The 126,663-nt window shown below is 43.5% G+C and overlaps 2 protein-coding genes across 2 annotated transcripts; one reads left to right on the top strand and one right to left on the bottom strand.

Moving 5' to 3' along the window:
• The first annotated feature begins 15,381 nt into the window (after positions 1-15,381).
• On the top strand, positions 15,382-18,763 carry CHAC1 (ChaC glutathione specific gamma-glutamylcyclotransferase 1). Its single transcript, XM_048483467.1, has 3 exons — positions 15,382-15,782; positions 16,248-16,283; positions 17,705-18,763. The coding sequence occupies exons 1-3, from the start codon at positions 15,384-15,386 to the stop codon at positions 18,107-18,109; spliced, it is 840 nt and encodes a 279-aa protein (XP_048339424.1). The 5' UTR covers positions 15,382-15,383; the 3' UTR covers positions 18,110-18,763.
• A 31,429-nt stretch (positions 18,764-50,192) lies between these two features.
• Positions 50,193-126,309, bottom strand: INO80 (INO80 complex ATPase subunit). Its single transcript, XM_048484192.1, is given in 37 exon segments — positions 50,193-52,255; positions 52,693-52,884; positions 52,887-52,925; positions 53,634-53,793; positions 54,160-54,315; positions 62,731-62,819; positions 64,681-64,783; positions 65,704-65,862; positions 66,701-66,773; positions 70,826-70,920; positions 75,897-76,024; positions 80,411-80,636; positions 87,177-87,314; positions 90,608-90,785; positions 91,977-92,070; positions 93,221-93,288; positions 94,962-95,095; positions 95,607-95,774; positions 97,747-97,832; positions 99,336-99,453; positions 100,645-100,729; positions 103,643-103,785; positions 104,535-104,594; positions 106,392-106,487; positions 106,918-106,998; positions 107,682-107,891; positions 108,554-108,621; positions 108,795-108,990; positions 109,797-110,000; positions 110,486-110,539; positions 111,658-111,872; positions 112,321-112,441; positions 113,291-113,452; positions 113,930-113,997; positions 114,353-114,519; positions 116,104-116,289; positions 126,108-126,309. Coding segments are annotated over 36 exon segments (4,683 nt in total). The 5' UTR covers positions 116,247-116,289; positions 126,108-126,309; the 3' UTR covers positions 50,193-52,049.
• Between the last annotated feature and the right edge of the window lie 354 nt (positions 126,310-126,663).

The following is a 126,663-nucleotide window of genomic DNA, read 5'->3' as shown; positions in this document are numbered from 1 at the left end:
AATACAGTCCAAGAGCAATAAGAGCAATAATATACCAGATAAACAGAATATATTATACAATTCTTAATTACTATCATCAACATACCTCCAAAATTAACAGCAAAATAACCCTTTTTTGTTAGGAAAAACTTTAATGACACAAAGTGGTGAGCAAATTTTTGTATTCCATAGATCTGGCTAGACATTTCCTGATGCTGAATGTTCAGTTCACATAAATAGGAAATGAACATTCTCTGCCTAACCCAGTAATTTATAAATTAAGAATTTACAGGAGATGCTTACAAACTTTTCTCTGACTTCTTGTAATCACCTCAACAGAGGCATACGCTTCTTCCTCCACTGAAACAAAAAGTCCACTCCAGCAGCAGAACCAGCAGGTACACATCTGAGGGAATGTAGATCTCTGGATCGACAACATTCCACAGCTGGAGGGTGTGAGGCCAGTTTAGTACCAATGCAATTGACTCTATGCTAGCAATCAGCATGTTATCCATGCACTAATACAAGGACAAAAGATCCCTTGGCAACCCCTTGTTCATACGTTCATACGTTTCACCCTTGATTGCTATTTTTTTTAACCACCAAACAGTTGCAGGATCACTTCTCAACAGTTACAAAGACTATCCACTGAACAGTAAATAAAAAACCTGAAGAGTGGAGGATCTTAGTCTTTCTGGTGTAATGTGCAGAAGGAGGTAGTAAACCTCAGCTGAGGCTGCAAAGCTATGCCCATTGACTTGGAGGAAAGACTAGTTGGATAAAGTGGGACCCACTTCCTCAGTTCACCTAGTAATGGCTCCATGCTACCCTTCCTTTGAGCAAAAATAAATAAATAAAAATATTTTTAAATCTGATAATAAGGACTAAATAAAAGCAAAGTCAGAGTTTTGTCACTGCTTTAAACTTCATTTCCTTCTTCACTGTGTCAGAGTTCTTTCATCAGTTCATTTGGGTCAGAACAACTTATGAAATGAAATAATGTTACCCGAACTTCAAGTGTTGCATTATAAAACTCTCCATACACAATACAATGTAAGCAGAGAAACAGCTGCTTCTTTCTTTCTGTTTGTGCGGGTTATAGCACAGGATTACAGAAGCATTTAGGCAGAAACAATAACTATCATTCACTTTTTTAAAAAACAAAACTTCTAGGACCACCATAGTCTTAAAACTATGGGAGCTAATTAAGTTGTCATGCAGTTACCAGATATGTATAAGAATCACATGTACAAAGTACTGTATTGTAGGTATGAAACAGGTATTGTAGTCATTGGGAAATAAATCTATTGGCATTCTCCTAGATGTCCTCTGTCCATCCTGTTTTCTATTATGAAAGGAGATAGGAAAAGGGGGTTGAGGCTATGTGCTGGCCTGTGAGACCCACTTGTGACAGAGTGTTCCTTCCACCCACCCACCCCCCAAAAAATCTCCAAACCACATGGTAAGCCCCTAAAGCCGTGGTGGCGAACCTTTGGCACTCCAGATGTCATGGACAACAATTCCCATCAGCCCTTGCCAGCAGGGCCAATTGGCCATGCTGGCAGGGGCTTATGGGAATTGTAGTCCATAACATCTGGAGTGCCAAAGGTTCGCCACCACTGCCCTAAAGCAAGTCTGCCCCATGTTATTTCCCCCAAACCTGGTTTCTCAAGAATTGCACTATCAGTGAGTCTTTTTAAAAATCCCGGGTTGCAGCCACTTGCGAGGGAATGGCAGGGCAGCATGAGCTTTATTTGGCTGTGCATTCCTTAAAAAAAAATTTCCCTGCTTACCTCTGTGTAGCCACACAGGTGCAAAGGGCCATATTGTGGTTTCGTGAGATGTCAGCATGGCTGTGGGGGGTTCACTTGTGCATGCCTGTGTAGCTACACATCAGTGGGAGGTAAATTTAAAAAATAGACATGCCTCCATGCAAAGGTGCAACAGCAACCTGCATTGTTTCCATGGGCTCCAATCGCTGCCTGCACGGATGCATGCGAACGTGAAAACAGAAAAGCAGATTACTTTGTCCCAACTGCAATCCATTAGACATTTGCTGTGCAAAAAGGGCCTAAGTGATAATGCAGAGTAGTGAGTGAACTCTCCCTCTAGTTCTCACCCAGGAACAAATTCAGAGCCAGTGCATTCAGAACAAGACTGGAGCAATATGGTCCCTGTGAACTAGTCCAGGCAGCACTCTTGCTGTAGCATTCTGTACCAAATACAGATTCTGGACACTCTTCAACGACAGCCCCCACATAGAGCACATTGCAGTAATCTAATCTAGATGGTACCAAGTCATGCACCATAGTGGCAATTTTTTTCTCATTCAGGAAAGACCACAGGAAGCTCACCATCTGAAGCATGGCTGTCACCTATTTATTCAACAGGCAACCTAGATCAAACCTCCCCTCCCCTGGACTGCTCCTTTAAGAGAGTGCAACCCCATCAAGAGCAGGAGACACATCAAATCTAGAATTCCCAATACTGCCTTGTAAATGCCAGGAGATTTGGGGGTGGGTGCATAAGGAGGGCAAATATGAGAGCAAAGGTCAGACATGATCATGGGGTTTTTACCACAGAGTTTTTGCATATCCTAGAACGTTCCATTGCATCACGTCCAGCTTTTAGCACACAAGCATGACACAGGCATGCCAGTACCTGCTCCCCAAATGCTTCCTGAGGTTGCTAGCTGTGGCCTGCCATCTCTACTCAGATCCCAGGCCAGTCCTTCCAGCCCCCAGCATGGTGCACCACCATCTTTTTGAGATTAAGCTTCAGACTATTGTCCCTTATACCTCCTAACACTGTTTCCAACTATTGGTCCAAGGTTTTTGCTAGAAGTTAGAGATCTGCTATAAGAGATATAGTTGAGTTTCATCCACCTATTGATGATAATCCAGGCCAAATCTCCAAATAACCTCACCCAGCAGTTTCATGTAGATGTTAAAAAGCATGAGGGACAAGATGGAAACTTGCAGAACCTCATATGCTAGTGGCCAAGGGGATGAGCACCAGTGCCTCAGCACTACCTTCTGAAACCTACCTTCTAAGTAGAACTGAAACCAAATGGTGCCTCCCTGTCCCAACCCCCAAGAGGCAGTCCAGAAGAATACCATAATCATGAAAGCATCTGAATACCATAATCATGAAACAGCAGTGCACTCCTTTTGCCTGCGTCCCATACAGGTCATACTCCACAGCAGCCAGAGCAGTTTCCATCCCATAACCAGGCCTAAACCCAGACCAGGCAGGATTCAAACAATCCACTTGTTATTCAGATCCCCTGGATCCTGATTAGATTTTCTAAGGAGTGGACAAATCAAGTGAAAGAATCACAAATATGCAGATCACAATAGCATAAACAAAAGGTATTCAAATTAAATAAGCATACATGATATTCCTATCCTATCTAAATGGAAAGAAATTGATTAAAGTTCTAACTATTCTTACCCAAGAATATCCTGTAAAGGGAGCAGCCTCGCTGAATTCAAATCCAAGAAGGTCATACATCACAAGGGATGGAGTTTTTCTAGCATGTATGTGAGGAGGGAAAACATTTTTCTGAAACCGTCCATTTAATGACATTATTCTGAGCATACAAGTTAAAATTTAAGAAAAACTCTTGAGGTTAAATTCTGGCTGCAGGTAACAATATCATTGTTCTATTTCCTGGGATTTTTGCTGGCTGAGGGCCAGCTATTTACAAACTGTTAGTGCAGAACTGGCCAGCTAAATAACTCTCAAGGACAATAACTGCATATTGGAACAATGGAAATTAAAAAATGTCTGCTTGAATTTGTTACAGGAAGTCAAAAGTAAATTGCATGATGCGTTACTATTAAGGCTAACGTATGCTAACTAATGAGGCAAGGCCTATAACAGTATATAATTTCTATATAACATATTAGATTGACATTATATTCTATGACAACTACTCCTTCCATTGCAAGGACTTGCCATTTTGAAGACTCTTGTTAAAAATCCAGCAAGTTTTTTTTTGGGGGGGGGTGGGGTGGGAGGGGGTTGTTTTGTATTTTTGCTGTGAGCTTTTTCTCTCTCCAGAGCATAAACACACTGATTTATTTTAAAGGGAGATGTAAAGGGTTTACCGGGCGCCTTCTACTATGGTATTACCGCTGTTTTTAATGAAATCCAGTATATTTTAACAATGGAGCCTCTGTGGGTTGCTGTTGTTTTAATTGTATAGTTTGCTCCTGAACTTGATTTGTATTAGTTTTGTTGTACTAAGAAGTACTATAGCACTAAGAAGAAACAACGTGATATCTAATGATATCTAGAAAGGCATTAAAAAGTCATCTTTCTCTTTGCCTTTTTATTGTATTTTTCACAGTTCACCTTTTTAAAACCAAATATCATAGCCCTCCTCCCTCCCCCTTTCCAATTTCTTTATTTATTCTGTAATAGGCTTATTTGATTATTTTGTCACTTCCTTATCATTGTTGTGTTTGAAGTCATTCTGTTTCTAATTTTATCTTTATACCAGGATTTTAATGTATTCATGTATTTAAATCATGTTTTGTTATTGTTGGAAGCTGTCCTGAGTCTGACTTGTCGAGTAAACAAACAAATAAAGTAGCTGTGTTTGTCTTTCAGCTGCTGGCTGGCTGGACCTTAATAGTACTTTTTGCTCACTAGAGTAAAGACTAACCCTCTCTGCACACACTCTTGGTCTGATTTACACATGAGAGGCAAAAGCTGTCTCTTGTGCGACATTGCCTTTTCACGGGGCATCATTTACACTGGGCCAACTGCTATCTGTGCTTTGTTATTTTTATATTTTATTTATATTTTAAATTTATGTCCCTCCTGCCCCCCCCCTTCACTACAGCAGAGCTTGAGATGGGTTATATGTCAAATATACGTTTTACATCAGGAACTGTTAAAACAGATGAAACTCCATGAAATAATAAAAATAAAGAATGAAAGAGTTCAGGTTGCCTGACAGGTTTGGATGCTGGCTTTAAGAATCACTCCTCAGATCATTGCATTTCTTGCTATATTGTTCTGCAAAGAGTGGCCCAGCTGGCTACAAAACAAGAAAAAAGACTGGCTGGGGCTACAGGCACACAAACTTATTGTGTTGCTTCATTTTCTGCTTATCACTGCTTATCCAAAACAGGACAGTTGCAATGGATCACAATGTAATGTTAGGGCAACCACTAAGATGCCCCTTGCTCAGACCAGTTATGGGTTTAAACAAGGTGATACTACTCAAAGAACCTGGTTCATCTCTTAGTGATAAAGGCTGTGCCAAGAGGTGGTTAGCACACCAGCAGGTGAGAAAAATCTAAGTAACGAATTCAATGAAACAAATTTCTGCAGTTCTCAAAGACAAGGCTGAAACTATACTAGCTCATGAAAGAAAAAATAAGAATAAGCAGGACATTTGGATTCAGAGTGTGGGTGCATTTCCCACAGATACTTTGAGTAGCAGCCACAGAACTCCACACTTATTATTCTCCCACATTCAACAGCTAGCTGCCACTGAGGTACTATTTAGAGAAAGCTGAGGACAGCATTGCTTTCTGCTCCTCTATGGAAATTCCTCGTAGAGAGCTCACCTGTGTTCAAGAGTTTTGTCATTCAGTTTAGTGAACAGGATGGCTCCACAAGATTCTCAAACACAAGCCCAGCTGTTTTCCATGATAGGAACACCATCAGAGCTAATGGGAGGTTTCGGATATGAGTTTATGTTTGTCTCTAGTGTAATGAGAATATCAGTCATAGCATGCAAGCAGGAGGCAAATATTAGGAATGAAAATGGATTCCAGTATCAGCAACTTCTGCACTAATTATGGTGGGTTCCAACAATCCAGGTAACGTGTGACTAACAAATAGCCAAGTGGTTTAATGGCGGGATAGGAAAAGTAGGAAAGCTTGTAGCTGCCTGCACAGCAGTGCAGAAAACTGTTTGGAGTGTGGTAATTCCTTAATCAGGTTACTACAGTTACTAGTTTAGCGGTAGAACTGCAAAGTCTCAGCAGTTTATCAGGCCTTTCTTTTCCTGGGCTTAGCGTAATCAAAATTGGACCACAAAGTGATCTCTAGTTTCAGTCTGCTGATCCCTGAAATCTTCCATCCAAAGTCTCAAGAGTCATCGTTTTAGGCTGCAATCCTTCCTAATATTTCTCTTCTTTTTCCAGTTCCCAAAGGCAAGTCTCCTCTCTTCTGAGGAAGAGCAACTCTTGTTCCCTCAGTCTTAGTCAAGAAATAACTGCTGTTGGGAAATGTATTCCCCAGACTCACCATTATCATTACTGTAGACAGGATGAAGAGGCACCATTCCACCCTCCAGTCAGTGCAGCATAGGTAGCTATTACGGTAGCTGAGTGCACTGGAACAGTTTTCATTCTTTGTAGAAGAGCCTGGCAGGATGACAGGCTTATCCTGAAAGCTAGTTTTCCATACCAGAGGTCATTTGAAGGAGATGGTGCCTCTGGGGATATACAAAGCACTTTCCCCTCACCCGTGAGTAACTATAACAATTGTTCCTTTCACATTTGAAATGCTGAAACAGGTTCCAAATCAGAAAGTATGAATTCCAGGTAGATCTGTTTTTTAAAAACATCTCTCTCCTATTAACTTTTTTTACATCTTTGGTACCCCTCCCACACGGGCCACACAACAGGCCTCTGCAGTCTTGCTGAAAGAGTGTATCATAATCCTGAATAATCCTTCCACATATAGGCCTCATTCCATGAGCAACTATAAGGGAGATTTCTGGAAATTAAACCAGGCAGCTTGCTATTAGCAGTCTGAAGATAGCCAGCATAGATGTAAATTGGGGTGCTGTGTGGTTTCCGGGCTGTTTGGCCGTGCTCTAGCAGCATTCTCTCCTGACGTTTCACCTGCAGCTGTGGCTGGCATGAAGATGCAGGTGAAACGTCAGGAGAGAATGCTGCTAGAACACGGCCATACAGCCCGGAAACCACACAGCACCCCAGCTATTCCAGCCGTGAAAGCCTTCGACAATACATAGATGTAAATTACCTCTTTTTTTTTCGTTTTAAGGATAAAATAACTAGTGGGGCTTCACATTCAGGACAGATCTTTGGTGGATATCAAGTCAACTTCATAACGTTTGGTGCAGTTTCACCAAATGCCCAACCAACTACAAACATGATGACCTTAGGAAGAGAAAGTGATTTTCAACCACATATTTATCTGCACTAATCTATACAATGAATGTCCAACAGATAGCTGATGTAATTCCGATTAAACTGAACTGACATAGCATTGCAGAAATGCTGGTTGCTATCTTAGTGTTATTTGTACAGTACAGTCTTTTAGTTGTTCAGCTTTGTTTGTATAATACAGTCCTGATAATCACAACCTCAAACACAGAAGCAGCCTCAGTTTGCTTATGCATGTAAGAGATCTGACGCTGCAATACCCATAATTGCTTTGGTTACAGTTTGTTCTCATGCATCACCCGAACTCTGTATGTGGTTCTCTTGCCTGACTATGATTCACCATTATGTGAAAGGAACCTAACCACACCTGTACATATGAGTCTGTCACCTGAGAATAACACATAGAATGTTCATCCTCAAGGGACCATTTGTTTAATAAGAAACTAGTTTCTTTCCCCCAGGACAGGATCCAGCTGCATAACTCTAGTTTTTGGCCCATTCTTTCACAACTGTCATTACATACAAATTTGGGGGCTGATGGTGTTGATACTTAAAATAATATAGGAATGCAATAGTAGCAGCAGTATTCTGACAAATTCCAAAGATTCATTAACTTAAAAAAATTTAGGGGGGTAAAGTATAAGCTTTTGGCTAGTTGTGCTTCAACTTGGTGTTAAATCTGGCCTGTGCTTTATTTTAAGGAATGAAATTTGGTATATTTCTCTCATTCTTGGCCCTTCGTGGTACACAAAAGCTATAGCTAAAAATGATTTGGATTAATCAGTAATGTATGTAGAACAGGACTTCCTCACTCCCCCCTTAGTTCAAAATACCTTCTGAAATGCTGCTCCTGGAGATGGTAGAGGAACTCCAGGGTCAGCATGAGGGAAGAATTGGAGGGCTGCAGACCTGGTTGGGGAGGGGGAAGAGATTGGCAAATATCCCCCCTGTTCTAGCTGTGCAATTCCTCCAATAGATCCCAGATCATTCAATCTTGATAGTTAGCAAATGAATTTTAAACACTTTGAATAAACTTACTTGCACATTAATAAAACTGGACTGATTTATGCATATTGACAGCACAGGGAAAATTAAATGCAGCAAGGAAATGCAGCTTGAGAAAAACTGGAAACTGTCTGGCCTATAATGTTTTATGGTTCAGTTCTTTCCTCCATCATTGCTTTGACTTTCTAGGTGGAGTTGTACAGTTGTACACGTCTACGACAATTTACTGCTTAGGACTGCAGGGTTGTTTTTGGTTACTATGCATGTTATTTTCTTTAGACCTCCCACCCCAAACATTTCCTGGAGGCCATCATTCCACGGAAGTGTAGCTTGTTTCCATGTGCCTTTTTGAGGCTGTTGATATACTCCAGGCAGGCATTTCAGCTGCAGTCTCGCAATGTGCTTCCAAGGCTAGCTCTATCCTTTCTGTCTACATGCGTAAAATTCTGCTTAGAGATGATCTTTAGACAAGCATTAACACGCTCTTGTCAAATCTAATCCAGGCTTCCTGACATCTATTCACATCTTCACAGTATCTTCTTCCTCAGGTCCTCATCCCTGCTGTTTGAGGTTTGTTTTTGTTTTGCAGTTTAATCACTTAATGATCAAACTGAGTTATAATGGAAATAGTAACATTAAATGAACTATAATACGAGAAAAGCAGAGGCAAGAGAACATCACAACAACAAAAACACCACCCAGACAAAGGATGTCTCCAGGAAGTAAGCAATCAAAGGGATCAAAAGGCCAGACTACTACTATGCAGATGCCCTCACTAATTGATTATGCTCTCTTCATGGTTACTCACATGCTAAAATAGGTGGATCCCACTCAACACATACAAATCAAGCTTGTTAATTGCACCCTTTTACAATTGTTAAAAACAGGCAAATGGTTCTTTCTCCCACCCTGGACATTCCACAGGTATATATACTCCACTTGGGCTGTTTTTCCACTTTCTAAATCCCCTGTGCTATATGCGGGAGTTCAGCTACTGCATTGCTCTTTACCCTGCTGTTAGCTTCACACTGTTCCCCGGCCAGTGGTGGGATTCAAAAATTTTAGTAACAGGTTCCCATGGTGGTGGGATTCAAACTGTGGCGTAGCGCCAATGGGGCTGGGCGGGGCATGACAGGGGCGTGGCTGGGCATTCCAGGCCGGGGCATTCCTGGGTGGGGCTGTGGCAAGGACGCAGCCACTGCGCTGGTCCTTGAGCGGGAAATGAATGTACGCAGGCGCAGGCTGCCACGCACGCCGGTGCACCTCCTGCTAGACTGCTTCAAGTTCTGCACGCTACTGCTGAGAGGAGGGGCGTAACTAAGGCAAAAATCACGTGGCAAAATCACCAATTAGTAACCCCCTCTTAGCACACACAAATAATTAGTAACCTACTCTCGGGAACCTGTGAGAACCTGCTGGATCCCAACTCTGTCCCCGGTTCTCCTCCACTTGCACCGCGAGGTTTTCGGCACTGTCTTCTACAAATCTCCCCACCCCCATTCCCTCCACTCACTTTCACCAATTTAATCTGCTGGGAATCGGTGCCCTCACCACCACCCACCCCGTCTAAAATCCCTGCATGTGCAAGGGAATCGCAGTACTCCAACCCTGCCCCCCTCTAAACTCCTTGCATGTGCAAAGAAATCGCCAGCCTCCCATTCGCAGCTCATTCACACACCACTTCTCTGCAAGGTTTCTCACGTTTTTGCAAGATTTGGCAGGTTCTCCCTCCATGTTTTTAATTCCACTTTAGGGGGGGGGGTATTGGATGGGCGAGCCAGAGCTGCAAGGAAGGAAAAATGGCCTCGTTCTGCTGCTGAGGAGGTTTCTCGGTAGCGCAAGCCATCTGAGCAACAGAGGGACATTCCAAAAGATTCCTAACCTTTGTGGTTCTGGAAAGTCCCATAGCAAAGCCACTGCTGCGGGGTGGTGCCGGCGCAACAGCGTGCCAGACATGCTGCAGCACCAGGTGCTGTGGGGAACTCCCCATTGTGCCTGGGCATTCCCCATGCCAACAACGGGGCACTTCTAACGTGCAAAATCAGCCTTGCTTTACTACAATCAGATCCTCTGGAGATGCCAGCCACAGATGCTGGCGAAATGTCAGGAGAAAATGCTGCTAGAACACGGCCATACAGCCCGGAAACCACACAGCACCCCAGTGATTCTGGCAGTGAAAGCCTTTGACAATACACTGAGCAAAAGCTTTGTTTTGGGCCCTTAGTTTTCTTGCAAATAAATTAATGTGAATCTCTTGGTCTGTCCTAAGACAACAAACATATTGGTTTAATGGTCATTCCTTCCTCTCCAAGGAATCCTAGGAACTGAACTTCTGTGAAAGAAGTTGCAAGGAATTCCCTGCATCCAGCTACAATTCCTGGCATTTTCTGCAGGAAGCTGCAAGAGTTAAAGTGGTGTAAAATTAGTGTGCACTTTGATTGTAGATGAGCACATTGAGTGTTAGAGAGGTACTTTAATGCTAATTTTCTAAAATATTTTTCTTTAAGCCATGATCCCAAATAATTGTACCAGACTGGATCTGTCTCGTACAAATGTAATGTGTGGTTTTACATCATATTTTGAGACATGGTACTGCACTGGTAATTAATACACACCATTCTAAACAAATTCTTGCCTTATCTTCACAACAACCAACCCTGTAAGGTAGCTTGCCCCCGTTGCAGTGACTTATCCCAGGCCACCAAATGAACTTAACCCAAGCCACCAAATGAACTTCATGACTGTGTGGCCTCAGTTTCCAGATGTAACACTCTTGTCACTCCATAAACAGAAACATAACTTTTGACACTATGTGTTTTAATATAAACATTTCTTTGAACAAACAGTTACGCAAATATTTTAATTCTGGCTTATTACATTTTAAAACAAAGTACATTTTCTTAGGAAGGTCATCCTGGGTTTCAGCTCATCGTAAGAAACCAGCAGATAAAATAAGTTTTAAAGGATTTTATTGAGAAAATAAGAAAAAACACGTACAAGGTTTCCTAGGATGTAATCTAGAGGTGAAAGACAGATTTTGAATATATGGAGAGAGAAGGGATGAGACATTAAAGATTATATTTACCAGTCAACACATGGCTTAGATTGGAAACGGGGCTGATTAGGGTAGAGGCTACTATACATCTCTTCTCCATCTACAAATAATTGTCAGGCCATTTCAATCCTGAAGGTCTTTTTCCTTTAATACTGCGGGATAATTTTCAATCTAGGTGGCTTAAATCAGTCGTCAGTTCTCTGTACAAGATGCTATTCTAGAGCTGGGACATGCACTGGCGAAATCATTTATCAAGCAAAGAATTTTTGATATTGAGCGTCAGTCTGATTTAGCGGCTTTTTCAGAGTATCCCTCTCCAGATCACCTAAAATACAAAAATGATCCAGCACCCTATATATATTTTCTAGAAGGAAGTAATAAGAGAAGAGCATTCACTTTAGCTAGAAGTGACTCACTCCCCTCTAGGGTTTTGGAGGGAAGATACAGGGAAATTCCCTTTGAAAAAAGGCTATGTGATTGTCCATTAAAAGAGATGGATACGATGGAACATATGTTTTTCAGGTGTCCTTTGCTGGAAGAGCCTTGTAAAGATATGTTGGGTCCGATATTAAAGAGATTTGCTGCTAATAATAATAAATATATATTAAGAAGGTTACTCCAGGGAACAGACTCTAATATCAGTTGCAAGATTTTGTGTTTACTTGTGCAATTTAAGAATTTTGAAGAACAATGAAAAATAGGGTGAAGTGACTTTTTAAATAGATACTGAGAAACAAACCATTATAAGTTTTGGTCATCTTGGCTGCTGAAATATGCAGGAGTATTATTTTAATTGTTATCTTATATTAGCTAAGAAGGTTCTAAGCTGGTTTGTTTTAAATTGCATTGTAAATGCTTTGGTCAAAGACCATAAATAAATCTTACTTACTATTTACCACTCTTGGAGACCTAATGACCTGCAGTAGGCTCTGGATCATCAGCACCGATGGAACAACATTATCAAGCAGCATGGTAGTGCGTGATAATATTGAACACCTAATCAGGGTTCAAGGCGTGCCTTTTATAGGGAAAAATGTGCCTTGGAGCAAAGGGAAGCTTTGAACAAAGTATTTTTCCTTCCGTTCCAGGTGAGGCAGTGGTCTTGAGTATCAGACTGCTGACCTGATGACTGACCCATTATCTTGATGGGTTTTACCATATTGGACAATAAACTAGTGTTGGACAATTACCGGTGTTGTAACACCCCTTAATGAGTGTTACAACATAGATGTCACAAGGAGGGTGAGTCAGAGGAAGACCCTTGAGTAGGTTAAGAGATATAGACAAAAGATAACTGGTTTGTCCAGGTATGCTGTTGTTCATATTCAAATGCTGTTTCCTGAGTACATGCAAGACATGGGAGGGGGGGCTGTCATTTTTCAGTCTTGCCCAAAAGATCAGACAGTCCCAATCTGGAGTTCTGCTGCTCTGTTCAGGTCTGACAGGGCAGCACTCCAGGTAGAAATACCATTCTCTTCCCCTCCATGCCACCACAGGTCAGGTGGGTTACATCTTAAAAAGATGTTATATAAATAGATATTTAAGGTCTCTCTCTGTAAACACACACAAATTATTATTAGGCAAAACTATAACTTGTATGCATGAGTGGCGGACTCTTATCTGGTGAACTGGATTTGTTTCCCTGCTCCTACACACGAAGCCTGCTGGATGATCTTAGGCTAATCGCAGTTATCTCAGAACTGTCTCAGTCCCACCTACCTCACAAGGTATCTGTTGTGGGGAGAGGAAAGGAAAGAGTTTGTATTTGTAAGCCACTTCGAGACTCCTTACAGCTGAGAAAAGTGGGGTATAAATCCAGACTCTTCTTCTATAATATTACTGCAGATGAGAACCAGTGTGGTGTCGTAGGTAGACTGAGGCCCCTTCTGCACATGCAGAACAATGCACTTTCAATCCACTTTCACAATGGTTTACAAGTGGATTTTGCTATTCAGCACAGCTGCAAAGTGCATTGAAAGTGGATTGAAAGTGCATTATTTTGCACGTGCAAAAGGGGCAGACATGGAGGGAAAGGGAACTGCGCCTGGGGCATGTCCTGCCCGTTCTTGTGCCCTGCCAACACTCCTGGTAGGGGGCCTGGGGGGGGCGATTTTCTGACCCCCACGTGACACCAATGGTGCAGGTCCGGGGCGCCCACCGCCCGGTCGCAGCTTCACCACTGGGAAGCGGCCTAAGATCTGGGAAACACAGGTTCAGATCCCAACACTGCTATGGCAGCTTGATGGGTGACCTTAAATCAATCACATAATCTTAGCCCAGGGGTAGGGAACCTGCGGCTCTCCAGATGTTCAGGAACTACAATTCCCATCAGCCCCTGTCAGCATGGCCAATTGGCCATGCTGGCAGGGGCTGATGGGAATTGTAGTTCCTGAACATCTGGAGAGCCGCAGGTTCCCTACCCCTGTCTTAGCCTAATCCAACTCACAGGGTGTTTTGAGGACAGAATGGAGGAGAGGGGAGCACTGTAAGCTGCTTTAGGTCACCATTGTGGAGAATGGTGGGGTATGTGAAGAAAATAAAACTATTAAGTGATAGGACATTTATTCTTCAGGCTTACTAGCAGCCCTATTCTCCAACCTACTAGGTCCTCACTGGTGTGTTGGGATCTGGCAATGCTGTGCTTGCAACATTCTGAGGATCTGGAAGGATATCATGTCCATTATTGATGTCTTTGCTTCAGTGCCAGTCTGCAACACTAGAATTATAGGCGTTACTTTTATCTGTGGTGTATTTTTCTACCCAACTCTTCTGTTCTTTAAGGTGTCTGTAGCTTTCTCAAGCTAGTACTACCCTTGATGTTGAGCCTGCAATATCTCATCAGCCAACAGCATGCCAGTGCCACAGGAATCTGTCAGCACACCCTATGACTTAGGTCCTGAGTCACTTCTCATGCTTGCATACCCATCTGTGCATCCAGTGAGTTTTGCACGAGAACTGGGGCAATCAGCTAGTGTGGTCTGGTGTTTAGATCAAGTCACAACTACCATGTAGCCTTGAGCTAATCACTCTCTCTCTCAATCTAACCTATCCCACAGGGTTGTTGTGAGAACACAACTGGAGGAATTATGTTTAGCATTCTGAGCTACTTGGAGAAAACTACATTCTGGGGCTCCTTGGATAGGTGATAAACAGTCCCATGATCAATGAGTATGACCCTCACCTTCTCTTTTCCCAGAACTCATGCCACTGCAGCAGCTATTATTGGTGAAACTGGGCTGCCCCCTAGAAACTGCAGAGAATACAGTATCAGTTTGAAATGGTGGGATCCACACAGGAGAGAATGGAGACATGGGTGGTGTTTTCTTGACCTCTGGTGCTAGATCCAAATGGCTGCAGGAGAGCCTATGTTTCTGCTGAACAGAATCATTGTTGCAATTGGGATTTCTTTTTAGCTGGATTCATCTAATTAGTGGGAGGAATTTTGAAGGGACAGGGGGGAGATGCTGAAGGAGATGAAACCCAGGTAGGGAAAAGCACTAATAGCTGTTTCCTTTTTTTTTCTGCGTACAGGTCTAACCTAGCTAGTGCTGATGGAGAACAGTGGGCATTTATTCCTTTTTTCCACAATTCTCATTATTACTGATTTCTGTTTCCAAATGAACACTGCTGCTGAGCATAGTTCAACAGCCACCTAGTTGAGCTTATGTACTCACTTATCTGTCAATGGATTCTGATCACTGCAGGGAGAAAACAGCGTGAGCGCGTTTCCTCCTTTGCAGAAACTGGAGCAGGTCACTGCCTTTAAATGGTAGCTGTACTAGACGCAGGGATACTCCACCTTGCCACCGCCGTCCTTTCTCAAGGCACGTTTCCTCCTACTGACCCCGATCCTGACATTCTTCACCCACGTCTCCCCAGGGGAAGCCTCGATGAGGCCGCCTGATGCAATCACCTGCCGCCTTTGCTCGAAAGCTTCCAGCCAGGTTGCATCATCCCGTCTTTTCCACAGCGCGCAGCAAAGCAACCAATGAGCGGGAGAGCTCTGTCCTGGACGGGCAGGATGCTCTAACCTATCCGAATCCTGCGTGCCGTCAACAGGCGGAACTATTCGTGGCGGTAGGGACGCTGGAGGCCCTGATTGGAGGACAGGCGGCGCGAGGCTGGCATGTCCAGGGACAACTGGGCGGGGTTTACCGGCAGCCTGGTATTTAAGCGTCTGGGCAGAGATGCGAGGGACTGTTAACTTCGGGCGCTGCTTCGTAGCTCTCGCTTGTCCCCACCGGTCTGTCGTGCTCAGCCACAGTCTCGCCCTCTGCCCTGTCCAGCCCTCCCCCGGGGTCAAGAGGCTGCGGTGCTGCAGCTGTAGCTCCTTCTGCGGGGTCATGAAGAGGGAGCCGCCGCAGCCGCCCTCCGACGGCGGAGAGCATCCCGCTGTGCGGCAGCAAGACGAGGTATCCTCCGCTGCGGGAGATGCACCTCCGAAGTCCCCGCTTTGGGTCTTCGGCTACGGCTCGTTGGTGTGGAGACCGGATTTCGAGTTCACTTCCCGCAAGGTCGGCTACATCCGAGGCTACAGCCGTCGATTCTGGCAAGGAGACACTTTCCACCGGGGCTCCGAGAAGATGGTGAGAGGATAATGCACTCCATGGGCGGGGAGGACGGGCGTTGGGCGTCTTCCTCTCTTGGGGCGGGGGGGGGGGCAGAAAACGCCAGCAGATGGTGTGAGTCTCCTGCCGAAGAAGGTTGAGATTCAGGGGACTGGAGAGGATGCCAGGTGTGAGCCAGGAATGGGTGGCTGGTTGACTCTTGGTGGGAATGCTGATGGAGAGAGTTTGGCAGTCAAGAGGGTTAAAAACTGTCCGCCGTGGAGCTCTCCTAGCACCAGTTTCCCCATGGTCTTTGCCTTGGCGTTGCCCTTGCAGTGGCTGCAACTGGTGCCTCCCTTATTTTCTTGCACTGCTACCGTGGAACTGGTGCCTGCCATATTTTCACCTTGGCTGCCTACAGGCAATATTGATTGCTCATCATGGGGTTAGGGGTCTTGTCACCTAATACAGTATACTAACATGTCTGTTTCCTCTTCTATGTAGCCTGGAAGAGTGGTCACCCTCCTAGAAGATTATGATGTAAGTATTCATTGCCTGTATCTTTATGTCTGGTTGGCTTTCAACTACATCTCTGTAACTATACTTAACGGGGGTGGGGGTGGGGGTGGGGGGTATGACAAACTAGCACACCTCTTAAGAGTCTACCACTGCCACTACCTCCCAGGAACATCAAGGTTAGATTGATTGAATAACTGCAGCAGAACAGTTGCTTTAGCCTGTGGTCTTAAAATGACCTGTGGATGCCCAGTACATCAGGAAAAAGGCACCGAGAGTGCTCTTGACATGAAAGTCTATTATCATGTAAATAGTTTTGGATGACAGAGGCAGACTACAGTGGGAAAACAGTTACAGAAAAATATTTGGTATGCAATTGAGTCAATACCATGGCATCTCAAAAAGCCTTTACAAAAACTGATTAATCGTTTGATGAGTGAGGCTGAGATTCAATTAGAAGCTCAGGTGAAACACATTCTGGATTGTGGACATGGCAATGAGCCATTGTGTTTGCATAGCCAGGAAATGAACTTCTGCAAAACCTCTTTGTAGAAAGCTGTTTTGCAGGGGAGCTGGAGACTGAACTGTGGGTGTCTTCTGAGATTCCTTTCCTTATTCGTGTTGTCAGATAGGTGATGCATTAGGCAAAGAATGAGCAAAGATTTTTCTTTCTAATGAGCAAATAATCACGTTAATTTGAAAGACTTAAATAGTGGTGAAACTGCATCAAGCTTGCCAGGGCTATTGAATGTACCAGCTATGTTCATCTACAGTCTTAGGGGTGGGGATGGGTCAGAAGCGTAGCTGGGCCATACTGCATCCGGTGGGCACTCTGTGTTTTTCCAAAATCCCCACAATAACACAATAACACGCTGCTTATGTTAGTTCAGCCACTAGAGAAGTGCAGTTTGGAAAAAGCAGCCTGTTCACTTGAGGCTGAAAACAGCCTGGTGGGAACTACATTTCCCAGGAGACCTTGGGGCTTGCAAGGTCTCCTGGGAAGTGTAGTTCTCACAAGGCCGTTTTCAGCCTCAAGTGACCAGGCCATTTTTCCAGCCTGTACTTTCAGGCTGAACTAAGGTAAGTGTGGGGGGGGGAGGCGTGGGAGGGTGTGGGATGATTTTCCATTCCCCCCCCCCCGCCCCCGGCATGCTCCCAGTGCAATACAAGCACACCCGCCCCCTAGCATCTCCACCTCTGAGATAGGTAATACCCACATGAATTTTAGAATTCAAGTAGAGAAGCCTTCAAAATGGCTGGCAAAATATCTTTTTCTTTGTATTGATTTCCATTCCTGATGGTGGCTGTCAGAGCTCTTTTCTCCCCTTGTTTGGCAGATTTATATAAACTTAGCACATCCATCAATTTCTTAGTATCATGACCATAGCTCTGTTTCTGCCTAAGCAGCAGCAAATAACCCTTTGTAATTTGACTTCTTGTTCCAGGGGTGCACCTGGGGTGTTGCCTATGAACTCCGTGGAGACCAAGTTGCTGCCTCACTCAAGTACTTAAATATGCGGGAAGCAGTGCTGGGTGGCTACGATACCAAGCTCGTGAAGTTCCACCCCCAGGATAAAGAGGCTGGTGAGCCTGTCCTGGCCCTGGTTTACATTGCTACATCTCAGAATCCCTCCTATCTTGGGCCGGCATCGGAAGAGGACATTGCCGCTCAAATCATCGTTTCCAGTGGCCGTTCAGGTCACAATATAGAGTATCTCCTGCGACTGGCGGACTTCATGCGCTACTGCTGCCCTCAGGTAGAGGATGAGCATTTGTTTTCAATTGAGGAGGCACTCATCTCTATCTTACCCTGCCTATATCATGGTGAGGAATCCTTGGTGGAAGAATGAACATGACTCTGCCTGCTGGAGGGGCTGAGAGATGATTTTTCATCAAGGTCAAAGAGGTGAACACAAGAGATGCACCTTTTTAATGCAAGTAGTAGTCTGATCAGTAGGATCAGTAGATGAAGTAGTGGATAGGACAGCTTTCTCACAGCCGGTTTTTTACGGTACCTGAGTAGTGAACTATGCTGGGAACGCATAGCTGACTGGAAAAACATGGCTTTAGGAAGCGTAAACCAAGCAGTGCTCTTTTTTCATCTTCAAGAGGAAATCAGCTGAAGATTCAGTATGATTTCTTTTCAATATTTCTGAAGCCGCTCTCAAGCAAAGACTTGGTTGCAGTGTTGAAGCGCTACAAACTTTGCTGTACCTCATAAACTGACAGAGCCACTGGGGTGGTGGAGACTGAAGTGTATGAATGTTCCAAGTCCGAGGGATTGGCCTCAGTCTTCTCTCTCCATCCTCCTGGACAATGACTTAACCCTCATGCCTATGCCGGGGTTCCAGTGCAATATCAGCTCCTTGCTTTCTGTAGGCTCTAATGGGGCCAAATGTCTTCATTCATGTCTTAAATGAATGGTCAGTGCACTAAACTTTTTGTAACTTGAAGATGTATTTATTGTAATTAATATATATATATATATTTCCTTATGGAAAAGCTTCCAGTGGTGGTTTGTGTCTTGGCATATGCCCTGTGGTGCAGGGAGTGTTGTGAAGGTTTTAGGCCAGATTTTCTGGCTTGGGAGAGAAACTTACTTCAGCAGTCAGTGGTAGGCTGGTGGATATGATGCTCCTCTGCACAAATAACATCTCCATGAACTGTTCCCTCCAGTTCATAAGACTGTAAGACGTAAACACTGTTTAAAGCTGAGCATTTCTCGTGGCACAGTGCCATCTACATACTTGTTACCAAACAAATACCCAAACTTCCCAACAGCATCCTTCTGTAAGGGCTGGAGGCCCTGTGTATGATTGCCTGAAGGCAGAAATGAGCTGGCATTTCACAGCTTCTGACAATGCTTCAGAAAGATGCTGCTATTGTAACTGAAGCTTGTTAACATAACAGACCTTGACATATGGTTTTCTATGGAAGAGTGCTTAATGCCTGACATTGTCAATGGTGTGCAAAAAGAGAAACAGTTTCTTGCCCCTAGAAACAAAGCAAGTTGACATTCTATAGCTTGCCAAGCAGTTAAGGAGGACTTCTTGTTTTGCGGTGAAAGAACAGCTCCAGCCTCTGCCAATAGTTATTCACAAAAGGAAGAAGAAAACCATACCAAGAAGATCACAGATGTTGCAACATCGTTGTAATGACTAGCTGATGCTTCCAATGCAGGCTTTCCCAGCCTTTATTGAGAAGGACACGACCCTTTTTCCTACATTGGCAGTGGTGGCTTATTTGCTTTCTGCAGTGCCCCTGGTGTGGGTGGATATATATGGATTCACGTTGCACAGTGTGAAGAAGGCATGTAGTTATTCTTGTGCCACTTTTCAATTTTGCCATGGTCAGGCCACATGTTAGCCCTCTGCTCTGGAAACAAATACCTCAGTTGGTGATATTACATTTCCTTCATCATCCATTGCTGAAAGCAGAATTACTCCCTTCTCCAGAAGCAATGCACTCGCCCCCCTACCCCAACATAATCTTATTGTGGCATATTTTAAGATACTAGAAATACTATTGGGAGAGAAGGCGGCATGGTATAGCTTGATCTTAGAAGCTGAGCAGGGTCAGTACTTGGAAGAGAGGATCACCAAGAAAGGCTCTACAGAGGAAGGCAATGGCAAACCACTCTGCCTCTCATTTGCCTTGAAAGGCCTGTATTGGGGTCACCCTAAGTCAGCTGTGACTTGACAGCACTTTATGCACACACAGAGATGTTTGAATAATGTGCAGTTTTCTTCTCCCTGACTGTGTATGGAGAAAACAAGTGAACAGCAGCCAACGTTAGGTATACATTTATTCCATCTTCTGTTCCATTTTCCCCTGGTTGAGCAGTTTTCCTTCTTGGAGAAGACCAAGGCAAAGAAGGTGTTGAGAAGTTCTGCCTTTTCTCTGACCCCTGTTAGCATTTTGCCATCTTCTCCACACAATGACCTTATCATGTGCCTTTTTCTTACTTTTCCTACAGACATAACCCAAAAAAGCCTTTTTAATTGTTTTTAACTTCTCTGGTAAGCCTGAGCTCATTCTGTGCTTTAGCTTTTTTTACTTTTTCCCTAGACATCTTGGCTATTTGTTTGAATACCTCTTTGTTGATTTCCCCCTTTTTTTCCATTTCTTGTACATGTCCCCTTTAAAGCTGAGCTCAGTTGAAAGTTCTTTAGACATCCATCCTGGTTTCCCTCCTCCCGTTTCCCTCCTTGGAACTGTTTGAAATTGCGCCTTCAAGATCTCACTCCCACCCATCATGCACTCCCTTCTCTTTTGCTATTCTTAACCACAGGATCACAACCAATAGTCTGTTAAGTTTACTGAAATCAGCTTTCTTAAAGTCTAGAATGCGTGTCTGACTACACTTAGCATCCCCTTTCCACTGTATAACAAACTCTAGGAGAACACGGTCACTCCCATCAAGGATCCTACCACTTCTGCCCATTAACCAGGTCATCATTGTTGGTTTGGAGCAGATCTAAAATAGTTGATCCCCTTGTAGCCTCTTCTACCTTCTGGACCATGAAATTGTCTGCAAGGCAAATGAGGAATTTGTTGGACCTTATAGTCTTGGCAGAGCTTGACTTCCAACAAATATCAGGATAATAAAAATCTTCCATTACTATTACTTCTCTCCTTTCTGAAAGTTTGGTCATCTGTTTCAGGAAGGCATCATCCAGCTCTTCAGTCTGGCTTGGGAGTCGGTAATAGACTTCCACAGTGAGATCACTGTTGTTTCCATTCATGGATGCTTCACCAACTGTAGCATGATACTAATCACAGAAGATATTTTCCCCTAGATGTCTGAACAAATATTATTTCCATACCAGCCTTGTAAACTTTCACCCAAATGAAGTCCAGGAGGATTTTCTTACACCCTTCTTATGGCTGGAGTGCTGTGAGCAAGTGGCATTCAGGGGGACCTTATTGAACTCTTCTTTCAACACGATCATGTGGGCAGGGGATGCACTGGAGGCAGTTCTCCTGAGGATAGAGGTCAAGTGCAGAAACACAATTCTCTGCCTGCACAGATGCCAAGAAAAGCTTAGAGAGAGACTGTCTGCTTTTCCACTTCCAAGAAAACAGTTATGAAAGACACAAGACACTGTTTTGCAGTACATCTATTGACTGTTTTTCCCTTCTCAGCCTGCATAGCCTCTTCTTTTCAGCCTCGCTGGAAAACCCACCTTTCCCATCTTCTCTGCTTGCACTTAAAAATCTCCTGAGCTTGATTTATTAATATAAAATTTAGTTTGTTTCCTTCAGAACTCCTTTTATTTGGCAGAAAAAAGATGCCACAGTGTGGTTAAAGCCAGGCCTGAATTAAATATGCATAATTGCAGAGGAAAACAGAAATACATTGTCCCTCATGTTTTTTTTTTTTAAAATCATTAACATACAAACTAGGGTTGCCAACCCTGGGTTGGAAAATCCCTGAAGATTTGGGGTAGATCCTGGAAAGGGTCAGGTTTGAGGTAGGGCCTCAGCAGGTTATAATTGCATGGAAACTGCCTTCCAATGCAGCTATTTTCTCCAGGAAAACCTACCTCATGGAATTGTTGTGAGGATTTAAAAGGCGTAGAGGACAATAATGTAAGCTGCTTGCTCCTCACTGTGGATAAATTTGGGGTATAAATTAAGTAAATAAATAATATACCTGAAAATGGGAGGCAGATAAAAGGTAGGTTGATTAATAAATGAGAAGGAGAGAATGAGGCAGGGAATAAGAGAGGAAATGGGGGTTGTCAAGAGAAGAGAAAGAGGAAATAGTACGAGCAGGTGGATATGGGGGAAAGTGAGGTGCCCTCTCACAAGTCCTGTACTATGTAAGTGGTCCTGGCCAGTACCATACAACTGGGCCATAGTGTTTCTAGGTAGAGGCTACAGGTGGGGGGACAGCAAATGTTGAAGACAGAGGAGCATATAAATGTAGGTTTGCTTTTGGATGGGATTGAGAGAAGGAAAAGGAAAGAGTATCACAGGAAAGAGAAAGATGAAAAAGTGAGGGAGGGGAAATAAGATGCTTCTAGGGTTGCCAGCTCCAGGTTGAGAAATACCTGGAGATTTTGGGGGCAGGACTTGAGGAGGATGGGGTTCGGGAAGGGGAGGGATTGCAATGGGGTATAATGCTATATATTCCACCTTCCAAAACAGCCATTTTCTCCGGGTGAACTGACCTCTAACGCCTGTAAATCAGTTGTAATAGCCAGAGATCTCCACCCACCACTGGAGATGCTTCTCACAAGTCCTTGTAGATTCCCACTTCTCTATATACCAATGGTGTACCGCCCTTGAGGACATGGAAGTATCCCATGTCCCCAGGCGCATGCCATTTGATCACGTGGGGTGCGCTGGCACCCGTCTACTCCCTCCGTGCTGCTCAGGTGGGCGCCACAGCTGCAGACCGGCTCCTGCACTCCCCGGCCTCCCTGCTGACAGGGAGGCTGGGTGCAGCAGCTGCCTGAGCGACCAGCAGCTGCAGACCAGCTACTGCCCAAGAGCTGGCCTCCCTGTGAGCAGGGAGGCCGGGGAGGCAGGACCCAGCCTCAGGCATCCGCCTGAGCTGCGAGCCGGCTCCTTGATCTCAGGCAGGAACCAGCCTGTGGTTGCAGCGCCCACCTGAGCCGCCTGCCACCAGGCCCAACCCCGCTGGCAAAGGTAAGTGGGGCTCGGGGTTGCAGGAGCAGGGTGGGTGGGTGCCCTGAGCAGGTGTTGTCCCAGGTGCCATTTCCCCCCAGCACGCCTCTGGTATATATGAATAGTGAAGTTGGCCAAATCTTTGGATACTTAAATCTGGTGACTGGAGCTGTGAATGGGGAGACAGATCTTTCTGCAATCCTTAAATGGACTCTAGGTTAGCAGAAAAATGTGAAATCTAAAAAGAAATACTTGGGGGGTGGGGTAAAGGATTTTAAAACCCAAAAATGATGAAAGAAGTGACTGCGGTTTTAAGCAACAGATTCCCTCAGTGGCTGTTACTAGCCATCCACCATAGACCAGACTGGTAAGTAAAAAGGCGGGGGTGGGGGAAGGGTCCTTTCCAAGCCTATTTTGCATTTGAGGGAGTAATTATTGGAGCCTAGCTTGACAAGAGGTGTCTGCTCTAGGTTTATTTTTCATTTTTATTTATTTATTCAGTTCCCAACAAGTAAAACTCAGAGCGGTTTCCAACAAACATTCACACAATTAAACTATATAAATACATTAACTCCCCAATTTACAAAATGGCACCTTAAACACAACCAAGGGAAGTAATTTGAAGGGCCAGGAAAAGGCCAGTTATGCTCTAATAGGTAAAGGAAAAAGCAATGATACAACAATAAATAGTAAAGGGGAAGGGGAAGGAGGCCAGCAAGATGGAAACTATCACTATCCTCAACCATATGCTGAGAAACTCCTGGAGATTTTGTGGTGGAGTCTGAGTTGATCTTGAGTTTAAGGAGGGGAGAGGCTTCAGCCAAATATAATGTCATAGACCTTACCCTTTATGAAGTAAATAAATAATAAATATAGGTGAAGATGGGAGGTAGAAAAAAAGTAGGCTGGTGAATGGCTGAGGAGATAATAAGGCGGGAAAGGGGGAGAGGATATGAGGGGTGCCAGGAGGAGGGAAAGTAGAAATAGTGCAGGGAAAGGGATAGAGGTAAACATGAGGTTTCACCCCAAAAGTCTTTGAATGTTCCCTGCCATGCAAGTGGCTCTGACCTAGTGGTTGGCACCTTAGAACTGGGCCACAGTTTTCCCAGGTAGAGGCTGCTGGAGTGTGGAGGCAGGATGGAGGAGAGAGAAAGCTTAAGACAGAGGGACAAGGTAAATATAGATGGGCTGTCAGGTAGGAAAGGCTTGGCAATTCCAGATTATTTGAGGTGTGGAGCCTGAGGAGCATAGGGTTTGAAGAGGAGAAGGACCTCAGAGGAATATAATACTCTATCCTCCAAAGCAGCCATTTCCTCCAGAGGGACTAGGGTTGCCAATATCCAGGTTGGGACTGGAGATTATCCGGAATTACAACTGCTCTTCAGACAACAGAGATAATTTCCCCTGAAGAAAATTTCTGCATTGCAGCATGGACTCTGTGGCATTATGCCTTGCTGACATGGCTTCCTTCCACAAACTCATCCTTCTTAGCTCAACGGCCAAATCTCCAGAAATTTCCCAATCTGGAGCTGGCAAACCTAAGGGGGCACTGATCTGTATAGTTGGGAGCTCTGTCGTGATTCCAGGCCCCACTGGATTTTGGCAACCCTAGAGGGAAAAAAGGAAGCCAGAAAAGAGGGAAAGCTATGGGGGCTTTCAGGAAGGGAAAGAATAGTGGGGTAGGGGAAAATGAGATGCACGTCACAAGTCCTTGCAGGTTCCTAATACTACTCATGATTACAGGAGCACATATCACAACATGGTGCAACATGAGAGGTATTTCCCCTTAATTGTCCTTTCCTCAGGCAGCTCAAAGGGAAGGCAGAAATCAGATATCTATTACAAAACCTCCTGATAGCGTATGTATGATTATCACATAAACAATGGTACTTCCAGGGAGCCAGGAAGTTTCTAAGAAACACATAAACCCAGTGAGATTAATTCTCATATGCTGGAGAGTTTTCAGCATCTTGGCCTCTCCTTCAATTAATCACCCCAGAATGCTTGTGTGCAAAGAGTCAAACAATCTTTATCTTAATTGTCCCCACAGACTTTAAATTACCCATGTAAATTAATGGCAGAACGCAGGTTTTAACTGGAGGTCCACCTGCTTCACAGTCTTTTAGGCTCGTCTGCTAGCCTCACTGTCTGATTGACAGTATCTGGCATCATCTCACTCACCTCACTCACACTGGTTAGTCCAAACATACATTTATAACTCACAAGACTGTGAGCAGAGTGGAGTCCAATTTCCAAATCCCTTCGGAATAACAGCACCAGCTGCCTAAAGATTTTGGATTGTATAGCACAGTTGCTAATCTGCTGAAGCGTGTGATAAAATAGTAATATGTATCAGCCAGTGAAGGGAAGAACCAAGTTCTATTCCATGTATCAGGAGACAAATGCAAGTGTAGCCTGCCCAGACCATCAGGCTACTGGGCTATTTAAAAGGGCTTCTGTCTGCATGTGGTGAAAAGAATGATATTATTGTAAAGATCTGAGTGCCTGTGAAGTGTTCTTTAGGCTATAGTGCACCAAAGGCATTGTCAGGGCCATAAAAGTGAGGAGAGGACTTGAGTGTCCATCCTAGCATTAGGTCCAATCATTCACCTTATAAACACTACATGACCTGTGATCTCTTTTTTGCCTCTTTCATTCTGCTCCCAACCACTCAACATAGTAACATTCCAAATTCTGCCCCCAAATCATTGTCTAGTCCAATCTATGCCATTGAACAAACATACCCAATGGAAGTACTTAATAGATATTTAATTGGCTTGCTTTGTCCCCCACTTCCTTCCTTGGCACTTTTCAGAGTACACACAGACACAGTACAGTACCTTCTTGGGTTGCACCCAGACAACTGTATAGCTACCCTGAATACAAATTTATTTACTTGGAAGTAAGCCTTGTTGACTTCCAGGAATCTATTTCTAGTTAAGAATGTTCAGGGCCGTAGCCAAGAGATCCCTTTAAACAGCCTGATGGTGACTTTTAACCTTCACTGCTTCTGAACATTTCAAGAATCCAGAGCAAAACAGCAGTGCTGTATTCCAGCAGCTATACAATCAGCTATACAAAGGGGCTAACTGGGCCCCATCCATATCACACACTTACCCCAAACTGGAAGGGAAGTCTGCACCAGAAAAAGATCAAAGACAACAAAACAGCAGGTCAAAAAACTTACTGGCTTCAGCAGGGCAGGGGTCCCCAGTGTGGCACCAGTGAGGACAGGGGTGCCCACCAGCACCTTTTTCTGGTGCCCAACAAGTGTTTTTAGAAAGTGCCCAGGGTCACGTAGGGCTTTGGTCCAGAATGGCTTCTAATTGGCCAATGGGGATTTGATTGGCTATGCGATTTTTTTCAAATGTTGCTTTGGCAGCTGCTATCACAGAAAAAGGATCTGCGGTGCTACTGAAGTTAAGCTGTGGCAATCATTTTGTGGATGGTTCCACCTCCAACAGCAGCCCTTTTGTGGCCGCCATTTTACTGGTGCACTCACCATGCTGTATTTATTTTATTTTATTTTATTTTATTATTAATTCGGCTTTTATACCGCCCGATCCCCGAAGGGCTCCGAATTCCAGAATTCCAAATGTGCCCACATGTTTAAAAGGGTTTGGACCTCTGGGCTACAGCAATCACCCCAACTCTCAGACTCAACTGGTGATTTACCTGGCCTAAGGTAAATATCACAGGGGGACACCGAGGCAGACCCTGTGCAGCTTTGGGAGCTGTGCGGAATTCCCGACTGCACAGGGATATTTTACTCCCTGCTCACCCCGGGGTATTTGGACCGTGTAAAAAATGGCCTAAGTCACTGCTTAACAATAGATGTAAATGCTGGATTTGGGGACAATCAGAAAGCAGGAGTGTATCTATTAAAAAAGGGTCTCCTTGCTGGCAAATGGGGGGACTGATACCCCTGTTCCTGCTGTTGAATCTATCAGTTAATAACCTGGTCCTGTTTACATCAAATCAAGAGTAGCCCCACTCACAATACAAAGCAGGCAGTCTTACCCAGGCACTGGACAGACGTTCTCGCACAGGGATTCAGCTCTTGGGCAGCAGCTCTCCAGCTCAGCACCAGATGTGCAGGGAGAAGCACTCCGCCTCTGACTTTGGCTGCAGCTTTAACGTGCCAGGCCCTCCTCGGGGTTTCCATGCATGTGGTGCAGTGCTCTCTGGCCTGGCCTGGTCTGTGCAGCCTGGCTCTCCGGCAGAGGTGTAGCTTGGGGGAAATGGAGCCCAGTGCAAAGTCTGAGTTTTGCACACATGCACACCCCATGTTCGTTTGTGTTTTTTGTATTTTTAGTGTTTTTTCAGTTTTTTGCCTGCAGGGGGGGCAGTTTTTAGGTTAGCAGCACCAACATTTCCGGGTATCTTTAGGAGACTCTCCTGATGATACCACTCATGTTTGGTAAAGTTTGGTTCAGGGAGTTCAAAGTTATGGACCCTCAAAGGTGTAGCTCCCATCTCCTATTGGAAACAATGGGGGATGGGGCACCTCTTTTGGGAGTCCATAACTTTGGACCCCCTGAGCCAAACCTCACCAAACCTGGGTGGTATCATCAGAAGAGTCTCCTAAAGATACTCTGAAATTTCAGTGCTGCTAGTCTAAAAACTGCGCCCCCTGCAGGTAAAAAACTGAAAAAACACTGAAAAATACAAAAAACACATATCTGAATTTTTGCGCACGTCCCCCGCCCCCAGCGGGCCTGGTGCAACACGCACCCCTTTGCCCCCTTGTAGCTTTGCCTCTGTAGCTCCTCCTGGCTGCTGCCTGTTGCTGCAGGGACCCGGCCAGCAGCTGCAGTGTGAGTACCTCTGCCACTGTTGCCACCTCCCCTTTGCACCTCTTAGCAGCAGCCCGAGGGGCACATGGCCAGCCAGGAAATGCTGCATTGGTTCCCCCCACCTCATTTGAATCCTAGCCTTGAAAGGTAGAGAGGCAGGCAGCTCTAGGATCCAACTTGATGCTGCAGCCTCCAGCCCGGCCTGGTGCATGGTGGAGCAGGGTGGTTTTGGGCAGGGTGTAAGAAGCAGTGAGCTCCTACAGGGACCCAGGAGAAGTATGGGACTTTTTCCCACTGGTCCCTGCTTGCTTTGGGGAGGGGGGGGGCTGGCACAATGCACCCCCCAGTGGCTCCTGGGTCACATGCCTCCTCTGCCCCCTCTAGAGATGCTACTGTCAGAAAGAACAAGCCTTTCTGGTATTATGGCTTCCTGTGCATTTAACTGCGGGGTGAATGTTAAAAGGTGCAACTTGTCACGTCATGGTGTTGCAGAGATTTGAAAAGTTAGAGAAGCATTAAAGATGCAGGATTTTGAATTCTGATGCACTGCAATTGTTCAGGCTGTGGACAATTCTGGGCTTAGAAAAGTGTAACTGTGCTAGGGCTTTACTGGTGTATCTAGAAGGGGTCAGAGGGGGGCAGGTGACCCAGGTGCCATTCACCTGGGTCACATGGGGTGGCACATTTTTGTCCCCCCCCTCCACAGGCCAGGCCAGATTAACTTTTCTTCAAGGGGTGAGGCTGGCAAGACATGGGGGGGGGCAAGACCTCGGTGCTGCTCACATGTAGGAAAGAAAGGTGAATTTTAAAGGAATGATGCCTTTAAAATTCACTTTACTTTGCTCCATCTGAGTGGCACCAAGACTAGCAACACACTGGGGGCAGAGACAAGGCCAGGGAAGAAGTGCACTCTCCTGGCCCTTGTCTCTGCCTCCAGTGTGTTGCTGGCTTCAGCGAGCTTGGCTTGAAAAAAGGTTTGTGGATTTTTTGGGGGGTGCAGTGGGGGGCACTTTGGGAAGCCTAGCCAGGGGCAGGGGAGTTCGGCTGGGGGTTGGGCATGGGAGGGGCAAGGGCAGTTCCCAGGACTGTTTGTAAAAGTATGTCACTGTAGGGATTGCACTGTTGGTTGCCAGCACTGCTGAGAAGAGATATTGCAACAGATCACAAACTGAATTGCAACTCAGTGGGACTGATGGGTTGCAGCAATGCAGAAAACTTATAACTAACATCATAAGAGAATGAGAGGTTGCTACTACTGTACTTCCTGGTCAGTTCCTTCATACTCTCATTACTAACCCTCCTCCCCAGTTAAGTCTCTGCCTTCACCAGAGCCAAATAAGAACACTTTGTAGACATGGCCAATCCTAAATACTGATGTGCAAGGAACACACAAATGCTTTCCAGTGGTGGTGAACCTTTGGCACTCCAGATGTTATGGACTACAATTCCCATCAGCCCCTGCCAGCATGGCCAATTGGCCATGCTGGCAGGGGCTGATGGGAATTGTAGTCCATAACATCTGGAGTGCCATCTGATGGGAATTGTAGTCCATAACATCTGGAGTGCCAAAGGTCCGCCACCACGGCTTTAGACCATTCCAGGTGTCAAGGAAGAGTAGAGGCCAAGGGGCAATAGAGGCAATGGCAATCTCCTGGCTTCTATATGATGTCATAAAGAAGAAGGAGAATAATTGCTGCATAGCGGACTTAAGTATAACTGGAAATACTTTTGTACCATATTCCAATTAGGTGATAGAATAAATAGCCTAGGGCAACAGTGAAACGAAGAGCAGCAGAGGCTCCTAATGAGAATGTCTGAAGCCTAGGAACCTTCCTTAACAGGGGATGGCCTTCATGATTCTTTATAAGCTCAGTCATTCCTTGGCTTCTTCCAATCATTAAGCTACAATGGAAGAAGCTGTATGAGCCACTCTTTATTTTTATACCTCTTTTACTTTTTCCATTCATTCGGACATGGAAATTTAAGGCAGCCATTCCATTTTAAACCAGCAGTCTACAGCCATTAAATATGTGTCAAAATTATGATTAGCCCTAATTATAGTCTTTAATTACCAACAAACATTGCAGCCACTTTTGCCCTTTTTTTCATTGAAGGTCATCTCCTTTCTCTTTCTTACCAAGATGAGTCATGCACATGCTTACTAAGGTCTCAGGCCCTGTTCCATACAGAATGTGGAAACTCCAAGGCAGGGTGTTATCAGTATGCAAAGAACACCCCAATGGCATCCCACCACAAAGTGGTGCCCCACACCCAGCCCCCACGAAACTCTCCCTGCCACTGCCTCATTGCCAAGCCAAACTCTCCCTGCCACTGCCCCACTCCGCGTCCACCCCCACAACTGCAAAAAAGCAAAAACAACAAACTTTTCCCTCCATCCAAGCAGCGCCAACCAGCAACACACTGGGGGTGGAGGCAGCACAGCAGCAGTGGGCAGTGGGGGAAGTTTGACCAGGGGCTGGGCAAAGGAGGGGGCCAAAATTATCCCCCCTGTGACCCAGGTGGCTGGCACCTGGATCAAATGACCCTCCCTTCCCCTACATAGAGACTTCTCTGGAAGCTTCAACTGATCCAGAGTTCAGCTGCCAGAGTTATGACAGGGATGTTATCAAGATCTCATACAAGGTCTGCATTACATCAGCTGCACTGGCTGCCAGTTGAATACCAGATCAGGATCAAGGTTTTGGTATTTCCCTTTAAAGCTTGACTGGGAACAACTTGCTGGTGGTCCCTGGCCCTAGAAGCATCTGACTGTCCTTTTTCAGCTCTGGCCTTATCCGGCTGGAGCACTCTGTCTATGGAGACATGATGGGTCCTGTGGGATCTTGTTCAATTCTGCAGGGTCTGTAAAATGGAGTTGTCCCACCAGGTCTATGACTGAGGCAGCAGCGGTTACATCGCTGCTGATCTTCCTAACTTTATCCTTATATTTATCCTTATCTTATTTTTGTGTGTTTTTATGTGCATTTATCAGTTGATTTAGAGATTGGGAGTGGGGAGGATGATCTTCTTGACCTTGTGCCAACATGAAGTGTTACTTCTAGAGCAAAGCTAGAAACAATTGGTAATGCTCTAGGATTCACCAAAAACTTAAAAGAGTTTTGGGGTGAATCTTAGTATGCTGCTTTGACATGATGACAGCGCTCCTAGTTTTGCACTGAAGTGACGTTTTGAAGCAACACCTAGGAGACTGTACCAAACTTCCCACTGGCTTTTCAAGTGGGAAATGTGGGAAGGGCAAGGACAGATCTCCAGCTAGAGCTATCTAGTTGTTATTATGTGTTCTGTTGAACTGTTTCTAAGATCTGTGCTGAAAGCTGTATACCATTTGAAACCCTTTATTAAAGTTGGTTTCCTTGAACAAGGAAGCTTCTTGAAACATTGTGACACACACTGTTAGATGCTGCTAGAAACTTTTACATTTATAGTAAAAAAAAAAACCGTTCAATACGTCATAAATCTCACAGAGCAAAAACTGAGTTTAGACTGTAAAACTTGCTCAGACTTTTATGCATTTTGTTTGGGAAAACATTATATTAGTAAATGCCGCCTGAGCTGTGAACTGCCGCCTGAGCTGTGGAGGCTTATCTGGGGAATTCAGATTAGCCTGTACACTCCCTCACACGCCAGCTGGGTGACCTTGGGCTAGTCACAGCTTCTCGGAGCTCTATCAGCCCCACCCACCTCACAGCGTGTTTGTTGTGAGGGGGGAAGGGCAAGGAGATTGTAAGCCCCTTTGAGTTTCCTACAGGAGAGAAAGGGGAGATATAAATCCAAACTCTTCTTCTCTTCTTCTTCTAAATATTTTCATTCTAAATGCACAGTTTGGTTTGTGGCTGCCACTGCAAATCTCCACTTCCCCAGTTCAAAATTATTAAGAAATACCTGACCTGTATGGTCCAGGCTAGTCTGATCTCATTGGATCGCAGAAGCTAAGCAGTATTAGCAGTGATTAGTACTTCGATGGGGGGCCACCAAGGAAATCCAGGGTTGCTTCGCAGAGGCTGGAAATGGCAAACCACTTCTGAACATCTCTGGCCTTGAAAACTCCATGAGGAGGCCATCTTAAGTCAATTGCTATTTGACAATTCTTTATGTGCACGACTAGCTAGAAAAAGCCAACCTGGCCTGCTCCTAAGCCTTTATTTATTCTGGGCTGCATCAATAGGAGCATAGTGTCTAGATCAAAGGAAGTAACAGTACCACTCCATTCTGCGTTAGTCAGACCTCACCTGGAATACTGTGTCCAGTTCTGGGCACCACAATTCAAGAAGGATATTGACAAGCTGGAACAGGTCCAGAGGAAGGCAACCAAAATGTTATAAGGTCTGGAGGGACTTAGGGAGTTTGGTATGTGTTTAGTCTGGCAAAGAGAAGGTTAAGGGGTGACATGATAGCCATGTTTAAATATTTCAAGAGACGTCATGTTGAAGATGGAGCAAGCTTGTTTTCTGCTGCTCTAGTCACGGAGTAATTGATTCAAATTATGAGAAAAGAGATTCCACCTAAACATTAGGAAGAACTTCCTGACATTAAGGTCTGTTAGACAGAGGAATACACTGCCTTGAAGTGTGGTGGAGTCTTGTTCTTTGGAGGTTTTTAAGCAGAGATTGGATGGCCGTCTGTCAGGAGGGCTTTGAATCAATTAGGAAAGTGGTGGGGAGAGAGCCATGTATGTTTTGCTGAGGGTAAGAGGTGATTTGTGAGAGTTGATGCTGATGTTTGCTTGGTAAACCTTCAGATGGGGGGTTACTTGTGAGAGATTTACATGCTTAAAAGTTAATTCCCACTTGCACTGGCTTGGAGCTCTTTCTGAGGCTAACAACCTACCTCATAGGGTTGGTGTGAGGACACAATTAGGAAAGAGAGTTGGTGGGGAGAAAGCCATGTATGTTTTGCTGGTGGTGGGAGGTGTTTTGTGAGCTGGTGCAAAAAATCATTGTTTGGTCGTTGTGGGGGAGGGTGGTCGTCCATACCTGGGGTGGGGGTGGGGGGGCACCAAACTCAGATTTTGTCCCCAGGCTCCAGTTTGCCTAGATTCGCCCCTGGCTTTGATGGTGTGTTCCTGCGTGGCAGGGAGTTGGACTGGATGGTCCTTGTGGTCTCTTCCAGTTTTATGATTCTTCCTTCCCTATTGTTAGATTATGTTGTTATTGTGATTGGAATTCCTCTCTCACTCCAATAATGTTTTGTGTGTATGAAAAGGAACTTCTATACACCTACATTCACCTTGTGCTTAGAGTTGTAGCTTCGTAGGCGAGCAAAACATGTTCTTTCTGGGATGGCAACAAAAGCAGCTCCTATTGCTGTCAGATGTATGGGCTCCACAAAAGTCAAGATAAAATGAACTGGCAGGACACTAAATGGAAACCTCCTGCATGTTGAAATGTATGCAATTTGGAGCTCATCTTTCTTCATACACTCAAAGGGGGGGGGGTATCTCGAGTTTTGTTAAATGGAAAAAAGTTCTCAGCTACTACATAATTACTGAGCAGTCTTTTATGTTTAGCATACTAACATTCTCTCTGATGTCTTAAACTTGGCTTTTCCAGCACTTGGGTTTGCCAGTTTAACAGTGCAATCCTATGCAGAGTTACTCCAGTCCAAGCTTGTTGAAATCAAGGGGCTTGGATTGGTTAAATTCTGTTCAGGATTGTGCTACGTAAGTACTTTATGTCAGTGTCTCATAATATGCAACAGATTTTAAGACTGTAAATTACATTTTGAAAAGCTCCACACAGAAGGATGCAGCATGTTTAATCCAAATGGATGAAACTGCAACTTGGGTGCACATTGGCAAGACTTGGTATACACCAGGGGTAGGGAACCTTTAACACTCAAAGAGCCATTTGGACCCGTTTTCCATGGGAAAAGAAAACACTTGCAGCCGCAAATAATTTTTGACATTTAAAATAAAGATAACACTATATATATTGGGTTTTTTTTACCTTTTACTCCGCTCATTCTGAGAAGCGCATGGATGCGTCCGCCCTGCTGCCTGCAGGGCGGGCAAGGATGGGGCCAGCGGCTCGGCCTCGCCAGCCGCCGGGAAAGCACCCATCCTGCTTGAACGGGGCGGGCGAGAGGGGAAGCCCGCGGTGCAGCCCAGCCGACTGCGGGCAGTTGGTGCACCCGCCCTGCTGCCTGCAGGGCGGGCAAGGATTAGAATACCCGGCTCAGCTTGTGGAGGCCTTGATTGCAAGGGCAGAAAGAGCCGCATGTCTGACTCAGGCATCAGGTTCCCTACCCCTGGTATACACCATCCCAAATCAAAGGTGATCAGTGGAGAGGTAGTTTAATAGTGCAGTTTATACATCTGCAAGAGAGCCAACATGGTGTAGTGGTTAAGGTGTCGGACCAGAACTTGACAAATCGAGGTTCAAATCTCCATTCGCGCCATGGAAACTTGCTGGGTGATCTTGGGCCAGTCACATTCTCTCAGACCTGATCCTGGCTAGCATTTGCATAGGAGACTTCTGCAGAATACCAAAGTTGTGACATGAAGGCCGAAAATGGCAAACCATCTCTGAATGTCTCTTGTCTTGAAAGCTCTCGGGTGTTGCCACAAGTCATAAGTCAGCTGTGATTTATTTATTTATTTATTTATTTATTTATTGGTTCCACTTTTATACCGCCCTCCCCCAAAGGGCTCAGGGCGGTTTACATCACAATAAAAGCGGATAACAGGATAAAATTTGACAACAACCCCCCCCCCCCCAAAAAAAACATCTAGGATGTGCATTTCTTCCAACTGTACCAGCATTTCTTTGCTGTCAACTTGAGTGCAAACCAAATATTTTCCACCTGCTGCATCAACTCAAGACTAGACTAGTTTTCAAAAGTTGTAGAACCTTGTGACAGGGCTCCAGCAAGCATTATGAGTGGCTTAGTGCTGCACCTCCCCTCCCCCACCCAATAACAATACACTGTGTTTTTTTCTGAGGTGGGATGTACTCTTTTTCATCTCATCCTCTTGCTTGTCCATGCTAATGGTTGTTTATATTCTTCAATCCCTAAAAAGTAGTGCTAGTACCCTGAACTCTGGAAAACTGAAATAATGCAAAGAGGCCGGAGAACGGCCGGACTGGGAGATGTTACCAAGTGTCCAGGACTCCAGCCTTTATCTGAGAACGCTGAAACAAGAGAGTTTACTTCCCTTTTCTATTTATTCATTCACCTTCCCTTGTCTAGATGGATTTGATACGTTTCACAATTCATCCATCTGTTCAACCATTCATCCAAGTGCAGCTTCTTCAAAAAAGCATCACAAATTATGTTTAACGTTTTCTTTAAAGAAAGTACATAGACTTCTTGAGAATTCAGTAAGGAAATTAGGGCTTTGGGGGATGGAGGAAAAGAAAGTCTCTTATTTATTGGCAGCCGTATTTTTTTTTGAGTCAAAACTATTCCTCAACAGAACAGAAAAGACGTAACAGAATAAACAAAAGACTATTAAAACAGGCTTTATGTGGTCAGTAAAAATTAACACCATGTTAGAGTCAGTGAAAACATATTTTCCTTTTAATTTTTATTCTTCAAATGTTATTTTCTTGAAAACAGACTGATGATCTGGATCTGCGCACCACACTTTCCAAGAACATGGGGCTGGCAAGCTCCCTCCATGTTTTCTGCTCCCCAGTTCAGCTTCCCCTGGATCTGGTGTAAGAGCATTGCGCATTTCCTGTCCCAAGGCTGCCAGTTATGTGGTGCAATGAAAAATACATCCTATTGTCATTAGACCATGACGTAAGTAAGTTGTACTAGATATCACAGAGAGGGAGGGAATGGCCCTGTGTACTACCTGCTCCTGTCTAAGTTAGAATATATATTTGTGTGCAGTTGGAATTACCATTTGTTGTCTTTGAGATGGCTGACTCTTAAAAGAACAGAGATAGAAACCCGCCCATAAAGACATTCAGCTCAAATAGCATGCCACTCCAGGAGAAATTATAGAAATAGGCATCAAGCTCTGCAATGAGAGATGGGTACTCCATTCTTGGTCTTTAATGAGCCTTCTCTGTGGCTCTCCACTAACAGAGACGGACTGCTAGTTCATTTTTAAACACAACTATGATGTACAGCACTGGTACAGTTACCCTCACAATACTAAAGAAAAGTTTCAGTCTAGTGGCATCTTTAAGACCAACAAAGTTTTATTCATGGTATAAGTGCTCGTGTGCATGCACACTTCACAATACTAGTACTCTTCATGCATTTGATGAAGTAAGCTCTGATTTGTGACAGCTTATCTTGGAAGAGTCAATTTAGTTGGAGAAAGTCTCCTAAGACTGGAGCAAGTTTTCCAATTTTGCTGAGTGGAATGGTTAAAAAACCTGCCTACAGTGCAAAGCACATTCACACCTGGACATCATCACTGCATCCTCCAGAGGATGAACATATATTTGGGCACCAGCACTCCGGAACCAATTTGTACCCCACTGCAGCTCCCATTGATTTTAACCATAATCTTGATACTGAAGTCATGTTGCATAGCCGTTACAAATTGCCTGCAAACATATTGCTAACCTCCATCCTATTTTTCCTAACCTTTAGTGAAAACTACCTATTTTGAAGTTAGTTGAGGACAGTATAAATGCAGTATTTTTAAAAATGAAGTGAGTTATTTCACCCTTCCTGAAAAGATACCTTTCTCTGCTTCTGTGCCAGGTTTGAAAACCTGACTTCTAAATCATATTTAGGTGTGTTTATACAGCCTCACCACCCAGAAATTAATTTCTCCCTCATCATGACAGTGTTCATGTTTACACTTTCCGAATTCTCTACACTAGCCAGCCGGCATTGCAAGTATCATGGGAACTGCAGATGAAATTATGTGAAAGGTCAGTTAAGTACAGCCAGGGATTCTGTTTACTGGGCGCTGGGAAGCAAAGTTTTTTTAGGTCATGGAGGCAGAGAGTTCGTTCCCTGAAACTGGAGTGGCCAAGGGAAAACTGCTGTTTGTGTACAGATATCCACAGACATATTTTTGTAACATGCACTAACTCCCAGGAGCAGTCATCATCCTGAATGCCTTTTTTGCCCCTTTCAGCACCCGGTGCATGCACTAATGTACACAAAGCCTATCCTTTACAAAGTAATGAGAAGTTGGGCATTGACTATACATTAAGACTACACTTGCTCAGGATGTGCTCACTGCTGTGTGGAAGGGCACTCACAGCATGGAAGCAGAACAGGGGAGCTGAAAGCAACCAAGCTTGGAGATAATGTGCAGTGGCAAGATCTACATCACATGCTCAAGGTTTACTGAAGTGCTTGTGAGGGTCCCCTATGTGGTTGAGATAGTTGCCAACAGGTCTGAAGAAAGTGTCCGGTGACGGTCCCTTTAATAGGGTTTAATGTGTGGAAATGGGCAGTTTGATCTTTTCATGGCATAGAAGTAAACTAACTTTCTGGTAAATAATAATCTGGCAAGCCTCTATTTTATAGCCAGGACATTTTTCTTCTTTGGTAACCTTGCATGAGCTTGTGGGCACCTCTGGAATTTTGAGAAGGGGCAGTGGGTGACATCCCATAGCAGCCAAGCATGAAATGTCTAGAAGTTGAAAGCCAAGCATCCTCCAACAACAGACGCAACTGTGCTGGAATAGGTGCTTCCCTGCAAGCACAAATGTAATGCCTCCTAAGTTCTTCGGAAGTACCTCCTGTTCCAGCAAGACAGAGAAAAGGTCAAACTATCTGTGTGCTTTGGGGAAGGTTGAATCCCCACCACCGTCTTAGCCAGGTTTCAGAACACAAACTAACCAGGTTTGAGGGATGACCTCCCCATTGCTTGCGTGGCAGATTCCATTTCTGGCGCTCGTTCTCCCCGTTAATCTGCGTTCCGGCAGGACCTGGTTGCAAGTGGCATAGACCCCATTAACATGGTTCAGAGGTGATCCGGGGGGAGGGATGAGGGTTGAAACCCTGACTCGTTTCCCGCCCTGGAGTGTGATGCAGAATTTGGACAACTGATCAGTGATGCAATGCGCGCGCAGCCTTTCCTTGGTTTCGTTTCCACTTTTGCGATTGGCCAGCAGAAGGGGACGCAAACGTTAAACAGTCAAACATGTAACTTTGAATCGTTAATAGTTTACACAGGTAATGATGCACAGTTAAACAGTTAAACGTTAAACTTTTACACGCTGGTTTTTTTATCACGCCCCTACAATGTACGTTTCTGCAGTTGGAAAAGGTCCCACCCCATCAAGGCACGCCAGCCAATCAGGGGAGACCGGCGAAGCGAGCTCACCTGGTAGTGGGGATTGCTAAGAGTTATGCAACCGGGTGTGTCTGCTGTGTGCTTGCTGCAGTGGGGAGGGAGAAACTCCGATGAAGAGGACATGGTTTCACAACGAACAGGTTTGGATCTGCGTGCAAATTTCAAGTGGGGATTCGAGCGAAGAGAGACTTTGGGAAGAAGAAAAATGGGTACTAAGAAACCTATTAACAGGCTTCATGATGCCCATGGCCTCCACACTGGGAATCACTGGATTAAAGTATTATCTATTTTTATTCTGCTCTGACACTGGTGCTTTCTCTCTTTCTCTTTCTCTGTGTGTGCATGCGTGCGTGCTGGAAATGCTTGTTGCAGCACAGACCCAAGGAGAGACTGGGATCCAGGGCCTCAGGTTATTTCTTCCAGATTAGTCAAGAAAAGGCAGTACCTGTGACCTTGGGACAGCATATACAAAGATGGAGTCTTAGGGCGTTTCCCCACTCTCCACAACCCCCCCTATGCTGCGCGCCCGGGCGTACCCACAACCCCGCGCTCTGCACAGGGTCATCAAAAGGCGTCGTTTACAAGAGCGCCAGGGATGCCGCGCGCTGAGGGGGTGCGACAGCGGAAGTCGGGGCGGCTGTGCTGTCGCCGCCCCTGTCGTGGGGAGTGCCGGGGGACCCTGCGCTACTTGAGGAGAGTAGCGCGGGGCTTAAGGTAAGTGGGGAAAGGCCCTTAGACACAGACATGCACTTTGCACACATGCCAGTTTCCATCCGTGACTCATCTGGACATGCTAGGCCAGTGGTTCTCAATCTGGGGGTCGGGACCCCTTTCATAGGGGTCACCTAAGACTCTCTGCATCAGTGTTCTCCATCCGTAAAATGGATAAGTTTTAGGGTTGGGGATCACCACAACATGAGCAGCTGTATTAAAGGGTCGTGGCATTAGGAAGGTTGAGAACCACTGTGCTAGGCCAAACATTCTGTGACCTTCGTGATACTTGAGAGAGTAAAAGAAAAGCTAAAAGGCATGTTCCAGCCCTTAGGTATTTACAATTCAAAATGCTGTGGGAAGACAGACTGAAGAACGTGGTATGGGTAACAAACAAAAGAACAATGTGGGGAATGGGATGGAAAGGTAAGAAGTCATGGAGCTTTATGATGTCTGGGGCAATGAGCAAGAGATGAAACCAGTGGCTTCCCAAAATAACTGGATGCTGTGGAGAATGTAGAAACTGGTCTTTTCTTCAGGGATTAAACCGCAGTTATATTGAAAAGCATTTCTTGTTTAGAAGAAAACTACAACGTGGAAAAAAGAGCAGTTCTAGAAATGCCCAAGACAACAGCCACTAGACTAGAGGTTGGTAACCAAGATTTTGGTGGGTGAGTTCCTCTGCATACAACCCTTCATACAACCCTCTGCCCAGCCTCACAGCTCCCCAATCAGTGAACCATTTGGGAAACTCTCCCCCACATGTCCTGCTTGGTCCATTCACACCAACTTCTTGTCCATTCTTCTCTCTCTCTCTCTCAACCCATCTATCCTCATTCTCTCTCTCTCTCTCAAACCCTCTCTCAATGCCCCATTACATTTTCTCCCATCAGAGCTTCCCCTCAATCTCTTCAACTCTTGGCAGGCCTGTTGACCTCCAAATGCATACAAATTGTGATAGGGAGCCACTCCTGAATTTTAGAGCAAAAGGGGCATGTGGGCAAAGAGAATTTAGTCATCCTGTGCCTACTTCTTTCCTCATAAGTGCCTACTTGTTTCCTCAAATTAGCTCACTTCCAATATTGGAGCTTAGCTGTGAAGAAAAGTGGGCAGTGAAGGAAAACTAAGGGAGTGTACAAAATAGTTAGTGGGTAGGATTCAATATCTCCTCCCAATATGCCCCTTTTCTTCTGAAATATTGTACGCCACCCTCCAGTTTATGTGTACTTGAAGGAGCTTGCTAATGTCACACCTTGTTTAGCGCTTCCTATGTGCATTTGTGGTGAGTCTCATCTTCCATAAGCTCAATACAATGTAAGTTTTTGGGTATTTGCTTGGACTTTTGGCCAGTTTTATTTTTCCCTGGCAGAGTTGTCCAAATTAGGATTTGCTCATCACACACAAGAATATTTTATAACCTGGAAGAGATTCTACAGATCTGAGCATTGTGATGCCAGAATGATGGCATGTAAACTAGGAATTCAAAAGGAGAGAGAAAAATAATGATGAGGCTTAAATAAATTGCAATGCTTACAGCACACAATGGTGGCTAAAAATAGCTACAGTAATTGCCTACAAAGTGTAAACACCAGTGAGCGGGGATTTAAGGGCAGTCTGTGAAGTCAATATATTATTTATAAACTAGCTATCTATAATTACCATGCAGGGCTGTTGCCCGTCTGAATTACTGCTGGCAAAGTTCTCTTAAGAGAAACTGCAGTCAGTGCAAATTGGTAATGATACATAACCCAGGAAAACAAATGAAACCTCTCAAAAAGGTGCACGTCCTGGCAGCCATTAGAGAGGAATGAAAACTAGTCCTAGAGAAATCTGCAAGATCACTAGATGATTTACATTTCAGAACAAGCCCCATCACATATTATACTTTTAAGAGGAATTTAAAAACATGTGCATTACACAGATATATTTTATTACTGCAGAGACTGACTGCAGATTATTATTGGGAGCAGCTCGCTATTATTCTGGCATCCAGATGATATTTAAGATTTTTTTGGGATACCAATTAACGGGTCTTGGAAAATTCCAGAAATATTTGAGAATATACAGGAATATTCAGGGCCAGAATTTTACAACTCCTGGGACTGTTTTTCAGTTTTACAGCATGACTGTCAGTGTTAGGTCTTTGTACTAGCCTGCCAGGTTGGTTTACTTGGATTCTTTGGCTTGACATTGGTTGTGATGGGCATGCCTCATTGGCCCATGGGTCTGGTGGGATTATTTGGCTTGATACTGGTTCTGTCAGGCTTGTTGGATCTGTTTACATTTGAAGGCCTTTGGCCAGTGGTTGCTGTTCTGTATTTACCTAATGGCTTCTTTGCCCAGGAGAAAGCAGGGAATTTTCCCCCAGAGGAAACAATGGAGGTAAGTAGTATAACTGGGGGCATCTTGTTCAGGGGCCTGTACAATTGCACCCCTTAATTCAATCTGCTGGAAACTTTTTTGTCTTTAGAGGTCAGGCAGGGGTATTTTCACTGCTATAGGGAGCAGCAGTGGCATAGTGGTTGAGAGCAGGTGTACTCTAATCTGGAGGAACCGGGTTTGATTCCCTGCTCCGCCGCCTGAGCTGTGGCGCCTTAATCTGAATCTGGGGAATTCAGATTAGCCTGTACACTCCCACACATGCCAGCTGGGTGACCTTGGGCTAGTCACAGTTCTTCTGAGCTCTCTCAGCCCCACTCACCTCACAGGGTGTTTGTGATGAGGGGGGAAGGAGTTTGTAAGCCCCTGTAAGTCTCCTATAGGAGAGAACGGGGAGATATAAATCCAACTCTTCTTCTTCCTCTTCTTCTTATATTGGTGTCACTTGCTTGAAAAACAGCCACCAACCCCCTCCCCAAAAACATTCCCCATAAGGAATAATGGACCCCCCAAAAATTAGAATTAAAAAAAATCCCAATCCAAACACTAAAATGGTATTGGAGGACTTGAATATCCCAGAATACTGATGCTTATACCCTTCCCAAAATATGTATCCAAAAAATAGCAAATCTTTTTCAGTTATACATCTCAACTTCCATTCTTCACTCCCTGTGCTCAACCAAAAGGCCTATTCAGCCAAAGGGGGAAAGGCATAGGTCATGTACACATTTGAAAGTTGCAGATTGACTCCTTGGTGCAGGAACAAGCAATGGTCTTCCTTTGACCCCAAGAATGATACCAAATTTGCAGCTTCTGCTGCTTGCCATTTTTGCTTTGGGGTCTGGTACAGTTCAGGAGAAGAATGCAGTAAGGCTGGGTGGCAGGTGGGACTTGATTAGATGGGGACATGGTGGACTGGGAGACCTATGCCTTTCCCCCTTTGGCTGAATAGGCCTTTTGGTTCCCATAGTTTTGAACATTTCATCTAACAGTCTTGGCAAAAGGGAAGAGGTGGGATAGCATGACAAAGAGAGTTAACTACAATGCCGCCTCCTGTACAGCAAGGTGAGGGCCCTCAAGCACAAAGCATAGGCTATTTATCTCCTGTGACTAAAGGAGTGGTCACCAGTAGCATGAGTAGGGGAGGGTTTATGTATCTAAGGCATTCCATTGAGTGTACTAGTTGGCAACAGTCATCAACTAATGAGGATAATTAGAAGCATGTGGCAGGTTTGGCATCACTGTAAAGCAATTACAAAAGGGAAGATATTAACAGTCACAGCATTAACACTCATAAAAACATAATTTAAAGGAATTCCAAGGTGCACTGAAGTGACAGCTGCTAATTTAAGCAATGTCACAAAGACAACACATTTTAAACATAAATGGAACAGCATGCATGTAAATGAAGGACATGTGATATGCCCATCTGCTTTATACTCAATAGTCAGGAAAATTTCAGCAGGATTTTGGAGTTTGGATTTATACATCCCCCTCCTTTTTCTCCTTTTTCAAAGTGACTTACAAGCCCCTTCCCTTCCCTTCCCCCTTCTGGGGTATATGGGGCTGAAATAGTTCTAAGAGAACTGTGACTAGCCTAAGGTCACCCAGCAGGCTGCACAGGAGCTGGAAAACAAACCTGATTCACCAGATAAAAGTCCGCCACTTTTGCGGAGAAGTGGTGAAACAAACCTAGTTCTTCAGATTAGAGTCTGCTGTTCTTAAGCACTATACCACAATGGCCTTTCATGTTTTAGTAGCAGAGGGTGACAGAGAAAGATCTGAGTGATAAACTGAAGTATGCATCATCCTCTTTATCAACCGCAACAAAATCTTAGGCCAATTACACACCCATGTCTTATTCTGCCCTTTGCCAGCAGTAAATTCACCTCCCTTTCATGCAGGGCAAGTAGCTTGTATTGAGTACTCTTGTCTCCGCCTCTTCAGCTTTTCTCTGGCTCAGTGCAGGCTGTCCCATTTCCTTGCAAACAACATTCTCCTGCCCTGGGTTTGTGCTTTCGCCATGATGTCTGGCCTGTGGGTGTTTCCACATCTACAACATTTGCATAGGAAATTAGCAGGGGAAAGTTGTATTGCGCATGCGCAGGTCAGTGTCCTGTGGCAAATGCGCCATTTCTTCCCACCTCATACGACCCCCAACGCTCTTTACTTAAAGCCTGCTTGGGAGGGGGGACAATGCAAAACTTAATAAACATATTTCAAAAGAACATAACATTAATATAGTGATACATTGATGTTACTGCCAGTGGGAAACGATGGATTTTATGACATGGATGAGGAAGGCAGCAAAAATACTTCCCACTGATGCCACGATAATGGGGCTTTTTCCGCTAGGGAACTGCAATGATCACAAACAAGGAAAGGGAAACCTGGCAAGGATTTGAGCTGTTCCACCAGCAGGACTGGCGTTTCCCCCGCAAACCTGCCAGGGATGGCTTAAACTGCCAATCAAAATAGATTTCACAAAATAAGTATTCATGTAGTCTGTATGTAGTGATCCACTGATGGTCACTAGTTGATCACTGATGGTCACTAGTTCCCCACCCTCAGAGTTGGTATAGGCCTGGTGGGCAATGAGCTCTCCAGGGCTGGGCATGGATCCCCAGATAAATGGATGTCTTACAGTTGCAGTTTACAGATATCTGGCACATGTTCCATGTTATGAATACATTGATGCATCGATGTATTACAAAATAAAATAAAATAATAAAATAAAATCCACCGGAAGCCACACAGCCAGAAAGCAGAACCAAAAATGGAGGTTGGAGGGAATGAGAAGAGGGCTGGCTGGAAAAGTGGAAGGGGGGTGGGGTGGGGGCGGGATGACGCAAGTGTAGGAGGACACTGTTATGGGTGGGGAAAAGGAGAAGAGGGTAGGGAGGAAAAAACCCAAAGGTGGCACTGTGCTTATGCTTACTTCGCCTTCCCTGTGAAGTGAAAAAAGAGGTCAGATTTTGTCCATATCTCAAAAACACGTGGCTTCCCCTTAAAAAATCGTGGTTACTTCAGAGCAATTGGGTAAGGGAAAATCTAATCTGAATTATATATTGAAACTATTGCATAATTAAAAATCTGATCCAAAGCAAAAGGCTGCTTGAAGTAGGGAACATACTGCTGCCTAATGGGCCACTCTACCATGACCAAATGCAATTAAGGTTTTTGTACTAGTCAGTATCTGCTGTGGTTCCTAGTATAATTAAGGCACACTCACAATAGAGTAAACCTTATACCTAGAGGGAATTAATCTTATATGTGTTTATCAGAAGTAAGTTGTAAGGCATATAGTCTGGATGGATCTTAGGGTTGCTTCCTGTAGTATAATTTCAATAAGAGGAAATGGAAAGCAAGAGCTGAAGTGTTCCTGAGAGATACCAGAAAGATTGCTAACTCCATTAGGTTGAGCCAGAAAAAAGAACTGACACAGGACCACTGCAGAGACATTTACCACGTACATATAGTATATGGTTAAAAGATATTATCTGTATTAATTCCCCCTGACACTTATGTGATGGATCCTATGAGAACACGTTTAGAAGGAACTCACAAAGATCTTCCCCACCTTCTCCCTCTCACGGTGGAGAGGGTGGGAGGGGAACTGTTGATTTAAATTTGTTCTGAATGGTATAATTTGTCACAAGAACTCCTGGGAACAGTTGTTTTGTAAAACTGAGCCAATGTAAAGCTACTACTGCTTTTGTACCAGGAATATTTGAATTCAAATCCCCATTTTGCTACAAATCTCTGGATGACTTCACATAACCCACACTTTCTTTGCCTAAGCAGTCTCACAGAAGTATTTTGTGGTCAAACTGGAATAATCCCACGTATGCTATCCTTAGCTACTTTGGCAGAATACAAACAACTCTGGGATCACAGAACTTCCAGCTATTTCAAAGAAACTAAAGTTTCAGAGTTTCGTGCAGGAAAGCCATAGAAGTTAAACTATTTGAAGTGAAAACTGAAGCAGTGGCCCATTTGCTAACTGCACATGACATATATCTTCTAAACAATTTTCTTTAACAGAATGATTGCCTTAAGCATAGACCATAGCAAACCATAGCACATAACTTGTAGCTTTACAAAACTCCAACAGGATAATTTGGTAGACAAAGTTCCATGCCACCAGATTCACTCAACTCTCCCTCCAATTTACATTATGTTTCAGTGCTTAAGGAGGCACAGACAGTTGCTAGAAAAACACCAGCCTTTTCTCTGACCCGTTCTGGTCCAGTTTTGTGCACTGTGCCTGAGAAAGCACTTGGGCAACTGACTTGCAACATGAGTGGCTGCGTCCATACGATTTATGCTGATTACGCTAAAAGCCAATGGTCAGTTCCTCACCACTCTTCTGTTCTTTTTCCAGCTCTGCCATGCCCTTTTTGCGATATGGTTACCAGAACTGTTCACAGTATTCCAAATAAGGCTGCACTGGATTGATACAAGGGCATTACAGTATTGGCCATTTTATTTTCAATCTCTTTCCTAAGGGGTTGACTTAGGAAAGGGGTTGATTTAGGAGTGGGATTAAGTACCCTACGCTGGTTGTCCCAGGGGATTTCAGCATTTATGTCAATGCTATCTGGCAGGGGTGTAACAAGACATGTGCAGTTAGCAAAAACTGTAGCCCTGGGCAAAACCTGAGTTGGATGCCCCCCCATGGGCGGCCACTCTACCACGACCAAATTTTTTTTTTTTTGCACCAGGACATTGGTGCCTGCAGGGGGTGCATTTTTAGACATATCAGCACTAAATTTCAGCATATCATCAGGAGACTGTCCTTATGCTACCCCCAGGATTGGTGAGGTTTGGTTCAAGGAGTCCAAAGTTATGGACTCCCAAAGGGGGTGCCCCATCCCCCATTGTTTCCAAAGGGAGCTAATAGGAGATGGGGGCTACAGATTCGAGGGTCCATAACTTTGGCCCCCCTGAACCAAACTGCACCAAACCTGGGGGATATCATCAGGGTGGTCTCCTGATGAAACCCTGACAGTTTTGAGACTGTGCCTTCAGAAATGTGCCCCCCCCCCCAGCCTGCAACCCCCATTGACAGCAATACAGAAAACTCAATGCAGAACAAAGATTCTGGGGCAAATTTCTGGGGTGTTCCTGCAGGGGGCGCATTTTTGGATGTATCAGCACCAAAATTTCAGGATATCATCTGGAAACTGTCCTGATGGGACCCCCCAAGTTTGGTACAGCTTGATTTAGGGGGTCCAAAGTTATGGACCCTCAAAGAGAGTGCCCAATCTCCCATTCTTTGCTAAGGAGAGGGGGCTACTACTGGGCCAGCTTCCTGCTGGGTGGGGCTCTGAATCAAGCCCTGCCTTTGCTGGCCCTGGTCTGGGACAGCTGCTGCCTGACTCTCCCACCTCCTTGGGCTGCTGTGGCTTGCCAAGTACCGTAGGCAAGTGGCTTGGGGAGGGGTTGCTGGTGTGGTTGGGGAAGTCTGCAGGACTGCACATTTGTGCAGGTCACACTTTTCATCCAGTAGTTTGTTCTGGGCAGGAGGAATGTGATCTGAGGGTGGAGGAATTGACAATGCTTGCTTTGTCATGGTGAGATCACTCTTTGCTTGGGTTTAGACTTACAGGGATACCAAGACACTGTAGGGGTAGGGGATCTATTAAAATGATCCATTCCTGGAGCCAGATGGATCCGAATAGATTTCTGATGGTTCTAGAGCAGTGATGGCGAACCTATGGCACGGGTGCCAGAGGTGGCACTCAGAGCCTTCTCTGTGGGCGTGCACAGAGTTCATCATGTGTGGGGGAAATCGCCCCCCCCCATCTAGGCTGGCCTAGGCCGCTGGGCTCAATTATTAGCATTAAACCTAAGACCTAGTTTTGGGGAAGCAGCGTAGGTAACCCTGTTAAGCACTGCTAAACCCCACTGATTTTCATACAAAGAACTTAAACACGATCCTTTACCTGGGAGCAAGCTCAGTTGCTGGCAATGGGGTTTGCTTCTGAGCAAACCCTCCTAGGGTCGTGATTCACCCGTTGGAAGAGTTGCACGGTTGCTTCAAAGCCAACAACTACCACCAAGCTTACTCCCGAGTAACACACGCCTCAGAGCCAACCATTTTTCCAAAACTAAAACCTCAGTATTCAGGTTAAATTGCCGTGTTGGCACTTTGCGATAAATAAGTGGATTTTGGGTTGCAGTTTGGGCACTTGGTCTCAAAAAGGTTCGCCACCACTGTTCTAGAGGATTTTCCTGATGATATGGCTGGTGCTCCTGTTGTTGCCCTGGTTGAACTCTGGAATGAGGAAAAGACCCGGGTGGTTGACACAATCTCTCTCAGGCACCCTCTCTCAAGTGTTAGAATCCAGGTAGACTTGGTTTATTGAGGGAAGTAGGCTATGAAAATACAAGGGAGATTGCTAATAGCAACGGTCGATGAAGACTCAGGACAATTCTGATAAGGCATGGGCAAAAGCTCATTTTAAAGTGTACTCCATGCCAATGATTACAGCAAAGAAACAACACTCTTCCACCACTATTGTCAGCAGAGTACAGGTCAGCAGAGCTGTAGGTGGTCAGAGGTGGCCTGCTATGACCATTTTGCTCCACACTTTGCATATAAAATCTCCCAAGTCCATTCTGACTTGAACTGTATGTTAGCAGTGACAATGTCAGATAGTGCCAGGACATTGAACTGTGCAATTGTTGGGTTATTTTTCAATTTATGCAGTCTGAGAATGCAGACAATCCTTGGAGGTTTGCGGGCTTCCACCTGCGGGCTTTCTTGCCCTTCCTGGTTACTTGAATCAGCCAGGGCTGGTTGTCTGGGTCCAAGAATTAACTAATGCTTCTTTAAAAGAGGGAGCAGTTGTTTCAGCCTTGAAACAGGCTTTAATGTGTCTTCTTCTAAAGAAAGCTACCCTGGACCCGGAAGATCTCAACTATTGACCAGTCACAAACATTTCATTCTTGAGTGATGTAACTGAATGGGTAATGGCTGCACATCATCAAGATTCCTGGATGAGGTGAATTGTTTAGATCCTTTCCATTCTGATTTTAGATCTGGTTGTGGCACTGAAACAGCCGTGGTCACCCTGGGGAATGACCTGCTCTGGGACATGGACAGAAGGAGTGTGACTCTGTTGATTCTCCTGGTCCTCTTAGTGGCTTTCGAGGCCATCCTTCTGGACTGGCTTTCTGGGCTGGGATTTGGAGGTACGGTTCTGCAGTGGTTTCACTCCTGCCTGGAGGGTAGGTTTGAGAAGGTTCTGTTCAGAGACTGCCGCTCAGCCCCTGGCCTTTGGAATATGGCATCCCACAGCGTTACATAGTATCCTTTATGCTTTTTAACATCTAAATGAAAACACTGGGTGATGTCTTTTGGAGATCTGGTCTGGCTTCTTACCAATATGCGGGTGACACTCAGTTCTATTTCATACTTCCAGGTCATCCCAGGGAGACTGTAGAAATCTCACTGGTGCCTGGAGGCAGTGTGGGCTAATAAACAAAAGTTTAATCCTGACAAGACAGAAGGTCTGATGAGCGGAAGTTCTAACCTGGGATTTAAGGTGTCACCTAATATGGATGGGGTTGCACTTCTTCAAACAGGTCCACAGTCTGAGGGTGGTATTGGACTCAGTGCTAGAGTTGCATAACCAGGTTGCAGCTGTGACCAGGAGTGTCTTTTACCACCTTTGACTGGTTAGCTAGCTGTGGGCTTTTCTGGACAGAAAAGATCTGGCTACTGTAGTGCATGCCTTGGTTACAACCAGAAGAGATTACTGGAATGCAGTCTACATAGAGCTGCCCTTCAGAAATGTTCAGGAATTGGTGCAGAAGGCTGCCCCTAGGATGTCAACTGGAGTGGGCTGCAGTTACTATATTCTTAGCCCATCTATAATGGCTCCCAGTCAACTTGGGTATAACTCAAGGTGCTGGTATAGAACTTCAAAGCCACATACGGTTTGTGACCATCCTGCCTGAAGCCCCACTTTATGAACTCACTGAACCACTAAGGTAATCTTTGAATGTCCTGACTTCTGAGATTACGCAGGTAGTAATGTGGAACAGGGGCCTTCTTGGTCATGATCTCTGTCTGGGAAACTCATTCGTTTTTTTCTTTTACTATCATCTGCCAGTTGGTGAAGATCTTTTAAAATTTGTTTCACATACCTTCAGTGATCTCTCCTTCCTGACCAATGTTTTGTTATTCATATGTCTTTATATTTTAGCTCTGGGTTTATATATTATATTTTATTATATTATATATGTTTTAGTTTGTTTAATTTGCTTGCTTGGAAAAATTATTGACCAAAGGACAGCTAGGATTGCTCACCAGACAGAAAGCTACTTATAGCACCTGAGAGCATAGTCATAAGAAAATATGAAAATGGAATACAGAACTTGCACTTAATACTAATTGAATAAGATCATAACATCTACATATATCAATCTACCTCAACACACACATGAAATTCAAAACTTTGTGGATTGTATTTTTAATATGGATTCTCTCTATTATCACAAGCCATTGTCAGAAAAAAAATAAAATGAAGTTGTGTGGTTTAGAATTTAATCATGAAGGAAGAGGAGAATGCAGCCTGAATGACGGGCTGGCTTCTGGGCTGGGTGATGGAATCCATAATGCCCATCATGTATGTTACTCATACAAAAAAATCTTCACCAGACAGAAATGTATGACTTGTTCAGCATCTGTTCCTTCACTGCTCCATCCCACAATACACATTTAAGTACAGTGTAAACAGGGAAATCTCATACCAGGGCACCCACATAAGGACAGGGCAACAGAAAGAAGTAACCTATATTTTAGATCCCAATCTGACAGCCAGATAGCCAAGATCATAGCGATAAGAAATGTAATCTCCTGCATACCATCAATATATCCTATAGCACTGTGGTGGCGAACCTTTGGCACTCCAGATGTTATGGACTACAATTCCCATCAGCCCCTTCCAGCATGGTGGCAGGGGCTGATGGGAATTGTAGTCCATAACATCTGGAGTGCCAAAGGTTCGCCACCACTGCTATAGCAGGTAGTCACTACCTTTTCTATGTTTCAGAAAAAAGAGTAAACATACTCATCTAGGTACACTTTCAGAAGGAAGTGCTTCAACAGGCATTGTATTTGACCACACGTTTATGGAAAAACAATGAACCACAGAAACTGAATTTACATAAAATTATCTCACTCCATTTTATTTAAGATTCTTTTCTCCAGTTAGTAAAAGAAAGATGTGTCTCTTTTTATACATATATACAAGTTCAGTTATAAAAATAGACAGCACATTCAAAGAGGAAAAAAAGGCTTGGCATTTTTCTGATTCTCTCTAAACACTGTACATACACATGTGAATCTGAGTGGGGAGGAGCACGGTAAAATCTTCATGATTTAACTTAAATATCCACACCCTGCCCAATTATCTCCTCCAAATCTGTTTCTTTAAAAAAAAGGAATCTAACTGGACTCATTTCTGCTATTTTCAGGTGTGCAAATTAGAGGCAGAGTCAACAGGAAGCACTTGCTCTGCACTGTGAGATGCCAGGCAAGGTGCATGAGACTGAAAAATCCTCGCTTTCTTAGCTAAGACCTTCACCTTATAACCTGGGTCACCTTTGAAAGATGAAAATGTCCAGAAAGAACAGCTACTTAACATCGACACCCAGGCAGGAGAACTGCCTCCCTCCTTCATCTCAGTGCAACATAGACATCATCGATACCGTGCCAAAACAGAGGGTTCTTGTGCATTCAGAATGGACTATACCAGAACAAAAGAGTTGCCCTCATGGTGGTTGCTGTTTTCTGGCAACTTTTGCTAGCTTCACAAAGTTTTGCTACAGAGATAGATCACCCCAATGAAGCAGATCCTAACCTGCTGGAATGAAGGGTTGAACAATGAGATGTGCCTAAAAACAGCAACAAAACAAGTCAGTGGGTGGCTGGGAATCATTTTAGCTAGAGACTAGATGGAAGCAGGGAAAGGTGTGGGTGGTTCCTCCCAACAGGAAGAGGAAAAAAGTCATTTCCTGCCTCCCCGGTGGGACAATGGGAACCACCCACAAGATGTCCTCCCACTCAGGGGAGAAAGGTGTATTGCCCTTGCCCTTTTATTGTGCTATGGCAGCCAATGGTACCTAAAACATCATTTTTTAAAATTTCTATGGCACAATGAGAAGAACAGCAGTGATCTATCCCCTCCATCAAATCTCCTTGATAAAAATTACGCACAAAATGACTTCTTCTTCCACATAAGCCAAATGCAAGAAACTGTATTTAAAATCAAATGCATCTTAACTTGCGTACTGCGATGTAATGTAGCATCTTAAAGAACTTTCCACTCTGTGGAACTGATACAGCAGTGTCATTCCCAAAATATCTAATTGGTTAGCTGTCATTTCAACTAAATGAACAGAACTCTAGCGGTTCAGGAACACGATATTGATAAAGTATCACTTTTAGGCAACAGTGCAAAACTCTCTCCTCACAAAACCATTTTCCATGGCATCTACTAGTTATACACATTGGAACCATCAGGTTAGTTGTCCCTTGCTCTCCCCAAAAGATGCACTGACCAAAACCCTCTTCTGAATCTGCAGGGTACTCTCAAATTTCTGATATTGCTCTCTTTATTACAAGAAGATAGCTGAATTCCATATGAACCCTGAAAGACGAAGGACGAGGATGCTGGTGTGAACACAAAGGGGGAGACTTACAGGTAGTCTCACATGGAGGTCATATCCTTTGCCCACATGATTTCTAGGGTGCCAGAAAAAACTTAATGGAAAATGTTAAGCACAAGCACCCAAAGTCTATGTCCCTCCTCCTTCCAAATTTGCAAAGGTACTAAAAACGGGGCTTTACATGACAGCGCACACAGAACACCTCTCGCTCCATTAGTGCAGCTATCATGTCATCATACCCACATATGGGAGGAAAACAAGGCATCATCTGAATACCCTTTTGCTGGTTGGAGTGGACTGCTTAGAAAGCCTATATGGATACAGGTAGGTTTCAGGGATTCAAAATTACTATCGCCCACCTGAGGTGTGGGCTCCTTTGTATTGTTTTCGGACAGGGGTTTCTGGTGCCAAGGAACTTGTCAGATTTAATGTTTTGGAGGTTCCACAAACGCTGTTTCCTTTGCTCAAGGGAGAAGAGGCGCTTGATGGTCCAAAGTCTACAAGTCCAGAAGGTCGGATTAGTGGAATCTGCAGTGGGCTTCCTGAAGACAAACCTAGAAATAAAAACAAATTGCTCTTCAGTAAGTCACCACCACATTATGGGTTCTTAACTGAACATAAAAATTATAAGATTAAAACTAATTTAGCACATCACTGCCCTAATTATGGCTGCAGTATTTTATAAAGATATTACTAATCTGCTTTTTTAGCCTCGGGATACTTTGGGTACTCAGCAATAAAAGATCAATGTCTATATTTAGTATCAATTTTACCAGTCATGACCTAATTTTGGTAAGACAGCATTATTAAGCTAATCAGCTCCAAAAAAGTGGGCAAACCTTTTAACTACAAGAATAGAGACAACAAAAAAGTAAAGTGGATGTTTCTTTTTTTGGGACCAATGTAAACTTTTCACCATTACATTCCAACATGGTGACTTCTTAGAGGTAACTAACACCTTGCAGTGAAAATATATAAAATTCTCGCCTACCTTTAGACACATTGTATCCATATGCTGCATAAGCCGCGGCAGAGGCAGCAGCTGCCCCTGCTTTAGCACCTGCCATGGCAGCCGCACTTCCTGCTGTTGATTTCCGGCTCCTGCCTTTTCCTGTGCTTTTTGATCCACTGTTTGAACACATTTTGGGGCTTAATTCTCGATTTCTACCTTCCGAATGACTCCTCCTTTTCCTGGTGACTGGACATGATCCTGTATGGAAATTCCTTAAGGAAACAAAGACAACATGGACTCAATCACTAGTGTTTCACAAATGGAGATGCGACAATTACCAACACAGCCTTATTTTCTGTAAGTCAACTGCAGCACACAAGGAGTTAAGTCAGGACTGCTTGTAATTGGCTGGCTGTGAAAGGCAGAGTTCTAGTGTCTGTGTGAGGAGATTTTGAAGGGGGGTCTAATCAGATTGCCAGAGTAAATGGGTGTGTGCTGACTGGGCTCTGTTCTAAGTTGGTTAAGCTACTCTGTTTGAGGGACTGGAGGGTCAAGTTAAAAGGAGAATCTGTACCGTGTCCTTGGTGAAAAACAACAGTCACATTAAATAAATATAAGGGTTGCTGAGCTGTTTTACTCTGAGAAAAACCCCATTCAGATACTAAACAGTGAAGTTTATGAGAGTGTGGGATTTTTAATATTCTTCCATTTAAGACTATATCTAATTCAAGATTTTCAGTCCATGTCCCAAAAGCAAACATGTTTGTAAATCAGAGAATTTAATCCTGTGCCTTCCTAAACATGTAGCCCAACTGTTTAAATAAATGCCTCGGCTTACTGATTTACTATTGTAATCTATAATTCCTCACTAATACATATGTACTTTGTATCAACAATATCTTCTATGTGGATGAGATCTACTTGAAATCACACTATGGTATTCTTAGGGCAGAGTCTTACAATGATAGAAAAATACTAACCATTCATGTTGTCAGAGACTGAGCCAGTGATGGAAGCAGGAGAGTTGGTGGCTCTTGACTGAGGTGCTGAAGATGCTGGATCATCTACAATCACCAGCATGTCATTGCTGCTCTCATCAGGAGGGATCGAGCCCATGTGCAATTCACTGCTGATAGAGATCTAGACCACGTAAAAACAAAGGCCTTAAAAGCTTACACATGCGTTGGATATCCATTAGGGCTCTCCTCCAAATCTGTCTGCAGAGGTTACAGAACTCACACAGCCCAGTATTCCATCCCAGCCTCAGAATACTTCGGGTACTCAGTTTGATAGAATGTTTTTAAAACAGCTTGTTCTGTACTGAAATGCTCACCCACATTAATTCATACCCTATACAGTTGGACAATCAAGTAGAAAAATGTCCCGTGCTCAGGAGTTTCCAGCAACTAAGTTGTCTTGGATTTGCTGTGTAGCAAATCTAAAGACTTCAGATCATCCAGAAGAACAGTTTGAAATAGTTTCATGGTAGCGTAAAGAAACTCTTACCTCACTAAAAGGGCTAGGCATGGCAGAGTCTACACTAACAAATGACTCATCGCCATCAGCTGAGAGGTTAGAATTATCTGCCGAGGGAACAAATGGGATCACTAGATTCATGCCTTCTTTTCTTTTTTTCCCATCCAACTCATCTTCTTTTTTCTTCTGCAATCCAAACAAAAGCAACAAGCATCATAAGGTCTGGAAATATAGGGAGATAAAGGGCTAGTCCACCATAAAATGAAATATAATTAGATGAATCCTCTGAGCAATCATTTACCAATAAGAAAGTTATTGCCAAGGGCTCTACGATAGCTGGATGATGCAATATTAAGACTAGCTTTGGGGGATCAAGACACTAGTTCTATCTAGTTCAACTGTGTGTTCCCAGCAACAGCCAGTCAGATGCTTCTTGAAAGTTTACAAACAAGTTTCCAAGGCAACAGCCTCCCTCCCATTGTTTGCTTCCAGCATCTGATCATCAGAGGTATAAATATGGAAGTTCCATTTAGATATAATGTCAATAGAAATATCTTCCATGAAACTGTTTAATCCTTTTAAAACAGGGGTTCTCAACCTGGAGGTCGCGACCCCTTTGGGGGGGGTCGAATGACCGTTTCACAGGGTCCGCCAGTCCTCGCTGGCATCCGCATTTTCCTTGGGCGTCTAAGGGCTCCCGAGGACAGGCTGGCTAGGATTAGCCACTAGTCATTTTTTCCTCGCCTCCCCGTCCGTTTCACTGCCTCTCCACCTCCAAACTCCTCTTCCGCACAACCCATCCCCTGCCTTCCATCCTTCCCACTTTTAAACTTTCCTGTCTGTTTCAAGCCCCCCTACCAATCCCCGCTGCTTGCCATTTTGCAGTCAGCACCAGGTTCCAGGGGGTGAATACTGGCACATTTAAACTGTGCCCTGCCCCCCGCTTGGGGTTGCGTTGCCACCGCACTGCTGCAGTGGGGTCAGCAAGGCATCCTGGCTCTGCCCACCTCACTGTCAGTGGGCTCGTAGCACCGCCATTTCTGCCGGCTGTACCAGCCTCTCCTGAACTTCTGAGCTTTCCCTGTCATCTGGGCACCCTCCCACCTCTTGGCTCTTCCTCACCAGTGAGTTTGGGTGGTTCTCATCCCCCTCCCACAGCGAGGTTGGGTCTGTCTCACCTGGCCCTGCACAGGGGGTTTGAGATTTTTATATCATCTTTCTCCCCACTTCTCTTCCCCCTCTCTCTTTCTACTTACTTACATACCTACCTCTCTTTATCTCCCTCCCTCTCTATATCTCTATCTTTAGCTACCTCTCTCTCCCTCCTGCCCTCTATCCCCCTCTCTTTCATTTCCATGGCCCCTCTGGACTTGTTAGATCCCCCCCATACAGACACACTTGTTTATGTCTGATTCCATAGTCAACCAACTCCTGGGTTTCCCACAAGTCAGAGTGGGAAACAGAAAGGGAACATCCAGTGGGTGAGGGAAGAGCCTCCATCCTGTTGAGATACATAGAAATAGCTGGGGCAAGTTGATGAAGAGGGGTAGGTGGGGATGGAAGGCCCAAATGCCACATAGACCCCTATCCTTGGACCTTGCAGGCTTGTATAATATCAATATTTTGTTCATCATTACAAAAGCACCTTTGGTGTATAAAGGAATGGATGTTTTTGTTTGGATTTTGGGCCAATCTCACTGCTTTGACTTAATTAGATATGTGGTGGTGCTCAAATTATTATTATTATTATTATTTATTAAATCTTATTATACCTCTATCCCCTCGAGGGCTCAGGAAGTGTGAACAACATAAAGCTTCATACAAAACATAAAATCTTAAAACAGGTACATTCTACAATAGGCCCGCTTGAGACCCATATACCACCCCTCTTCCAAAAATGAGGAGGGGTCCCAATGATGTTAGGGGACCCTACTAGCAGGGGGGCGGGGCATTATCGGCGACTGGACTCTCCAAAGGCCCGGTGGAATACTCCGCTGTTTACAGGCCCCATGCGGAACTCTCAAGGTCCCGCGAGGGGTCCTAATAGCTGGTGGTAATGTCTCCACCAGGCCGTGCCAGGGCTGTGGAAGGCCCTGGCCCGCAGGGAGGCCAGCCGCTGGCCATCAAGGCCAGGGATTTAGTAGATTCTCGCCTCTCTGCTGATCGTGAGAGGACGCAGCCAGGACATATGGGGGGGTAATCGCGGTCCCGGCGTAATGCAGGGTCCCGGGCCGCCAGAAGGCCTTAAAGGTCAACACCCACACCTTGAACATGATTCGAATTCGATAGGTAACCAATGCAGGCGGCGCAACACAGGGGAGATGTGTTCACGAAAAGGCACCCCTGTGAGCAACCGGGTCACGATGTTGGACCAATTTCAGCTTCCGGATCAGGCGCAAGGGAAGGCCCAGAGCGAAGTTACAATAGTCCAGTCTGGAGGTGACCGTTGCATGGATCACAGTGGCTAGGTCAGTGTTGGAGAGAAAGGGGCCAGCCGACGGCCTGTCGAAGATGGAAAAAACGCACCTGGTTATATGGGCCACCTGGGCCTCCATTGAAAGAGACGAATCCAGGTGGACCCCCCAGGCCGCTTAACGGAGGGGTCGGTGCCAATATGGCCCCTCCCACACCGGGCGCGGCTGGAAATCCCCAATCTCACCCCCACCCATCAAGCCAAAGGATCTCCTCGGCCGATGGATTAAGTTTTAACCTGCTCTGTTGTAACCAACCAGCGGTCAGCCTCCAAACATTGCTGTAGAGCTGCAGGGGCAGCGCAGCTCTCTCCATCAACAGAATGAGCTGAGTGTCATCAGCGACGCATGGTGCAGATCAGCCCAAAGTTCGCATCATCAGCTGAGCAAGTGGTCGATATAGATGTTAAATAACAGTGGGGACAGTAATGCCCTGAGGCACCGCAATGAAGCGGGCACCTCCGGGAAGCTTTGTCCCCACACCACACTTGCTGACTACGCGGAGGAACGAGGCAATCCACTGAAGGACAGTGCCCCGAACCCTCGAAGGCTGCCAGGCGGTGGGTCAAAAGGTCGGATTTACCATATCAAACGCTATGGTGAGATCTAACAACACCAGCAGCGCCATCCGCTTCGGTCTAGCTGCATAATGGAGCGATCTGTGACAGCGAGGAGAACCGCTCTCCGTCCATGCTCCAGCACGGAAGCCGGACTGGAAGGGATCAAGGCCGATGTGTCATCCAGAAAGCCCTGAAGCTGCTCAGCACACTCTCTCAATTACCTTCCCCAGAAACGAAAAGATTCGACGGGCGTAATTGGCCAGATCTCCAGGATCTAAGGATGGTCTTTTTCAAGAGCTGGCGGACCACCGCCCTCCTTCAACTCCATCTGGAAAGACTCCTTGCTCAAGGGAGTCATTGATGATCTTCAACAGATGGGGTCGAGGCTCCTCCCGCACGCATTTAATCAGCCAGGAAGGGCACGGATCCAGAGGACAGGTAGTAAAGCAGCAGCCAGGGCCCTGTCAACAGCGGCTTCAGAGAGCAGGGAAAACTGGGCCAAACTAGGGCCTGAAGACGGCAAGGGAGCCTCCAGTTCGGCTTCATTGTAGTTAAGGTGGCCGGAAGGTTCCATGGCGAGTTTACGCCACTTTATCTGCGAAAGCTCATAAAAGCCTCACAGCTAACAACCAATCCATGATTTGTAGAACCCTCTGATAAAGAGGTCAAAGATCGAATTATCCTGAATAATTGTGCCGGGTTGTAGCTAGCAGATGCGTAGAGAGGAGGAGAAGAAGGCCTCTTCGCCTTCTGTCCGCCATATCTCATAGGGCTTTCATAAACGCCCTATAAGATGTCGCTGCGAAAGCCGCTTTTAATGGTGATTTCTCCACACTCGCTCTAGACGCCTGAGCACCCGCTTCATGTGAAGCTCCTCCTCGTGATACCACGGAGCCTGCCTTTGAGCGGGGCGAGAGGACGCCAAAGCAACAGTCTCGATGGCATCAGAGAGGCGGGAGTTCCAATCCTCCACCTGCTCATCGAAAAGTGCCGGCAGAGTTCAGGGTCCCGCATAGCATTCAGGAAACCAATTGATCCATAAGTCTCCGCTGGCTGGCAAAAAATCGCCCGCCGCCTAGACAGGGGTAAGCGTGGCATGTCCAGCCGCGAGCTTCAGGGCATAGTGGTCGGACCATGGCACTCTGTCTGTAGAGGATACCACCAGGTTAACTCTCGACCCAAAGACCAAATCCAGCGCAGGACCGGCCTCATCGCGTGGGGCCAGAATTTATTAAGGAGAGGCCCAGTGTCGCCATGGATGACACCAGGTCCGCGAAAGCCGCTATACAAGAGGCGGTAGGTCGACATGGACGCGAGATCACCCAAGACAATAAGTCTGGGAAACCGCAACGCTTCAGTCGCCACCACCTCCAGCAAACCGCAGAAGGTCGCCCCTCGGTGCCAGGGCGCATCGGGTACACCAGAAGGATAGCTAACCTCTCCGCGGTTAACCACTCTAGGCCGACACACTCCATGCCAGTGATCTCCGGACGGGACTGCCCTGAAGGGGATGGAATTGCGGATGAACATTGCCACGCCGCCCCTGGGTTCGAGACTGGTGGAGGCACGCTAAACCTGGTGGTGTGACCTCGCTCAGAGCAACGGTCTCACCTTTCCACGACTCCAGGTTTCGTGACACAAGTTAGGTGTCCACTTGCAGATCTCCGAGAAAATCCCCGGAGAACTTCGCGGTCTTATTGTTTATGGACCTGGCATTGATCAACACCAGGGACGAAGCAGAGTATCCCTGAACCTGTCCATCCTCGCTCCTAGGGATAGGTCGGAGGTCAGAAAGCGCAGCTTGCATATCCATTTCTCGGCCACAAATTATCATATGGCCGCCATCACCGCTGTATTTACTCCCATCCCATTAAAACTGGGATCCTCAGCCCCAACCCTGGTGCCCCTTCTCCCCCATCCTCCTCCATTATCTAATCAAAGCCTAATAGACTCCTCCACTACAAGTGGACTCCAGTCTTACTACAATATTAATACACATATTACAATATAAACTGACTAAAACTAAAAATCATCCTAAGCTTTACAAAATACTAACATTAACACCCTCTTATTCTAATCTACTACAGTTACAAACCAGCTAAATACTAATAGTAAAGATAGCAGCCGCATGGGATTACAGGTAGCAAGTGCAGGTGACAATACAGCAACAGAGCCAATAGAATGTCTGTGCTGCCGCTATATAGTTGCTCCAGAGCTCTCACCAGTGGGCTACAGCTGGTATCCGTGATAGCTGCCACACCACAGAGTAGCACAGGTAGGGAGGGTTAATTGTCTCAGGGCTTACTCGCCATCGGCCCACGCCATCATCCACGGGCAGGAGAGGGCACTAGATCAGAATCATAGCCCAAAATGGGAGCTGCTGCCACCAGTTCCCAGATCTGTAGCTCAATTAATGAGATAGCTGATGAAATGTTCCTGCCAATAGTTGTCCCTGGCAGGTCTGGGCTCAGATGCTCATTGATTAAAATAAATGTCCCCAAGCATAGTCTGTCTGGCTCTCTCACTGCCGCCTCCCATTGCAAAACTCCCGGCTCCACCACTGTAGATTCCAGCCGGATTTCGGGCGCAACCAGGGAGTGGGGTGTCGCCTGCCACCGACCTCAACCCCTGCCCTGTTGGAATGTCCCGGTTTCCTCCGCTTCTTCTCCAGATCGTAGGGAACTTCGGGCGCTTGTTTACAGAGCTGCTGACTCATCCCCCCGGGGTGCAACCAGGTCTCCGCCGTATATGGGGTGGGGGAAGGACCTCTGCCACTGGTCCTAACCCCGTTTCCACTGGAGCACCCCGGACTGATTGGATCCGCTGGGGTGGGGGAAATGGGGTTCCTGCCACCAACCCCAATCCCGCTCTCACCAAGGTCTTCCGAGCTGCTCTGTTGCCGTCTCTGCTCCCAATTGCTCCGTCCCCTCCTTGCTGTATTCGCCGGTGCCATGGCCTGCCAAGGCAACTCAGAGGAAACCGGCGCGGCAATGGAGCCCCAAGCCAACATAGGGCTCCAAGCTGCCGTCGAGAGATAAAGGCAGCCGAAAATACAAAACAGAATCCCTTCTTGAAATACAGTCCATGTTTTTCCATGAGTTACTTTCCTATTCATATCTTTGTAACAAGGCTGAGGGAAGGGGGGGGGGGGCAGCTGCCCCAAGCACAAGGAAGAGGTCAAGGCTAAGGGGGCTGCTGCTTGGGTCCCCTGCCTAGCCAGGTCCCAATGCACCAGGCATGTCACTGGCCCTGTTTTTGAGAGGAGATGGAGGGAAGAGAAGAGAAGGCGATCCTGGCTTTCTTTTTAGAGTTAATTCATGTCATACTGGGTCTTCTTTTCCTAATGCCTTCTGCTTTTCCTAGTATTATTGTCTTTCTCATCTTTTCCACTGAGTCTTGTTTTTTCATGATATGGCCAAAGTCAATGGCTTCAGCTTGGTTGTTCTTAGCTGCTAGAAAGGATCCAGGTTTGATTTGATCTTTGTGTGCATTATGTGCAGCCAAGCATCTTCCAGTTTATGCCAACCCTATGAATTAACCACCTCCAAAACATCCTGTCATTAACAGCTCCACTTAAGTCTTGCGAATTGGGGGGGGGGGGGAAGGCTTCCTTGATTAAGTCAATCTGTCTTGTGTTGGATCTTCCTCTTTGCCTTGGGGGCCTGCCAGAGGCCTTCTCTCTCCCCCCCCACCCTAAAAGGCCAGCTGGGTCATTGTGGGCCCAGCAGAGGCCTTCCCTCCCCCCCACCCCAAAAGGCTAGCTGGGCCCGCAGGGACCTGGCAGAGGCCTATCCTCCCACCCCTTTCTATTTTCCACTCCCCTTGCCACCCTCTGCCACTCCTAGCTATCTGCAGCAGAATTTCCTGGGCAGAGTATCACCCTATTTTGGGAAAATGTGTCTGTCTAGGAGTGCCTGAGGAGCAGAAACGAACAGTGGTTAAGGAACGATATTTACATTATGATTCATAACAGTAGCAAAATTACAGTTATGAAGTAGCAACAAAAATAATTTTATGGTTGGGGGTCACCACAACATGAGGAACTGTATTAAAGGGTCCCAGCATTAGGAAGGTTGAGAACCACTGTTTTAAAAGCTAACTAAGCCCATGGCCATCATCTCATTTTGTCATAGTGAATGACAAAACTTAATTACATTTTAGTACATCAGTTGTCCAATTGACACTGATGACAATGTGATCCAATTAGTGAATGAAACATTGGTTTTACTAAGAAGGTCATGGGTGAGGTCAAGGGTGAGGTTGGGGGGGGGGCTGGGAATTGTTTGCATTGTGCCGAGGGGGGTTGGACTAGACGACTCTTGGGGTCCCTTCCAATCCCATGTTTCTATGATTCATCAGTGGATTGGAAGGTATCCTTGTATAGGTTGTGACTCCTCCTGATCAAGGCATGATTTCTCTGGTTTACAACAGTCAACATCTCCCCTTGGTCTCAAAGGTTACTATCTTTTTTGCTAGAGTGGCCACTACATCTGCAACCCTCTCCACCAATGTATCTACTGCATGCATAGGTAGGACAGTGACTTGGGCTTCAATATCTTCTTTGGTGAGGCAGTACCATTAAATGGGTTTGTCTCAGGTGTGGCTAATTTGGACAGAAATCTTTAAAAAGTAGTTCCTTAATTTTTCTCCTTTTCAATTTTTTCCTTCCTAGATATATAGAGTTTTTCTATATAAGTTCCTCCACTGATGGAAACACTGGACAACTTGAAGGAGTCTTCTCATCAATGGATGGGAAGGTATCCTTCCCCACCCCAGTTAGTGAAGGAGGAATTGGAAAGAACTCCCCAAGTCGGGTTTTCCCTCTCCTATTTTTCAGTCTCACAGTATCTCTACATACTGGTCTTTCTGGAGAGTTCTCTCTTATGTGACATGATCTAGAGATGGGATTTATCTTCATTGGAAGCTTGGCAAGACATGAGCTGGGGAGGTGGAGTGCAGTCTCAGGATATTGGAAGCCTCTGCAAGAAATGTGAATGTGCCCTGCGCCCATACAGTAAGGAGGAGGCACAGCTCATACAAGGATAGCCTTCCAGCCCACTGATAGAGAATGTTGTTTTTCATGTTAGAAACCTCCAAAATTTTAAACATGATTTCCTCACAAAAAATTATTCAAAAGGCAGTCATGCTCCTAAATATTATTTTTTCAAGGAAATTCAATACAAAGTTGCTACTCAGTGAGAATTTTCATTCTCTCAAAAAGGCAGCTTCAATCAAAATTAGTATGACAGTCACTTTTTAGAAAAGTTGTCACCAGATGCTGAGATGTTACTTCAGATGAGAAGACTTTCTAATTAGCTTCCGATCCTTAAGCAATCAGGAGGTGAAGGGAAGAAATACAACACACTCATACAGAAGGCACTTTAGAAAACAACAGAAAGCATCCTTTAGAGGTCTTGCATTAAATTCACTCAGTACCCAGTCATACTGAACACCCCACCAAAGCAGGACCTGAAATTAGCCCAAGTGAGACAGACTGCCTTTTCTATCCTTAAACATTATATTTAAAGGTGTAATTGGACAAATGAACCATATGTTTATTCTGAATATACCTTTTCAGCATACTTTTCCCTCTTTCGTTTACGCTCTTTCACACGATTTGTCTCTTCTTGCTGCCGCTTCTCCTCCTGACGCTGGCGCACTGTTGGTTTAAGGAGTAACCACCAGAAAACTTTATCAACAGGGATAAGAATCTAAGAAGAGACCTGCTGGATCAGACCAGTGGACCATCTAGTCCAGCACCCTGTCTAATAAAGTGGTCATCCAGTTCCTTTGGCCAACAACAAGTCATAGAGGCCAAGGCCTTCACCTGAAGCTGCCTTCTGGCACTGGAATTCAGAGGGTGACTGCCTCTAAACATGGAGGTCCCTTTCAACCACCAGAGTTAATAGCCACTGATAGACCTATCCTCCATGAATCTGTCTAATCCCAATTTAAAACTGTCTGTTCTCTTTGTCATCTCTCTACCTTGTGCATAATTTTATAACCCCCCCCCTTTTTCCAGCTCCTTTTTGAGACATGGTGACTAGAACTGTACACAGAATTCCAGATGGGGCTGCACCATAGTTCTGTATTGGGACATTATAATATCAGTTGTTTTATTTTCAATCCCTTTCCTAATAATCCCTAAGATGGTGTTTGCCTTTTTCACCACTGCAGCACACTGGACTGACACCATCCTTGAGTTGCGTACTATGATCCCCAAGATTTTTTTTCCTCTCAGTCTCTTGAAGTTGGGATTTTTTTGCACTTATCAACACTGAACTTCATTTGCCACACTGTTGCCCACTCACCCAATTTGCGGAGGTCCTTCAGAATCTCTTCACAGTCAGCCTCAGTTTTTACCATCCTGAATAATTTTGCATCATCTGCAAACTTGGCCACTAAATTACTCACCCCTAGTTCCAGATGATTTGTGAAAAATTAAACAGCCCCAGCCCCAATACCGATCCTTGCAAGACCCCACTGCTCCCTTCCTGCCGTTGGGAGAACTATCCAATTATTCCCACTCTCTGGTTTCTGTCATTAAGAGAACCATCCTCTAATCCCAAGATTACTATATACAGGGGTCTTTGGTGAGATACCTTGTCAAAAACCTTTTCAAAGTATATAATGTCTACATGCTTGGTCACTTTTTCAAAAAACTCCAAAGGTTGGCGAGGCAGAATTCCCCTTTGCAGATGCTAAAAACTTTCATTGTTTCAAGGAACAAGGCTTGGGTTGGCCTTAATCCCAGCTCTTTACTCTATTCTCTTCCATCACACTGAAGAAACTGATTCTATTCTAACAAAATATACACAAGTTGATATACACTTTACAGAGAGAAATGACACTGAGGCTTGAAATGGAAACATGTCTCTTCCCTCGCAGGTTTAAAATTCACCCGAAGGCAAAGTGTGTGCATACCGGGGTGGGGTGGGGGAGACAAACGGCGTCACTATCCTGAATTAAATCCACACTGTCTTGTACTAGTTTGCAATCAATCATTCAGGCATGCCACTCTCATCTAATCTTCACTGCGTGCTGCTGCTGCTGCTGTCTGCTGAGGCACAGCACTAGCTACAGAAGGACAAGTACTAGTAGCAGCCACATACTATTCTGACTCCACTGTGTATCATATTCCGGCTGCAAATAATATCTTTCCATCTTTTCGTCCTCTAAAACATATGAAATATACGGGGGGAGATTTGCCCTACTTGTCACGTTTGGAAGCTCCTGCAGTAATTTAGAATTCTTCTAGTTGTGTTTTATTACGGGGCATAAAGTAAGGCTCACTGTGTCTAAACAGCTGAAAAAATGGAATCCAAATTTGGACACTACAATTACTTTTAAAAACCCTGACAGAGAATGCATATGTATAACTATACTCTTTCATCTAGTGCATATTATAATTTTTGACACACTGTAAGCCAGACAACATAAACACATTCATGGTATTTGAATTAGAAGATTTCAAGAACTAGTGAAGTATAGGTTAGAGTTGAGAATGGCCCCACACGTACATTTTTTCTCAAGCTCTTCATCATCAAGCAGCAGACTAACCACTTCCTTGGGTTTTAATGTGTCTGGTTTGAAATTCCCACCAGAAATCACCATCCTTTGAATCTACAAGAGAGGACAAATCCATCAGTCTTCGATTATTTAACACCCAAGACACCCCTGCCCCTGGCAAAACCCCTGTTGGCTTGGTGATAAGGAACAGATGAGCAAGATTCAAGTCCAGTGGCACCTTACAAAACAACAAGATTTTCAGGTTATAAACTTTCAAAAGTCAAACCTCTGATATCTGATGAAGGAAGCTTTGACTCTGATGAAGCAAACTTAAACCTTGGAAATTCTATTGATATTTTAAAGTTCTACTGACCTTGAATATTGCTCTTCTACTGCAGATCAACATGGCTACCAACATGAAACAAGGAAGAGAACAAACCACTTCCCCCCCTCCCTTTATATATTGGGCTATGGATTGGATTGATGATTATGAACATCTAACCAGACATAATCCTGAGTACAGATCATTCATCTGCTTAATCAGTTGTTAATACTAAACATGAAAGACATTTAAAACTTGACTTGTACAAAATGAAAGCTTTTAAAAAAGTGTACATCTTGTTATCTATGCTTAAATACTAATGCATTAAATACAGCACGATTTTCTGAGGTAATGGTAGTCCATAGCAGACAGTATTGCCACACAAAAAGGCCTGGCCATAAACATTCTAAAAACATCATATAAGTACATAAATGTCATGTACTCATGAACTCACAGAGTACCTCAATACAAAACAGGAAGAGACGAAGAAAACAGAGAGTGGGTTTGTGACTACCACACTCAAGTTAATGCCATTTACCTTGAGCACTACAGTTTGTACAGCAATTGAGAGGTTGCTGGTTTCTTCACAACATAGTCCAATGTGAGTTGTTCTCATCTCTCAAGATCATAACTGGTCTCTTGACAGTCACTGTCCCAAGTTACCTGCCAGTCCCTCTACATTTCATCGCTCCATACATGTTCTGTCTCTTACCTCACTTTTCTCCTTGGCCCTCTGCAAGATGCGCTCCTCGATGGTGCCTTTACAAATCAATCGATACACAGTGACCTGTTTTGTCTGACCCAACCTGTGAGCTCGATCCATGGCCTGCTGATCCACTGTGGGATTCCAGTCACTATCGTAGAAAATGACCTGTCAGGGCATTTTTTGAAAAAAGTTACACATACAAAAACTGAATTCCAGCTGTTACTTGTAAAGATTCTCTGTGCTTGCTGCACTGCAACAGCTTTGATTATTTGAGCAGAGCCTTCTAAAGGTACCACCAACACATGGGTAAGATCGGCAGCTGCCATTCATGTGTGCTCTCTGTTGTGGCTTCTATCTTGTGCAATGGCTTGCCTGAGGAGGTCAGGAAGGCTCACACCTCTGTCACTCCACAGAATGAGCAAAACAGTAATGTTCAAGAGGGCATTTTTTCAAGTGTTGAGAATTGTAGCATAATGTACCAAACCAAGACAGCACCTTTACAGTGGAGTAGGATTACAGTCCACTGCAATCTAGGAAGCAACTGCGTTCACTACGCTAGGTTAATCTTTGTAGCCTACTTTTGGTATTGTATTTTGTATTGTAAGGAGGAGGCATGGCTCAGTGGCAGAGTACCTGCTTGGCATACTGAGGGTTCAGGCTTAATCCCTGGCATCTCCAGCTGAAAGGATCAGGTAGCAGCTGACAGGGAGACCTCAACATGCGACCAGGGTGAGCTGCTGCTAGTCTGAAGTCTGATTCAGGCAGTTTCATGTGCTTATCATGTACCTTGCCTTGGATAGTCTGCTGTTCACCTTGTTCTCTAATTCTGTAATCCTAGTCCTATTGCATGGTTCACTGCTTGTCTAATGCTGTCTGATTGCACTGGTCTATATCCTGTAATCTGTCTTGAGTTCAGTGAATGCCTGTTCAAATCTTTGATATTCAAACTGCAGAACAGCCAACGGTGGTAAGATAGCATATTTAATGCAAGCTGTTTACTTACTGTGTCAGCAGCTGTAAGGTTAATACCTAAGCCACCAGCTCTTGTGCTTAACAAAAAGACAAAGATATCATTCCTATAAAGACAGAAAAGAAAAAGAAAATTTCCATTTAAATTATGCTGAAGAACTCTACACAAACATCACACCTAACAAATCAGGATGATTGGCTTGGTTTTATCTAGTTCTGAGCAATGCATGTTTTAATGTTTCACTAGTGATTTTTCATTAAATGTAACAGAATGTTGACTATTTAATAAAGAGATATCTATAAACATCTCTCTGTCCAGGATTTTAAAGATGTGTGAGCTTGTCTGTGGGAGAATGCTACAAAGAAGAAAAATACTTTGCTAAGAAAGCACAATGCTTGACAAAAGAATTCAATGAATGTGCAGGAAAAACATCTTGCTAGCGCAGCTGTGAGATTTCTTTCTTTTCTGAGATTTCTTTTTCTTCCTGGAAGTACACCTCTAAGTAACTTAATAATTCTTGTGCAGTCTAACTGCGTACTGCAATGATTTCAAACTGACCCCAACCTCACAACCTGCCTTGTTCACTGTACCGTGCATAAATACCACTTTGCAGAACACTTGACAAGATGAAAACCCTAAGAAAAACATTTCTGCTGATAGTATCAATTGCATTCACGATGTTCATTCCTCAGTGCTAAGGCCATTAATATATATTTTAACTTTCAAAAGATTCCTGCTCAGAGTGTTTGCCTATGTGGTACATGGTAGCTCCTGAGACGTAGATAATACGCTTAGGGCATATTTCCCTCAGTTTGTCTTATCAAGAGACAAGACAAGAGAGCCAGCACAGTATCGTGGTTAAGGTGTTAGACTTGGACCTGGGAAAACCAGGTTAGAAACCGCACTCCCGATATGGAAACTCTGCTGGATGACCTTGGGCCAATTGGCCATGCTGGCAGGGGCTGATGGGAATTGTAGTTCATGAACATCTGGAGTGCCATAGGTTCGCCACCACTGCCCTATGGGGTCACTGTATGTCAGTTAGGACTTGACAGCAAAAAAAAAAGTACTATCAAGCACAGGCAGTCTTTTTATAGCTTTTTTATGGGATGGGTTCGGGGGCAGGGCCATGCCCCCACCCACCCCTGGGGGGGCAGCTGCATGCGCATGCAGCAGAACTAAGGGAAGCCACCCGTATAGGCAGTCGGAATCGCAAGCTTGCAAGCTGCAAGCCAGCTGGCCAGGGAAAGAAAGTCTCGCCTCTCGGGAAGCAGGTTTTGATCCCGGGAGCTCTCACGAGAGGCAAGAGTTTCCTTCCCCAGCTGGCTGGCTTGCAGCTTGCAAGTGTGCGATGCCGGCTGCCTGTGTGGGTGGCTTCCCTTAGTTCTGCTGCATGCCCCCCCCCCCCCCGGCGCTTTGGCCTCTCGTTTTTGCAGCGCTGCTGCTTGGTTGCTGAGGGTGGGAGGCCAGCTCAGTTGCCCAGCTGTGGGAGGCACAGCTGGGGTGGGAGGGGCGCACAGCTGGGGCGCAGGAGTGCCCGGCCCCCGCCGGACAAGTAATGGGGGGTTTAAACCCATGAAAAAAAACCCCTTTACCTACGTCCCTGAGCACAGGTAGATCTGTTCTCACAGGGCAGCTGCATGGCAGTGCCTCCTGTATCAACAGTCAAGGTAGGGGAGGTTTCTGCCTTCAAAACTTTTAAAAGATTTGTTTCAACTTTCCTTTTCTAAGGAGGCTTTGCTGGAGACTGAATCCTTCCATTGCTGCCTGCTGCTTCCCCCGTTCTCTGCAGCCAGTGACTGGATGATTCTTTCTCATTACAACTAATGACATTGTGCTGCAAGGCAAGAATGCTGGCAATTATAAGCTTGAGAGCCAATGTGGCAAAACACTTGGATGCAGATCCTCAACTTTAACCATAAGGTGACTGCAGGCCACTCACTATCTCTCAACTGCATCTACCTCACACCACAATTACAAGAATGACATAGAGGAAGGGAAAATGACATATGCTGTCCTGACTTTCTTAGAGGAAGCACAGCATAAAAATGTGATTCAGGTGAAAATTCATCAGTAAGGGAGAACTTACAAAGACATGATGGGAAAAAAATGAACCATCAATTAAAGCAGATGAAGAAAAACACAGGGAAAGCTAACTCTTAAAAAAAAGGCAACCCCCCCCCTCCCCAATAACTAAAATAAGTGATTAAATTCACACTGTCTTTCCTATTTGTCCAGAGACGGGGATGCCTCCCAGCACCAGTCAGTCTGTTCCACCCCTCTCCTTGTCACAGACACCCACCCAGGGACCCTGGAGCACCCCACAACTGGCAGCCCCACCCCTGGACTTCCCAGCAGGAGCAGAGATCTCCAGGAAGCCAGGAGATCAGAGAAACTGCAGAGAAACGGCTGGAGGGGCTGGGCAACAAGACCAAGCCTCAGTAGTTCAAAGGAAAAGGGTGGAGATAGAACAGCCTTAGCCATGTTGCAATCAGCAGCCCACTTCTGCCTCGGAAAATGGGCTAGGGCTGGTACAGCCCCAACCAGATTGCAATCAAGGAGGAGAGCCAGAAAAGCTGAAGAGTCAGTCCCAGGCCGGCAGGGCATGACAGACATCTCACCAGCTACTAGGAGGCTGGAGCAGGTTGCTCTCAGGAGGGAGGAAACCTCCTGAGAGTTGATAAAAGGGAGTTGGAGAAAGGGGGAGGTTGGTTGGTGTGATGCAGGGGCTCAAGCTTGCAGGAGTGCAGTTAACGTATTGTTTGAACCAAAAGGGCTCCTATGAGGCCAAGGTGGCCTACACTGCAGGGGTGGCCGACAGAGGAGGCACTCACACTATTAAAATGTCTTGGTCTGATGAAACAGTTACATGACTCAGCAATGCACTAATACATGTATTGCTGCTATTTCTGTACTAGTGTTTGATTTTCTGGCAACACATCTATTGCAGAAATTGCTACACAGTATATATGTGCCCTTACAGTTCACATAGTACTTTCTGTAGGTTAGTGTGCAAACAGGATTTGGATGGAGAAAAAAACCTCATGATATTAACTGAACTTTCTGCATATTATTGCAAAGAAAATGTTGGAGGACTTCAGCACTTCAGGAGTGATGTGTATTTGCACAGCTCTTATTTGGTCATTAGAATTACAGTTTACAATCCCAGGAAATACCCATGACAATACGAGAAATGGTCACTGAGTATTTTAGTTTCTTGGCAGTGAGAAGACTTTACTTTTGTGAAAGGAGACAAATACTGTTTGGAGAAGCCATGTGAATTAAGTCTCTGATGTTGATTTATTAAGCATAACATTGCAGTGAATTGCACTGTCACAGATATTTCTTATAAGGACAAACATTAATAGTTTATTAAATTTATTGTTCATAAAAGGCTTCGACCTTATGAGATGTCAATCTATTTGTCAGGAATTTAGGCCTTCGCATTTAAACCTTCAAAACAAAACAATCCACCTGCAATCCACCTGGCATGCAAGGGAAGGGGAGTGAGGGAGGGGAGTGAGTGAGGGGTGGCATGCAAGGGAGAGGAGGGAGTGAGCGGTGTGAGGGAGGGGAGGGAGGGTGACATGTAAGGAAAGGGGAGTGAGTGAGGGGTGTGAGGGAGGGGAAGGGGTGGGAGGGAGGGAGGGTATGCAAGGGAGGGGAGTGAGGGGAGTGAGTGAGGGGTGGCATGAAAGAGAACGGGAGTGAAGGAGGGGAGGGGAGATAGGGAGAGGGTGGCATGCAAGGGAGGGGAGGGGGCCGAGAATCTGGAAATGGCCCACACATCCTAGTGGAGGGAGGGGGAGGGGTGGCATGCAAGGGAGGTGGAGGGGCCAGCATCTGTGTGAACACAGGATTTCCGTGTGTTCAGTGTACACGTACTGCTGATTCTTTTTCCCTTCCTGCCTACCACTCTGGAGAGCTATCTGATTGGGGAGGGAGAATGCAGGGGAGTGGGAGGGGTCAGAAAAGCCCCAGTGTGAAAGTGAAACTGTGCATGACTCCCTTGGATTCTGACATATAATTAAGAAGCTGAAAAAATGTAGCATGCAAAAGACTACAGGTAGTCTTTTAATTTGGGAGAGAACAGTGGTCAGCCTAAATGGCAGCTTGGGAGCTTCTTATCAACACAATTACTACAATTAAAAAAGATACCTGTTCTGAAAGTCAGCAACCATATCCCTTCTCTCTGAGATTTTTGATGAGCCATCTAGCCGCATGTATGTATGTTTCCTGTAAACCATGTATTCCTAAATCAAGAACAAAATAAATCCAAAAGAAAATCAATTATTCTTGTATCTTTCCAATTTAAGTTTCACATTTCAGTGGAAGTAAAAGATTATGTTATTTATTGGACATCAAATTTGTGTATCACATTGGGGAGGGGGGGATGTTGTACCAAAAAGCTACACATGAAAACTTAAATGTGGAATAACATTTGATTCTGCATTATTGTTAAAATCTATTCATATTGAATCCAACTGAATGACACAGAACAAGAGACTGGTTCTCAAAAAGCCTATATCACACAGATATTTTGTGATTTCCCAGTTTATATTAACCAGACAAAATGACCAAATGATTTGAACCCTACATTTGCTTAAATGTTTCCAACTTACATAATAAAAATCTAAACTATTTTGAGATTTTTAAATGACTAGAGGCAATACTTAGCTCCCAGGAGCAGATTATGTAATACATTTACTTGTTTTTCACCACTAGTTCCCCACAAAAGTAACAGGAATTAAGTGAAATTCTGATAGATATACTGCCTTCCAGCCATAATCCCTCAGTCTAAGTTGGCAGGATATTGCTGTGACATACCTCTCAAGATGCAGGTAATAATGAACGTGACGAAGTGGCGCGAGCATCTTATAGGACGTTTATGAAAGCCTATGAGATGGCGACGAAGGAGGCGAAGAGGGCTTTCCTCTCCTCCTCTCTCGCATCTGCTAGCTCTCGCCTGGCACAATTGTTCCGTGTGATTCGGTCTTTGACCTCCTTATCGGAAGGTTCTGCAAATTCTCAATTGACTATTAGCTGTGAGGCATTTATGAGCTTTTTTGCGGATAAAATCGCATCACTCCGCCAGGACCTTCCCCACTCTTTATCTACAATTAGTGAACTGGAGGCTCCCTTGCTGTCTTCAGGCCCATGTTTTGCCCAGTTTTCCCTGCTCTCTGAAGCCGCTGTTGACAGGGCCTTGGCTGCTGTTAGACCTACTACTTGTCCTCTGGATCCATGCCCCTCCTGGCTTGTTAAGCTTTGCCGGGAGGAGTTACGACCCCACCTGTTGAAGATCATCAATGACTCCCTTGAGCAAGGAGTCTTTCCCGGTGGGTTGAAGGAGGCAGTGGTCCGCCCACTCTTAAAAAGACCATCCTTAGATCCTGGCGATCGAATCTTTCGTTTCTGGGGAAGGTAATTGAGAGAGTGGTGTTGGAGCAGCTTCAGGGTTTCCTGGATGACGCATCGGCGTTCGATCCCTTCCAGTCCGGCTTCTGTGCTGGGCATGGGACGGAGACCGTTCTCGTCGCCGTCACAGATACGCTCCGTATGCAGCTTGACCAGGGCAGATCGGCGCTGTTGGTATTGTTAGATCTGACCGCAGCGTTTGATATGGTCGACCACGATCTTTTGACCCACTGCCTGGCCGCTTCCGGGGTGCGGGGCACTGTCCTTCAATGGATTGCCTCGTTCCTCCGGGATCGGAGTCAGCAAGTGTGGTGTGGGGACCAAGCCTCCCGGCGGTGCCCACTTCATTGTGGGGTGCCTCAGGGAGCGCTACTGTCCCCGCTGTTATTTAATATCTACATGCGACCCCTTGCTCAGCTGGTACGGAGCTTTGGGCTGATCTGTCATCAGTACGCTGATGATACTCAGCTCATTCTGTTGATGGAGGGTGGAGCGGTCATCGCCCCTGCAGCTCTCCAGCACTGTTTGGAGGCGGTTGCTGGTTGGTTGCAACAGAGTAGGTTAAAACTTAATCCATCGAAGACGGAGATCCTCTGGCTTGGTCGTGGGGGGGAGGGTGAGAATTTCCAGCCGCTGGTGTGCGAGGGGGCCTCATTGGCGCCGGCCCCCTCAGTCCGCAGCCTGGGGGTCCACCTGGATTCGTCTCTTTCGATGGAGACCCAGGTGGCCCATATAACCCGGGTTGCGTTTTTTCATCTTCGGCAGGCCCGGCGGCTGGTTCCCTTCCTCTCCCACACAGACCTGGCCACTGTGATCCATGCAACGGTCACCTCCAGGCTGGACTATTGTAACTCGCTCTACGCGGGCCTGCCCTTGCGGTTGATCCGGAGGTTACAACTGGTCCAAAATGCAGCAGCCCGGCTGCTCACGGGGGGCGCCTTCCGTGATCATATTCAACCAATACTGCGCCGCCTGCATTGGCTCCCGGTTGAATTCCGGATCATCTTCAAGGTATGGGTACTTACCTTTAAGGCCTTACGCGGCCTGGGACCCTCATACCTTCGGGACCGCATTACCCCATATGTCCTTACTAGGCCTCTACGTTCAGCGGAGGCCAATTTGCTGGTAGTCCCTGGCCCCTCAATGATGCGGCTGGCCTCCACGCGGGCCAGGACTTTTACAGCCCTGGCCCCTGCCTGGTGGAACACTCTTCCTCCAGCTGTCCGGGCCCTGCGGGATCTTGGTGAGTTCCGCAGGGCCTGCAAGACAGAGTTGTTCCACCGGGCCTTTGGAGTGTCCAGCCGCTGATATAAGTGCCCCCGCCTCCTCCTACATTTTGGGCCCATTACCATCTATGGGCCCACTCTTTTTCTCCCCTTCTGGGAGAGTTTAACAGGGATTGTTGCGGGCATTGCTGTTATTAGTCGTTCTTAATTGCTGCATTTTAACTTAAATTATTTACAGTCTATTATGTAACTGTTATTTTATGTTGTTCACCGCCCAGAGCCCTTCGGGGGTTGGGCGGTCTATAAGACTGAGAAATAAATAAAAATAAATAAATAAAATCCATTACTGGTCATGACACCACAAGTTACCAACACTCTCGCCTTCCTGCACCCCGCTGTTAAGAACACTAGATGACCTTCTTAACCAGGAAAGAAGAAAGCTCTCAGTATGGCCTGGTTACTGAAGGCCAAGCAGCCACTGCGACAGCAGGCACAAAAAGGCCAAAAGGAATCCCAGATTCCTGTGCAACATCTAGTAAGCTCCAATCCTACATTTATACAATTCATCTTTGGAGTGTATGTCTGTCCTTTTGTTGCCTCTGCAGCTGCTCTGGAGATCCCTCTGTTTCACTGAAATACCTGATAATTTCACTGAAATACCTGATAAAGGTATTTTGGAATTACAGTCAACTGCCTGAAATTAGATAAATTAACCCAGACAAGCAAGAACACCTGACATGATTGCTGAGCCACAAGGAGCATAATCATGTCTCCTACAGAATTCAGAGGAGCTCATACAAACACCAGAGTAGTTGTATGAGGGAGGAATATATACTGGAACGGTATGTTGCGGGTTTTGCGGCCGAAATACATCTCACTGTGACATACTTCTGGAGATGCCAGCAACAGAAGCGGGCAAAACATTACAAACAAAAACTACCAGACCACAGCCACACAGCCCAGAAAACCCACAACAGCCAGTTTATTCTGGCCATGAAAGTCTTTGACAAGGCATATAAACTGGAACCTGCTTCAAGTAGGATAAATATATTTGTATGGGGAATGTGGGAGGGTAGAATGGGATTCAACACTCTATGTTTGTGCTGCTAATAAAAAACCAGAGACTGGTAATAATTTCAGGTACATTCAAAGTCAGAAGGTGGTATTTGGGATGTTAACAGAAGCACAATAATTGCAATGGATGATTCAATAACTCTTGCCAGCTTAAATCTTTTCCAACACATAGACTTAAGTTTTCAGCCTTTTAAGTTTAGAAAGGCGCTGCTGCCTAATCCTGAAAGGGTATTAAAATTACTGTGAATATCCTTCATTAAAGCTTGCTCAACTTTAAAGGTCAGCATAACACCAAAAGAAACATTCTTGAAAAATAATGAAAATCAGTTCTGAGTGTAGACAGCGTGTTAGTCAGTCAACTGAGAAGTCGTCTTGTTTTCATCTCTCCCTGCTAAGCCAAAACAAGTTTACATACCACCCAACAGCAATTATTCAAACCATGAACATCAAGGTAGTTTATTTAGATCTCTTGGCTGCACTGTAGAAACAGGAAACTAGTTAGGACTAGGGAGACGAACCACTTGACAGTCACAGAGCTGGATCTTAAACCATTCTTGAGTGAAAGGAGCCTACTGAGGAGAATCTTCCTCTTCCCTTAGCTGCCTCCTGGAAAGCCAAAACCAATATCAGAGAACAATCCTGGACAAGATGCCACATGCAATTTGGGTGCAGTAAAGAGAGAATTTTCTTCCAGTTTGTGCTAGAGGTGAGTTTGCTCCGCTTAACTTCCACCATCAACACAAAAGGAAGAGGATTGCCCTCTCCCTGCCTTTTACTGCAGCCCTCTCCCAGAAGAGCCCTTTGATCCTGAGTATTGGCTTTTGGGGGTATGCAGGAGGATCCTGAGTGAAGATACAGAAGGCTGACCTCTGAGAACTCCTCCTGAACGTGCATGATATAAGCCAATCAGGACTGCACAAGCACTGCCACGCACACCACAACTGTTCTGAACATTGTCTGACAGAAATCAGTTGTGGTACGAGTGGAAGAAATATGCATAGTTCTATGGTAAAAAGCATATGAACTAATCCTAAATGCTGCAGAACTCGTCAAAGCATGCACAAAGTAACAAAAAATAAAGTCCCTCTTCTGGCACAAGATCTCTCTTCTGGCACAGGATCTCTTGTGCTACCTTAACTATGCTCTGGGTTGAGCCCCTACACAGCAAACCCAGCTCACAAGTAAAGATTACTTTCTTTGCACAACATCATTTGGCCTCCTGGAGATGTAGCCGTCAATATAAAGCCTCCACCAGGCTCTCAAATTTAAGGTGAAATTTGCCCTGGCAGGGACACAAAGAAATCAGATGTTTCTGCCTCCCTTGTCAGCTAGCAGAGTATTGCACTAGGAGCATGGAGACATATGAAAACTGCAGCTTTGTAACTCTAGAAAAGAAAGTGCAAACTGATAAAAATGTCATCAATCTCATCAGGCTTTGGATCTGCTTAAAAGATTTTTATCTCAAATTCTACATTTCATTAGTCATTAACTTCAGTTAACATGGTTCCTACCTCCAACAAGTCAATCATCCGAGTCATCTGAGAGTAGATAAGGACTCTGTGTCCTTGAGATTTTAATCTTGTCAACAGAATATCAAGGGCATAAAGCTTTCCGCTGTCTGTGATCAGGCTCTCTTTGTCTAAAGAGAAGAAAAAAAGGGTGGGGGGAAGATAACTAAAAGGTTGCAACAAAGGAGACATTGATGCAATAGATATAAGGTTACTTTTTAAAACCACACTTTACTTAATTAATAAAAAGATGCTCTTCAGTGTGACTTAGGAAGACCTCAGACCTCAATTTCAAGTCCATCATTCTGCAAAACCTAGGAACTTGCCTCAAAGCCAGCTATTCACCTAGCACTTTTTAACAATAGTTTCTTATAAAAGCACAAGCAAAACAAACCACACAGTTCACATATAGTTCTATAAACAAACAAAATGCTATAGATGCCACTTAGGGTTCAAACACAAAATTCAGTAAACAGCCCAAAAATAAAAATGCTTTGTCTAATAGAATTATAGTTTTGTGGGAAAATCTGTGTGCCTCTCCTTTATTTTAAGGGCTAATAGAGTTGACAGTTGCAGATAAACTGTCATAATCATAAACTGTGTACTGGTTTTTGTGGGTTTTCCGGGCTGTGTGGCCATGGTCTGGTAGATCTTGTTCCTAACGTTTCGCCTGCATCTGTGGATGGCATCTTCAGAGGTGCATCACAGAAGGAAGTCTGTTATACACTGTGTCCAGTGAGAAGGGAATGTTTCATTCTACCCTCAGCAAAGGACAAGAGAGACCCCCTCACTTATGCAGGAGTCTATCACATACCCTGCAGATGTGAAAAGGTCTACATTGGAACTACAAAATGGAACATTCAGATTCGTATTAAGGAGCACGAAAGACACTGTCGGCTTAATCATCCTAAAAAAATCTGCAGTAGCAGAACATGCTCTAAACAAAACTGGACATAATATTCTATTTGAAAACACTGAAATTCTGGACAACCAGGAAGGTTACTATGTCAGACTACACAGGGAGGCCATTGAAATCCATAAAACTTCAACAAGGAGGAGGAGACTCTGAGAATTAACAAAACTTGGCTACCAGTAATTAAAAACACCAGAATCAAAGGCCAAGGGTATGCTAGGTTCATGGACAATGGACTCACCCAGACACAGGGTTTGCATTCACTAAAACTGTTGCTGCTGCAGGGAATGCAAATGTGAATCACTCCCTGGACTGAAGAACCCCACCCACACTACAATACTATCAACCACACCTGTGCATAGCAAATTCCACCCAAACACTTACTGATTGGTTCCCCACCCTGGGATATGGACAATATATACCCCACTAAAACATTCCCTTCTTACTGGACACAGTGTATAACAGACTTCCCTCTGTGATACACCTCTAAAGATACAGCCACAGATGAAGGCGAAACGTTAGGAACAAGATCCACCAGACCACGGCTACACAGCCTGGAAAACCCACAACCAGTTGAATCTGGCCGTGAAAGCCTGCGACAGTACAATAAATTGTGTAGATTCTAGGCATGCCCAGAATGACAGGGAATTGGATACTTGAAATATTCTGGAATCATGAATTTCCCAACCTTATTTCTTCTCACTTTAGAGCTTCCCAGTTCATGGTGGCAGAAAACATTCAAATGTGCAGTTGGTAACATCTAATAAAGAATTAGTAACATAAAAGACTTAGGAAGCAATTTCTAGGGATCCCAAGGATTTATTTATGCCATCCCCCCATACACTGATTTGACAAATTCTGCCAACTAAAGCATGTTCCTTTTTTCCCCTTCTCTCTTCAAGATCTTGAATTGCAAATTTCTTTGATTTCACAGTATCACTCAAATCAAAATGTTCTATTCTAACTTGAAAAATCAAAACGACTACTGCCAAACAAAAACAAGAACATAAAATCCTGCAACCAACTCATTGAATTGATGCATATCTGTCTGATTGATTTAGAAATATATTCAATTTTGCTAGTTACACCTACTGTCTTACTCAGAATAGATGCAATCATACAATGAGACAGTATACCAATATATTTAAGGATTAAAATTCAAGCTAAGAAAGACTGCAGGCAACCTAAATGCTGAAACAAATGTGCTTACAAAGAGGATTCATCATATCAAAGACTGATTAATGAAATCCTATAAGGTGCTACTGGACTACAAACTAGCTGTTCATGAATCTAAAAGCTTTAGTAATAATCTTCAGGACAGTTTTGATACTTATATCCTCTGCCATAGTGGATGACTGATGAAAGGAAATGCTGCAACAGCATTATTATGCCCCAATTGTTGTCAAACATTTAAATTATTTACTTCCAGGCTAACTGGTTCTTTTGCGGGGTATGGCAAATCAGTCATTACATCTGACCTAGCAAAGTGTAGTTTTGGGGGAGGAAGGATCACACAAACAAATCACAGGCTTTTAAAAGGCTTGTTTACATGTATCCATAGTTTTGAGATATGACTGAACCCTCCCCTTCCCTGTATGCCACCCCATAACATTAGTAACTATAAATGTAGAAGTGGGCTGACTGTTTCCCCTTACTACAGAAGCTAGAGATCAGATGTAGTAAATGCAGGCAATGCATTTGAAATTGAATTTAGCTCACACAGAAAATACCCTATGGCCAATTGACCATGCTGGCAAGGGCTGATGGGAATTGTAGTCCATAACATCTGGAGTGCCAAAGGTTCGCCACCACAGCTCTATTACTTCACTACCTGTCAAATCCATAGCGAACTTGTATAAATTACTAACTGCACTTTTGTCTTTTTAAGCAGCCCACCTTACGGCGCTGTCTAAACTAATTAGAAAATAAGCAGAAATATTTGTAAATCTGGTAGAATGTTACCTACACAGCACAGTACCTTTACTTTACAAAGTTAAAACACACAAATGTTTTGATCTGCCACCACCTAACTTTAAAAAGACGATCATGTTGTTTCTAAACTGAAACAACAAATTAAATTATTTGTCCTTTGACTGCACTCTAGCGCTCTGTCACCTACAACAACACTAAAAAAGGTATGAATGATTATTGAGCTACTTATTATCTAAGTTCCAATTCTAGCTTTTGTATGATACACAAAGGCTGTTCATCTTCTGACGCAAATTTGCACTGCCAGATTATCGATCAACATTGGCTTCCTTCCATTAAAATAGGGGAAAATTGCTTTTAGTCAGGCTTACCTGACTAAAAAACTGACTCATTTATTTGGTAAATTAGACAATGCCATGGGTGCTGACTGTGGAAAACACTCAAAACCATCACCTAAGAAAATACCACCGAAGAGATTTTGTTGAGAATTTTTTAAAACTCAGTTCCTACTAGGGGACTTGAAAAGGACTCCTTGATAATGCAAAATACAGATGATAAACTGCTAAATTCTGGTGTCTAGTTTCTCCGCTCCCACAGAAGTCTAAAGGGCATGATGGGGTCAATGAAGAACTAGCTGGGTCTCACAGTAAACAGCCAGTGAAGTTGGTACTGTTTATCAATTGAAAAACGACTCAGACACTTCCTGCCATTTAATCCAAGACCATTTTTCTTTCAAAGAACAGGAAAAGCCTCAAGAGATTCCCACAGTGATCACAAGTGGGAACACAGCGTCTGACAGAGGACAGAGTTAACTGCAACAGCAGCTGTTCTGCTGCTCATTTCAATATTCACTTCATTGCACTGAATCATTCCTTGAATTATTACTCATGTTCTAAAATCAGCCAGATCTGATCTACCTTCACAATCAGTTGTCCTATTTTTTATTTTTAATCTGCTGCTTTTTTCCCCCTTAGCGCTTCCTGGTACAAATCTAAAACTTACATTTATTAATTCCCAGTTTACTATGATCCCATAACCAGACTCCTACTAGATCCGTACACTTAAATTGTGGTTTTTAAGGTGTTTTTCCATTATCATTGTTTTATTTATATTGCAAGCTGCCTCGAGTTCTGTTAAGGTAGAATGGCAGTTAATACATGTTTTAAATAAAATAAATAAATGGGAGAACACACCTTTTGACAAAATAAGGGGATGGACGGACGTTAGGAATTTTCTTAATAGTTTCACTTCAACCTTAACGCATTATTTACAAATGCAGAAATATGTTTTATAGGACATTCACTTTTTTGGTCTCTCTTCTGTTCTCCAGTGATTTGACACTGCAAGCATCTTCACTTTCATGTTTTTACTTATGACCATCTCATATTTTGTTTTCTTTTACAAGTATTTATTACTACAGTGTAATGTAGACATAATAGGGTAGAGATGTTTGTAAGCACAGCAAAATATGTGCTGGGCACACTTAAGGAAAGCACATACATGCACACCTTTTTGATACCAGGTGTCTTGTAGGAAGCATTAATTTTACTTTCTCGCATACTGTTGAACAGTATATGGTAAATAAAAACACAGACTGACATGCAATATACTATAACTGTTTGGTCTGCTGCATTTCATGTCTATTAAATCATACAATCACAAGTTTGCAACCCACCTGGTATCCTGATGAATGACCAGCCATTTTGAGGCCTGATCGCTAACAATCCTCCAGGATATTCTGGGAAGAACTGAGAGCATCTTCTAAGCCAGCCAGCTGCTAGTTCAGGTGCACCATGCAATATACACTGCTTTGCTTCAAGACTTCCCCCATCTTTAAGTGCCTTGCGCTCATACTCCGCACTCCGATCACTGCAGTAGAAGTCCAGTGGCACAGCCGTCACCTACAAATTAAAACAGCAGAATTATACTGGAGATGGGAATTAAAAAACCGAAATCAATTGATTTTAGAACACAATGTTGGGGGAAAAAAACTGTTGAAATAAAAATCATTTGATCCAACCTGTGAATAGTGAATGAGGCAAACGAAAGGTGATATTGCAGAACTTTTGCTATGCTGTATCAACAGTTACCTTTCTTTCTTGATAAACCATTACTACTCTTGATGCTTACTATGCCTTAGCAGGTACAAACCACAAGGATTTAGGATCTTAACCTGCTCTAACCAACTTCTGCAATGAAACTGTTGAATAGAAGCAATATTATCAAAGTAGCATTCATCAGTTCAACTTATTGCAGCACATCTAAAAGCTGTCTTGCACAGAATCTCCACTGATCCCTTTGTGGGGATGGGGAGAAAGTTTGGGCTACACTTGTGTTCTTGGTGGAAGCAACAGCAATGGTGGCAGAACCTGATCTCCTGTGACGCTCAAACCACTTGATGGATGTGGCCCAGATCTCAGAAGGCACCCAACATAGCATGGCCGTGCAAAGTTTGTTTGTTTCTTTGTTTTTTGGTACTTTTTACAAAACAACCCTTTCTTTAAGTTTGAATTTCAACCTGCAAACTGTCCAGGGATATCCAAACATCAACTTCTAGTTCCATATTTAGAATGCCAAAATCTTTAATCTCCCTACTATCACTTCATTACAAATTATCTTGCCAAATAAACAACACTGCCAATGCAGGAATCTAAACTGTATACCTATATATTGGACCATCTCCACCATTTCAATTCTTGCTGCTATCCGGACAGGGCAGAACATTAGGCAAACAGCTGCCTCCTCAAATGGCTCAACAATCTCCTGATAAGGAATCTGTTGTGCCAGACAAAGTTGTTTTTCATTAAACAAAAACAAAAAACCCTCTAAAACCAAAAATATATAGTACCTTTTAATCTCTATTTAACAGGCAATAAGGGAAGACTATGGTACCATCCTGTGCAGCAAGTCACTATTCCCAAACACACAAAGATTTTCACAGATAGCAAGTGAAAGCCAAGGCAACAACAAGTAGATACAAGATACAGTGAGAAAGATAAGGAGTTATGATCTCCTATTACATATCTGGAAAATAGATATTGGGCATGTTTCAGATGAAAAATTATTAATCATGGACAAATCTCTTCTACGCCCGTCAAAAGAAGGGGTGTCTGCACAAAGATATACAATTCAAATCCAAACTTTAAAATTCACATCCAGAATGAAAACAAGTGTCCGGGCTCGGCTGCAGAGATCGCCACAGCACCCGGACTCACCCCGCTGGGTCACTCACGGGCCGGCACCGTGGGGGAAGTGACAGCCGCAGAGGAGCCTCTTGCAGCGGCGGTGGAGGCCTTGTGCAAAGAGGAATCAGGGGAGAGAGGAGTTTTAGGCCCAGCAGGCCCATCCACCCACAACTGTTAAGAGAGCCAGGCAGAGATGGGAGCGGGCAACTCTTAACAGAGAGCCAATATACCCATTAGAAGCCTCAAAGAACTGTTGGAAGTTGATTGAACATACTGGCACACTGAGGAAGACGCACGAAAAATGTTCTATACGCGCGAGATGTTTTTATGTAGAACCTACAGAATTGGAATATGGACTATATGGAACTGAAGCTTTGTTTCTGAACAAAGAATTGAATGGACTAAGTGATTATTTATGTTTAGTTATAAGAGTTGGAAGACTTATGTTGTATCTTTAAGAACTCTGTCAGAGAAATAAGGAAATGTAAATACAAATAGAAGTGTTAAGTTGTTTAATTATATGAAAGATCAATATATAAGATTGGACACAGCCAGAGTGCAACATGTGTATTTTTGAGTTTATTTGGACATATCTGAGATAGACACACAACTGGTCTATGGAACACATGAACAATTCAAAGATGCTTTATGTTGGGACAGTGAGCTGAGAAACCAGTTAGTTACTTGATGTTTGTCTGATGGGAGAAATAGGCAGTTTCATTTGATAAGAGCAGGGTGCTCTTTGGGGAGTCAGCTGCTTCCTAGTTGAAAGCACTGCTACAAAAAGCAAGCAAAGTGCAAAACAGCACATAAAAAGGATATCTTTATACTGTACTGCCATCTGCAGTCAAGAATATGTAAAGGTTTCTCTGGTGGAACATGACAAGCATTAATTATGAAGCAAAGTATGAAGTAAGCATCAAAGCTCTCAAGTCTACTGCTGCCCAACAAAATATAGACTCACAGTCTTTAAAATTCTGTTTAGGTCCCAAATGCAAATAATCCATAAGGAATCTAAAAAAATCAATGTATTGTCGAAGGCTTTCACGGCCGGATTCAAGGGTTGTGGTAGGTTTTCCAGGCTGTGTGGCCGTGGTCTGGTGGATCTTGTTTCTAATGTTTCGCATGCATCTGTGGCTGGCATCTTCAGAGGTGTATCACAGGAGGAAGGGAAACTTAGGGAAACTGATGAAGAAACATAACCTACAAACCATCTTCAAACCTACCAGGAAAATACAGCAGATGCTATGCTCAGCAAAAGACAAGAGAGACCCCCTCACTTCTGCAGGAGTCTATCGCATACCCTGCAGTTGTGAAAAGGTCTACATAGGAACCACAAAACGCAGCATTCAAACTCGGATTAAGGAGCACGAAAGACACTGTCCATCCTGAACACACAACCATCCTGAAAAATCTGCAGTTGCAAACATGTCTTAAACCAAACTGGACATAACATTTTATTTGAAAACACTGAAATTCTGGACAATTCAGAAGGTTACTTTGTCAGACTGAACAGGGAGGTCATTGAAATTCACAAACACCAAGACAATTTCAACAGGAAAGAAGAGACTTTGAAAATGAGCAAAGCTTGGCTACCAGTACTTAAAAACACCAAAAGCAAACCCCAAGGGCATGCTAAGTTCATGAACAATGGACTCCACCCAAACACAGGATTTGCATTTACCAATACTACGGCTGCTGCTGCAGGGCATGAAAATGTGAATCACTCCCTGGACTGATAAGCCCCTCTTGCAATACAATACTACCAACCAAACCTTTGCATAGCAAGTTCCACCTAAACACTTACTGATTGGTTCCCCACCCTGGGATATGGACAATATATACCCCAAACATTTCCTTCTCTCTGTTACAGTGTGTAACAGACTTCCCTTTGTGATACACCTCTGAAGATGCCAGCCACAGATACAGGCAAAACGTTAGGAACAAGATCCACTAGACCATGGCCACACAGCCTGGAAAACCCACCAGAACCAGTAAAAAAAATCAAGTTTGCAAAGCATGGAGCAGCAGGGTTGGAGGTTGTGCCAGATACTGAATACAGCTGGTCTGGTTACAGTGAGGCACTCTACTTTAGGGCTGCCTTTGAAGACAACTAGGAAACTTCATTTAGTGTGAAATGCAGAAAAATGTCTTAGTTGCTGACCACGACAAATAGGGCCAGTCAAGTTACTGAGATACCTAAACAGAAACATCAGCTAATGAGCTCACAAGGGCACTTTGTGCTTTGTAACAAATATTGCTTAATTCAGACAGCATTATTCCAGAGTGCTTTTTTCTGTAATACCTCCAGTCCAATGGAATGAGCTGCCCAGTAAAGTCAGGACTGTACTATTGATTATTAATTAATCATTTAATTATGCAAATTTAATATACCACCCCATTCCTGAAGGGCTCTGGGCGGTGTACAATCATTAAAACACCAAATAATATAATTATACTAAAATTCCCATTAAAACATTCATAAACATGAAATAACAACACCAATGTTGACTCTAAAATCGGATAACAGCCCCGCAATAACACTAGGGCAGTTAGACTGTAGCGTGTGCTCCAAGAATAGAATATGGAGTGTAAGGGATGGCACCCTCAATGGCTGACCTCCCCAAAAGCCTGGTTGAACAACTCCGTCTTGCAGGCCCTGCGCAACTGCTCCAAGTCCCGCAGGGCCCAGATGGTAGGGGGGAGGGTGTTCTACCAAGTTGGGACCAGGGAACTGAAGGCCCTGGCCTGGGTAGAGGCCAGCTGTATTGTGGAGGGGCCCGGGACCCACAGCAGATTGGCCTCTGCCTAGTGCAGAGGCGGAGCGGGGACATATGGTGACAGATAGACTTTAAAAGAAAGTGCAAATCAGACCTTTAAAAAAAATACTTGGTTTGATTTATGGTTTTGCTAGTGAGCAACTATTTTTGAAGCTGTAGTGAAATTCATTAATATGGGTTTTATACACTGCCTTATTTTCCAGTTTATCTTTTGGAACCATGCATATTTTAAATAAATAAATGCTCAATGCTCTGGAGTGCAAAGGAAGGCAGCTGAGCTGCTTCTATTCTTTCCCTCTTTTGCTAGCACATAGGTATCTATGACTCAATTCAGATAAAATCCACAGATATATTACTAGTAAAACAAACACAAATCCTCAAGGGGACATTTGGGTGGCCTGGTGATAAGGGCCTTCTGCTCTTTGCCTGCTTCTATTTGATTACTGCTCTAATTGCGTCTCCACACAGAGTGGGGGTTTATTGCTCTGCTATCACTTTCGAATCAGCAGCTGACATCACACGAAAGACTGCAAGCAGGTGCCCACACCAGAGGAACCTTTCCAGACAACCTTCACGCACATTCAGGGTGGAGATTTTCTGAAAGCAGATGGTTAACTATACCTGTGAAGGTAAATGTTGCTGATTAAGACTTTTCATATTATGTCAGCAAACAATAACAGCTTGCCAGAAACTAAAAGACTTTCACATTTTATTGAACAATAAAAAGTAAAGGTAATATAGACGATACACTGGCAGGTATCTTATCACTCTGTGTCAGCCTAAGGAGGGGAGGGTTCAGAAGTAGAACACCTGCTTCACATGCAGAAGGTCCCAGGTTCAATCTCCAGCATCTCCAGTTAGAAAGAGTAGTGATGTGAAAGACCTCTACTGGAGACCTATTCTCAGATAGACAATATAGACCAGGGGTAGGGAACCTGCGGCTCTCCAGATGTTCAGGAACTACAATTCCCATCAGCCCCTACCAGCATGGCCAATTGGCCATGCTGACAGAGGCTGATGGGAATTGTAGTTCCTGAACATCTGGAGAGCCGCAGGTTCCCTACCCCTGATATAGACCTTGATGGACTAATGGTCTGACTGAGTACCAGGTAGATCCAGGCATTCCAGGAAGCTTCCTCTAAAAGCCATTGGTGCTGGAGGAAAGTGACCCGCTTTGCAGAGTTGAATGGTTTGGCACCTGCACGCTCTTTCGGTCACCTCTCTCGCCCCATTTCCTTGGCATTGGAGGTTTCCTCTCACTTAGCCTTGTCCACCAAATTTCTACAAACTCCATGGTAGTACAGCACTGGAAATCTGGTGATCATGCAGAATCTTAAGTGACTAATATTGAGGTGTTAAATAATTTTCTCCACTGTACCCCTAAATTTCTATTGACTGTTAAATATATTGGCATTTCTCAGGATTTCAAAATATAAGAAACTGGAGAAGAGATACACTGTTCTGGCATGAAAGTTCATTTCTAAATACGGAGGCAATGGAATGGGAGAAAGAGGGAACCAAGCTCAGGAGATGCTATCAGATTTTTAGACATTCCTCAGAGTAAAACAGCTATCTTGCTCACTCCATTTCTCTACACAGCAGTTCACTTTCAAGGTAAAAATTTTCACATTCATATGTAGTGTGAAAGAATCTCATTATTATCATTATATATATTACATGGATGTAGAACAAGGGGGAAAAAAACCTCAGTTTCTCTATGCTGCAATTAACAATTAACAAGCAGCTTACAAGACATACTAGGCTAGCCTGAATTTCTAATTTATACATTTTGATACATAGTTTCAAATGCTGTGGCTGCCCTGTGCAGACACTGCATTTGATGGAGAAAACAAGACTGAACGTAGCCACCTGACAATGCATTGGGGGTAGGGGCTATGGCTCAAGTAATGGGGCACTTGGCCTTTGTGTTAAAGTACCATGTTTAATCCCTGGCAGCTCCAGCAACCTGCCTGAAACTCTAGGGCCTTGGTGGCGAACCTATGGCACTTCAGATGTTCATGGACTACAATTCCCATCAGCCCCTGCCAGCATGGCCAATTTGCCACCACTGCTCTAGGGTAATTTAAATCACAGCAGGCAAATGAGCATAAGGCAGATGTTGACAGGTATGCTGTATGTAACCCTGTGCAGGCTACAAAATTAGAATATCTAGAATTGTGTGGATCAGATTTATGTGCGTAAATGTCATGCAACTATGATATACAATATTCAGATGTCAGGTGAGCATGAGGCAGATATGATCCCATGGAAGGTAACAGTACATGGATTTCTAACATCTAAGAAAAGTCAAAATGTCTTTTGGAAAACAAAACAAAGAGAAGCAGAAAATTAAATTCAACGAAATACAACACGAATCACATGTTTTGGAAATAATTGAGGCCTGCTGGTCTTCCTCTTGCTACAAGACATTTAAAGCATTCAGAAGAGTGTAGAAAGATAATCGTTAAATACATACCTTTGGACTTACTACACATAGGAAGGATGGCAACTCTGTGATCTGACAACACTGTTTCCATGAGGTAGCTGATCGCTGATGAACAATGTAATCGGAATAGCCAATTACTGCTCTACAGCAGCTTGTGAACACAAGGTTCTAAAAAAAAATTAAATGTGTTTACAAAGATTTAAGTGTATACTTCTATTTCATCTAAGAAAGGATACTTAGGCAAAATTATCAAAAGTTTTACAGTAGGATGCTTCTTCCCCAAGATAAGGTCACTGCCACTAATTTATCTTTTTAAAATCGACACCAATGAGCACTATGGTTTAAGCTTAATTACCACAGAATGTCATTAATAAGGTATATTAAAAACAGGAAAAACAATTTACTTTCATTGACAACAAAGATTAATTTGAAAGTTCTGAAACTTATGTAGATGTTGAGCGTAAATGCTGTTAGTGACATTTTCAGAATATACCGATGAAAATGCAAACCTCCTTACAAAGATCCATGAGAAAAGAGACTCATGAAAGCACGGCCAGGATACCAGCAGATCTGAAACCTGAGGTGATGGAATGGAGGAAATACGAATGGATGCCTCCGCATAGGGGATGGTTACCATGGTCTGTATGGCCACTGTGATTCCACAAGTTACTCAGAGGCACCTGCTGACACAACCAGCCATTCCAGGCAATCCCTGTTTGGTTAAGAGTTCACTTATGGCCCAAGGCCTACTCTGCCGAACAATCATACAGATGGCAAAAAGCATCTGAACCAGGCCTTGATGCAGAATAAAAAAAAAAATCAGAATTCACCAGCATTTCAGCAATAGGATTTGTGTAGGACTGCAGGGGGCAGCCAATCTTGCTGTATTTTTCTACAAACTTAATTAGAGCAACAAAACACTAGCTGAAGAGCCAACACACACTTTCTAAAATTAAGTATACAATTAAATAGCCAAATTTAAGTATACAATTAAATAGCCAAAATAAGTATACAATTAAATAGCCAATATACACACACTTCTACGATATACAATTAAATAACCAATATACACTTGCCATTAAAGACTCCTTGCCAAGATAATTATTACTAGGAAATACACTAGAACCTTCTCAATGTCTCTTTTATTAATTCACATCATAGATTCAGATTTGGGTGAGATCATCTGGACAAACAAAAGCTGGTTTCTTCTGCACAAACCAGGATGCTAAACCATACTTTAATCCTGGTTTAGAATTTCAGTGTGAGGAAAAGAACCAATCTCTAGTTTGTCCGGATATGTGCATTTGGATATGTCAAACTGGCAAGACATCTCAAACCAAGGAGTCTGAATTCTGTATGAGAGATGGAAAGAACACAAGAACAACCATTTTGTTGGCAGTCATGGAAATCTTTTTCTTGACATTTAAGAGTAGTCTCTAAGCCGACAATGGTTGCTAAAACGTTTGCATTCTGAAATCTGTCTCAGTTTTACTACCACTTCATGACTACTATACATTTTCACACCAAAACATCAAAGTGTAATCACTAGTGGTGCGGCGGAGGAGAGAGTAGTCTTGAGCTGCTATGAGCATTATAATCTACTAGCACTAAAGCCCATTCTAAATTAAAATAAAATGTGCTTAGGGAGGGAGGGGGCCCACCCTCCAGGAGAGCAGTCCATACTGTCTGGGGAAGGGAGGGTTCCTGGGTTAGGGGAAGGTGGGTGGGGAATGAGATGGAATGTCATGAGTCCTGCACACCCATTGACTAGGGCAGGGGTAGGGAACCTGCGGCTCTCCAGATGTTCAGGAACTACAATTCCCATCAGCCCCTACCAGCATGGCCAATTGGCCATGCTGACAGAGGCTGATGGGAATTGTAGTTCCTGAACATCTGGAGAGCCGCAGGTTCCCTACCCCTGGACTAGGGGTTTGTCATCGGACATTCCATCCTTTAGGCCAGTGGTTCTCAACTGTAGATCGGGACCCCTTTGGGGGTCGAACGACCCTTTCACAGGGGTTGCCTCAGACTCTCTGCATCAGTGTTCTCCACCTGTAAAATGGATAAATGTTAGGGTTGGGGGTCACCACAACATGAGGAACTGTATTAAAGGGCCGCGGCATTAGGAAGGTTGAGAGCCATTGTCTTAGGCAATTATGTATAAGAATTTACTCATTCCCATGGCTAATTTCCCAGAGATTCTAGATTTTAATTTGCTTCCCACACAACACACAAACATACAGAGCACGTGAATTATGGCACCAAAAAATCTTTCTGTGTGTAACTTGGCTTTATGGTTTGCTCCTTCACTGCTCCAGTTGAAACGAGAGGTGTTGAGAGTGAACCTAAGCAAAATCACCTTGCGTCCTCTCCCTTCTTAATCCCCGATTTTCCAGGGCTGGAAAGGGGGCTGCTGGGGTTTTAAGAAGTGCCTCCTTCCCTCCCCTCCTCTTAACAATGGTCTCATCCGAGCACTGCTCCTCAAAGCGAAAATTGTAATATGCCATATTTCCCACTGGTGTTTCCCCCTTTCGGCTACTCACAAAGTGACAAGAGAAAATGCTGAGGCACTGCTGAAAAGCTGCTGGTGCGGACCATAGTGGGCTTCGAGGGCCTTCTCCAAGGAGCAGCAGCAGCCTTGCACAGGAGGTGAGCTGAGCAGCACCCAGCTGAGCTGGTGCATGCATAAGAGAGCATGCATGCCCATTCAGGAGAGACTGCAGTTGGGACTGGTTCACTGGAGACACCCCCAAGAGAACAGGCAGTAGGTACGAAGCCACCTGCCTTTCCTTAGCGCACGCACTATCCCGCCTCTGGAGAGCTAGTGGGAAAATGCCAAACTGGCCATCTATCACGAGGGGGAAGCTCCTTGTTGAGATTTATTTTCATCCTGGCTGGGATATTAGGAAGTCAGCTTCCCCGAGGGGCTTATGAGGTGCTGCTGGAGGCATCGCCAGAGAGTCACTGGCAACCTTAGCTTGCATCATGCTACCAGTGGCACTTAACTAGGGAGGCTGAACAGGGGGCAGGGGGAAATAAAACAAGGTAGGCACTAGGATCCAACAGAAGCATTCTACAACAAAGGCAGTCCAGGAAGTGGCTGCAGATAAGTTTACCATTGTACTTAGACTTTTTGATGGAAAATATTTTTTAATGGCTTTAGGGGATTATAGTATCTTAAAGCTTGGGTAAAAGGCATGGGTGGATTTAGATAATAACCACTTCCCTATTGCATGAACTACTAAATGCCTTCTGCCATATTCTACTAGATTATATTCCTTACCTTATAAAAAAAACACAAAGAGAGATATGTCATACTTCTCTTACTTTTCAGTACGTGCTACTAAGCTAGAAGACACACAGCTATGTACATGCTGAGATTGCTGGAGGCTATAAAATCCCACCAATTTCTGCTTAACTCAAGTCACTAGTAGTTGCACAGAATTAAAAGTACTGCTTACTTGCAGCAAAGTGCAGCTGTGCATGTTGGGAAGGGAGACTGGGTCATTGATTTCCAGCAAGAAATCTTTGTTATTCAGACACTGAGAATTTTGCTGGTGATCCTCTTCTGGCTCTCTCCAGAAGCGCCTGTAATGGAGCCTGTAGGTAGCTTTCAGAGACAGGAAAAGAGCTAGCCATCTGAAACAAACCACAGTATATTTTTTTAGTCACAGATCTGTTAATGCATGCCTAAATACATGGGAAGTTCTATTTCTTTAGCACCTATATTTTACAACTGACTTTTAAAAACAAAGTTAGGAGAATTGTAAAAACTTTGTGTAGTGTAGCTTTAGCCCTGACCTGGTTAGGCCAGGCTAACCTGCTCCTGTCACATCTGGGGAGCTAAGCAGGATCTGCGTTGGTTGGTATGTGGATGGGAGACCACCATGGAAACACAGGGTCAATACACAGAGGCAGGCAAAGGCAAAGCACCTTTGAAAGTCCCCTGCCTTGAAAACCCTGATGGAATAGGCTTAACTCAGCGGCAACCCGATGGCAAAAACAAAAAAGTGTGTCTTTTATTATTACTAAGGAGATCAACTCCACGGTTCTAAACTTGCTAACTTACCTCTCCCTCTGTCTCTTGCTGTATTTCAAGTTTCCTACAAAAATATTCTACTTATCAGTTGCCAGGAGAAAGATTTTTCCACATCAGGAGACATTGATCAACACCATTGTGAAGAAAAGTAGCATTTTGTGTACCAGAAACCTAAATTGGGTTTATGTAGATTATTAGACCTGAACAGAGTAAGTGAGTATGTTGGTAAACTCAAAACCAATCAGAAAAAGGTAATCGTCATTTAAATATATTCTTTGGAGAAAATGGTTTTAATGTGCATTTATGCAGTGCACCAATACAAATGAATTCTTACAGGTCAAGCCTATTTGCATATTTTCTGCAATTAAAATTCTGAAAGAATTATGTAGATATACAGAGACTGGCACTGCTACTGTGTCACGTTTTTAATCATGATTTTTGGTAGTGATAAGGAAGATTAAAGGAAAGTGGCAGCTATACATTTCTAACAGCTTTATTATTGGCATATTCAGTGGGTAGTACATCACTGAGCTCGAGGCATCTTAGTCCCAATATATGAACAGAAGATTGTATTCTTCCTTCCTCCTCCCCTGCCCACATCCTAATAATATCAAAATGACCTGATTCTCAGCTGAGGCAACGTGTGACCTTTGAAAGTACACACCTACCCCTATTAAACTCAGGCAATCGCAAACACATACACCTATTTTTAAAATCTATGTTACAGATTTTATAAAACAAGCACTACTATTTCCTCCCCATTTTACAGCTCAATAACTGCTTTTCCTCACCTGGCTAGATGTCCCTGATGCATGAGGTTTGCCATCTCTGCTGGAGAAACATCAATAAACCGTAAGAAAGAAAAACAACTTTCTTTTTCAGCACCTGAAACACAAAAATGACAACAGTGGACATGAACACCAGCTGCAGAAGACAACAGGCTCTGAAAAACACCGATCTGGTGGCCCAACAGCTCCTGATGCTGAGCTGCAAGTTACAAACTACAGGTTTTTTGCTTTATTCAGGCCCTCAAGAAACCTCAGGGATTGATTGTTGTCTGGACAGTATTTGTTGCCCAGACCAAAAACACAACATATTCAGCAATCACCATATTTTCCACTTGTCACTGAGTCAGTCTAAAGCAGGGGTCTACAACCTTTGGCTCTCCAGATGTTCATGGACTACAATTCCCATCAGCCCCTGCCACCATGGTAGTCCATGAAGATCTGGAGAGCCAAAGGTTGCAGACCCCTGGTCTAAAGGATTTGCTTCCTGCATTTGATTTTCACAAGAACCTCATCAGGTAGTTTAGGCTGAGAGAGAATGACTGGACCAAGGTCATCCAATGAACTTTCTGATTAAAAAGAAATTTGAACTTGAGTCTCTCAACTTCTCATCCAACATCCTAATCTACATGTCCTGAGTATACCTGCAGACACCTTTCCTGATCCCACGAAGTGTGTTTAGAAAAGGGTGTGGTCAATGGGCCTTTTGTCCAGCTGAGCTTGTAATGGCTGTGCAGATTTTAAAACACTGCTTCTGAAGATGACTGAAGGTAACTTGTGTGGATGCAAGAATTAATTTTTCAATAATACATTCATTTTAAATGGCATCCTGTTAATCACAGGTTACTATTAGATTTTTGTATAACCCGACTTCCCAAACATTTTTAGTCTGGTTCCTCCTCCAAAGGCAGCCATTTTGAGGTTGCACCCACTACCATTGGTCAGAATCCCAAAGGTGCCCACAGGCTCAAAAAGGTTGGGGATCCCAGTCCTACTCGTTACACATATATGCATTTGTTTCTTCCTTCCAACTCAGACAAGGCCAAGAACAAATTACTTCAACTGCAAGAAAGTAATTTATTTTTAGTACACATGATATGGTAGTGAAAAACAGAATTAGCTATGAACGTCATGGCAATGCCTTGTTTTGCAATTGTAATCTGTATTAAAGTGAAAAACTGATCCAATCCACTTTTCATTTTAAATGGCATGCCATATTTTACCTGCGCTTTTCAAAGATCGTAACGTACCCTTCCTATGAAAGAGAGACTGCTGGATGTGGTCTGGGGCAAAAGGCGAAAGTAAAAGCTGCAACCACCTTCAAAAAGAACAAAATACAGATTGACATGCGATAATACAAATGCTAGTTAATCCTAGTCTAGAATTTGCTTGCTATGCTTCACTCCAAGAAGCTCAGAACGCTGTTGTAGCCTATGAATAATTCAATGATGCAGGTTCGGCTACTTAACTCAAAAGTTAAGACTAACAGCTAAAGCTGATTTGTCTGATGTGCAGTCTGGGTTTCTACCTGCCAAGTCCTTGTTGGAGCCATTACAACAAACTAATTACTGTAATAGTGGACTAAATCAGAATGTTTGATTTATAGATCTTTTCATCATAGATATCAAGCCGGTGGCACCTGGAGGGACCTATTAAGGCAACAAATTCCATAGGATGGCACCAGCATCAATTAACTTTGAAAATAACACTAGAAGTTTCATTTCAGTTAGCCAATATAATTTCTCTATTTTTAGGATGGTATTATAGAATTTATATCAATATTTCTGCCCTCGTTAAGTTCTACTCAAGTGGCTAACAAATTGAAACATACAAAATAAAACCACATCTTAAAAACTATAAAAACAACAAAAACTAGATCTAAAATACATACAAAACATTAAAAACAGCAATTAAAATACTGAGCAGGAAGGAGGGATCCTTGAGGAAATGCCAAAGAAAACCAAAACAAAGTCTTTGCCTCTGGCAGAAGATAACAACAGAAGGGAACACATGAATCTCCATGGGGATAGAGTTCCATAGTCTTGGTGCCATGGCCAAGAAGGCCCTCTCTTGGGTTGCTGTCCACCTCCTCTCAGAAACTGGGGCAAACAAAACAGGGCCTCCAATGATGGTGCCACCATCTTGTTAGAAGAGGAGTTGCAAATAAACCACTGAATCAACTTTTAATTGTTATTTATCCAGTTCTGTATTTATCTGTATGCTCCTTTTATGCGTGAGATATTATTTAGGCACTGTAAAAGTAGTAAAAATTGTACATATTCTTTAAATATATTTATCATGTTCAATTGCCGCACATTTTTTCTATTTACATGATGTACTTTTGTTTTGTCTGTTTGCTTGAGGGGTCTCCTCCCTCTTTTTTCATATGGTAATACGTAATGTATATATATGAACATTTAATATTTTCACCATTTATAGTTCTGCATCTTTTTTAAATAAAGGAACAGTTATATTTTTTAATTTTGTAAAGGGACCACTGATGAAGACAATATGGTGAAACTTGTTTGTTTTATAATTAATAGTAGTAATATTCTGCAAGTTATGACTTTTTCATTTATTAAAGTATATTTAGTTTGTTTAAATTATATTGGTATCAAAGAGTAGAACTGATTTTTACCTTTTTGTTATTATTGTAAATTATATTGGTATCAAAGAGTAGAACTGATTTTTACCTTTGCTTCTCAACCTTTTCTGGTTCACTCTAGTTTGTGTGTCAGTTTTAGGTTTATCTCCCACCCCCTTTTTTAATTTTACCAATTACTTTTCCCTTTTTTGTATGTACCTTTCATAGTTCTTCTCTTTAACTTATTTTTTCACAATTGAAAAGAATAATCCAAGGATTCTGGCAAAAAGTCCTCTAGTGTTCTTCCAGGTATAGAGGTGATGGAATCCATTCACCACAGAAGTACTAAATCAACAGAGAGAAAATGCTACATAAAAAGAGTTCAAGGGAATGGCAACACTGCTTACCTGTCCCGTGAGTGGTTAAACACCCTGATCTGTCCATGACGGTAAAGGAATTTTGAAATCTGGTATGGCTTTAGTGAAATGTGAAATGGAGACCACGTTTCTTGCCTTTCAAAGAGCTCTGGATGATTGCACACCTACAGAGATAATTAACAATGCTTATACACCTCATTGAGATTACAGAGATGCTCATACACCTCACTGAGATTGCAAATGACTTAGCAGACCAGGTGCTCGGGAGCAGCAGCAGCAGAAGGCCATTGCTTTCACATCCTGTATGTGAGCTCCCAAAGGTATCTGGTGGGCCCCTGCAAGTAGCAGAGTGCTAGACTAGATGGACTCTGGTCTGTTCCAGCAGGCTCTTTCTTATGTTCTTAACAGATAAAAGAATTGCTGGGAAAACCTCATGATGCTGGGTACACATCTGAAATGTACACAATAACAACATTGTCTTTTTCATCCCTCTCCCTCCAACCTCTCTTCCAAAAGCAGCACTCATCTTATTGCATGAAATGGAAAGGAATTCCATCTGTGCTATACTAAGCCACAGTAAAAAGTCACAGCCAAGAAATGACTGAAACTTGGGTACATGGTCATTTTTGCTCTAGACAAACGATATCAGAGACTTGGGACGCTTATACACCTCACCTTTCTGAACTGCATGACAAGATTCATGAGGCTACTGGTCGTGTTCTGTGCTTGCTGGGTTGTGCCCATGGAGGACTGCAAAAGGTCATCAATAGAAATTTTGTTCTTCAGAGCTTGGTATAACAATTTTTGCCGACTGGTCTGCTGACAATACATAAGGATCTCAATCTGAAAAAAGCAACAAATTAGATTTAGTCTTTTACTAATAGAAGATGGCATCACAACCTGATTTTGCACACGCAAGCCATGGAGCAATCCTACCAAATGAAGCTCTTCATGAGAAATCTTAGATATCATTTCTGTATTTCAGCGATCCACAATTTTTAAAGAATATCCTTTCTTGACCAAGAATATTGTGGATAGTCATCTCATTTTATTTAATAAAAGGATAACGTTACTATGGAATTATGACAACTTTGGTCCTGTTCAAAGAACAAGCTGGAGTTTGTTGAAAGCTTAGCACTACCCCTTTGATAAAACAGTTGGATAGTTTGATATCATTTATTCTGGCACTAGAATTCAGAAATCACAAGTTCTTGCATCATACTCATCAATGGCAGGTTTGTTTCCCAATAGTTTTCCAAATTCATGAAAGCCACTGTGATGAATTCAACAATTCAATAAAAATATACTTGATGTGAGGATGCATGCAAATCCTTCGCCTGATGGAGACTTCACACGTGTGTACCTATTTTTCTGCAAATAATACATGCATGTGATTTGTATTCAATGCTAAAGTAGTGAAATAGGGTATACAAGTAGGGGTTCTATGTGCAATGTGTGATGTGCAAATGGCAGAGAGAGTGGGGGGAGGGGATGTGAGGCTGTCGTATTTCCAGTCCTCTTCACATGTAGCATTTGCATAAGTACGTAGAGTAATATGGAATTATTTACTAAATCTCACTTAGCAATTTACTAAGTATTACTTAACTAAGTATTACTATTACTAGACAAAGCTACAGTTATCATATGTTTATTTTCCTTAATGTGCATTTTAATGATGCTAAAGAAAAACAGTATTGCTCAAAGAATGTCAAGAGTGTTTTTGATGCCTTTGCAAACACAGGGCCCAAAACTATCTTGTGGAAATGGTGGAGGACAATAAGAATTAGATATGAATTGCTGATGCTAAACAAGCAGCTGGCATTTGACCAGTACTTTGCTACTGATATAAGAAATCTATGATGCAACTCATGGCATAAATATAACCATGACTGAAATAGGGCTAGGGAGTTACAAATCTTGCAATTGTATAATCGGAATATCAGCAAGCAGATTTGGACATGGCAAAAGGGGTTGCAGTTTTGTGTTTTCCAGATGGAATTTAAAAGTAAGTACAAAACCAAGACAATATTCCTATACGAGAACAAGTTATCTATAAAACAATAAAAGAGAACCAATCATTTATAGTATTGTATTTATAGTTGTAACATCAGTTATCTTTCAAAATTCAAACTCACAGGTCCCTACTAGTAATTACTAAGCCTGCAATTACTATTTGTGGGATAATCAATATGCATTAATGCATCACAGTCATTGCAGAAGAACACACACAAGCTGACTGACTGGACTATACCAGTACACATCCATGGCCCACTGCTTGTGAATGCTTCTGGTATAATCATTATTGTTAAAATATTGTTTCTATTATATGTTAAGTTAGATTTTGTGCTATATTGTTGTTGTACTGAAAAGCCAACCATTGCCATTTGCTAAAAACAGTGTGCACAGACTGATATATATACAGGCTGATGCAGCATCCATGCATGAGCTGTTTTTTTCAAAAGGAAGTAGTTTTGAAGATGTGTCTGTGTGTGTGTGTGTGGGGGGGGGATCCCATTCCCTCTACTGGCTAGGTTTGCAGAAATTGCTAGCTCCGGTTGGCTCATTATGCAGATTTTTTTGATCCACAGGGGATACAAGAACACATTTCGGGATTCTGACAATAGCAATAGAGACCAAGGGATTGTCTTAGTAGAAGTTAAATGGGGGTTAAAAAGATTAAAGTTTTTGAATTCAGATTTAACTGAAAACCCAAGATCCTCAGAAATTTATAATAAAACTCTTAAAAACACAATTTGAATTTTCTACTAATAATTTTCTACAAATAATTGGAGTTTTCTACTGATGCTGCTGGCACCTTGTCAGAGAGCTCATTCTCCACGTCCTTCTTGATTCTCCTTAACATGAAAGGCTTCAGGATCATGTGCAGACGGGAAAGCTGGTCTGGAATTTGAAAACAAACAAATTATGACTCCTGCATGGAAGATCTAAAAATGTTCTTGTACGTAAATTACTACACAAACACAGCTATAGATCTACTATCCAACTCTGCCCTGATCTTTAACCCGAGGGACTGCCCAGGGTTGCTGGAAAATCTAAAAACTTACTGGAAATGGCCAGCTTTTTAAACCTCCCCCCTCCTTCCACAAACAAATCTCTCAGCACTGTGCAGAAATGCTATTGTCGCCACCCTTGCCTCAGCAGCCTTGGATTCTCAAGAGAGCTGTAGCTGGGGGATGAGGAAAGGAAGTGGCTGGCCGGCTTGGAGAGCCACTGCTGTTGCTGTGGGTAGGTGGGCGGGCGGCTGGGAGAGCTGCCGCCATTGCAGGGGTTGGGGAAACGAGTGAGTGGCCAGGACAGTCGCTACCAGTGCTGTGGGTAGGAAGCAGGTGGGCAAGAAAGTGAAAGGGAACAGAGAGAGTGATGGGTTGGGGGCAGAAAGAGAAAGTCACAGGCATGTGGGAGAGAGACAGGAAGAAAGGGGATAGGAGTGAGAAACCCTGATTGATAAAAGTAGGGGAGGAAGTAAAGGTGGAGAAATGGCATAGTCAATCCTGCAAGTTCTTGTGGGTTCCCAGTTATATAAAACTATAATTGTAATAGAAGTACAGATGTAGTCCCTTTTCAAATAATTCCTTCATCAGGTATTGATGACAATACTGTTCCAAAATGTTTATACTTTGGGATCACCAAAAAATGCAGAGGTACTTTAAACATTGCGTTAAAGAATGTCCTGAAATTGTCTCAAAATGTAATTTTTTTCCCAGCGTTCTTGAAACAGAGCTTTCTATCAGAACCCTAAAAAACTCATGACAGGCTAATGGGACCAATAACCTCCACAATATGGCTTGGCCAACTAAGGGTGTCACCTCTCTTTGCACCAACTTATTTTAGGATAAGCAACAAATGGCTACACTGTCCTATCTAAATACATGTTCACACTTCCATATTTTGTTGCATTAACTACTGCTATGATGTCACAATCTGCTGTCAGCTAAGCTTCAAATTCATTTTTCTGTTTTCCAGCTTTCTCCATCCTCCTTCCCTGCTGCTGTCAGTCACTGCTCAGGTTTAAGACCCAGATATATACCAGGGTCCTATAACTAAAAATTTTGTGAACAGATTATAACAATATTGCTATTTGAAACTGCTGCACTTCTCACTGCACCTTGCTGGGATGCAGGAGTGTTAGCATATGTAAACAAATTATCTACTGTCCCTCCTTATGTAAAACCCCCATTACTTCTGCTCTGCTGCATAACCTAGCACAGTCTTACTATGCAGTTTGTACAAAATTAATCCAGAATATCACAGAATAAATGAAATCTGATTCTAGAGTTATGAAAAAACTAAGCAATTATGCAAAGTTTATTGTGGCAATTGTGATCAACTGTGCACAAGCTGCAATTCTGATCCAAAGAATACAGACTGCCATACAGTACTTACTCTCATCAATGGCAGATTTATTCTCTGCATGGCTTTCAATATCTTTAGAAAACCACTCGTTGAATTCCTCATGGGAGTCAAACAATGTTGGCATAATGAAATGAAGTAAAGCCCAGAGCTGCAACATAAGAACATAAGAGAAGTGTTAGAAGAAGCTACCGTTACAAAACCCTTTTGCTGATATACTGGAAGGGGTAAAAACAAAGATGCTTGTTTTTCAAAAAGGCCCACACAGTCACACACATGGGCAGCCAACTGGGTCGATCAATTAGCTAAAAAAACTTTTTAACAGTTATGCCAAAAACTACCATGAAGCCACTCTTCACAGGCTAACTACAGAAGGATGGAAAAGGCCTTGTCCGCCTTAGTTCAAAATGCAACCACTTGGTTGGAGCTCTGGATAGACAATAAACTCAAACAAGAAGGTGGGTGGGAACATGGAACTCTGTAGATTACTCTAAATGAATGTGTGTTTTTTCAGGAGTGCCATGGGCAGTCACACATATTGGCAACCAGCAAGTGTCCATGTTGGGGTAGGAGTCCGTGGCCATTCACATACATTAGGAAACAGTGGCAAAGCCACCAGGGGACGGGGTGTGTGTGTGTGCGCAACACACCGGGTGCACCATTTCTAGTCACGTGGGGGGTGGAAAAATCCCCTCTCCCTGCAACCCCCCTCCCCCGTGGCGCCCCCCCCCCCACGGTGCACCACCCCACTTACTTTTAGAAATGGAGCAGGCCAGAAGCCTGCTTGCGTTGCCTGGGTCTGGTAGGAACTACATTTCCCAGGGGCTCCTGGGAAATGTAGCTTCCACCAGGCCCAGGCAACGCAGGGAGGTTTCCGGCCTGCTTCTCCGGCCTGTTCCTTTCCTAAAAGTAAGTGGGGTGGGGTGCCGCGGGGAGGGGGGGGGGAGCCAGAGTGTGCACCGGACGCACTCTGGTCTAGCTAGCCTCTGGTAGGAAGACCCAGGCTTATAGTCCTCAAACTGCAGGAAGTGAATGCTCTGCTATCTTTGCTACCTTCTCAGATTATTTATTGAAGCACACGAAGTGACAGAGTCATCAGGAGCACAAAAATCATATTATCCCTTAAGAAGAACTTGTTGCCTAGTCAGAGTTTCACTTGTTATTTCTGATGCAGGTGATCCTTCTGCCAAAGCGATAAACTACCTTTTAATAACAGCAGAACAGTTTTAAGACAATAAGTGAAACTTTAAGCTTTATTTATTTCAATTACCTTGTTCTTAACTAGTATAGAATGGTGTAAAGACTGTAGCGGGTTAATGGGACAATGAAAAAAAAAGCATACCTCAGCCATGGTGTTTTGAATAGGTGTCCCAGTCAGTAACAATCGATTTCGGCACTGGAACTGGAGTAAAATTTTCCAACGGACACTAAAATACAAATGTGTTTTAACTTAAAAATGAGCTATAATATATAACAGATGAAACTGAGTCTTCTAATACTTATAAAACATGTGTTAACAACATCTCCTTTCAGAAAGGCAAAGATTCAATATGTTTTCCCATAGTAAGTTTTCTGACACATATTAACTATTTATTCCTTCGGTAATAAAATATGAACACCTTATACCCATATTAAGACATCACAACAGTACACTCATCCAAACTAGAAGTCATGGGGTCTTGAGGACAGATGGAAGGAAAAATCCTATTCTACAGTATCGTAATTCAGCTCAACAGATCCCACTCAGAGATGAAAAGCACTCAGAAAGGTTGGTAGAAACATATTCCTTTCTTTTATATTAACATTCTGTATGTCTCACCCACCCCAATTTCTGTCAGGCCTCGCCATTCTCAGCCTGGCACACAGCACATCCGCATCAAGACCACAGTTGGCCCAGCCATTATCATCGCTCGAGGCTAAGGAGGTCTTCTCCCCCTGCTTGCATGTAACTAGTCAATAGAGCTTAACCAACCACTCTTATCTGCCTTTCTCAGAGGGAGTGAACCGCTTGTCCTTAAACAATGCCTCTGTTCACACCAGTCGTTGTTATGCTGATATTATGGGAATGCGAGGGTGGGAGGATTTTGGGATGAGCCATGTTGTAACTTACAGGTATATACCCTGGTCAGAGAGCCAAACTTCAGTTTCGGCTATCTGAGCCTTGGGCTGACACGGTTCCAATAAAGCTATTAGAACATAAGAAAGAGCCTGTTGAATCAGACCAGAGTCCATCTAGTCCAGCACTCTGTTACTCGCAGTGACCCACCAGATACCTTTGGGAGCTCACATGCAGGATGTGAAAGCAACGGCCTTCTGTAGCTGCTGCTCCCAAGCACCTGGTCTGCTAAGGCATTTGCAACTCAGATCAAGGAGGATCAGGATTGGTAGCCATAGATCGACTTCTCCTCCATAAATCTGTCCAAGCCTCTTTTAAAGTTATCCAGGTTAGTGGCCATCACCATCTCCTGTGGCAGCATATTCCAAACACCAATTATGTGTTGCGTGCAGAGGCGTTCCTCCCATTGGGCAAAGTGGGCAGTTGCCCTGGGCGCAGCCCTGTGGGGGGCGCAGGTTTGTTTGTGGGATTTTTTGTATTTTCAGTGTTTTTCCATTTTTGGCCTGCAGAAGGCGCAGTTTTTAGGCTAGCAGCACCAAAATTTCAGGGATGTTTTGGGAGACTCTCCTGATGCTATCACCCAGGTTTGGTGAGGTTTGGTTCACGGAGTCCAAAGTTATGGACTCCCAAAGGGGGTGCCCATCCCCCATTGTTTCCAATAGGAGATGAGGCTATACCTTTGAGGGTCGATAACTTTGGACCCCCTGAACAAACTTCACCAAACCTGGGAGGTATCATCAGGAGAATCTTTTACTGATACCACCCAGGTTTTGTGAAGTTTAGTCCAGGGGGTCCAAAGCTATGGACTCCCAAAGGGGGGGGGCATCATCCATTGTTTCCAATGGGATCTAACAGAAGATGGGGGCTACACCTTTGAAGGTCCATAACTTTGGACCCCCTGAACCAAACTTCACCAAACCTGGGTGGTATCATTAGGGGAGTCTCCTAAAGATACCCTGAAAGTTTGGTGCTGCTAGCTTAACAATTGCACCCCTGCCAGCAGGCACCTCCCAAATTTCCCCAGATTTTCCTTTTAAATCCCCCCCCTTTGACATGGATTTAAAGGGGGAATCTGAGGTCCCCAGTTTAAACATTGCAAGTGATGCTGTTTCAGGGGGCGGGAGAATCAACCCCAAAATAGCATCACTTCCAATGTTGTTTAAACTGGGAACCCCAGATTCTCCCTTTAAGGTAGATTTAAAAGGAGAATCTGGACTCCCTAGTTTAAACACCATTGAAAATGATGCTGTTTGGGGGTGGATTCCAGCATCACTTTTTTAAAATAGGGAGCCCAGATTCTCCTTTGAAACATTGAAAGTGATGCTGTTTCCCCCAATTGGGGGTACTGGATTCAACACCATAAAATGTTTTCATAGCAGTAATAAAACATTTTGAAAGCATTTTAAAAATGTTTTCAAAAAATTATTTCTGCTGTGTGGCATGGCTTATTGCTGTGCTCAGATTTGTGAGTTGGGGCATGTTCTATAATGTGATGGTGACTTTGAAACAATCTGGTGTAAAAATCATTGCTTGGTCACAGTGGGGGAGGGTGGCTGCCCATGGGGGGGGGACGCCAAACTCCAGTTTGCCTAGATACGCCACTGGGCGTAGCTACAAGGGCGGGGGGGGGGGGGGCGCGTTGCATTGGGCACGCGCCTGGTGGGGCATCAAAATCAGGTTTTGCCCAGGGCTCCAGTTTGCCTAGTTACGCCACTGGTTGCGTGAAGAAATGTTTCCCTTTATTAGTCCTAATTCTTCCCCCCAGCATTTTCAATGTATGCCCTCTTGAAACCTTCTTGAGTCCCATTTGATGAGCAGAGTAACAGACCCTAACAGACCCTAACACCCAAAATAATGTTTTCCTTTTTTTGTTCTGCACAAAGAAGAAGAAGAAGAAGAAGAAGAAGAAGAAGAAGAAGAGTTTGGATTTATATCCCCCCTTTCTCTCCTGTAGGAGACTCAGAGGGGCTTATAATCTCCTTGTCCTTCCCCCCTCACAACAAACACCCTGTGAGGTGGGTGGGGCTGAGAGAGCTCCGAAAAGCTGTGACTAGCCCAAGGTCACCCAGCTGCTGTGTGTGGGAGTGCACAGGCTAATCTGAATTCCCCAGATAAGCCTCCATAGCTCAAGCAGCAGAGAAGGAAACAAACCCGGTTCCTCCAGATTAGAATGCACCTGCTCTTAACCACTATGCCACTGCTGCTTCAAATTAAACAAAGTTACCTGGAGCTACTCTTGAGCGCCTGTGCTTCATCCAGCACCATATATTGCCACTTCACCCGCTGAAAATACTTTACATCTTGAACGACTAGCTGATAACTGGTGATCACCACATGGAAAGGAGCATCCTGAGTATACAAAGTCTTCTGTAACCAAGAAATGAGTTGATATTTGAATTAAATAAACAGAATCGTGGATATGAAGGTCATATGCCTATGCACAGGAATTCTCACATCTCCCAAATTACAATACAAGGATATTTTATATACTCTATTTGCGAGTAACATTGTCCTCATCTAATCTGCCCATGTTGTTTCAGATTCCCATTTTTAGAGGTTTGTGCTTTTATACATAAAGGTTGGCTGTTTTCTACTGCAGCATATACATCAATTATTATGTATTTTTATCACCCTGACTGGGGATGGAGCCCAGTGTCGTAGTGATTGTGCTACAATGCATGATCCTACCACTCAGGGAGAATCATATTCAAGAGTCAGAGCCAAAGTCACTACAACTCCTCCATCAAGAAGTGCTCAGCTGTTGGAAGAAACTCCCCAGAAGTTCATGGGGCATCCAATAAGAGAAAAAAAGTAGTAATGTTGAGAGAAGGGAGAACTTCTGGGGATTAAGAGAAGCAGGTGACTTGTACAATACAATGGGGGTTGGCAAGAACTGAGGCATGAGAGAACTAGGAAGGTGCAAAGCTGTTAAGGCCCGCAAAGAAGAAATGCAGAAGTGGATGCCACAAAAGGAATAAATATGAAGAATAGACCAAGAAGGATGGAAGGAATCATCTGTACGTTCCTCATCCGACTTTTAAAAAATATGTCCTCAGTTTTTAGCATAAGAGATAACTAGCAATTAAACAAACAAAAATGTCTGTGTGTGCTTGTACCTGACTCCAGAATTTCCTGATCACTTTTCGTTCATGGGGATTTCCCCAGTAAGGTAGCACCTAGAAAACATATACAAATAACTCCAAATAAATATCTTAGGATTTGAACAAGAACCAAGAGATTTCATATTTCTCCCCTTTACAAAGGCCCAGAAATAATTATGACTGACATACAACATATCAAAATATCAGTCCTAACTGATAAGAAAAATGCAAAAATAGTTCTAAAAGCATATGTTACAGTGAGCTGTATGGAGCAAGAGTTTGATGAAACCATGAGCAATAAACATCGAACAACAAAGGTTAGAATCTTAGTGACCCAAAGGACAGATTGATTTAAATTTATGAAAAAGGCTGTTTTACTTAAATCATGCTTCCTATTTTGTAATTAACAGAATCCCAAAGGAAATGCAAGAAGCTGCTGTAACTAAACCTAGTGGTTTGGATTAATTTACCCATGCTTCTCAGCATTTGGGTGGACTGATGTGTATAAATGGTGGTGAAAAGGGCTGTCAAGTTGCAGCTGACTTATGGTAACCCCATAAGGCAAGATACAAAAGAAGTATTTTGCCACTGCTTGCCTCTTTAAAGCAACCCTGACTTCTCTCTCTCTCATACCAGTTCTAACCAGAGAACCAGGGAAGCTGATGTTTCTTAGGCCCCTTCCGCACATGCAAAATAATGTGTTTTCAAACCACTTTCACAACTGTTTGCAAGTGGATTTTGCCATTCCGCACAGCTTCAAAGAGCACTGAAAGCAGTTTGAAAGTGCATTATTCTGCATGTGCGGAATGAGCCTTAGTTTGTGGGTACATGTTCTTGAACATCACTGCCTGCAGATCATCAGATTCAACACACTGTGACTAGCATTTGTAGTAAAATTAAATGTCTGTGCACTTTTATGACTAAGAATCAATGCTTTTAGTTTGAGGAAACAAACACATTGTAGCACTTAAGTCAGTAGGCATAAAATACATCAAAAGGAAAATCAGAATTATGGGTTTTTTTATGTCAATTTTTATCCATGCCACGATTGGATAACTTAAAAAAACCCAAAGAAGATAAAATGGAGATGAAGTGGAAAGTGGTGTTCACTCTAGATGAAACTCGCCAAAGCAAGCATAAGTTCAGAGTCCAAGGACTCCACAAAACATGCTCTGCTCCTACAGAAGTGGCAGTGAGTAGGCACACCCTTTACTAGTTACACTTATCATGCAAGCTTTCTTTACCTGGGCTGCTCTTGAAGGGCACTTGGAAGCTGTTAGGTGGTGCAAATATTGCTGTTTGCCCACTTCCCTTCAGACATCTCAAAACTTACAACAGTCTTCACTATTATGCTGTAGTAATACAATTATTGCCTGGAGGCCCTCTGAGCCCAATTTATTCACATGTTGCTTTTTGGATCCAGAATCCACAGAAGAAATTGCCTTTTAAAACTGAACATCATTTATGCTATTCTGCCATCTGCTGGTAGATTTAGAATTTGCATAAACTGAATTGAACATAGGGTTTTCACTAACTTTTGATTTGCAACAAGAGCTGCTTCACACACAGCTAACAGGTTGGACCTGTGTTTTGTAAGATAAATATGTAAAGCATGAAGAGGAGACACATATTCTTAAATACAGAAAAACATGTGCTGGGGAATGAGTTGTGGTGCCCAGAATTTAATCACAGCCTGTTTAGGACAGTCAATTATGTAATCATTATGAAACACAGTGGAAATTGCTAGAACAAAAAGACATGGAACAATGACTTGTCAGGAATCCAGTTTTCAACCAGGGAAAACTATGGCAACAAGCTGAACCAACTAAAGAAATTAATTTTCTGGATTTATCCTTTAAACAAACTTGTTACCTTAAATCGAGGAACAAATCTGGCAAACTCCTGGTGCCAATTGTTCAATGTGGAAGCTGGTGAAATAATTAGAAAGGGTCCCCAGATATTTTCCCTCTGGAAGAAAGAAAGTTTTTGTTGACAAGAAACAACTTTTCATACAACACTAAAATGAATCTATGGTGCTATGGTACAATCAGTAAGGAAGCTTCAAACAGCAGATATTTAAACTGTTTAACAACATCTCCTTTCCTTGTATATATTTCTTCACAAAATAGGCTCAAATTGAATGAAAATAAATGCGCACAGTTCTTTTTTGGTAAGAGAGAAGAATATGCGTGAGACATGGCAAACAGACAACATGATTGGGTACAGAAGAAATATAGATAGAGTTCATGAAGCAGTACCTGGGAGCTTAGAAAATGTGGAGTCCTGGAAAAGCTATGAGAACACCTGGCAACTTTAGAGACATACAAACTGAACATAAGACTAGGGCCCAACTAAACCATCAGAACTTGTTTTAATTAGAGGCAAAGAATCCACCTACCTCAGCTAGATGTGCTAACAAGGCAATACTCTGCACTGTTTTACCCAGGCCCATTTCATCTGCCAGGATTCCGTTGATGCCCTGCAAGAAAGTAATAACTAAATATTTCCACAATTATGTCTACAGTTGTACTTTTGCTGTTGGCATGAAAGCAACCAATAACGTTAATTTACAACCAGTCCTACTCATAAAGATACTAGCCATAAAGAAAATTTTCCATAGCATGTGTTCGTACATTCATAAGCTTAGAGTTCCAAAAACTCCTCTGTAAGTGACAACCAGTCTACAATTTAAGTCTAGCAAGGCACAAAATTTACATAAGAGCTAGCTAGAAAATCAGTAGAACATTGAAGTCTACCATGTTTCCAAAAAAACTGAGGGTGTCACACTGCTACTACGCCTTGAATGACAGCCATCCATGAAACTATGGAAAAATGGTTGTATTGATTCCCATAAAGAATGTTCTAATTATAACTGATTTGCCTAGTGTAATTCACTCCTTTTTAGAGCCAGACCAAAAAAGAACCTGCCCCTAAGAACAAGTTGGGGGGAGGGGTCAGTGGCTCACTCAGACAGCAAACGCTTTGCATCTCAAATTCAGTCTAGACCATGTCCAGTGATTTCATAAACAAGGTGTTTTGGGGGATTTTTCCATGCTCCACACCTTGGAGAGCTGCTTCCAGACTAGGCAATGTTGAGTCTACCACATTAATGGTCTAACTTGCAGCTTCTTAAGTTCAACAAGATTTTTAAAATGCTCATACCTGCTCATAAAGATTGGCCAGCCAGTTCATGCCTTTCAACTGGTAACCTTTCAGTTTACCATTAAAAATTGTAGGCTGTGGAATATCCTCTCCAGCTCGGATAGATGGATTTGCAAGACTGTAGCTCTCTCCAAATCCAGTGCCAGATTTGTTGGCAGCCCGAAGAGCTGCTGCCCGACTCTCTTTTGCATCTTCATCAAATGACCTGGTCTACATAAGGAGAGGGGAAAAATATTGTTATAATCCTAAACACACACTGTCACTTGGGAATCAGGTCCATACACAGAGGACCAGGTTGTAAAAGGCCCAATTTAAAAACAAACTAATTTGAATATGATTGCTACTTCTTAAATGAGCAACTAGCCTCCTTCCTCGTGGATTTCTTATAGTATGTCTATAGTCATTCAACGTAATGGTTAGAGCCTCCATCTAGGACAGTGGTTCTCAACCTTCCTAATGCCGTGACCCTTTAATACAGTTCCTCATGTTGTGGTGACCCCCAACCCTAACATTTATCCATTTTACAGATGGAGAACACTGATGCGGAGAGTCTTAGGTGACCCCTATGAAAGGGTCGTTCGACCCCCAAAGGGGCCGTGACCCACAGGTTGAGAACCGCTGGTCCAGGATCTGAGAATTCTAAGGCAGAATGACAGCTCTGCCTCGGAAGCTTGCTTGGAAGAGTCACAAGCACTCAGCCTAATCTACCTCAAGGATTGTTATGAGAATAAAATGGAATGCTGTAAGCCATTTTGGGACACCATTAGGGAGAACAGCAGAGTATAAGTAAATATAGCCAAATGAACAGAAATTTAGACACAGTATAAACAAGCAAATTACAAGAAAGATTACATATCCAACCTAATACTAACCTGGGCCTGATGTATCCGGAAAGCATCTTCTGCATTCTTCAGAGCCTGAACCTTATAATAGTTACTATCTGAAAATATACAATTAAAAAGAAAAAAAGAAAAACACAATCACATACATTAATCTTCAAGTTTTATGGATGGGTTATTCACAATTATCAGAAAAAATCCACAGCTGCACAAGCCTGCAGTACAACAATCATTTTTAACCTAACTCCTGCTAGAATTTGTTTCCTATCCTTACCGTAATCCTCTTGTGTTATGTTGACCACAACTCCTCCACCAATATCAATTTGCCTCTGGATAGAACTGTCTTCAAGTTTCCTTAATATTTCCTCTTGGATTCCATCATGTCCCATATCTCGTTTGCGGCTCATGAAGTGGGCATACAGTTCAGTTTGTGTAATCAGGAAGTTAAGTTTCCGCTGCTGTCTCTTAGCCTAAAAGTTATTTGCAAGGAAATGATTATGTATAGGATACCCAACTAAGTTGAACATTTAACTTTTGCAACTGCAACTATATCAAAAACAAATAATTACATTCTAATATCAATGACAGAAGATGGCTGCATAATAACACAAAAGAGGTATCTTCCCCAAAACACATGTAAACAATTGTAAGATTTAACCTTCTCTCTTTCATGAACCTTAAGATGAAGATCTCTCCAAAAAAGATTTTTTAAAACAAAATAGCTATTTTTATTAACTATTTTTTTGTTTTGGCCACACTGTAGAAAAATAAACAGATAAAATTAAATTCCAGCAGGAAGAGTCAGCTACTCTTTCCAGACAAAGAGAAACAAGCAGATTTCTATTTAGTGACCATCAGCTAAAACCATTCTCCAATGGAGTATAAAGAGCTCTTATTTCTCAGTCCAAGGAAACCAACATTACAAAAACAACAAAAATAAAGCCTCTAGAAGCAGAGCACAAAAAATTATAGTATGCAAGTCAAAACACATCCAGTTTATAAGGTACACTTTAAAGTACTGCCAATATACAGAGGCAATGTATCTCAAAACTTTTACAACACTCCCTGTAGGGAATTGGTGATATAATAATAATTACACTGTTTGGCTATAATGATACTGTTTAGTACAAGGAGTACCAAACTGGTCCAAGGAGTACCAAATTGGTACAAATTGGATCATAACGAAAAAATTGAATCGCATCATAACATACTGACCACTGTAAGAAGCTTTGGGGCTTGTAATCTGGATGCGTTTTTACTTGCAATTAAGTTTTACCTCTCTCATTTCCTCATCCAGCTTGCGTTGCTCCAGTGCCTCCTTCTCTGCTCTTTTGCGGTGTTCTTTCTCCACTTTTTCATATTTCTTCCAGTAAAGCAGCATCTCCTTGGTAAGCCGTCGTGCCCGGGGCAGAGTTTCCTTACAGTTCTTTTGGACTTGAATAGCAGCTCGACGAACCTCTCTCATACACTGGTGAGCCAGCTAACCCAAAGAGAGAGAAAAGATGGTGTCAGATACTCAGAGACAAGGCACATCTTGAATTCTTCCATAGGACAAACCTATTCTTGTGTCTCAGTTCTAAGTGGAACTTGCAATCAAGAAAATCCACTTGCTGAATTTCATAGCCTCTCTATTCATTTATGATAAATCACTTTAGTTGCATTTGAAAATAAAACCATCACAAAAACACGAATTAATTTCTTCAACAATCCAAGAGAAATAAGAAGTCAAACTATTTCCTGTTATAGAATCAACAAGCTCTATGCCCACAATAAAGTAATCATGAAAACCCTTAAAGCTGGATCACATAAAAGAGCAAGATTCCCCAAATATTAGAAGTTAGATTATAAAATGTCACAGGAACACAAAAATGTGTTCACTATAAATGATGCAATAATTAATATCATTGGCACTCATGAAATACAAGGCAATCAATCTGACGTTCATTTCATAAGCAAACAAAATACCTTTCTGCTGTTACTTAGGAACAGGTTTCTGGCTGACACTTTTTGCTTGTATGCCTAAATAAAACAAAATGAACAGAGTTTTAAGGTGGTTATATTTATAGTATTTAAAAAGATCAACAGGAAAGTTCAACTACAACAGCTAACTGCAAGGTACACAGAAAACCTATACTTCATAAGTCTCCATCAGCTGTTATATTATTTCATTTACACACAGTGATCAAGTCATGGTAACTATTTATTAAATGAATATTTTGTAGCATGTGTCCTCCATGGCCAACAAGATAGGAAGACTAAGGGAACAAAATTCCAAAGGCCTCAGTCCCTCCTTCCAAATAACATCTGTTGTGTGGCTTAAATTTAGCAGCCACTTTGTTGAGGGTGTAGAAAGAGTAAATGTGGCCTTAGGTTGGTCATGTTTTCTTAGCCTAACCTCCTGAACTGAAGATAAATATAGGAGACAGGGTTAGGTGAGGTATGCTATTCTGTGGTCCCTGGAAGAAGGGTGGGTTATCTGCAAAGCAAGGAAATGGGAAGGGATACTCTGTTCACACCATACATTAGCCTATTTTGTGCTAACAGCAGTATATTTCCACGTGCTTGTTATGGTCTCTACAGATGAACAGATTTGACATTCAAAGGGAATCTTTTGACTAAGGGCCAGTGGTGGGTTGATAGATCTAGGTCCCTTACATCCTGGTTCATGATAAATTAATTAATAAAACGATACTTGAAAAAGAACTACCAAAGTCACCGCAGATGAAAAATGTTGTGTTGCTTTACATTCCTGTAAACAGTGAGTGTCTGCTTCAGTGTGTCCGTTTCAGGGATATGAGCCTATGCTATCTCTTTTGACCACATGAACCATGATGTTCTTCTCTGCAGCAACTCATACCTATCTCAAGAAATGTTCTATTCAGATGTGCTATGAACTCACAAACTTATTTATCCCACATTGCTGTGTTTTCCCATATGCCAGTTTACTGTCTCCTCCAAGCTTAAAATACAATTTGCTTGAATTAAAGTCAGAAAACATGCTGTGCAACAAGACTGACACACTGCAAATAGTCAACAGACCACTAGCTTCTAGTCACAGGACACTTCATTTCTGATTCTTAAGCCTCTTCGACTCATTTTCATTGCATGACCCATAATTTCCCCCTGACAAAGGTCACCTTTGGCAGCTCTTTTTTAGCAATGCTGAGCCACACTTTCCGCCTGCGAGCATTCAATTGTTCAATGGACAGATGTTTTTTCTTGGATCCTGGTGGTGGAGTATCATGAGAAAATTTGGCAAAAATTTTGGTCTGATGGTGATGACGCCGTGGAGATTCCTCAGAGGAAAGTTCTTCGTCCCGTCTTTTCTTTTTTTTTACCTTTTTCAGCTTGGCTGCATAAGAACACATGGTCACAGAATCAGTTTCTTTCCATTGGTTGCCATTCAAATTAACACATGATTCACTCTCCTCCTCAACTGTTAGGAACCTGGATTTGAAACCTGGATTTCACAGTCACTTTGTAAATGACCAATTTATAACACTTCCTTACTATTCAGCAGACAAATTCTCAGAGGGCTTGATTGTTAATACTAAATTATGCCAGTTTTAAAGAAACAAATATACTGTTAAACCACTTTTGGAACAGCTGTAAACACTCCCCCATCCTTCAAATGCTCTCTTCAGTCCAATCCAGTATAATACAGGCACCATATAATAGTACAACACATTATTCACCTGGAAAGTTACCACACAAGAAAAACAATGTGAAACCACATGGAAAAAATCACTACTTATTGCTGAGTGTAGGAAAGAAGACAGTCCACGGGAGACAGTTCTCACTTTTTAATTTTTTTTCATCTTTGAACTTCTTTTTCTTGGGTCCTAGGAGATGACGCTGTTGCTCATAGTAAGGATCATGTGTGGAAAGCAAACCTGCACTGTAATACTGGTACTGCTGTAACTGAAGCAGATGGTTAGGTTAAAAACATTAACAGACCTGCTAAATAAGGAACATAACAGACCTAACAAATTCAAATGTTTGTTCAGGCAACACAGACCAGGCTACAGTTAAAACCTACAGAGCCAAAATAAATGTTCTTAAAGGAATCTGTGGTATTAAATTTGCTCTCAAGAGAATTACTATAGAATTATAACTAGATCTCTGGGGGGTGGGGCGTGGGAGAGGAGGAAAAGAGTCCCTACTCTCCACATGCAGCAATACAGAGAAAAACTACTGTCCTATAAGGCTGTATACAATATTTTGTTTTCTCTTTTTTTACAATAAATCTTTTTATAAGACTTGTTTTGGCTTTATTTAGTTCAATCAAAATCCTGGAATATTTCTATTATTCTCGTCCCCACATGCTAGATTGCACAGGTGCTACTTGGTAAGCTATACGTTTTTTTTAATTGCTTCAGTACTGTGCTGGAGGCCTAGTTTCTCAGTGGGTCAGTCTAGTAACCAAAGGTACCAGTTACTACAGTACTTTCCAGAAAACCTGTGATCTAAGTGGCTTTCCTAGCAAGGAAAGGAACTATTTTTCCCTTCCTATGGTAACAACCATAATACCAGTTTCTTATTTCCCTGTCGAATGTCATGCACAACACTTAGAAGGTGGCTTAAATAAAAGAACTCAGAGAAGACAGTATTCTATGACACCTTTTTCTTTTCGAGAAAGGAGGAATAGTGTGAAAGTCTGCTCTTTTGTAATAAAGGCAATGGTGTAGCATCCTACATACATTAACAGAGGTAGCCAGTCAAAAGAGTGAATAGTATGCAACGGGCAAATTATGCTTTAGAATGTTTTACCTCTTTATCTTTGCTGTATTTACTTTGATGCAGTTTCTTGTACTTGTGCAATCGCAGCATGTTGTGAAGTTCCTCCCTGGAAAGAGAAAGTTCCTCCCCTTCTTCTCCATCCTCATCTGTTGCTGACTCACCATCACTGGAGTCATCACTTAGGAGAACACTCTGCCAAGAAACAGCTAATTCTAGTTCAACGTAACAGTGGTTTTAAAAATCAGATAAATAACTTGTTCATCTACAAGGACCGGAGGAGACAACTGCCCATTTTACATACATTAGAAAAACTGAAACATTCAATAGCTTCTCAGCAAATTTGTTAGTGCGCTCAAGAGGCAAAAATGTCTGAAATAATTCTTTGAAATGTATAATGGTTCTTTGTCATTCAAAGACTCCTTCCATGCATTTTTCACCATTCAAGTATACCTGACCAAATAAATAATGGTACAATTTCAAATGAATGACTGTAGATCAGAAAAGCTAACACATCCTTCTCAAGTCTATTAAGCCAAGTACATATAGTAGTAAGTTTTGTTAGCAGCTTCCATATTTCTCAGAAAGCATTCAGATTTCTATATATAGATAGGTGATAATGTAAGAAAAGTACCAGTACCAGCTTTCACCATGACAACAATATCAACTCACCTTCAGCCATTTCCTACTTTTCTTCAACTTGGAGAAGTTATACAGACTCCCTTTTTCTGTTTTTGGCTCTATTTAAAGAAGATGCAAAAGAGTGAAATGTTACTGTGAAAACAACTATTCAGTATAAAAGCTCTTTAAGCCAGTGATTTCCAGCTTTTCTTAGTATGATAACCCCTTTTTAACATCAAATAAGCTTATGGACTTCCACATGACAGGACTACTACTACTATCGGGGCGGGGGGGGGGGGGGTCCACAATCCAAACTGTATCCACTGATTTAAAAGCCCTGCTACCCACCTTCATATAGGCAGTTTAAATTCACCAAGAAAAAAGTTCTGCTGGGTTCATAAATGTGGCTAAAGGAAAATCTGGGAAATGATCACCATCCAATGTAAAGCAGAATTCATTCCAAAGCACACTTACCAGACTGCAACACTCCATTGAGTGAATGTGTGTTTAATATTCCAGAACTTCCTGCTCCGGAAGACTCTCCAAGCAATGAACTTGAAGGCTCTTCTTTAACTTGCATCAAGGGACCCCCAGGCTGAGGCAGCAAAGGATTGTCATCCAGTCCATCTTCACTCTCATCACTACAAAAAGTTAAAAAAAATGAAAACGACAAAAGCAAAAATCTCTGTCAAAGCAAATACTCATTTAGAATCAGTTTTATACAAAATAATGAATTGCAGAGATAAGCTGACGTCAGTCTTGTCCATTTTTTAAAAAAACAACTAGAATTCCTTTGGTTTACCTATGAACTTCATATTTACAAAGCAAGAGAGCACATGTAGGATCTTAGCACTTAACACATATTAATTATAATTTAAGTTCCGCGAATATGCACTTTTGCTTCAGAATATGAGAAATGCTAGATCAGAACAGGGTCCATCTAGTTCACAATTTTTTGCAAAAATCCAGATAACCATCAGGCACTAGGCCAGGGACTCACAAAGTACTTACACAGACCAGATGTGCCCTTGGTTGCAGCTAAGCACTTTTACCATGTTCCAATCTGTGACATTAGCTGATGAAACTATGTCACTAGCAAGTATCCCAATTTAACTAAGATATAGTTATAGTCAATTAAAATTCAGTTAATAGCAAATTACTGGGGGGTGGGGGGGGAGGAGGGTAGAATGGGATGCCAGCAAGTTAGAAAAAACCATAGCTGCTTCAGCCAAATGCCTAGTGGAACATCTTAATCTTGCAGGCCCAACAGAATTGGATTAGATCCCACAGAGCCCTGGTCTAAGCTGATAGAGTTCCACCAGATTGGGGCTAGAGTCAAAAAAGTCCTGACACTCATTGAGGCCAGCTAGACATTTTGGAGGCCAGGGACTTGCAGAAGATTATGACCAGCAGAGCGAAGGGCCTTCTGAGGCCAAAATGGGGAGATGTGATCCTGCCAGCCTCCCCCCTGGCAGTTGGCAAGCAGCTATTCCTCCTGGGCTTACCAGGCCATAAACCATCCCTGTGATACGCAGGAGAGTGGACGCAGGAGACACAGAGGCAAGGCCTCAGAGTTGGCAAAGAAGCTAAGAGGGCCTGACCCTCCCCAGTAGGAAATTCCTACAAAGGTCAGGTGGTAGCAGCAGTTACCTAGAGAGAGAGGGAGAGAAAGCCCCTTCCAGAAGTTGGAAACCCCTGGAAAAGGGCTGGGTGGAATAGGGCCTGCAGGTCAAACTAGGCCTGTTCTGCCACATTACGCTTAAATGTAAATGTTGGCAACAATTAATACACTATAGTGTGTTTAATGATAATTTATTATTAAAGAATTGAATTTTCAGCGATACACAGTTTAGCTTAATATTCAAACATAATGGCAGTCCTACATATCATGACTATTGTGTACAAATAATACATTTTGTTTATTAGAGAATCTGCTAACATCCATGCTTTCAATTTTTATTTTTTCATACCTTTCAGATGGCAAAAATTAAATGAGCTATAATAGCAATGCAGCAGTATGCCACCCTTTCTCAAGCACCTCATAGACCTGTCACCTTTATACTTTTAAATCAATAAAAGTAATTTAGATTTAATAGGAAAATTTTTTGCATGCATTTCAATCTTCTCCAAAATTCCAGCCTCCACCAATCTCCTCCCCCCTACAGCTTCAAAATTTCCACAAATTTTACATCTTTAAACCCAGAAATAAGGTGATGTTTTAATACCTGGATACACTCCTATTGAAGACGGTGGAGGTCTGCCATAGAAAGTGATCCAATTGCAGAGCTTTCTCCAGATATTGCAGATAGAGAGGTGTTGCCAGCTCTGTGCAGTTGCCATCTTCTCTTGCACCCAGCTCTGAGGCCATAGAACAAGACTTTCCTCATTCACAGAGGCCTCTTAACGCACAACTGTCATAAAAAGGAATGGGCTATTTAGCATCGTCACATCCACATACAGGAATTTTTAAAAGCCAAATAATAAAGTCACAGGATTCAGCCATCTTCCTCGGCAGACTGCCTCCCCACTCATTCCTCTATTGTAAAACCCCTCAAGTTTCCACTGTTAGCCTAGTTCACTCTTAACCAGGATGTGAAGCCATTTTCTGAAACCAACTTTGATGACTGAAGTTGATAGAAGGAAGGCATGTGGCTTAACACAAGAAAGGATGACAGGGAGTTGGCAGTCTTTGTCTGCTTGTTCCATTGCCCTGGAAGATGACAAAGTACTTATAACTTTATGTCTGGTCACTCAGAGGCAAGAACACTGGATACATTGCTGCCCACTCACTTCCAAACCTATGAAGTATTTACCATCTGTAGGTAAGGAAAGCAACTAAAGGCAAAATTGGCTGACTAAACAGAACAAAATGCAAGTATGATTTCTTTCTTTATAAGATTTCTAGCACACTTTTACACAAACACAACAATTCCCAAAAGTTTTACAACAACAAAACAAAGTTAAACAATATAATCAGTACAAACACTATGGGTAAAAGAAGACATTACTCAAAGACATTCCAAAAGAGGTACAATTTCAAATGATGCAGAAGATCTGTAAAGAAGTGTTATATGACGATACGGGGAAAGGAGTTCCACAGTCTAGGAACATCTGCCAAAGCGGCCCTTGTGCATGTTCCTGAACACACATGTGAATATACAGGTTCCCATAGCACAAGAGCCCTGCCCAGCAACCTCAATGTTCTGACAGCCTCAGAACAATGGCAGGAATATATTGGCGGAGGCAGGTTCCCTGGGCTCCAGCCCTTAAGAGATTTAAAGGTCAAAAACCAGTACTTTGAACTGGGCTCAGAAACAAAATGGTACCCAACAGAGTTTGTACAACACGTGATTGATGTGTTAATTGTAGTGAACCTCAGTAATCATTTCGGGTGCCACATTTTGACTGTGTTAAGATTGCTAGACTACAGTTCCATATTAAAGTAGCTGAAACTGGGTATTACCTAGATATTTGCAACAGGGGACAATGCTGTTTTATGAAGAATGGCTGAAGCTAGCATACTGCACTAAGCCAATAACAGGTGCTTCTCAACACCAGCCCCCTGCTTATTACAAGGCAAAAGACGATGGATGACAGATGATGCACCTACTCTTTCAGTCCAAGTCCACCCAGACCCAGAACACTGGCAGTAAACCTTTCCCACTCCAGTGTTATATCGTATCCACAGCAGTTTAAAGTTAGAAGACAGAGATTACCTTTAATTTATTTAGAAAAATAAATATGTTGACTCTCCAGAGACCTGCTCTTTAAAGCCCTTTGGGTTCCATCACTCTGTGTAAAGCCTTGAACCAAATGTGAACATAACTGGTGGATGAATTAGGTTGCTGTTTCTTCTGCCTTATTGTACTTTAGATATCAAAACAACATTTGTCTCTGATATTAATTTCAAGGATATTTACATAACTTCCCCACTAGTTAGAAGAAGAGGTGGTGGTGGTGGTGGAGGAGTAGTTTGGATTTATACCCCACCTTTCTCTCCTATAAGGAGACTCAAGATGGCTTACAACCTGGTTCACCAGATAAGTCTCAGCCACTGAAGTGGAGGAGTGCAGAATCAAACCCAGTTCTCCAGATTAGAATCCACCTGCTCTTAACCACTACATATGATCAAAAAGGCAATGGTAGGCAACCTTTTCTATTGATCATCCCCTACAAAGTGCAGCCACAGAAATTGTACGGCTGTTTGAGGACATACTCATAGTTTGTTTGAAGCAATACTGATGTAGGTTGTCAGAAGCCATATTTACGCAATGTAAAATCCAAAAACCCAGTACACAATCCACATAATAGCATTTATTAAGATCAACCAAATAGCATATAACAGTGTGTGAACTTCCAAGTTCACAAGAATCCTTCCGCAGCCTGGATTTTACAAAAAAAATGAACATGGAAAAAAAATCAGATTTTTAGGTCATGATTTTAAAGGAAACTGAAGTTGGTCCACAGTTCTTTATTTGTACTTCCTAATGCCTTATTTGTGAATCGAAGCACAAATACTCAGGATTCTTTTCCCCTAAAGATAAACCATATAGCATACACTCCTAACATCAGGGGAATCTGCCATATAAGTGGACCTGTTCTATTTTTTGCTCCAAAGTTCATGTTTTGCACTAACTACCCCAAAGTGGGGTTCCCCCCAGGGCAAATGAAGATTCAGAAGGGGGGGCAATACTCCAAAATAATCTTTGGACTAGTCTGCACATTCACATAATCTGGAGGCCGTCTTCTATAAAAGGATATGCATTGGTGCCCAGTCCAAACACCTGTTCCGGCACCAATTGTTTCTACAAGGGGTGTCTTCAAGAAGCTCATAGGATTGTATTGGGGAGATGGTTTGAATAGGGAACGACACGCCCTCTTTGCCTCAAAGACGACCACATATTCATGCAAGGAAACTGGGGATGTATAATTAATGGTGGTCTGAAGATTATTTTGGGATACAGTTGTCCCCCAATTTCTTAATCTGTATTTGTCCTAGAGGCACTTCACTATGAAGCAGATAATCCAAAAACTGGGCTTTGAATCAAGAAAAAGAACGTCTATGTAGAAGTATTACCTACAAGCAAGAAAGTAGTATGAAAATTAATCATTTAGGGAAACCACCTAATTGATTCTCTGCACAGCACCCACTTACACCCATAAGTGTACTTCTGTCCCGGGTCAGCTCTGGCGCCAAAGTGCATGCTGGCTCCTGGGACTCCCGCTGTACAGTCTCCCCCAGGGTACCCTACCCCCCGAAAAGTGTCCTTGCCAGAGTGGAAGCCGTCTATGACAACTGGCCACAGCAAGGAGGCACCACCAAACCACCAGCAGAGAGCTCTTCACCCCAGCAACCAAGAGAGGGGAGTACAACTCACCAATCCTGGGCGGCAAGGATGGGCAGCCCCAAAGACAGCCCCTTTATTTAGATGAGAAGGGCTAAGGCAGAGGAGGAAGCCAGGTCCGCACTTCCCAAGGCTGGGGAATTATGTGAGTATTATGAGGGATAGGAGGCTTGTGAGTCCTTCTCCCTCAGTTCTGAGACCAATCTAGGACAAGAGGTGCTGGAAGGCCAAGTGGCAAAGTGGATAGACAAGGACACAAGTGTGGAGTTGCCACACTTTCACAGTCAGGGATGCATTACAATAGAGGTAGAAATGAAATTTAGAGTTGTTATTCATGGTGCAATTCACTAATACACAGCAAATCATAGACCATCATATGTTTTACAGAACTTCTTCCCAAACTTTGGGCCCCCATTTAAAGTGGGATTCACAGCCTGAAAAAGTACTCACTGGCTTTCACATTTTAAAAAAATCTTTGCACATTCTGAGGTTGTTTAAGTGGGTAAATATACCAAGTATATTTGGATGTGTAGGTCACCATACCCTGGGTTAAGAAAAAGGAAGCAAAACCAAAACAGAAAAAAAAATGTCAACCTAGAAAAGCCACATAACCAGGAAGATTGACAAAAAGCCTAATAACAGAATGGATATCATAGGGTTATATGAGAAAAAGTAACAAAACATTAATAGAGTACAAATAGTGAAAAATTCATTAAAACCAAACAGATTTTAGTCAATAGACTTTCCTCTGTGGTACAAATTCTTAAAATACTCACCATAAAGTCAAATTATTCAAATTAAAAAATATAGCATTTCTGACCAAGCTTTAAAATCTGCAAAAAGAAGAAATAGGGGGTGGGGGAAAGAAAAATATAGATTAATTATTGTGCCAGGCATTTGTGGTCATACGAGCAGCCCCTCAAGGCCAGGAGAGACAAGTTGGCCAGTCTGCCAAAAGTGAGAAGTTGGCCAGGGTGTGTGTGTGTGTGTGTGCGCGTGCGTGCGTGCGTGAAACCTCTGTACTAGATCTGAAACTAAAAGGAAAAGGGGAAGGTAAATGTGAGGGGGACAAGCACACAAGCCTATGGGACAATCCCAAAGTACCTACCCTGTTTCCCCGAAAATAAGACATCCCCTGAAAATAAGACGTAGTAGAGGTTTTGCTAAAATGCTAAATATAAAGCATCCCCCGAAAGTAAGACATAGCAAAGTTTTTATTTGGAAGCATGCCCGTCGACCAGAGCATGCAGCTGTGGAGCGGAAAATAAGACATCCCCTGAAAATAAGACATGGTGCATCTTTGGGAGCAAAAATTAATATAAAACACTGTCTTATTTTCGGGGAAACAGGGTATTACTGTTAGGGAACTGGACAGTTTGACGACATAAGAGCTGTGCTGGAACAGGCCAACAGTCCACCTGTTTCATACGGTGGCCAAACAGATGTCCCAGCAGGAATACAGGCAGAGAAGAAAGCCCAAGCAGCCCTCTCTCTCCACTGCTCCCTCTCCTTGGCACTAATATTCATAGGATTAATGTCTCTCCACATGGAGGTTCCATTTAGTTATTGTAAAAAACAGCCACTGAGGGATACATCCTTCATGAATTTGTTGAACCCTCTTTTAAAGACAACCTGTTGTCCTTGGAGGCCCAGATTTCCAGGACTGCCCAGACTGCTTTTTACCAACTTCAACAGGCATACAGTCCATCACTGCCTCCCATGACAAGGAAGTCCATGAGCTCAGTTTTGACTGAAGTAGTACTTCCTTTTGGCTGTCCTATATCTAGTGCCCAACAACTTAATTGGGTCCTCATGAGCTCTAGTATTATGGGAAGGGGGGAAAGTTCTCTTTATTGTCTTTCATCATGACATGCATAATTTTATAAACCTCTATCATGCCTTCTCTGGATATCTTTTCTCTAACTCAAAAAGTTCAAACTCTTTAGTCTTTTTTCACGCAAAAGGTATGCACTAACCCACTGATGATTTTGGTTGAACTTCCTTGTACCCTTTCCAGCATTACAACACCCTTTTAGCGATATGGCAGACAGGACTCTATTGTAAAAGCCCCCCCCCCCCCAAAATCAGTAACACCGCTGACCTAATCTATATGTGGGCATTTGCTTTCAATCCCTTTCAAAATAATTACTAGAACAGAATGACCATTGGTACTTAACCTGGAAAGGTCCTTCTCTGAGCTAAGGGGGACATCTTTTTGGGTGATTCCTGCCATTTTGCCAGAGAGGCAGGATTATTCTTCTTCATTTTCTGCCCCTTCTCTCTCAGTTCTAGCATTCCAACCAGCAGCCAAGCTAACATAAAACCACTATAAAAAATCTTAACTTTACTTAACGGCTAACGCTTGTGAACTGCAGAGTATATGAGAAGTTGGTTCAAGCTTATAAACTCTGTAGGTTTCTATGATGCAGTTCTTTAGGCACCTACTAATGTTGGCATTGGAAACTTTATGAACCAAGTTTGGAGGTAATACTGCAATAAACAAGGCTTCTGACTTTCTGATGGCATGAGTCTTAATGATATAAGCTTTGAGAGCCTATTTCATGTCAAGCTTGTGCCACTTAGCCACCTTTGTATACTTTTGCTGTGGGCAGAAAGAGGGGAGACAAAGTTTTTGATTCCAAGATGAATATTTTGAAGAAAAACCTGTCATTTCAGAAGGTGAAACAAAAGCTGCACTGAGAGGAATTGGGAGAAACAAATCACCAAGTGTAGATGGGATATCAATGGAGCTAATGGATCCCGTCCAGTCTGGTTTCCGCACAGGTCATGGGACCGAGACGGTTCTGCTCGCCATCATTGACAAGCTTTGGCTCCAGCTCGACCGGGGTGGGTCAGTGCTGCTGGTCCTCCTTGATCTCACTGCAACGTTTGACACAGTTGACCACGACTTACTGATCCATTGCCTTGCGGACGCCGGGATACAGGGGACAGCATTAGGCTGGTTAAACTCATTCCTATGGAGTTGGGGTCTACAGGTAGAATCGGGGGAGGAGAGCTCCCGTCGGCCCCCACAGATTGTGGGGTGCCACAGGGGGCAATCCTCTCTCCGATGCTCTTCAATATCTATATGTGCCCCCTGGCTGAGCTGGTCCGGAGTTTTGGGCTGCGATGTCACCAGTATGCATATGACACCCAGCTAATTTTGACGATGGCAGGTCATCCGCATTTGGCCCCCGAGGCTCTGCAGCATTGTTTTGAGGCTGTGGCTGGTTGGTTGAGAGAGAGTAGTCTGAAATTGAACCCAGCAAAGATGGAGGTTCTCTCTCTGGGTCGGGGAGAGGTGCCAGCCAATTTTGGTCTGCCTGTTTTAGCCAGTGAGGTATTACATCTGTTCCCATCAATGCGCAGCCTGGATGTGATTCTGGACTCCAGGTTGTCCTTGGAGGCCCAGATTTCCAGGACTGCCCAGACTGCTTTTTACCAACTTCGACAGGCATGCCAGTTGGCCCTGTTCTGACCTTGCCACAGTAATCCATGAAACAATCACCTCTAGATTATTGTAACTCACTCTACGTGAGTCTGCCCTTGAACTTAGTCCAGAAGTTGAAGCTCATTCAGCATGCCGCTGCTGGTATCCTGGCTGGGGTTTCGAGCAAGGACCATATTATACCTGTTCTTTATCAACTGCATTGGCTACCAATCGAGTACTGGGCCATTTTCAAGGTTTTGGTTTTAACCTTCAAGGCACTGAACGGTCTTGGACCTATATGCCTGAGGGAACACCACTCTCCATATTGCCCGATTAGGTCCCTCTGCTAGTTGGAGGTGAACCTTCTGGGAATCCCTGGCCCGAAAGTCGCCCAGCTGGCCTCCATGAGGGCTAGGACTTTCTCAGTCCTGGCCCCAACCTGGTGGAACAAGCTCCCCCCAGAGTTCAGGGCCCAGTAGGACCTAAATGATTTCCTCAGGGCCTGCAAGGTAGAGCTGTTCCACCAGGCATTTCCATTGTGCCAGTTGGGTTGAGCCATCAAGTTTCATCACGGCCTCCCATGAGTCTAGGTAGGGAAGCCACCATCTTGGTTTTAGTTTTGCTGAAGCATTGTAGTTATGTTTTTATTGGGTTTTAAATGTATTTAAATTCAAATGTATTTTATTGTGAATCTGCTTGTACGCTGCCATGAGCCAGGGAATGGGTGGCTCAAAAATCCAAAAATAAATCAATTTCAAGCCACAGAAACAGAATCCATCAAAATCTCAACAAGAATACGCCAACAAATATGGAAAACAAAATAATGGCTCACAGACTGGAAACACCAAATCTACATTCCAATTCCCAAAAAGAGACATCAAAGACTGCAACAATTATCAAACCATTGCATTAATTTCTCATGCAAGTAAAGTGAGGCTCTAAATCTTACAACAAAGACTCCAACCATGTATGAAATGAGAAACGCCTGACATTCAAGCTGGATTTTAAAAAGAAGCATAAGATATCATATTGCAAACTTACATTTGTTACCACAGCATACAAGGAAATTTCACAATAAAATTAGCTGGTGTTTCATAGATGACAGGCAGAATTAACTGGCTGATGTGACTTTTCTGGGCTGTGTAGCCATGGTCTGGTAGTTTTAGTTCCTAATGTTTCTCCTGCATCTATGGCTGGCCTTTAAAGATGCCAGCCATAAATGTGGGTGAAACGTTTGGAGTGAAAACTACCAGATCATGGCGACATAGCCCAGAAAACCCTAAACAGCCAGAATGGTTTCCAGTTGGCAAAGTTATCAGACTAGAATGTATTTTATCTAACTTTTCAATCCATATGCATATTATGCAGCACCTGGATTAAATTTTGATGAAGGCAAAGAGAAAACTGGTGAAACAAATATTAACAATTTGAAATATGCAGATGACACCACGTTACTAGCAGAGAATAGTGAAGGCGCGAAACAACTGGTAATGAAGTTTAAAAGCAGAGTGTCAGAATGACGATTACAGCTGAACATTAATTCGACAGAAGTAATGACTGCTGGGAAATTACACAACTTTAAGGCTAATGATGAAGAAATGGAAATTGTTAAAGATTTTCTATTCCTCAGCTCCATCATCACCCAAAAGGGAGACTACAACCAGGAAATTAGGAGACTGAGAAGAGCAGCTATGCAGGAGCTAGAAAAAATTCTTAAAGTAAAGATTTGTTTCTGGTAACTAAGATCAAGATAGTTCTTACCATAGTATTCCCCATTACTATGTATGGGTGTGAAACTTGGACAATGAAGAAAGCTGACAGGAAGAAAGGGGACCCATTTGAAAGTGATGTTGGAGGAGAGTTTTGCAGGTACCATGGACAGCCAAAATGACAAATATGTGGGTTCTAGATAAAATCTAGCCTGAACATTCCTGAGAAGCTAAAATGACTAAACTAAGGCTATTATATTTTGGTATAATGAGAAGCCAAAACTTACTGAAAAACACAATGCTAAAAAAAGGCTGAAGGCTGCAGCAAATTAGGAAAACCCAATATGATTCAATAAAGGAAGCCACAGTACCTGGACTGCAAGACTTGAGCAAAGTTATTAATGATACAATGTTTTGGAGGTCATTAATTCATAGGGTCATCATAACTTGGAAGCAGCTTGATGGCACTTAATGTGCACATACAGTGGGGGTGGATAATATAACAGAGATCAGCCTTTTTAAGTAGCATTCTGAAAATCTCTGCACCACACTTGCAGTGCTGAATCCAACTGGCAGCCTGAGCATGTGTCAAGCATGTATAAAACCCCTCAGTCACAAGTATATTTTTGAGATGATCACTGGAAGTATTAAGGCAAACAACCACCAAGACAGCAACTACCTTACCATGCTGCAAAAAGCAGAAAGGCTTTCTGAGAAAACATGGAAGCATGTATCTTTTGCTGACAGCACTTGATGATTACCAGTCCCTAGTTTCCAGTCACTGTGGATGACCAAGCAATCAAACTTTTTGTTTTGCAGCCAGAAGTGCCAGCCACCATACATAGCACCTACACTAGAACAGACTGCCAATCTCCACTTTAAAGTATGTCAGTAACATTGACATGTTATAAGGCTTGTGTGGTGCATGCTATACATCAGGTCAAATGGGCCTTATTGTCAGGAAGTTCTTCCTAAGCCCTAAACATTAGGAAGAACTTCCTGAGGGTAAGGGCTTTTCAACAGTGGAATACACTGCCTTGGAGAGTGGTGGAGCCTCTTTCTTTGGAGGTTTTTCAGCAGAGGCTGGATGGCCATCTGTCAGGAATGCTTTGATATTGTGTTCCTGCATGGTAGGGGGCTGGACTTGATGGCCCTTGTGGTCTCTTCCAACTCTATGGTTCTAGGTTAGACAGCAAGAGCAACATGCCAGTGTTATCCCAGGACAGCTGTTTTTTATTTGATTTTACAGTTGACCGGCAAGAATGCTAGCAAGACTCTGAGTCATCAGGTGCCCTCTGGAACTCGAAAACGAGCCACTGTTTTGTCACGCGTTTCACCACGCATCCGTGTCGTGCCAAAGCGGCACCCTGGCTAAGGCGGGGCAGCCCAGCCCAGCCCAGCCCAGCCCAACCGCCCGCTTGCTTCGCCCCAGCTTCTGCGGACGGTGGGGGGGGGGGGGGAAGCTCAGGGGTCCAGGCCCCACCTAAGACGATCTTCCTCGCCTCGTGGAGGTGTTTTGTGGAGGAGGGGCTGCCAGGGTTCTGCCCCGCCCCCTCCGCGCTGGGGTGCGTTCCCCCCCACAACCGGAGGAGGACTAGGAAAGGGCCTGCCCCTTTAAGAGCAGGCCTTGCTACCGGGGACGCTACTGCGGGAGCTGGGGAGGTGGGCGGGCGTGGTGGGCGCGGGAGCCGGGGCTTGTCCCTAGGGTCCCTGCGGCGCTAGCCCCTGATCGGCCCAGCTCTCACCTGGGTGCGTGGCGTGCCTCGGGTGACTCCTGAGTTGCCCGCTCGCTCCGGCCGGCCCTGACCTGCGCTGCCTGCGATGGCGGTGCTTGAGCCCTACCGCGATGCCTCTCAGCTTCTGCCTCGCCAAGATGGCGGCCGCGCTATTGCTGCTGAGGAGGAGGCGGCGGCTGCGGGCGCTGGGACGGCGGCGGCGGCCACTTTCGCTCACTGAGAGGAGAGGAGCAGGGACACGGGGAGCCATGGCGGGGGGGAGGAGAGGCGCCATGGCCAGGCCAGAATAATCGAACTCCGCACCCCCGCCTGGCACCTGGAGCCCCCACCCACAAATACTTTCTGGCGTTCTTCGCAAGCATTTTTGCCTGGCCACTGAGCCCGCACCCCGCGCTCGTTCCCCCACAAAGAACCCACGAGGACCCCTCTTGCATCGACTTGTTCTTTGCTCGACTGGTAGAGCCTGGTAATGACGGAAAGTGCCGATCGCTTTCGGCCGAAGAGAATTGCGTGAGTTAGCAGTTCTCGCGCGAGGGTGAACAACTACTCGCGATAGTCAAGTTCC

This window comes from Sphaerodactylus townsendi, linkage group LG02 (assembly GCF_021028975.2).
Source record: "Sphaerodactylus townsendi isolate TG3544 linkage group LG02, MPM_Stown_v2.3, whole genome shotgun sequence".
Classification (NCBI taxonomy): Eukaryota; Metazoa; Chordata; class Lepidosauria; order Squamata; family Sphaerodactylidae; genus Sphaerodactylus; species Sphaerodactylus townsendi.
Note: the sequence above shows the minus strand (reverse complement) of the source record. Positions and strands in the feature narration are given on the sequence as shown.

Bases quoted from the DNA above. Each gene is read 5' to 3' on its own strand.
- CHAC1 (XM_048483467.1), top strand. From the start codon at position 15,384: ATGCGAGGGACTGTTAACTTCGGGCGCTGCTTCGTAGCTCTCGCTTGT. The intron at 15,783-16,247 runs GTGAGAGGATAA...TCTTCTATGTAG, and splicing joins ACCGGGGCTCCGAGAAGATG to CCTGGAAGAGTGGTCACCCT. The intron at 16,284-17,704 runs GTAAGTATTCAT...TTCTTGTTCCAG, and splicing joins CCCTCCTAGAAGATTATGAT to GGGTGCACCTGGGGTGTTGC.